General features: G+C 40.2%; 1 protein-coding gene and 1 pseudogene across 8 annotated transcripts; both read right to left on the bottom strand.

Moving 5' to 3' along the window:
- Window positions 1–38,762: 38,762 nt before the first annotated feature.
- On the bottom strand, window positions 38,763–46,586 carry LOC129042676 (myosin regulatory light polypeptide 9-like; annotated as a pseudogene).
- Window positions 46,587–67,550: 20,964 nt separating this feature from the next.
- Window positions 67,551–131,561, bottom strand: TMEM67 (transmembrane protein 67). Of its 8 annotated transcripts, none has more exons than XR_008504183.2 (29): window positions 131,069–131,561; window positions 130,339–130,427; window positions 127,647–127,740; window positions 122,286–122,385; window positions 120,750–120,819; window positions 120,579–120,653; window positions 113,595–113,657; window positions 105,503–105,657; window positions 105,268–105,376; window positions 104,505–104,591; window positions 103,782–103,847; window positions 100,845–101,001; window positions 99,877–100,000; window positions 98,288–98,393; window positions 94,941–94,997; window positions 93,439–93,537; window positions 91,236–91,334; window positions 90,769–90,855; window positions 89,527–89,626; window positions 89,290–89,429; window positions 87,015–87,155; window positions 83,096–83,176; window positions 81,931–82,047; window positions 77,857–77,973; window positions 77,652–77,756; window positions 76,925–77,027; window positions 71,354–71,496; window positions 70,267–70,410; window positions 67,551–69,073 (listed from the first exon to the last, which is right to left on the bottom strand). XR_008504183.2 is itself a non-coding variant. In XM_054498923.2 (28 exons), the coding sequence occupies exons 1-28, from the start codon at window positions 131,289–131,291 to the stop codon at window positions 70,330–70,332; spliced, it is 2,988 nt and encodes a 995-aa protein (XP_054354898.2). In that variant the 5' UTR covers window positions 131,292–131,561; the 3' UTR covers window positions 69,115–70,329. The 8 variants fall into 8 exon arrangements, 4 of the variants coding, with proteins under 4 accessions (XP_054354898.2, XP_063525049.1, XP_054354900.2 ...); XR_008504184.2 differs by having other exon boundaries at window positions 67,551–67,796; XM_054498923.2 differs by lacking the exon at window positions 67,551–69,073 and having other exon boundaries at window positions 69,115–70,410.
- Between the last annotated feature and the right edge of the window lie 12,618 nt (window positions 131,562–144,179).

The following is a 144,179-nucleotide window of genomic DNA, read 5'->3' as shown; positions in this document are numbered from 1 at the left end:
TGGCTTATTTCAATCAACATAATGTTTTCAAGGTTTTTCCATGTTGTAATATATATTCGTACTTCATTCTTTTTTATAGCTGAATAATATTTCCTTTTATGGATATACCATATTTTGTTTATCAGTTCATCAGTTAACATTTAGGTTGCTTCTGCTTTTTCACTACCATGAGTAATGCTGCTATGAATTAGTGTAAAATTTTTTTTTTTTTTTTTTTTTTTGAGACAGTCTCTTTCTGTTTCCAGGCTGGAATGCAGTGGCGCAATCCCGGCTCACTGCAACCTCTGCCTCCCGGTCTCAAGCAATTCTCCTGCCTCAGCCTCTTGAGCAGCTGGGATTATAGGAATGCACCACTGTGCCCAGCTAATTGTTGTATTTTTAATAGAGATGGAGTTTCACCATGTTGCCCAGGCTGGTTTTGAACTCCTGACCTCAGGTGATCCACCCACCTTGGCCTCCCAAAGTGCTGGGATTACAGGTGTGAGCCACCATGCTTGGCCAAGTATACAAGTTTTTGTATGTACATATGTTTTCAATTCTCTTGGGTGTAAACCTAGGAGTGGACTTGCTGGAATATATGATAACTCTATGTTTAACTTTTTGAGGAACTACCAAATCATTTTTCACAGCATTTTACATTCCCACCACCAATGTGTAAGGATTCCAATTTCTCTACATCCTCATCAACACTTGTGATTTTCTTTCTTTTTCTGTTTTTAAATTATAGCCATCCTAATGGGTATAAAGTGCTAGCTCATGTGGTTTTTGACTTGCATTTCCCTAAGGACTCATGACGTGGAGCACCTTTTCACGCAAGTATTGGCCATTGGTCTATCTTCTTTGGAGAAGTGTCTCAAATCCTTTGCCCATTTTAAAAATTGGGTTGTTTTTATTGTTTATTTGTAAGTGTTCCTAACATATTCTAGATACAAATACTTTTTCAGTTATATAATTTGTTAGTATTTTCTGTGGGTTGTCTTTTCGCTTTCTTGACAGTATTCTTTAGCATACAAATGTTTTAAATTTTGATGAAATCCAATTTATTTTTCCTTTTTTATGCTTTTTGTGTCATCTCAAATAACCTGTTGCTTCATCCATGGTCATGAAAATTTACACCCATGTTTCCTCCTAAGTGTTTTATAGTATTGGCTCTTACATTTAGGTCTTTGAACTGTTACAAGCTAATATTTTTAAATATAGTATGAGGTAAGAGTGTAATATAAAAAATATTCCCCAAATTACTTTTACCTAATCTTTTAACTATTTTTTAATGTGGTTACTACAAAATTGAAAATTATACATTTCAATATAGCTTAATTACTTTTCTATTGCACAGATCTGAAATAGGCCAGTGACAATATTGGAATCATAGCTATAAAGTCTATAAAAATGTATTAACCACTTATCATGTGCCAGCTACCATTCTGGGCACTTGGGATTTGAGACAATGAGGCACAAACTCTCCTCTCAAGGACTTGCAAATGTTTAATGGGAAACAGACAAGCAAACAAATTCATCATAGTAAAGGATCAAGTTCTCAGGTTGTTTTTCTTTTTTTTTTGAGACAGAGTCTCACTGTCACCAGGCTGGAGTGCAGTGGCATGATCTCGGCTCACTGCAGCCTCCACCTCCCGGGTTCAAGCAATTCTCCTGCCTCAGCCTGCCGAGTAGCTGGGATTACAGGCATGTGCCACCACGCCCGGATAATTTTTTTGTATTTTTAGTAGAGACAGGGTTTTGCCATGTTGGCCAGGCTGGTCTTGAACTTCTGACCTCAGGTGATCCACCCACCTTGGCTCCCCAAAGTGTTGGGATTACAGGCATAAGCCACTACGCCTGGCCCAGAAACTCAATCTTATCAGTCTCATAGGAAAGCACACCCTTGAAGACCGACTCACACTTACCATCCTCATGAGAGACTGATGTTTTATATAACCACAATGCCACCATTTATCAGTTGGCAATGAGATCTGTAATAACAACATTCATCATTTATTGAGCATCTACTACTTGCAGGCACTCTTCCAGGTGTCTACATGCATTTTGTCATTTGAGTCTTACAATGACCCTTTGAGAGGGTACTATTAACATCCTTATTTTACAGACAGGGAAATTGAGTTGCAGAGCTTTGAAATAACTTGTCCAAAGCCACACAACTGGAAAGTTTCAAACTCAAGCATGTTGGCCCATGCTCTTCACTGCCACACTCTACTGCCTTTTGCCAAATGTGCTGGACATTCATGTTGGCTGCTCAGAGGTTTCTGTTCCTCTGCAGGAGGATCTATATAAAAAGGAGAATTATAATCAATAGATGGCTTGGTGAGTATTAAGTCAGAGCAAGGAGAGACAGTGATATAAATTAAAAGGCTAATGACATCAAGACCCACACTTGGGTCAAAATGCCCTCACTTCAGGGATGAGACTGTTGAATTTGGGGGTCATGGGGCCCCTTCCCCTGGAGCTGCCTACTTCTGCATCTCTGTGCTTGTGTTTATTTCCTTTTTAATTGTTTCTGCAATGGCAGTTCCCCTTCCACAATACATTCCTTCTTTTGACAATGCAATACCTACAGTCATGTTCTTGCTCTTCCTGTTTTGGGCCTAGGAAATATTTTGTGTTCAAGTTGACTGTGATTTACTGTACTCCTCCACTGAGTGCTGGCTTGATTAGTCAACATAGCAGAGCTCTGACTGGACCCTCTTAATCTCCCCATTCCTTCTCGTATCTAACCTATGTCCTGAGAATTTTATACCACCACTACCATCTCTGTCATAGTAACTGAGACTGACCTGGATTAAAATGTTAGACTTAGTGTCTGGACACAGTGGCTTATGCCTGTAATCCCAGTGCTTTGGGAGGCTGAGGTCAGGAGTTTGAGACCAGCCTGGATAACATAGCAAGACCCCATCTCTACAAAAGATTTAAAAATTAGCTGGGCATGGTGGCATGTGCCTGTAGTCCCAGCTAATCAGTAGGCTGAGGTGGGAAGATTGCTTGAGCCCAGGATTTCAAGGCTGTAGTGAATCCCATCTCTTTAAAAAAAAATAATTATGGACCTTCTTGGTTTTCCTGCCTGAAACTTTCCTCTCTCCTGTCCAGCCTCCACACACATGCTGCCACCCAAAATAGCTTCAATCTTGACCTAACTTTTAGGTGGTTCTATTTTTACCTTCAAAATGAAGCCCAAGCTGCTTACCATGGCATTCTGGGCTTTTCATGTTCTGGCCCACCATGAATCCTACGTCCTTCAGTCCCTCTGCCTTTGTTCATGTTAGTCTCACCACCTAGAAATGCCTTTTCCTACCTTCTCTACCTATGTCTCTTCCTCCAAAATCTGACTCTAATAAGGCCACCTACTCTTATGTGGCCTTCTCCATTGCTACCCCATCCCCTACCCTGTATCAGAATTACTCTTTCTCTCCTTAAACGTGTCCCATAATCTAGCAGGAAATAATCTAGCTTGAGTTGTGATCAGTACAATAGTGGTGGAAAAAACATGGGCTCTGGAGACCTGCCCCCAGGGGGGTCCCAGGACCCTGCCTGCCTTTATCCCACTATTCTGTAATTATCTGTTTACCTGCCTGTTTCTCCTTTTGTCTGTGCCCCATCTGCAGGGCACTGTCTGATCACCTGGTCTTCTCAGTCCCTGGCAAAGTTCACAGACCCTGACGCACCCTGCAGCTGTCTCCTGAAGGAGTCAGAGTGGACCACTGAATCCCAGCTGCTCTTGTTTCAAACAATGTGAACTTGGGAAAGTTACATAACCTGTCCGTGGCTTTGTTTTCTTCCTTATAAATCGGGGTAATAACACCTACATGTAAAGGTTATTCAAATACATGTAAAGGTTATTCAGGTAATGTATGTTTAAAAGAAAAAAATGTAAAAGGAGGAAGTGAAAATGAGGCAGAGTTCGTGTCCTGTGAAAGGTAAGGAACAAGTCACATCATACTGATAATATTAATAGCTAGAATTCTCTCTGTAGCTGCCCCTGCCGAGTGTTTTATACCATTATCTCATTCGCTTCTCCCAACACTTTGAGGAAGGGACTGTTGTACCCATCATATCGTCATACAAATTGCTATACCCATCATACACATAAGAAAACTGAGACTCAGGAAGTGAAGTACTGGTCCGAGTGGCAGAGCTGGAATTCAAAGCAAACCTTAGAGGATAAGCACTGGCATTTCTGTACCCATCTTGGGGGAGAGCTGGTAGCTGGCTCCAGGGAAGCATCCAGTGGAAGACCTGGTCTTGGCTGTCCTCGTTTGACACCTACTCTTAGTAACCCGGAAGAGTACAGGCACAGTGGGTACTGCAAAGGCCGGAGGAGGAAACCAACACAGACATCTGAAAAAGCTGGTGCCGAGCAGGAGAGAGGAAATGGGATTCAATTTGGGGAAGTACAGACCAAGCTAGCCACACGGAGCTAATCCACAGCAAGGATAGAGAGGTCAGGAGAGAAAAAAAACAGGAGAGCTGGGAGCTGAAAGCAGCGAGGCGGGGTGGCGGGCTGCTCTGTAAGGTGATGAGGCCGGGGAGGCCACAGCTGCTCTGGGCAGCACTCGCAGAGCTGTTGCAGCACAGAGGGGTCTTGCTCTCCTCTTCACGTGCACAGTGGGGAGGCCGCATTCGAGGCTCAGTGCGTGTGCGTGCGTGCAACACACACACATGCTTTGATACTGAGCCCCATGAAACCCCCATGAGTCTTTTTTTTAACTTTCCTCCTTTCTAAGTTTGACCTATATATTTCCAGATGCCTCTAAGAGAAATTATGGGCTATTGCATTTATCAAATATGGATTATAGATCAGAGTGGATGTGGAGGCAGCAAGGAAGGAACTGAAAAAAGCAGCACTCAGCCATGCTGATGAGCTAGTCCCAAGTTCCAGATCTCTCTTTAGCCTGAAGCTCCGTTCCTTCCTGTCCATCTAGAAGGCAATGTTGCCTAAAGGCAAGAGCCTGGGTTTATGTACGGTCCTGCTTTTACTACCTATGTGAACTTAATTATTCTACCTTATCTGGTTCAATGTCCTCAACTTTGAAGTGAGAACAGTAGTAATACCTACCTCCTGGGGTTTCTGAGAAGATGAAAGACCAAAGTGCCGCTCCTATGCAAAGCCTATCCTTGGGAAGTGGAGATCATTATTGCCTTTAAATCTGTCCAAGGGTTTACTAGGAGTGCATTCACAGTTTGTCTGTAGACCTTTTATTCAGATGCCTTTAGATTTTGCTAAATCAGACATTGTACAGATTGACAGATTGAAATCCACAGTGGAAAAAAAGCTAGTTTGAGGGCTTTCTTCTGGAGCTGAAATAAAGCAGTCCTAACCTTTGGGAAGCTGGTTAAATGGGTTCAGAGTAGAGCATTTCTATGTACCTCTGGGGCATTTCAGGCCTGGCAGCATCAGGAGGGTTCTCACACGTGGCACGGCCAGCAAAGCTATGTGGGATTCTGTCTTTCCCAAGCCTCGCCGCCTGCCATGTCTCCTAAGGCTTGGTAGGATATTCAAATACGACACAGCTGTCTCTCCCAGCACAGAGATTATAGCTGTAGGTCTTCCCATGACAAGGTGAGGGGGAAATCAAGTGAGGGATTCAGGGAGTTTTATCTTTCCCTTGATTTGGGGGGCACAGTGCCTGTGGGGAGTAGAAGGATGGATTTGGACACTCTCAGCTGGCTGATTCCTGGGAGGGGAAAAGGATATCTCTGGCCTTCTAGCCAGAAGGGGCCTCTGGATCATCCAGTCCTGCTTCTAGAAGGCTCGAGAACTAGCATTGTGTGTTTGTGCTCCCTTGTCAGAGTAAGTGATAGGAGGGCCTACTCAACACCCCAAGACTCCTCAGTGAGTGCACTCCCACTACATCATACTGAGTGAACAGGATGCCTCCAGGAATGTGGGAGAGAGAAGCCACAGCGGATTCTTTTTTCAAACCCAAGCAAGGAAAATCAGAGAGAAGCAAGTCAAATGCCATTATCTTCTCTCTGCAGAGCTGACTAAGCAAAATTATGAATAGGCCAAGAATGATTTTTCTACTGACGATGAACTTGAATCTGTTCTTCTAGGATTTGGTTTATTCAATTAATAAAATATTTACATGCTCTGTTTTTTTCTTTACAATAAACAGATATGTTTCTCCTTAAAATGTCTTAAATAACTGTACTTTTGAATTGAATGTTGCCCTTCATAGGTGATTTTTTAATGCATATTTGGATGACTATAACTTAACAGCCCTTTTAAAAGTGTTTATTGATAAGGATTATATGGAGCCTCTTGATAGGGAATGAGGATGACATCTCCCCTCTCCTTAGCCTTTCTGCTTATTTGGCCAGCCTACTGCCCTCACAGACCCTTCTTTGAATTTTTTTCTTTGCTTAGTGTTATCTGATGGAGATGCTGAGACATTATGCCAGTTTCCAGGGAAACCAGTGGAGAAGGCAGAGTTCCTGCTCTTCAGACACGGTGTTAGGAGGTGTGTAGGTGCCCCACATAGCCAGAAAGCCCAGCATCTCTGGCTTAGCACATTCCCTTATGAGCTGTGCAACCCCAGGCAAGTCACCAACCTCTCTGAAGATCCACTTCCTTATTGAAGCAATAGGGATATTCATAGCTGCCCTCCCTACCTTGCACAGTTGTTGTGGGGATGGAATGGCATAATGTATGACAAAGGGATTTGTAGAGGCAACAAACTATACAGATGCAAGTGGTAATTATTATGCTGTTATGGTTGCCTGCTCTTAACTGGAGCCAGTCTGGGGAATTCTATCTCCCCAGGTGAAAACATCTTTGTTGTCAAATTAAAATGGTTAAATTCCATCAAGGCATATGGGACAAAGCCATCGATCTTCGCTCTCACAATGGAACAGTATCTCCTGGAAACGAGTCTGAACTTTATCTGTGTACCCACTAGTACCAAAAGACACTTTCTAGACATTATGTCCTTGGACTTAGAATTCATTCCCCAAAAAAGTCCTTCCTTCCGCAGTGCAGAGCTATTCTGCACCCACACAAAGCTGGCCAGTGTGCAGCTCAAGCTCTCCTCCCGGAACGCCGGACACAAGACTTGCTGTGGTTGAAGAATCTTATTTCAGGAAAGATGCAGGGACTTGAAGGGGTGCAGCAGAGAGGACTTCGCCATACTGACCACCAGTTATTCATAGAATCATAAATACTAAAGTTAGAAAGTTATCTGGGCCAAACTCCTTCTTTTAAGATGAGAAAAATTATGGCTCAAAATAGATTCAGTAAGCAAAACAGGTTAGGCAATGGGTTAAATAATTACTTAGAGAAAACTGAGCCTTTTGATTTCTAGGCCAATGTTTTTCCCATTGCATTATTAATAACACTAACTACATCAACATTCAAAACAGCTACTGTTTATTGAACAATGAGTATGTGTCAGACATTGTACTAAGCTATTCACATATATTCACTTATGTAATTCCCACAACAAACCAGCCAGGCAGATACTATTCAAATTTTACAAATGAGGAAAATAAAACTCAGCAATAATCATTGCTTCCCAATATCAGGGCACTGATCTTTACAGTCAGCCAGATCTTTATAATCAGTATAGAAAGCAAGAAGGGGAGTGTGTGTTGTGGTTACTGCTATTGTTTGCATATGACATTATATCTACTTTTTCTTTTTGAGACAGAGTTTCGTTCTTGTCACCCAGGCTGGAGTGCATTGGCAGTGATCTCGGTTCACTGCAATCCCACCTCCCGGGTTCAAGCGATTCTCCTGCCTCAGCCTCCTGAGTAGCTGGAACTACAGGCGTCTGCCACCATGCCCAGCTAATTTTTGTATTTTTAGTAGAGATGGGGTTTCACCACATTGGCCAGGCTGGTCTCGAACTCCTGACCTCAGGTCATCTGCATGCCTCAGCCTCCAAAAGTGCTGGGATTACAGGCATAGCCATCACATCCAGACTATGTCTACTTTTAAAAAACATTTAGAGATGAGAAATCATTCCTTATTCCAAATACCAAACAGTCCTAGAAAATATACTTTGAGTTGAATTGTCACACAATTTCATCCTAAAGTGCAGCCCAACTTTATACTGACAGGGGTTAACTGGAAATGAAGATGTAAGGCTTTCATGCCCTTCCGCATGCCAAACTTTCATAATTCAGACATGAGATGAGTCATAAAAGAAATACGCAGGCTTTTGGCCACAATAGAAACACTCATTTCCGCAATTGCTCAGCAGCAAAACATCAAGACCAACTATTTTTGTGTGCTAGGAATGTTAAAAGCTTTTTCCGGTCTTAGGGTTGCTTTTAACATAATTAAACCAACCTTTGCTGCTCCTGCTGTGGCTTCATTCTAAAGATCCTACACTCAGGCTTTTTCTCCTCTTGCTTAATGGGTTGTGATGGGAAATTCACTAGGCCTAGGATCGTCAGCTGCCAAAATAAATCTGCCTGCTCTTTAATCTTGACATCATATTCTGCCAACTTCTGTTAAAAAGCATAACATCTCTATACTCTTTCCACACTCTGGTACAAGCTATAGTGCTTGAATTTTTAACACCCTGAACATGTATTTAATTATAATTCCAAAGATCCAAGAACATTGTTCAGAAATTCTATCATCCCTAAAATGTTAATTTTACATTAAATGATGCTATGAACAAATGTCCTGGAAGCACCAGAATAATTTCCTGAAATTTCTCCAATACAAAATAAAAGACAGATGACAGCAGTCTCTGAAATCAGCCAAGGCTCTTCAAGCCCAAATAGAAATGAAACCATCCCCATGGGGTTGACAAAAATTGCATGCCTGATTCTGGATAGAAATATTGTTATGATTAAGCATTAGTAGGCTGCTGTCCACGCCACTTCCTTGTTGCTAAAAGTCAGGTAGCAATAGATATTGACCATTTGCATCCCCATTCTTCCTGTAGGTAGGATTCCTGACATCAGGGTCATAAGACTGCTTAAGAATTGGTTTGCATCCCCATTGCTCCTCTCTTTTGATACAGGACTTGCTCCAGCTTTCATTTCCCATCCTCTGCCTGCTTCAAGCTATAAGCAAGGCTTTGTTTAAGGATCTTAAGATAGTTTTCAGACCCCCAAATTCTAGCAACAGTTTGAAGAGCCCCACAGAGGAATGGAATCAGCATGAGAATCCAGCTTCTTTCTCTCCCTTTCACATGACTCCACCCTGCACTCTTCAACCAGTCAATCATCTCCACACTTTGGCCCACTTCAAAACCCTTCAAAACTCTATCCCCAGACCCCTCTGGAAGATGGGTTTGAGGCTCCCTCCCATCTCCTCATTTAGTGGCCCTCTTTCTCTGCTGCAACCTGGTGTCTCTGCATATTGACTTGCTGTGTGCATCGGGTGATGAACCTATTACTGTTACAGAAACTGAATGAAACTTCACAAGACTAAAAGAAAAAAAACTTTTGTAAACAATTCCATAGTTGATTATTGCCTATTATTGGAATGCAATGTTTACCATTGCTGGGGAAGAGAATCATAATGTTCATTTAAGAGGACATTTAAAGAGGAGCATGAGCTGTGACCAGTGGGGTCTAACCACCACTCCTGCTTTCTTTGTCTCTTCCATCCTTCTGTCCATGTTTTTGTATATCTGTTTATGCTCAGCATTTCAGCACTTAGGACTTGAGTCCCTATTATATGGTAGGCCCTTAGGATCCAAAATGGAAACAGCAAGACTCATTTTAGGCCATTCTCCTATTCTAGAAAAACCTTCCCTGAAATCACTTCCCTGCCTGGTCTAGGTTAAGAACCATGCCCATGTGTTCCAAAGCATCCCCTGCACCTGCCTATTTGACTCTTATCCCCCTGTATGTGGTGGTAACAGTGACTGCTCACCATCACTGACCATTCACAATCTGCCAGGGTCTGTGCTAAATGCATTAGAGGCCTCTCCTATAATCCTTGTAATGACCATTGGTGGTAGGTACTGTCAGGCCTCTAAGCCCAAGCCTGCACGTATACATCCAGATGGCCCGAAGCAACTGAAGAATCACAAAAGAAGTGAAAATGGTCAGTTCCTGCCTTAACTGATGACATTACCTTGTGAAATTCCTTCTCCTGGCTCAGAAGCTCCCCCACTGAGCACTTTGTGACCCCCGTCCCTGCCCCCAAGAGAACAACCCCCTTTGATTGTAATTTTCCACTACCTACCCAAATCCTATGAAACTGCCCCACCCCTAATTCCCTTTGCTGACTCTCTTTTCGGACTCAGCCCACCTGCACCCAGGTGATTAAAAAGCTTTATTGCTCACACAAAGCCTGTTTGGTGGTCTCTTCACATGGATGCGAGTGACAGGTACTATGAGGAACTCCATTGTGCTGATAAGAAAACTATAGCGGGAAGAGGTAATTTGCCCAAGGGCACAATTAGTAAGTAGCTGAGCGAAGATTCAAAGCCAAGTGTTTGGACTTTTAAGTCTGTGCTCCTAACCACTGTCATATACAACTTGAATTTCTTTCCCTAAGACCATGTGCATTATAAGAATAGGAAGTACCTTATCTTTGTATCCATAGAACCTAGCAGAATGCCCAGTATATATATATATATATACATATATATATATATATGTGTATGTATATACACATATATGTGTGTATATATATATGTATATATATGTGTATATATGTATATGTATATATATAAAGTTTGCTGAATGAATGCAAATAAATGAATGAGTGGTAGAGGCAAGGAGCGAATGGGAGGTGAGAAAGTAGGCACAGCCATCCCAGAAGAACCTCATGAATTTTGGCTAAGTAGAGAGGAAGAGAGAAAAGGAACCATGTTTTCCATGATCAGCCTTCTGCAAACTCCCCACTGGGGACAGGGGCAGTCTGAGGAGGGACAACGGGAGGGCACAGTGAGCCCATGTGCTTGTGAGCCCAAGTAGGAGAAACTGGGGCTTCAGTAACTTAAGAGATTTGGGCATATGATTTTTCAGGTCTTCTGGGCCCTAATATTGCATGGTCTAAAGACTCCCTATGTTCCCTTCTTCTCTCACAGGCACTGTTTGTTCATTGTGCTCGTTATATTCCTGCCCTGCCCTTGCCCAGGGTCATGGGAGAATGTACAAAGCCACTGTGGCTGTATTTCCTCTCTTGTGATACAGGATTTGCTCCAGGTTTCATTTCCCAACCTCTGCCTGCTTCAAACCTTCTCTTGTCCGGAACTTCCCAGCCTCCACCCTATTGACAGCACTCCCAGATTCTTCTTCCTTTTTGGCTTTCATTTAACTTCTTCTCAGTGCAGTATTTTTGAATCAACCTCTTTAGCACCAGGCTCAACAGCCAAGGGCAACTAAAGGCCTAGTCTTGGGAACAACCCAATGGCCAGACCTAGGTCAAACTTAGTGCCCATGCTTTGGGGGAGGTAGAAGGCTTTTTCAATAATATCTAAGTTTTGTTTCTGCAGCAGCCAGTGTCAATGTCTTCAGTCCTCCCCCTTGCCACCCGCCCCCACCACTGCCTATCCTTTGTACCCTAAACTTTCAGTATCTGCATCTTCTGTGCCTGAGAATTTTTGGGCCCTTTTTTGCTCAGAAGTGCCACAGCCCCCAGAGCAGCTCTTAACAAAAGCTGATGGGGAGGTGGTGTATAAATACCCCAGCTCCCCCATCCCTCAGGTGGTATGATTCTGAGGAGTGTCCTTCACACCAGGGCTTCTCCATGGGTTAAGGTCTAATCACTCCCTAGGGTGACTGGTCTCATAACTCACAAATTGTTGGTTGCCTTCCCTTCTATGTCACTTTCCCACTTTCCTGCCAGCAGCCCTTGCATCTCCCCAATAAACCATCTGTACTCAAGTCTCTACCTCAGAGTCTGCTTCTACAGGATCCCAAACTAAGACAGTTTCAAAGTTTTTTCTTTGGTGGAGACTTGGAAACAGGGCCAGGACTAGGTGCTCACTCTCTGGGTGGTGCAAATGCCAACCATGCATTCACATGGCCCTGAGACTAAGTGCCTCCTTAAATGTGAAGCCTCAGCAACTCACTCACCCTTACCCTAGTCCAGAGATATCCAATTTTTTGGCTTCCCTCAGCCAGATTGGAAGAAGAATTGTCTTAGGCCACACATAGAATATACTAACACTAACATAGCTGATGCACTTTTTTAAAAATTGCAGAAAAATCTCATAATGTTTTAAGAAAGTTTGCGAATTTGTGTTGGGCCACAGGTTGGCCAAGCTTGCCCTAGTCCTATCAGATAACTAACTCTTATTATCTACAATAGTCTCACCAGCCTGGAGTTGTTTGATCATTTTATATCCATGTGTTTGTTGTTTACACGAGTATCTTCCCTTTCTAGTGGTAATCTCTGAGAGGGCTTATGCTAATTTGGATTGTTTTTACATTATGCAGAATAGTATGGTTATGGATCAAATTGTGTCCCCTTCAATGCCCCAAATTCATATATTGAAGCCGTAACCTCCAATGTGACTGTATTTGGAGACAGGACCTTCAAAGAGGTAATTACAGTTAAGTGAAGGCATAAAGGTGGGGCCCTGATCTGATGGGACTGTTGTCTTTATAAAAGGAAGGGACCTCCCCACCCCCAACACCTGCACAAAGAAGTCATGTCAGGACACAGCAAGGTGGTGGCTGTCCACCAGGCAAGAGAAGAGGCCTCAGTTTGAAACCTGCCTTGCCAGCACCACCTTGATCTTGTACTTCCCAGCCTCTGGAACTGTAAGAAATAAGGTTTTGGTTTTTGTTTTCGTTTTTTGTTTTTTTGGGATGGAGTTTCACTCTTGTTGCCCAGGCTGGAATGCAATGGTGTGATCTTGGCTCAGTGCAACCTCTGACTCCCAGATTCAAGCAATTCTCCTGCCTCAGCCTCCCAAGTAGCTGGGATTACAGGCATGAACTACCACGCTTGGCTAGTTTTGTGTTTTTAGTAGAGACAGGGTTTCTCCATGTTAGTCAGGCTGGTCTCGAACTCCCAACCTCAGGTGATCCACCTGCCTTGGCCTCCCAAAGTGCTGGGATTATAGGCGTGAGCCACTGCACCTGGCAGAAATAAGTTTTCATTGTTTAAGTCAGGGGTCCCCAACCCCCGGGTCGCATTCCGATACCAGCCTGTGGCCTGTTATGAACCCAGGCCGCACAGCAGGAGGTAAGCAGTGGGCAAGGGAGCATTACCGCCTGAGCTCCGCCTCCTGTCAGATGGGCAGCATTAGATTCTCATGAGAATCGAATGAGAAGCCAGCTGAAACTGCCAAAACCAAGATGATGACAGTTAGATTCTCATGAGAATCTAATGCTGCTGCTCATCTCATGGGAGGCGGAGCTCAGGTGGTAATGCTATTGTGAAATGCGCATGAGAGGGATCTAGATTGCACACTCCTTATGAGAATCTAATGTGTGATGATCTGAGGTGAAGCAGTTTCATTCCAAAACCATCACCCACCACCATCCCACCTCTACCCCACTACTACCCTCCTTAGAAAAATTGTCTTCCACAAAACTGGTGCCAAAAAGGTTGGAGACCGCTGGTTTGAGCCATCCAGTCTCTGGTATGTTGTTGTGGAAGCCCTAGCAAACTAAAATAGATATGGAAACCACCTTTGCAAAAATTATAACACTGAGAAAATTATGGCAGTGAAAGAGATGGGATTTAACCAACCCTCACCTTTCCTTTAGCTGCCCTTAATTATCTCTGGGCTTGGGCCAAGCTAACTTTGTGCAGTTTAGCCCTTCCCCAAAACTCAACTGCCTTTGTAAACCTAATGAGAGACCACCAGGCTAGGAGGATAGAGGAGCCTGAATTTGGCTAAGCTGTAGACCTAAAGGATTGCCAGCCACTACTCCAGAGGTGACAAGATAGGCAACTTCCTCTGTTGGGAACAGGCCCCCAAAATCTGGCCATAAACTGGCCCCAAAACTGGCCATAAACAAAATCTCTGCAGCACTGTAACATGTTCATAATGGCCCTAACACCCATGCTGGAAGGCTGTGGGTTTACCGGAATGAGGGCAAGGAACACCTGCCCGCCCAGGGCGGAAAACCACTTAAGCCACAAACAATAGCATGAGCAATCTGTGCCTTAAGGACATGCTCCTACTGCAGTTAACTGGCCCAACCTATTCCTTTAATTCGGCCCATCCCTTTGTTTCCCATAAGGGATACTTTTAGTTAACTTAATAGCTATAGAAACAATGCTAATGACTGGTTTGCTGTTAATAAATATGTGGGTAAATCTCTGTTTGGGGGTCTCAGCTCTGAAGGCTGTGAGACCCCTGATTTCCCACTTCACACCTCTATATTTCTGTTTGTGTGTCTTTAATTCCTCTGGCACCACTGAATTAAGATCTCCCCGACCGAGCTGGTCTCGGCATTCCTCAATTACTCCTGCAGATAACATCACTCTTGTAAATCCTAAGATTGGTTTTTTGAGCTATCTTTTCAGGCTTTTTGCATGTCTGATGACTGATGGCTCCACTTGGACCTGCCACCTGCTCCTGTGGCCCCACCCTGAAGTGACTCAACGAGCAAGAGGACCATTTCCCACACCTGTATAATTGCACCCCTCAACCAATCAGCAGCAAGCACCCATTGCCTAGCTACCTCGACCCCTTCCCCTAAACTACCTTCAAAAACCTCTCACCCCCAAATTCTTGGAGAGACTGATTTGAGTAGTAATAAAACTCCAGCTTCCCATTTAGCTGGCTCTACATGTGTAAAACTCGTTCTCTACTGCAGTTCCCCTGCCTTGATAAATCAGCTCTATCTGGGCAGTGGGCAAGAAGAACCCACTGGGTAGTTATGCCAGAGGCATCTGAACTAGAGTGACTCCATCTTAAATAGGGGGTGGATAAAATGAGGCTGAGACCTGCTGGGCTGCATTCCTAGGAGGTTAGGCATTCTTAGTCACAGGGTGAGATACGAGGTCACGAGATACACCTCACAAAGACCTTACTGATAAAACAGAATGCAATAAAGAAGCCAGCTGAAACCACCAAAACCAAGATGATGACGAAAGTGACCTCTGGCTGTCCTCACTGCTCATATACGCTAATTGTAATGTATTAGCATGCTAAAAGACACTCTCACCAGTGCCATGATAGTTTACAAATGCCATGGCAATGTCCAGAAATTACCCTATATGATCTAAAAGGGGGAGGAACCCTCAGTTCTGGGAAATCCCTGCTCCTTTCCCAGAAAACCCATGAATAATCCACCCCTTGTTTAGCATATGATCAAGAAATAACCATAAAAAACATACAACTAGCAGCCCTCAGGGCTGCTCTGTCTATGGAGTAGCCATTCTTTTGTTTCTTCCCTTCTCTAATAAACTTGTTTTCACTTTATTCTGTGGACTCACTCTGCATTTTTTCTTGCACAAACTCCAAGAACGCTTTCTTAGGATCTGGATCAGGACCTCTTTCTGGTAACAGTTACAATATCCTATGTTTAAAAATCCAATACAAGGCCAGGTGCAGTGGCTCATGCCCATAATCCCAGCACTTTGGGAGGCCAAGGTGGATGGATCATGAGGTCAGGAGTTCAAGACCAGCCTGGCTAACATAGTGAAACCCCGTCTCTACTAAAAAATACAAAAAATTAGCTGGGCGTGGTGGTGGTGCCTGTAATCCCAGCTACTTGGGAGGCTGAGGCAGGAGAATCGCTTGAACCCGGGAGGCGGTGGTTGCAGTGAGTGCCACTGCACTCCAGTCTGGGCGACAAAGTGAGACTCCATCTCAAAGAAAAAAGAAATCAAATACTATTATCTTCATTCACATATTCATTCATCCATTCATTTCTTCTCTTTTCTTTTTTCTTTTCTTTTCTTTTCTTTTGTTGAGACAGAGTCTCACTCTGTTGTCCAGGCTGGAGTGCAATGGTGCGATCTCTGCTCACTGCAACCTCCGTCTCCTGGGTTCAAGTGATTCTCCTGACTCAGCCTCCCTAGTAGCTGGGATTACAGGCACCCACCACCACACTCAGCTAATTTTTTCTTTATGTTGTTAGTAGAAACAGGGTTTCACTATGTTGGCCAGGCTGGTCTCAAACTCTTGACCTCAAGTGACCTGCCCAACTCAGCCTCCCAAAGTGCTGGGATTATAGGTGTGAGCCACTGCGCCTGGCCTCATTCATTATAGGTGTGAGCCACTGTGCCTGGCCTCATTCATTTTCATAAATGTTTGAGAAACCTCTACTCTGGATGAGTAAAGGTCTAATGATGCTAAAGATGCTCTCTGAGGAGCACACAAATGAATAAGATACTTTCACAACCCTGACTCAAGGGCCATATCATGGTCAGCATTGTTATTTTAAAATGCACATTTGCACATGCTACTCCACTGATGTAGGAAAGATGATAAGACCTGGCTCCTGGCACCTTTCCAGATTTATCTCCTGTCATTCCTCTTCAAGTACCTTGTATTCTAACCACACAGGATTATTTGTTGAACTCTTTCTTTATTTTGGGACTTTACTTAGTCCCTGTGGAAATCCTACTTATCCTTCCAGATTTAAGAGAAGTAGTGTGACTTCCATTGAAACCTTCTGGATTCTCCCATGCAAAATTAATTACTCTCTTACTAGTTCTGATAGCACTTATATACCTCTATTGTATTACTATTTACTATAGTTCACAGTTTAATTTTTAACACATCTCTTTCTTTTTTTTTTTTTTTTTTCGAGACAGAGTCTTACTCTGTCGCCCAGGCTGGAGTGCAGTGGCACGATCTCCACTTACTGCAAGCTCCGCCTCCTGGGTTCACGCCATTCTCCTGCCTCAGCCTCCCCAGTAGCCGGGACTATAGGCGCCTGCCACTGCGTCCGGCTAATTTTTATGTATTTTTAGTAGAGACGGGGTTTCACCGTGTTAGCCAGGATGGTCTCAATTTCCTGACCTCGTGGATCCACCCGCCTTGGCCTCCCAAAGTGCTGGGATTACAGGCGTGAGCCACTGCGCCCGGCCTAACACATCTCTTTCTAAAACTAGAGTGCAGGTGCCTCCAAAGCGGGGCTTTCTTTCTTTTTTTTTCTTTTGAGATGGAGTCTCCCTCTGTTGCCCAGGCTGGAGTGCAATGGCTCGATCTTGGCTCACTGCAACCTCCACCTCCTGAGTTCAAGTGATTCTCCCACCACAGACTCCTGAGTAGCTGGGATTGCAGGTACCCGCCATCATGCCTGGCTAATTTTTGTATTTTTGTAGAGACGGGGCTTCACATTGTTGGCCAAGCTGGTCTTGAACTCCTGACCTCAGATGATCTGCCCGCTTCGGCCTCCCAAAGTGCTGAGACTACAGGCATGAGCCATCGCACCTGGCTGCTTTCTCTTCTTTAACTTCTTTCTTGCGTCTAGTACAGAGGCCCTCTCAGAGCAGGAACTTAGTAAGTATGAAGAAATGAATATGATGCCTTTGGGAACTTCAGGCCTACTAGAATGAGCCAGTCACAAAATTAGTTCATAAGTCAATCAACCGTCACTCATTTTTTAAATAAATATTTTAAGGGGAAATAGTGCACAAAGAATTTCATTCCTTGGCAGGAGCACAATTTATATAGATTTCTAAGACATATCAGGAATAGTCTTGGATACATAAGAAAACGAAACAAAAATTTCCAAATAACAGAGATTTCAGGAAGGTAGAAGTTTGATTTTTACTCGTATAGAGGAGTTCAGATAAGGGTGTCCACAGCTGATACAGCCAAACCATGATCACCAAGGGCCCCGGCTCTTTTTATCTTGCTTTCTCACCGTCCAACATAGCCATTGCATCTACATTCCAGCTAGCTGGCAGAAGGAAGAGCCAGTGTGGGGCATGTGTGTTCACCCCACCCCAACACTTTCTGGAAGTTGCCCATCACACCTCCATTTCTATTCCATTGGCCGAAACTTAGTCACAGGAGAACACCTTGCTGCAAGGTATAAACTGTAAAATTCTGGGCTGGGTGCGGTGGCTCACGCCTGTAATCCCAGCACTTTGGGAGGCTGAGGCGGGCAGATTGCCTGAGCTCAGGAGTTCACAATGAGCCTGGGCAATAGGGTGAAACCCTGTCTCTACTGAAATACAAAAAAAATTAGCCGGGTGTGGTGGTGGGCACCTGTAGTCCCAGCTACTCGGGAGGCTGAGGTAGGAGAATCGCTTGAACCTGGGAGGCAGAGGTTGCAGTGAGCCAAGGTTGCGCTGCTGCACTCCAGCCTGGGCGACAGAGTAGGACTCTGTTTCAAAACAACAACAACAACAACAAACAAGCAAACAAACAAACAAACAAAACTGTAAAATTCTGGAGTGGGAATATCTAGAATATCAAGTACCAGAACAATGAAAGTTCCATTTCTAAGGAAGAAGGGAGGAAATGAATTTGAGACTGACAGTTAAGTTTCCGCTCTTCTCAACTTACGTATTGCCTGGACCTTGTTTCCTTAGGCAGATAGAAGCTACTGTACAATGTAGGGTACCCAGAGCCCTGTGTGTAGCTAGTTCACCAAAGCGGTAGACTTCATATGAGAACATGTGCTCTGTGTTTCGTCCTCTGGAATGAACTTGACATTTACTAAATAATAATAATTAAGAAGAAACCTTTGAAATTGACTTTGGACACTGCCTTTTCCTCATTCATCTGAAATATCTCCTCCATAAAGGTCAGCTTTGTTATTCAGAAGGTACAACTTGACACACATCTTCCACTAAATGAAATGCCTGGTGCCACGTTGCCAGTGACGTGTGGGGTTTTTGTTTTTGTCACGGGTATTAGACCCACATTTTAGTTCAAAACAATAACTGAATAAACCAGCAAACTCAGATTAGGTAGGAGTATAAATTCCCTGCCCCAGCATTGGTTTCTTATTTGTAAATGGAAGAACGATACCTTCCTCCTAGAGATTTCATGAGAATTAAGTGTGTGTGTGTGTGTGTGTGTGTGTGTGTGTGTGTGTGTGTGGAAAACCTTTCAATTCTCAAAGTATATTACTGTTACAGGGCTTTGAGGGCAGTAAGCAAATACCAACCTATTTGATGTAAAAGATAAAACAGAACACAATATCAACCATACTGGAACTAACAGAGCAGGGGAGCTTCAAAAATAGAAGGGCCTGTTGCATACTGTTTGACTCTCAGGGCTGGACAAGCTTCACAGAGCAGGCACATTTCCAGCATGCCCGGCCACTGGGCAGAACTCCTGGGAGTTCCACACCACTGCAAGTCCTCTCAGAGATGAGCTGCATCTGTTTCTCACCCTGAAGGGAAGAAGGGAGAAGGGGAGGCCGGCAGGGCTGGGCTGGCCAGACACTGGCTGAGTGTCCCAGAGCTGGGCTTGGATTGCGGAAGTTGAGGCTGAGAACATTCCCACCCCAGCCAAGGTGTCAAGCCACAGTACCCAGGAGAAAGCCTCAAGCCCCAAATCAGGAAGTGTGTGAGCCTACAGTAAGTGGAGAGGGGCCGGCAGTGGAGGCATGTGAAGGGGTCGCACAGAAGAGCTGGGAGTTGAAGAGGAATGAGATCAAAGCAAAAGGAGAGGGAGAACAGGACCAGGAAAGAGAAGCAGGGGGGTGGGGGGACAGGCCTGGGAATCTCCTCAAATACCTATAGGGCCTACAGAGTACAAAGGAATGACCTAACTTCAAAAGCCACGTGGCCGGCGTGGAACACATCAAAGCTGACCTGCCTTGAGACCCTCCCCTTCCCACGATTCTATTACTGTCAGCAGGATTTGCTGCTACAGTGGAACAACATGGAGTTTGATTACAGATACCACTGGTTACCAATCTGCGTTCCCTGGACAGGCGGTATAGTTTATGTGCTGCACAAAGGCATCCCAGAGGTAGGGGCATACAGGGGAGGGGAAACCCAGTCCATATCTCGGTCACCTTGCCCAGGTGTGGGGCTGCACCTGCCCAGAGGGAAGAGGAGGTTCACTCTTTGCTCAAAGGCACCTGTAAGGTTGCTCCCCTCACGAAGTCCCAACATGGGACTGTGGGAGTCCTGGTCTGCCCTTGCATGCTGCAAATCCCCAAAAACTGCAATTTAATTTCATTTATAAAATATTTTAAACTAAATTTGAAAGTATACTCCCCAAAATGCACTTAAGGGAAGACCATCAGACCGAATTATCTTGTTTGGGGACATAGACACCTTAGAAAAAAGCTTCTTGCAATCTCTAAGCATATATCTGAACTCACTGTCAATGTGTTATTTACTTTGATCGTCATGGCTCTGCCCTGAACTTAATAACATTCAGGCCTTCACGTAATTGAGTAGTGACCTGGTAGTGGTCTGCACAAAGCTAGAAAAAGGAACCTACGCCTCACGCGGGGGCTTACGCCTGTAATCCCAGCACTTTGGGAGGCCAAGGCAGGACAATTGCTCGAGCCCAGGAGTTCAAGACCAGCCTGAGCAAATGGCGAAACCCCGTCTCTACAAAAAAATACAAAAAATTAGCAGGGCGTGGTGACACATGCCTATGGTCCCAGCCACTCTGGAGGCTGAGGCAGGAGGTAAGACTCAGTGAGCCATGTTCACGCCACTGCACTCCAGCCCAGGCAACAGAGAAAGACCTATCCAAAAAAGAAAAAAAAAAGAAAAGAGAAAGAAACTCATAGGCCAAGATGGGACACTGTGTCTCCGGCCCTGTGGAGATGGGAATGGAGGTGATGGAGTGGTTGCTGATGCACAACTGTCTTGTTCTCAGGAGAAAGGCATTTCTCTCATGGAGGGGAGGGCCTTGGACAGCCAACACCATTTTGGATTTAACTCATACAGTCGTATCTCCTTGCTCTGATTCCACGCTCACTGTATAAGCTTGCTAGGATTGCCATAACAAAATACCACCCACACACGAAAAGTCTACTGAGTGGCTTAAATAACAGAAATTTTTTCTCTGGCAGTTCTGGAGGCCAGAAGTCCAAAATCAAGGTGTCAATAGGTTTGGTTCCTTCTGAGGGCAGTGAAGGAAGGATCTGTTCCAGGACTGTCTAGATAGCTGTGGACAGCTGCCTTCTCTCTGGGTCTCTTAATATCATCTTCCCTCTATGCATGCCTGACCCTGCAACCAAAATCCAAATAAAGACATCAGTTGAGGCCCACACTAATGACCTCACTTAACTTGATTACCTCTGTAAAGAACCTATCTCCACGTAAGTTCATATTCTGAGGTACTGGGGGGGTTAGCACTCTAACATATATTTTTAGAGGAACACAATTCATCCCATAACACCAAGGAATCTTCTAGAGACAATTTGGCTTCCCTGAAGATTCTCCTACATGGAGAGAATCCAGGGACCAAGCAATGAGCACTTCTCATTGTCAATGAATGATTTGTGTTAGTGAAATATTACTAAAAACAAAACTTCCTGCCAACCTAGAAAACCTTTCCACAAAAGTAGAGGAGAAAGGAAACTGTCTTATTATTCAGCAAACATTAAACCAGAATGTAATGCACATCGCACATCACAGGCAAACTGCTAAAAAGACAGCAGAGACAGAAAGAAGCCTTAACCTTTATACAGGTGAGCAGATACAACCTGGTCCATGCGTGTTCTCAAGATGAACAGCAACTAGTCCTCAAGTAAGAGGGCTTGACAGCACCATTTGCCACACAGAGTTCATTGTAAACTCACCTGGGAATTAGGGTGACCACTTTTTTTCTTTCTATCCCACTCTGAGATGTATGTAAACTGCTTTAAAAGCTAAAGAAGCTTGTTGTCAGCTTTTGGCCTTGGAATGACTTTCCCAAGGAACTGGGAGCCATCATTTTAAAATGTAATCACTGTTTTGGCTGGGCACGGTGGCTCACGCCTGTAATCCCAGCACTTTGAGAGGCCAAGGTGGGTGGATCACCTGAGGTCAGGAGTTCAAGGCCAGCCTGGCCAACATGGTGAAACCCCATCTCTACTAAAAATAGAAAAATTAGCTGGGCGTGGTGGTGGGCGCCTGTAATCCCAGTTACTCGGGAGGCTGAGGCAGGAGAATTGCTTGTACCAGGAGGCGGAGGTCGGCAGTGAGTCGAGATCATGCCACTGCACTTTAGCCTGGGCCTCAGAGCAAGACTCTGTCTCAAGAAACAAAAAAAAATGTAATCATTGAGAAAAATAGTGCCCCTATCTCCAAGTTTTTGTGGGAAAGTAGAAGCCTACATTTCTATTGGTTTGTTTTTTTTTCTCTCTCTCTCTAATAATAGAGACAGCATCTTGCTTTGACACCCAGGCTGGAGTGCAGTGGCATGATCATAGCTCACTGCGGCCTTGAACTGCTAGGCTCAAGCGATCATCCTACCTCAGTCTCCCCAGCAGCTGGGGCTACAAGTGTGTGTCATCATGCCCCACTAGTTTTTTCTTTCGTTTTTGATAAAGATGGAGTCTCGCTATGTTGCACAGGTAGATCTCAAACTCCTGGCCTCAAGCAGTCCTCCTGCCTTAGCCTCCCAAAGTGCTGGCATTTCAGGAGTGAACCACCATGCCCTGCTGGCTTATTCACTTTAAATCAATTTTTAGAAGTTTTAAAACGTATTATGAACACTATTCCTTTATATTTTACAAACATTATTTTCTTTGTCTTTTCTACTTCTATTTATATTGCGTTTTTTCCTATACAAACCTTTTTGTTTTTAACTAAACAAGCTTGTTAATCTTTACTAGTTTTTGTATTTTTTGTTTGTTTGTTTGTTTGTTTGTTTGTTTGTTTTCCTTTGCTGAGACAAGTCAGTCTCTGGGTTGGGATTTTGTACTGTACGGCCACAGACAGCAGGAATGCCCAAAGTATTGGCTCCAACAACTGTGACCCAGGATGTTCACTGCCATGGCCTGTGACTGTTTGGTGTCCTTTTTTTTTGATACTAAATCTTGCTCTGTCACTCAGGCTGGAGTGCAGTGGTGCAATCTCAGCTCATTGCAACCTCCGCCTCCCAGGTTCAAAGGATTCTCCTGCTTCAGCCTCCCAAGTAGCTGGGACTACAAGCATGCACCATGATGCCCAGCTAATTTTTGTATTTTTAGTAGAGACGGGGTTTTGCCATGTTGGCCAGGCTGGTCTCAAATTCCGATCTCGATTGATCCACCTGCCTTGGCCTCCCAAAGTGCTGGTATTACAGGCATAAGCCACCGTGCCCACCTGACTGGCCGGTATTCTTGTAGGAAACATGCTGAGTCCCTATGGGTCACAGAAGTAAATTCAGAGATTGAATAAAATGGCCTCCAACTTCCTTTGAGGTTCTCAGATTTAAAGTTCTTTCTCCCAGCTGAGCCCCAGCCTGGGTTTATACTATTAGTCTGGGTTTATACTAAATAAATGATATCATTATCCAAGCCTCTGCTTCTTTGACTCAATTAAGGTATGCTTTTTTCCACCTTGAACTATCTGCATTTCAAAGAAATTCATTGTCAGATTACTGAAGCTGTAATAACATTTAAAGAAAGTTTCTGGACCATGCCTGATGTGATTCAGAAAAAATTCAGGCAATATCCAAAACTACAAAGGAATGAACAATAATAAAACTTGGCAGACCACTCAATGAAATGTAATTTATTATCTTGCAATTTACCTGAAACCCAATGGCACCCTAACCCTTCCTAATACTTCATTCCTCCGCTTCCCACAGTAGATCCTCAAGGTTTTCCAACCTGGCTTATAAAAATTCATCTTTTATTCACCTTCACTGCCCATTTCTAATTCTACTTTCTCTTCTTAGCTTTCCTGGATCCTCACTGTCTTCTCTAGGCCTCAGTTGTACCAATGCCTTTTGTTTTCAGTATGGACTTCCTAACAATTAGGACGTGGCGGTCAGGGGAGACTGGAACACGTTACCTTGGGAAGCATTGAGCTTCCTCCCAGATTGAAAGTGTAAAATAGAGGCTGGATCGACCGGGCGCGGTGGCTCACGCCTGTAATCCCAGCACTTTGGGAGGCTGAAGCAGGCAGATTATCTGAGGTCAGGAGTTCGAGACCAGCCTGGCCTACATGGTGAAACCCCGTCTCCACTAAAAAATACAAAAATTAGCCGGGCATGGTGGCAGGCGCCTTAATCCCAGCTACTTGGGAGCAGAGGCAGGAGAATCATTTGAACCCGGGAGGCGGAGGTTGCAGTGAGCTGAGATAAAGCCATTGCACTCAAACCTGGGGGACAAGAGCGAGATTTCTCTCAAAAAAAAAAAAAAAAAAGAGGCTGAATCCCACTTAGGAGATGGTGGGGCAGGAATTCTAATTATTACTGGAGTTTGGATTATATGATCTGGAATATTCTTTTCGAAATGAAGACATTGTCTCCAGTATGCCTTAGCTCAGGCACACACAGACTCAAAGACTCAAAAACTACTCTGTAGAATAAAGGAATGTCTAGGTTAAAGACATTTCAGCTTAATGATATGGACCAGGCCACCTTCAGTCTCTAGTTTAATTCAGTGTCAGATAGATGTGCTTGTTACATTTGAAAAGCCTAATGATTAAAAAGAAAAGAGGCTGGAAGGAAATATGTGACTTTATATGCATAGAAGAAATCTGGAAGGGCACACATCAAAATGTTTCAATGTTTCATCTCTGAGATTGGCTGCTATGACTGTGATCTAGGATGTCAGATCCAGATGGATGATTTCAATGTTTAATTTTTGTTATTCACTGTGTTTCAGATTTTCTGCATGAAAACAAGAATTATGTTTACAAACTAGTACCCACCCACCCCATCTCTATCTCTATCTTTTTTTTTTTTCTTTTGACAGGCTGGAATACCAGTGGCATCAGGACTGACTGGTGGAGGGCAAGTCAGAGATCCTGTAAGCAGTGTATATCTAGCAGGAAAAGATGCTAAGGAACAGAGAGGGCTACAGACATGCTGACTGACACCCAGGGCTAGACCCACAAGGAGTTGTCTGGGGACATCAGGTATGGCAGAAAGACCCAAGGGGAATCCAGGCATGGTGGCTTACACCTGTGATCCCAGCAGTTTGGGAGGCTGAGACTGAAGGATCACTTGAGCCCAGGAGTTCACGACTAGCCCGGGCAATATGGTGAGACCCCATCCCTACAAAAAATTTTAAAAAATTTAGCCGGGCATGTTGGCACACACCTGTAGTCCCAACTACTTGGGAGGCTGAGATGGGAGGATTGCTTGAGTGCTGGAAAGTGAGGCTGCAGTGAGCCATGTTTGCACCACTACGCTCCAGCCTGGGGAACAGAGAGACACTCTGTCTCAAGAAAAGAAAGAAGGAAAGAAAGAAAAAAGAAAGACCCAAGGCCCATGGAGGTCATGTCAGAGATGGAGCAGACTGGCTGTCTATCATACAACTTGGTTTTAACTCAATGAAAGGAAGAGCTCTCTCACCCTCAGAGCTTGCAGAAAACCAAATGTAGATCCCCGTAAAAAGTGATGTCCTAAGGGAGCCAGGACGTGATGATCCACTGGGGTACACAGGAAGCAAATAGGTCTTTTTGTCCCTTACACACTTGAGGTGTCCCAAGGGAAGAGCAGGGGTTCCACAGTGTGGAGGGTTGACAAAGACTGCTGCACTCCTTGGCTGGCTTTCAGAGTTATTGTGGTGTGTGGCAGGCTAAGTGGACCCAGTGAGGATATTGTCTTGATTTAACTAAAGTAGTTCCAACAAAATGGCTAAATGTCTAAAAACTGATGACTGCAAAACATCTAAGCACAAGAGAGCAGCAAGGAAAAGGCAGAGCTGGCACTTCTCCAGCACTGAGAATTAGCTCTTTGTCAGCCACATTATGAGATAAATTCAAATCTGCTTAGAAGTTGGCCGAACACAGTTGAAGTGAACAGGAAGACTATTTTAACTATGAATTTACATCTGCTATCTTTAACAATAAATCAAGCTGGAAGGGAATATTATGTCTTGAGATATTAGCCTATCATACTATGAGGCCATCATGATTAAGCATTTAGAACATTATTAATAATAGTATAATTATAATGAGGGCAAAGGGGGTGGATAATGTTAACAAAATAAAATTTTATATCATTTCATAAGTATTACATATTTCATCTTTATCTCATCATTTCAAGTCTGGGTTTTGTTGTTGTTGTTGTTGTTGTTGTTGTTGTTGTTATTGTTTTGAGATAGGGTCTCACTCTGTTGCCCAGGCTGGAGTGTAGTGGCATGATCTTGGCTCACTACAGTCTCCACCTCCTGGGTTCAGGTGATTCTCCCACCTCAGCCTCCTAGGTAGTTGAGACAACAGGCACATGCCACCATGCCTGGCTAATTTTTGTATTTTGTGGTAGAGGCAGGGATTCACCGTGATGGCCAGGCTGAAATTCTGTTTTTTTTGTTTTGTTTTGTTTTTTAGTTTTTTGAGATAGAGTTTTGCTCTTATTGCCCAGGCTGGAGTGCAACGTACGATCTCAGCTCACCACAACCTCAGCCTCCCGGGTTCAAGCAGTTCTCCCACCTCAGCCTCCTGAGTAGCTAGGATTACGGGTATGCACCACGTTGCCTGGCTAATTTTGTATTTTTAGTAGAGACAGGGTTTCTCCATGTTGGTCAGGCTGGTCTTGAACTCCTGACCTCAGGTGATCCACCCAGCTCGGCCTCCCAAAGTGTTGGGATTATAGGCATGAGCCACCTCGCCCAGCAAAATTCTGTTTTTGTAAATGTTTTGATATTACTTATATAGAACTCTAGACATATATAGAAGAAGTATTCCTGCATATTAGCATGTAATAGATTACTGACAGGTGTGCCCAGTGCCACATAGGAAAGGACAGTGGATTGCCCCCAGTGATTAGACATGGGATCTCACATGCATCAATTAATGGGAGAAAAATACACAGCTTAGAAATAGGAGGCTTGGAGATAATGAGTTCCTGTCATGGGAGCTGTTCAAACACAAGCTATGATACATGGTCATTTGATGTCATGGTAGAAGGGATTGTAGGAATCGTTGGAGACTTGGACTGGAGGACTTTTAAATACTTTCCACCCTGAATTCTACATTTCTATGATTCTTCTGTGTTCTCAATGTACTTCGGTCAACTTATTTCACAGAATTTATCTCATTCTGCCTTTCATTGTGCTGGATTTATATATTTATTTGTCTCTTCCGGTAGATTAAGTTTTTTGAGAGAAAAGTTTATTTTGTGTGTCTCTTTGTAACCCCAAGTTACCTGAAACCATGCTTTGCACATTGGAGGCATTCAATAAATGCTTGTTAATGTAAATAGTAAAATGTCATTATTTTTAATAAAGCAAATAGTATTGTCTGAGTTCTTGGAGAATAAAATGATATATGAAATACCAGTGAAAACAGTGGAGGAATTGTTCACAGATTACCTTTTAAGATTGTTTTCGGTATTGAATGCAGGTCATTTTCAGTATTGAATGTACCACCGCTTATTAAAATGTTGTTTTTGTGCAAAGATGGTGGGACTGCTCCATCATAAGTAAGTAGTGGCATCACATGAAGTTTTACTCTCCCAGCAAGAATAAATCCACATGTATTTATGGAGCAGTTATCCTGTGTCAAGAGCTGTGTTGCGCACTTTGAGGATTATACAATAAACATCAATATGGCTTCGGTCTTAAAAAGCCCAGGATTCAATTCAGAAGACAACAGAGAAGAAGCACACATGAAGCCAAGAATGTTGAGATACCAGGTATTACAACATCATAAACTGGTTCCAACTGAATGTTCTAGAAATCAAGGGACTAGAGGATCCCTGCAGGTCAGAACAATTGAGGAAGAATGACTTTAGCATGGCAGGACTGTCAGGACGGCATCCCATGTGTGGGGCCACCCCTTTCTTTGTAATCCATTCCAGACATTTGTTGGGATGCTGGGTAGAATCTGAGCCACAAGTCAGAGAGCTTCTTTGTTGTCAGAATCATCAATGATAGCCTTTCGTTTGCTGCCACGATTAAGCCCCTAACCCAATGTTTGTATCTATAAATATAGCAAATTGTGGTTGGGATGATGTTGAAAATTTCTTCCGGCTATTAAAAAAATCTGCAATTATATAAGAAAAGATAATTTCCTGAGAGAGGGGGACAGAACCAGAGATCTTGGCTTGCCAGATAGGTCTGTCAAGGTATTGTCTTCCTTGCCTGAGGAAGGAAACCAAGTATGAGAGCTACGTGGAAGAGAACACAGCCAGGCTGTTTTCAGGACAACTTGAGCTGCTGTGTGACCCTCGTGAGCCCCCTCTGTCCTGTCTGTGCTGTCAGTGTCTCCAGGATGGGTGGCCCTGCTGAGGCTGTCCTTGCTAACTTGGATTTGGTAGCTGGCTCTGCAGTAGCAGCAGTGCTGCAGCCACAGCGAAAATTGATTTTGTTCCATCCTTCAGTCAAATCCATCCCTGCTGCTAAACATAAGAGCTCAGCTCTTATGGCAGAGACTCTAAAATGACAGTTTCTGAAGGGAGGCTTTGCCATTAATGGATTCAAAGAGCAAGCTATTGTAAGCACAGCAGAACTAGAACAAGTAGAGCTCAGGCAAGCAAAATCATTTTTCTATTTGTTATTATCAGGGATGAGAATGGCTACATAGAAAACCAACTATCAGAGCCACTTGTGTTTTGTTTCTTGTTCTTGCATTTAACAAGTACTAATTGGGCAGTACTTATTCGTTTATGTAACTGTTCATCGGCTCATTAATTCAACAAACTTATTGCTGCTCCAACACATCAGGCACTGTGCTATATGTTTGCAATGTAGAGACCAATAACATCTGTCTTGCCCTCTTGGAGACACCAATTTATGGGAAAGGCAGGAGAGAACAATGCACTGTGACAAGTGGATGTCAAGGGAATACAGGGAATGGGTGGTGGCAGCTCAAAGTTTGCAATCAGGGAAGAATTCCAGGCTGAAGCCTTTGTTAAACCTGGAAAGTTTGAAGGTGAAATAGAATAAGAGAATTGAGGCAAAAGGACCAGCTTAGACAGACACAGAGACAAATATGGTGAGGTCTCATATGAAATTCATTCATTCAACAAACTTGTATTGAGCATCTATTATGTGCCAGACATGGTTCAAGGTACTGGGGATACATCACTGAATCCAACAAACAAAGATTCCTGCCTTCATGGAGCTGATATTCTAGCAGGGCAGACAAATGAGAAATAATAAACATAATAAGTGAAGAATGCAGCATGCTAGGTGCGAAGTGTCTGAAGAAAGGGAATGAAGAAAAAATAGAGCAGGGTGTGGGGTGGGGAATGCCCAGGAGAGGTTCAGGCCTCTAAAGGGCAGGATGCAAAGGTCAGGGAGAGTGCTCACTGTTGCTGCTATCCTCAACCTTCCAAGTCCTCCTCCCCAGTCCTTGTTCCAACTTGTGCCTGAGCCATCTTGCTGAAATGGATTATGTCCCTCCTCTGATTCGAATCACTCCGTGGTTGTCCTCTGGTTTCAGGCTCAGCTCTAAGCCCCTGAGCGCGGCTCACATGGTCTAACCTCTGCCAACCTCAAGTTTCTCTTCTGGGGTTGGAGACATCTGTTGACTTCCTCCCCACCATCTACTTCTATTTTTTTTTTTTTTTTTTTTTTTGAGACGGAGTTTCACTCTTATTGCCCAGGTTGGAGTGCAATGGTGCGATCTTGGCTCACTGCAACCTCGGCCTCCTGGGTTCAAGTGATTCTCCTGCCTCAGCCTCCCAAGTAGCTGGGATTACAGGTGTTAGCCACCATGCCCAGCTAACTTTTAGTAGAGATGGGGTTTCATCATGTTGGTCAGGCTGGTCTTGAACTCCTGACCTCAGGTGATCTGCCTGCCTTGGCCTTCTTAAGTGCTGGGATTATAGGCATGGGCCGCCACACCCGGCTCCCACCATCTATTTCTCCCTCCATGCTTCCCCTTGGGATCCAGTGGTTCTAGGGAAGTTGGAGGCACCCCCAGCACCAAGCAGAGGCCAATCCACAGCCTCCACACCTGGCCAGGATAAGTAGTTGAAGGGGGCTTCAGAGCTAAAGTGACCTAGTTCGGCTTGTTCCAGGAATGCTGGGGACACAGGGCATTTCTCCTGTTCTAGACGATGTGGTATGCAGAGGTGAGACCTGGAGCTGGGGCAGACACTTCAGCTCTCATAGGGATAATCAGCTTGCAGGTAAATTGGAAGATGGAGGGGAGAAGCAAGAGACTGGGGAAGCAGAGCCCCAGACCCGTGACACATGCGCGTTCCAGGACACAGGGCTCTCAGAGCAGCCTCGGCGTCCCACAGCAGTGGCTGCAAAGCCAGACCCTCGTGTCTCACCCCAGCCCTCCTGAGTCACAGGCATGGGGTGGGGTCCAGCCAGCTGCGTTTTCACAAGCTTTGCCTGCTCCTTAAAGTTTGATAACCACAGATCTAGAGCAGTTGTCTCAGCCAATAAATTCACTTTATAGTTTAAGCCCGTTTGAGTCAGTTTTTCTATACTTGTGTCACTTGCCCTTTGAACCAGTGGACTCAGGTGCTGTAAAGACAAATGAGACTTCACTTGTGTCCCTCATGTCCTTGTAAACCTGCTCAGTGCGGACCGTCCTCTTGCCACTGGGTGAAAATTTGGGCAGGCTGCATCACTTTTCCACCCTTTCTTTTTCTTTCTTTCTTTCTTTTTTTAATTATTTATTGTGGTAAAGTACGTGTAACATAAAATCTATCATCTTAACCATCTTTAAGTGTATAGTTCCTTTGCACTAAATATATTCACTTCTCGTGAAATCATCACCATCATCCATAAGCAGAAATTTTTCATCACCCCTAATTGAAACCCTGTTGCCATTAAACACTATTTCCTTCTCTCCCCACCCCTGGAAACCACCATTCTACTTTCTGTCTCTGTGAATTTGACTACTTTAGGTACCTCATATAAGTACCTATAATAGGTACCTATAGGAAGCATACAACATGCCATACAACATTCCAAGTACCTCATGTAAGTACCTAGAATAGGTACTTATAGGAAACATATTTTACCTTTGTGAGTGGCTTCTTTAGCAGCATAATCTGTCCAAGGTTCATCCACGATGCAGCACGCGTAGAATTTCCTTTCTTTTTTAAGGCTGAGTAATATTCCACTGTGTGTACATTCCACATTTTGTTTATGCATGCAGACGTCAGTGATCACTTAGGTTGCTTCCATTTTTTGACTATTGTGAATAATGCTGCCATGAACGTGGATATTCAAGTATCTGTTCGAGTCCCTGCTTTCCCTTCAGGGAAATTCTTATCACAGATTCACTTCCCTAGTCCACTCTCACTCTCTTCTCTCTCCCCTTGGAGTGAGAGGTGTCCTGAAATTGGTTCTGGATACTTGGAATATTTTCTCTTGCATCTCAAAGCCTCAGTCGGAACAAGCAGCTCAGTATCCTGTTATACAACTGAAAACCCATGAACAGTTGCTAATCACCTGTGATCGCTCTGAAAGTCTGAGTCATAGCCTTACCCTCAAAGAGGAAAGAAACTCACATGTAGAGGCTGCCAAGTACTCTGGAAAGGACTTTACATGTTTTTATCTCATTATACTGTGTAACGACCTTGTCAAATAAGGATTCTTATCTTCTTTTACAGATGAGGAAACCGCTTCAAGAAGGCAAGTAGTGTGTCTGAGTTCCCATAGCCAGAAAATAGAATCAAAACACAGGTCTGGGACGGGGCACGGTGGCTCATGCCTATAATCCCAGCACTTTGGGAGGCCAAGGCAGGTGGATCTCCTGAGGTCAGGAGTTCAAGACCAGCCTGGCCAATATGGTGAAAATACATCTCTACTAAAAATACAAAAATAAGCTGGGCGTGGTGGCGGGCGCCTGTAATCTCAGCTACTCAGGAGGCTGAGGCAGGAGAATCACTTGAACCCAGGAGGTGGGGGTTGCAGTGAGCTGAGATCATGCCATTGCCTCCAGCCTGGGTGACAAGAGTGAAACTCTGTCTCAAAAAAAAAACAAACAACAACCAAAAAGACACAGGTGTGTTGGCCTGATAAGCATTTCCATGATTTCTTTATTCTACTCTATATTCTTTTGTTGTTGTTATTGTTTTTGAGACAGGGTCTCGCTCTATTGCCCAGGCTGGAGTACAGTGACACAATCATGGTTCACTGCAGCCTCAAACTCCTGCCCTCAAGAGATCCTCTCGCCTCAGCCTTTCTAGTAACTGGGATTACAGGCACAAGCCACCATGCCTGGCTAATTTTTGTATTTTTTGTAGAGACTGGGTCTCACTATATTGTCCAGGCTGGTCTCAAATTCCTGGACTCAAGCGATCCTCCCACCTCAGCCTCTCGAAGTGCTGGGATAACAGATGTGAAGCCATTGCACCCTGCCTATTATACTTTAGTTTCATGTCTAACTGGAGAGAGAAAACTGTGAACAAATAAAGTGTGGAGGACTGACCACATGTTAACTCTTAGAAGAGAGAATACCAGGGTGGACTACACTGCTTTGAGAGTAGCCTGTGGTGAAGGTTGAACTTGATCAGGACCTTGGAGAATGAGTAACATTTAGATAAACAGAAGGTAGAAGAGAGAACATTCCTGGGGTAAGGCGTAACACTAAGGCAAAGTTAGGGAGGACAGCATTCGAGGGACGCACACTGGACCTTCCTAAGTAGTAGGTGCCTGTCAGAGAGCAGTAAGCAATAAGTTTAGATCAGAAGGTTCTGCTCACATTTGAACCAAACTGGAAATCCAAGCTTTTTGAAAGCAACATGGCATAACACATACAGTATGGGGTTAGACTTGGACTTGGAACTCTGCCTTGTCCATGTGGAATCTTGGGCAAGTCATTTAAACGCTCCGATGCTCTGTTTCCTTCCCTGTGAACTAGGGATGATCATAGCTACTCCGTGCGGCTTTTGTAAAAATCTGTGATGGTGTGTGTATAAAGTGTCTGTCCCAGGCCTGGTACAGAAGTGCTCAGACGTGGTAGAGGTTGTTGCTGTCATCACTTGTCATCACTATTATTGTTATCCTCAGCAGTGCATTCGTTGGTAGGGAAGCACTGGGAGTTCCTAAAAACAGGAGAGGCTGACTAGGAAAACTTGTCTAGCGACAGAACGTAGTCCGGATGGCTTAAGGGTAATGTGGGAGGCAAAGGAGACTAGGAAGAGGTTCTTAGGTTATTGAGACACAAAACCACAAAGGGCTGAGGCAGGGTGGGAGGAACTGGAATGAAGAGGAAGAGATGGCAGAGCTCGCTGGGGCTTGGAAGTAAAGTGTTAAGCAGAGGAAAAAGTCCAAAACAACGCCAAGCTTTCTAGTAAGAATGATGAGGAAGAGGATGGTGTCTACTGGTGTCAGACACTAAAAATAAGGAGAGAGAGCTGATTGTCTGGGAAGTACAGAGGCCCCAGGGAAGCTGTTGGGCTCAATTCTGGGCATGTTGAATTTGGTAGGATGATAAGACATTAAAATAAAATAAAACCCACTTTGCTTTATACATGGGGTGAGTTGGAATTGACACCAGAGTATATGGGGAAAAATCAGAGTGCCTGAGAGAACATAGCAAGAGTGGATTGGGGAGTGAACTGACAACAACACTCTTCATGTAAAAAGTTCTCATTGCCTGAAGTTAGTGGCAGAAAGACTGTGCACTTGTTTGATTGAGAAGGAAGCCACAGAGCCCCTGGCACCACGAGACCTGAGTGGCTGTCCTTTCTTACCTAGTCCATGGATAGTACTGCACCAGGCAGAGTGGCACATGGTCCATGCTATGGCTGAAGGAGGGAAGCCCGTGTTTATGGAAAGTTGCGTGTCTTCACTGCTGGGGAACTCCGATCTTTTGTCTATATATACCTCATGTGTCAGTTATATAATGCAAAGTTAATACAACAGCACTGATCCTCATGTGGCGATGCTGGCATTCATTATATATTCTATTGGAAATTTCCTGAACATTTCTAGGTTGCTAGGATACTATTCAAGACCACTGCAGTATATATTACTTGAAAGAGTTAATGTCGGTCCCCCAATACTTTAACTGTGACCCATTGCTTTAGAAAATTAAAATGGAATTAATTTGGTTTAACAATCGCATGATTTTATCCTTCTTAGATTTTTAGAAAAAAAAAAAAGCTTATTTCAGCAAAAATTACCTAATGCAAGAGCTGTTCTGTGAGTGAAGATTTTCTTTTGATTTCAAATCGTGTCTATTTCTATGTAAATCACAGTGTTGATAATTTCTCCAAAGAGCCAGAACATCAGAATGTGGTCCATTTATTATTTAAATGAAATGGCATGCATCATTAGTTGAATCCTTGAGATAGGTTCCGTCTTATTGCTATTCTGAGTTCAAGCAGATAGTAAATGAAAGTCTAAATTTTATACAAGCAATGCAATGTCTCTAAAAGGGCCTTCTGGGTAGGAAGGGGGTGAAAGGAGGGAATTTCATTCTTGCTTTTGTTTTGGGTCTACACAGATGTCCAGTGTCAACTTGAGCATTTATTTGTGTGTACAAACAGACAGCAAACACAAACCCGAAATTTTCAAATCTCTAGCTTTTCTTTTTGGCACATGTTGCATTATCATAAGCTGCTAGACCAGGTAAATAGAATACCAACCATACAGAAGGATGTTTTGATTTTTATTTAGAGAATTTGAATAATACAATTTAAGATTTACTGAGGATGCCCCTTCTATGTACTCCCATTTATCCTAACAATCTCCAGCATAGAAACACTGGGGTGTGTTTATTTAACTCTTCTTCCATGAGATTGTTGGTTCTATGAGAGGAGACCACATCTGTCCTGCTCACCATCAGATCCCCAGTATAGTTCTTGTGTCAAATTGTAATATGCATGCAATACATATGTGAATATTTAAATCCATGAATGATGGCAATTAAGCTGTTTCATTTAACTAGTTGCATGGAATGCTAAGATATCTTTCTTGATTATGTCAATACAATATTTTACATGGCCTATTAGAATCATAGAAGTGGCTGGGCATGGTGGCTCATGTCTGTAATCCCAGCACTTTGGGAGGCCGAGGTGGGCAGATCACTTGAGGTCAGGAATTCTAGACAATCCTGGCCAACATGGTGAAACCCTGTCTCTACTAAAAATACAAAAATTAGCCGGGCATGGTGGCATGCAGCTGTAGTCCCAGCTACTCGGGAGGCTGAGGCACAAGAATCACTTGAACCCGAGAGGCAGAAGTTGCAGTGGGCCGAGATTGCACCACTACACTCCAGCCTGGGCAACAGAATGAGACTCCATCTCAAAAAAAAAAAAAAAAAAAGAATGATAGAAGCTTACAGCTATATAGGCCTTATAAGTGATTTAGCGCAGTGGTTTTCAACTTCAGATGCATATTTTTTTTTGTTTTTGAGATGGCTGCAGTGTGGTAGCATGATCTCAGCTCACTGCAACCTCTGCCTCCCTGGTTCAAGCAATTCTTCTGCCTCAGCCTCCCAAGTGGCTGGGACTACAGGCGTGTGCCACCACGCCTGGCTAATTTTGTATTTTTAGTAGAGATGGGGTTTCACCATATTGGCCAGGCTGGTCTCGAATTCCTGACCTCAAGTGATCCACTTGCCTTGGCCTCCCAAAGTGCTGGGATTACAGGCGTGAGCCACTGTGCCTGGCCCACTTACTTATTTTTATTCATTTTTAGAGTATATATTTGTTGCGTACAATATGTTGTTTTGAAATATGTATACATTGTAGAATGGCTAAGTCGAGCTAATTAACATATGCATTACTTCACATACTTTTTTGTGGTGAGAACACTTAAAATCTACTCTCTTAGCAATTTTCAAGAATGCGTTCTTCTTACCTATAATGACCATGTTGTATAGTAGATCTTTTGAATTTATTTCTCCTATCTAACTGAAATTTTGTACTGTTTGACCACTATCTCAGCCCTACTCTCAACCCCTAGGACCCACCATTCTTTTCCTGCTTTTATGAGCTCAACATTTTTAGGTTCCACATATAAGTGAGATTATGTGGTGTTTGTTTTTCTGTGCCTAGTTTATTTCACTTAACACAATATCCCCCAATTCCATCCATCTTGTTGACATAATTTCCTTCTTTTTTCAGGCTGGATATTATTCCATTGTGTATATATGCAGTTGACCCTTCATATCTGTGAGTTCTGCATCTATGGATTCAACCAACTATGAATTGAAATATTTGAGAAAAAATGAATAGTTGCATCTGTATAGAACACGTACAGACTTTTAGTCACTGTTTCCTAAATAAGACAATATAATAACCATTTACAGAACATTTACATGTATTAGGAGTTATAAGTAATCTAGAGATGATGTAAAGTGTGCAGGAGGATGTGCATAGGTTATATGCAAATACCACACCATTTTATGTAAGGGACTTGAGCATGTACGGATTTTAGTATCTGAGGAAGGTCCTATGGATACTAGGAGATGACTGTACCATATTTTCTCTATCCTTTCATTTATTCATGGACATTTAGGTTGATTCCACATCTTGGATATTGTGATTAATGCTGCAATGAACATGGGAGTGCAGATATCTCTTCAATATACTGATTTCATTTCCTTTGTATATACACCCAGTGGCGGGATTGCTGGATCCTATGATAGTTCTATTTTTAATTATTTGAAGGACCTCCATACTGCTTCCTGTAAGAGCTATACAAAGTCACATTCCCACTAACAGTGTGCAAAGGTTCCCTTTTCTCCAGTCTCCAATACTTGTTATCATTTGTCTTTTTGATAAGAGTCATTCTAACAGGTGTGAGGTGATATCTCTTTGTGGTTTTAATTAGCATTTCTTTGATGACTAGTAATTTTGAGCATTTTTTCATAAACCTATTGGCCATTCATTGTATGTCTTCTTTTGAGAAATGTCTATTCAGATCCTTTGCCCATTTAAAAAACCAGGTTATTTGTTTTTTCCTGTTGAGTTGTTTGAGTTTCCTATAGTTTGGCTCTGCCAAGTCGTATGTTGAAATATGATCTCCATTGTTGGAGGTGGGGCCTGGTGGGAGGTATTTGGGTCATGAGGGGTCTCTCTTGAATGGCTGGATGCCATTCTCAAGTGACTGAGTTCTCACTCTTAGTTCCCAAGAGAACTGGTTGTTGAAAACAGCCTGGCACCTCCTCCTCCCTCTCTCTTGTTTTCTCTCTCTCTCACTATGTGATCTCTGCACACACAGGCTCCCCTTCCCCTCTGCCATGATTGTAAGCTTCCTGAGCCCTCAGATGCAGATGCCAATGCCATGCTTCCGGTACAGCCTGCAGAACCATGAGCCAAATAAACTTCTTTCCTTTGTAAATTACCCAGCCTCAGGTATTCCTTTATAGCAACACAGAGAGATTAAGACAGCATTCCTTATATTTTGGTTTTTGTTTGTTTGTTTGTTTGTTTTGAGACAAAGGCTCGCTCTGTTGCCCAGGCTGGAGTGTAGTGGCATGATCTTGGCTCACTGCAACCTCCGCCTCCTGGGTTCAAGTGATTCTCCTGCCTCAGCCTCCTGAGTAGCTGGGAATACAGGCATGCACCACCACATCTGGCTAATTTTTGTATTTTTAGTAGAGACGGGGTTTCACTATGTTGGCCAGGTTGTTCTCATACACAATAAATTGTCCCAACACAATTTATTGAAGAGATTTTCCCTTCCCCATTGTGTGTTCTTGGCACCTTTGTGGAAGATCGATTGACCATAAACAGGTGGATTTATTAATATTTCTGGACTCTCTATTCTGTTTCATTGGACTCTGTGTCTATTTTTGTGCTAGTACCATGCTGTATTGATTACTATAGATTTGTACTGTATTTTATTTTATTTATTTTAAAATATATTTTACTGCTCCTTGTGAAGCAAGACTACCCCATAGGCAGCATGCCCAGAACAGCAGCCTGTAGTGTATTTTAAAGTCAGGTAGTATGATGCCTCTAGCTTTGTTCTTTTTGCTCAAGATTGCTTTGGCTATTTGGGGACTTTTGTGGCTTTATATAAATTCTAGGATTTTTTTTCTATTTTTGTGAACAAATGTCACTGGTATTTTGATAGAAATTGCATTGAATCTGTAGATCACTTTGGATAGTATAGACATTTTAACAATATTAATTCTTCCTTTCCATAAACTTGGGATATTTTTCCATTTATTTGTGTCTTCCTCGATTTCTTTCATCAATGTTTTATAATTTTCAGTGTATAAGTCTTTTGCCTCCTTGGTTAAATTTATCCCTGTTTAAATTTTTTGGTAGCTATTGTAAATAGGATTAAATTTTTTTTTAATTTTATCATAAAGTTTAATTATGGTTCAGAAAAAAATGAACAAATAACTTTCTCTGAAAAAATATATTGACTCTGTATAGATCACAGTTATTGGGGGAGAGGGGCTGGTAGGTTTAATTACCCTATTTTCTTTTTCTTTTTTCTTTCTTTTTTTTTTTTTTTGAGACGGAGTCTTGCTCTATCGCCCAGGCTAGAGTGCAGTGGCGCGATCTCAGCTCACTGCAACCCCCGCCTCCAAAGTTCAAGCAGTTCTCCTGCCTCAGCCTCCTGAGTAGCTGGGATTACAGGCCCATGCCACCACACCCGGCTAATTTTTGTATTTTTAGAAGAGATGGGGTTTCACCATGTTGGTCAGGTTGGTCTTGAATTCCTGACCTTGGGATCCACCTGCCTCGGCCTCCCAAAGTGCTGGGATTACAGGCGTGAGCCACTACGCCTGGCTTCTTTTTTTTTTTTTTTGAGATGGAGTCTCGCTCTGTCGCCCAGGCTGGAGTGCAGTGGCACAATTTCAGCTCACTGCAACCTCTACCTCCTGGGTTCAAGCGGTTCTTCTGCCTCAGCCTCCCAGGTAGCTGGGATTACAGGTGTGCACCACCATGCTGGCTAATTTTTGTATTTTTAGTAGAGACCAGGTTTCACCATGTTGGTCAGGCTGGTCTTGAACTCCTGACCTCGTGATGCACCTGCCTTGGCTTCCCAAAGTGCTGGGATTATAGCCATGAGCCACCTCGCCCGGCCAATTACCCTATTTTCTATTCTGAAAATGATATTAATAGAAAGTCCTGCTTCCAGTCTGAGTATAAAGATACATGTGCCCCAAATGGCTGAGAATAAATACAACAGGAAATGCAAAAGCTGTAAAGCTAAGGGCATGCAAGAGAAAATCTCAGAAATACCCAAAGTGGCAACAAGGAATGTTTGGCCGGAACTTGAAGTTATTTCAGTCATCTTTGTCTTTTGCTCCATGTTTTAGGGTGCATGTGAACTCAATGTAATTGAAATTTCCCTTTTTGTCAATAGGATCTTCTCTATACAGCTCATCCACTTCCTCATCCATGAACCCATCCCCCATGGTTGTCAGCAGCTCTCACAGGTAATCTTCCTGAATGGTGCCAGTTGCTCCTTCATCAAAGCAAGCAAAAGCATTTCTGATGACATCTTCAGGATCTGTGCCATTTAACTTCTCACCAAACATGGTGAGGAACACGGTGAAACTGATGGGGCCTGGAGCCTCATTCATCATGGCATCCAGATACCCATCAGCTGGACTCTTCCCAGATGAAGCAAGCATATCCTGCAAATCTTCCTTGTCGATGAAACCATCTCTGTTCTGATCAATCATGCTGAAGGCCTCTTTGAACTCCTGAATCTGTGACTGGTCAAACACAGCAAACACATTGGATGTTGTGTGCTGAGGGCACTTCTTGGTGGTCTTGGTGTTTGCTCTTTTGCTTGACATGATGGTTAAATCCCAGCACATCTACGAGAATCCAAGCACCTCAGCGAGCCCCTCGCTGCTGCTATCTGTAAATAGGATTTTAAAAAATTTCTTTTTCAGATACTTCATTGCACTACATAGAAACTCTACTGATTTTTGTATTTTGAATTTCTATCCTATAATTTTACTGAATTTGTTTATTAATTCTAACAGTTTTCTGGTGAAGGACTTAGGGTTTTCTATACATAAGATCATGTTGTCTGCAGAGACAACTTAAGTTCTTCTGTTCTAATTTGGATGCCTTTTATTTTTTCTCTCACCTAACTGTTCTGGCTAGGACTTCCAGTACTATGTTGGACAGAAATGGTGAGAAATCAGGTATCCTTTTCTTGTTCCTCCACTGAGTGTGATGTTAGCTGTGAGTTTGTCACATATAGCCTTTATTCTATTGGGGTACATTCTTTCTATATCTAATTTGTTGAGAGTTTATATTATGAAAGAATGTTGAATTTTGTCCAATGTTTTTTCTTCATCTATTGTGATAATCATATGATTTTTGTCCTTAATTATTTAAATATGATGTATCACATTTGTTGATTTGTGTATGTTGAACCATTCCTGCATCCCTGGGATAAATCCCATTTGATTATAGTGAATGATTCTTATGATTTACTGTTGAGCTTGGTTTGCTAGTATTTTATTGAGGATTTTTGCATCTATGTTTATCAGGAACATTGGCCTATAATTTTCTTTCCTGATAGTGTCCTTGTCTGGCTTTGGTATCAGGGTAATGCTGGCCTTGCAAAATGAGTTTGAAGTATTTCTTCAATTTTTTGAAAGAAGTTGAGAAACATTAAGTATTAGTTCTTTAAATTTCTTCTTTATATGAAATTGAGTTTGTTTTTTGAAGAGATTAATAAAATTGACAAACTTTTAACTAGACTAAGAAAAAAAGAGAAAGACTCTCTCTTTAAAGAAGAATTTCTCTAAATAAATAAAAGAGGGGATGTTACAACTGATACCAAGAAATACCAAGGATCATAAGAGATTACTCTGAACAAATTATATGCCAACAATTGGATAAGCTAGAAGAAATGGATAAATTCCTCAACACATATAACCTACCAAGACTGAATCATGAAGAAACAAAACATATGGCCGGGTGCAGTGGCTCATGCCTGTAATCCCAGCATTTTGGGAGGCCGAGGTGAGTGGATCACTTGAGGTCAGGAGTTCAAGACCAGCCTGACCAACATGGTAAAAGCCCATCTCATCTAAAAATACAAAATTAGCCGGTGTGGTGGAGCATGCCCGTAATCCCAGCTACTCAGGAGGCTGAGGCAGGAGAATTGCTTGAACCTGGGAGGCGGAGGTTGCAGTGAGCTGAGATCCTGCCACTGCACTCCAGCCTGGGCAACAAGAGTGAAACTCCGTCTCAAAAAAAAAAAAAAAAAAAAGAGAGAGAGAGTATATGAACAGATCAATAACCAGTAAAGAGATTGAAATGATAATAAAAAAAGTCTCTCATCAAATGAAAGTCCAGGATCTGATAGCTTCATTATTGAGTTCTATAAATCACTTACTCTTACCATTTGATATTTTCCTTTAAATTGACTCCCTTTTAAGCATTATAACTATTTTATAAGAAAACTGTGTATCATTTGATAACTGGGCAATCTGTTTCACCTGCTATACATAGATGAAAAATAAAAATAAAAGTAAGGAGAATAAAATGTAATTAAGTTCGAGGTAGATAAAATTGTCTGCTGATGATGCTCAGCCTGAAACTTGTCTCATTAAAAAGAAGTGCTCAGAAAAATGTCATTAAGTTGAAACTTTCTCCTTGACAAAAGGATTGAAAGAGAATTGAAACAGGGTGACTTTTCTATTATATGTGAGTCATATAATAAATTCTGGAATAATTAATTCTGTTATTAATGAATACATTCTGCATTCACATAGCACCTATAATTACCTCAGGAACCATGGTGTTCTACATAACATACTCTGTAAAATACCATGCTGCAGGCACAATTGGAGAACTGCTGGTTTTATGGATATTTTTGCAATGGCTGTCTAATCAGAATGATTAAAGATCAAAATACATTAAGGATAGAATTCTGGCATTAAAAAATCTGTATAAAATGGGGAAGAAAAGAAAAAGACAACTTTCTTTTGATATGCCCCCCAAAATCTACCAAGACCTTCTTTTACTGAGTTTAAAGCTCTTTACAAATTACTAAGTAATCAAGTCTGATGCTGATTACAAACCAATACACATTGTTTCAGTGCTCTCTTCAAGCAGAAGAAGCAAAAACACTGAGTGCAATTAAAAAGGTGACAAGAAAGAGATGGAAGACCCTATTGTTACTCGCAGCTAAGTCAAATACAATTAACCTATGTTTTCTAAGGCAAAAATTTTTTTTCAGGCAAAGTTTTTCTTGTCAGAAATCCCTCAATGGTTGAACCAGTGGTACAGGACAAATCATGAAGGGGCACGAAACTGATGTGTGCTTCCTCAAGCATTGCTCTATAATGAGAAAACATTTGCTGGAACAAGACTTATACTCTCCATAAAATGCAGACTTGGCATTCATTCCATTTCTTTTTTGGAGGCTAAAAATGTCTTTGTCTACTGGTGCTGGTTAAAAGTTGTCTAATCAACATCATCATCATGCTCTGTCCCTCCTGAGAAAGCCAGCTGGGATCTCTGGTTCTATCAAGGAGCAAGTTTTAATACAGCCACTTTCAACATATTGGCTGGGAAATCTCCCCTGCTGGGAAGTAAAAAGCTTTAATTTTGTGAATCATCAAAGCTTTTTCTTATACATGGCGTAGAATAACCTTTCCTTTTCAGAAAGTCTAATCCAATAGCCTCCCAGACCTCAGGATGTCACCAAATGGCATGTGCGTGCAAGAAGAACAAAGGAGGAAGCCATTCAAAGCCCAGCTGCATATTGCATAACACCTTGAATTAGAAAATCCACGACCCACAAAACACTTACCTACTTTGTGGGGTTTAAATAAAGCAGAGTGCTGCTCCTCTTTAAAGAACTGCTTTACAGTTATCTTCCTGTCAGAATTCCAATTATTCTATGACTCAGTGGGTAAGTGTTTAGCTTTTCGAAAACTTTTTTTGGGGTAAGAATGTGAACAAGTTTTTATAAGTTTGTAAAGGAAAAGTTATGTAATAATGCTCAGATGCATCAAATACATTTTATTTCATTATTTGAAATACAATATTTTCTTAATGTTTTAAGAATTGGATTTTATCTATAAAATTGATGAACATTTTCTTTGGTACATCTGAAAAACATAGTTATTCCCTCCTATCTAGGAATTAACTGATATTTGTGACAGGGTTGGGAGTATTCAATATGCACCTCTCTCAGACCTTGAGACTAAGGTTTCCATATAAGAAGAGTAAGGCTGAAAATTTTTATGTACCAGGGATTCATTTTTCCTAATTTTTACAAAACCAGTGCATGGGCACTTTTTGTTTCCTCTGTACAAAAGACTAGCTGCTGCTCACTTTCTCCACTTCCATTTAGCTCTAGGGACACGGCTAGATGATACTTCTCAACTCTCCTTGCAGATAAGCATGGCTCTGTGGCTCATTCTGGCTGAGGGAACATGCACAGAAGTGATGCGCCCACCTTCAGCCTGGCCCATAGAAACCTCTCCCTTGCAGTCTTCTTGTCCACAGTCCACTCGCTGAGTGGCAAAGGATCCAGACAAAGAAGTAGAGGCTCTAAAAGGGTACTCAAGTCACAAAATGAACCATCACATGCCAATCATAAATATCCACAATGTTGAACTTTGAGTGAGAGATAAATTTTTTACTGTGTGTGCAGCACACCAACATGGCACATGTATACATATGTAACAAACCTGCACATTGTGCACATGTACCCTAAAACTTAAAGTGTAATAACAATAAAATTTAAAAAAATTTTTATTGTGTTAGATCACTGATATGTTAGAGTGCTATTGTTTTTGTTTTAAACTAGCTCTTAATATAATCACCCGATGTCCTTGCTTCTTTCTTTTGGCCTCCCTCTGCTCTCCTTTTTCTTGCTCCTATTATTTTTCCTTATCATATAATTAGGTGTTTCTGATTTAATAACCAAATCAAAATATCCTTAGTGGATTTAGGATTAAACCCTCGACGATGTTGAAATAATAAGCAGACTCAATTGATTTAATTAGGAGAAAAGGTTTCACCAATTCGACTTCTTAAAAAGTTTACAAGCTAAATATTTGAGATAACTTTTATTAAACAATGCTTGAGTGGATGAGCATTTATCTAGTTTACAGATCACATAAGAATCATGGTAATTGGGACAAACATGGTGATCTCAGCACGAATGACCCAGCAGATGTGTACAAGACAAGCCTCTGCTGATAAGGAGGAAAACTAATGTGCATGAACTTGGAAAGAGAGACTTGGAAATTCAGCCAACTATCTTTATTTGAATGGCTCTGCGGCTTCTGGTGGGCACACAAAGACATTGAAACACAGGGTCAAACATCTGTAAGAGCAGGCCAGAATGAGTGTTAGTACTGCAAATAACTGGGTGAAGCTTCCAAAATCATTAAAGTTTCAAAAAAGCTTTTCACAAAAAATCTAAAACTAAAATTCCAGTCTGATTTTGCATAAGCTGCTTTCTTTCAGACTCCATTTAGTGGTTAACTCACCCTCTTCTCTCCTCCACGTAGGTGGTTCTCAAACTGGGCTCAGTTAAACCTGTTCAGAGGCTGTCTCAAGAAGTGGGCTCCAGGCAATTCACTGTGGATTTAACCAGAAAAGCTTCATTTTGAGCTGTTTTGCAAACTGGGTTTTAGCATAAGCGTTTATTTTGTGTGTGAGTGGAAAGTTTCCTTGGCTTTAAAGGGCTACAAACCATTGCTTTATGTATTACCTGGACATCACATCTACTGTCAGAGGTTTAGTCTCACAAATACCCAGTAATGTCCAAATCTGAATCTATGGCACATCTCTTTTCTGAGCACCCCCCTCATAGTCCCACTCACATTTCACATCTCCGCTTACTGGATGTCTCATAGACACCTCGTCACAATATTCCTGAAATAGAACGTATTATCCTGCCTACTCTTCTTCCTTAATTAATGACATCACCATTCACCCGATTACTCAACATAAAACTCTGAATCATTCTGACCCCCTTTCCTCTCTCTCTCTATATCCAATCTGTCATTAGGTTCTGTTTTGTAAAGTGTCCTAAATATTCTTTAAATATGTCCTTTCTCTCCACCCTCACTGCCACTGCCTTGGCATAGGCCCTTGTCATCATCCTTCATCTGGATCATTAAAATAGTCTCCAGATGGTTCTCATATCACTCTGCTTTGTGGCTGCCTTGAGGGTTTATATAAAATACAGTAGAACGCATAACAGTTAACATTTATGTTTAGCTTTGTAGTCAACCGATGCTTTCATGTACATTGTCGTATTTAAGTCTCACAACATTTCAACAAAAAGACATTGTTATTATTCTTAATTCAGAACAGGAAAATGATGCCTAAGAAAATTACCTTGAACAAGGAGTCTCATCAAGTCATAGGACTGTGATTTGAACCCAGATCCAAAGACTCTAAAGTTTACTCTGATGACATTAAGCTATACCTCCAAACAGGCATCACCATGCCTAAAAGAGAAAGTGCAGAACTTTTAGTCTGAGAAAGCCTCTTTATAGTCATGCCCCACAGAGCATATTTAGTAGTTAATAATAGAGTTCTAGAGTTAGAACTCACATTATAGTGTGAAAACTTAGAGAAATTATATAAACTCTCTAATCTGCAGTTTCTTAGTTTCTTAATCTGTGAAGTGTGGCTAATAATAGAGTTTATCCTACAAGGTTGTTGTGGGGCTTAAATAAGGTCGTGAGTGTGAAGCCCTTCACACTTGGCCTGTCCCGGAGAAAGTGCCCAATGAATGTTGGTTGTTGGTACCGATTTACCAGCCTCATCCTGCACCATTTCCATTCCGTCTTCCACCCTTCAAACAGACCAGACCATATTCTCTGCTACTTCTTCTTTGAAGCCTCAAAAATTCAGGTTGATGACTCCCCGACCACTTTATACCACCCTACAGTTAGATACTTGGTCGGAGAGTATAGCCTTTAAGTCAGCAGTGGATTGTTTCCTGGGGTTGGTCAATAGGGCCTTGAGAAAGTCCCCCACACAACAGAATGTTCTTCCCACAAGCTCTCGCTGGCCTCCTGCTTTAGGCTTCCCATCTCCTTGCTCTGCCTCTCCCCCATCCCCTGCCATTTCTGACTTCAGATGTGTCCCCTAGGCTTGCTCTGGCTCCACTTTCCAGCCAGCTGCCTGGCCCCAGCGTCGTGGCAGCTATCTGACCTCAGCTCCACACCAGTGCTGTGCTTCTGGCCAAGGCTTTGGCATCTTGGTCCTACTGTCTCTGGCATCTGACCTCAGTCTGTCCTGTTTCTAGCTTTCCTGGAGCTGACAACTCCCAGGGACTGATCAACAATGGTTCAGATGGGATGATCATAGCTCTTATCATACTGTTTCGTGTTATTTCTTTGTCTTTCTCGTCCATTAGGCTAAACTCTTCCAGGACAGAAAGACCTTGTCTTTGATCTTAGTAGATCCTTCATAGCATCAGGTTTAGCATAAGTGAGTGCTTGTTGATTGAATAGACTATTCTTTCTCCACATAGAGGCATCTGATAGCACAATCTTCTGAAACTGCTGTTGTACAACCACATTCAGACTAATGGGAGGTACACACAACTGTGGTCATATGTGAAGTTTTTTTCCCCATCAGAATAATATTAAAAAAAATCACCCCTAAAATAGTCTTAAAAAATTATTTTCCTGCTGGGCGCAGTGGCTCACACCTGTAATCCTAGCACTTTGGGAGGCCAAGGCGGGCGGATCACCTGAGGTCGGGAGTTCACGATCAGCCTGGCTAACATGGTGAAACCCCGTCTCTACTAAACTTACAAAATTAGCTGGGCGTGGTGGCGCATGCCTGTAATCCCAGCTACTGGGGAGGCTGAGGCAGGAGAATCACTTGAACCTGGGAGGCGGAGGTTGCAGTGAGCCGCAATCATGCCACTACACTCCATCCTGGGAAATGGAGTGAGACTCTGTCTCCAAAAAAAAAAAAAAAAAAAAAATTATTTTCCATTATGTGCTGACAAGTTTCTATAAATTCGACTATGTTATCAATTGTCCTCATTAATTTAGTTTCATTCTATACATTTTCTTTGTTAACCCGTTGCTTTTCATCAAGCACTTTGTTGATATTGATCCCTTCCTTCTGTACACAGAGGCCTTGAAAGGAGTTTTATCTTTGTGTTTTCTTGCTGCACCTTGTTGAGTAACTTTTTCCAAGTACAGTACATGCTACATAATATTGTTTAAATTGAAATACACAGACATTTTTGCAGCTACAAAATAACCCCATTTTGTGTTTGATTAAACTATCACAGCTTTCATTAAGATACATTTTTCTTTAACCACTGGGCCTTTTATTTATTTATTTATTTATTTATTTATTTATTTATTTATTTTTTGAGATGGAGTCTCATCCTGTCGCCAGGCTGGAGTGCAGTGGCATAATCTCGGCTCACTGTGACTTCTGCCTGCTGGGTTCAAGTGATTTTCTTGCCTCAGCCTCCTGAGTAGTTGAGATTACAGGCGTGCACCACCACGCCCAGCAAATTTTTGTATTTTTAGTAGAGACGGGGTTTCACCATGTTGGCCAGGATGGTCTTGATCTCTTGACCTCATAATCTGCCTGCCTTGGCCTCCGAAAGTTCTGGGATTACAGGCATGTGCCACCACACCCGACATATTTTTATTTTTTTATTTTTATTTTATTATTATTTTTCTGAGACAGAGTTTCGCTCTTTTTGCCCACGCTGGAGTGCAATGGCCTGATCTTGGCTCACCGCAATCTCCGCCTCTCAGGTTCAAGCAATTCTCCTGCCTCAGCCTCCTGAGTAGCTAGGATTACAAGCATGCGCCACCACGCCTGGCTAATTTTGCATTTTTTAGTAGAGACAGGGTTTCTCCATGTTGGCTAGGCTGGTCTCAAACTCCCGACCTCAGGTGATCCGCCCGCCTTGGCCTCCCAAAGTGCTGGGATTACAGGAATGAGCTACTGCGCCCGGTCTTATCTTTTTAAATCTGTAAAACAGTAAGGTTGCTTAGATGAGCACTTTCTTTTCAACTCCACTGCCTGTAGTGTGTGGTTGTGAGATGTGACTAAAAACTCTGGTGTCTTCTTGTCTCAGGTGATCTCAGAATTAATAGAGGAAATTTTAAAATTCTATTGGTTTACTAAAAAGAAAAATGTACTTTGAAATTATTACTTTTTAAAAGAAATAAGCTTTACAAAAATGCAAATTAATGCAACAATGAGATACCACTTTTTAATCTATTACCTAAAAACATATGGGTTAGGGAAATGCACATTAATGAAATGAGATACCACAAATTGCCTACCAAAAATATGATTATCCCTGGTGTTGGGAGGCATTATTGTACACCACTGGTGAGAATGTAATTTGGTGCAATTTTCATGGAAGACAATTTGACAGTCTGTATTCACCAGACTTAAAAACGCATATAACAGCTGGGCGCGGTGGGTCATGCCTATAATCCCAGCACTTTGGGAGGCTGAGGTGGGCAGATCACTTGAGGTCAGGAGTCCGAGACAAGCCTGGCCAATATGGTGAAACCCTGTCTCTACTAAAAATACAAAAATTAGCCGGAAATCGCTGGAACCCAGGAGACAGAGGTTGTAGTGAATCAAGATCGTGCCATTGCACTCCAGCCTGGGTAACAGAGTGAAAGTCTGTCTCAAAAAAAAGAAAAAAAAGAAAAAAAGTATATAACCACCCATCTGACAATGGGTTAATAACCAGAATATACAAGGATCTTAAACAACTCTATAGGAAAAAAATAGAATAATCTGATCAAAATATGGACAAAATATTTGAATAGACATTTCTCAAAAGAAGACATACAAATGGCAAACAGGCATATGAAAAGCTGCTCAAGGTTGGGCACATGCCTGTAATCCCAGCACTTTGGGAGGCCGAGGTGGGTGGATCACCTGAGGTTGGGAGTTGGAGACCAGCCTGACCAACATGGAGAAACCCTGTCTCTACTAAAAATACAAAAAAATTTAGCTGGACATGGTAGCACATGCCTGTAATCCCCGCTACTCGGGAGGCTGAGGCAGGAGAATCATTTGAACACAGGAGGCAGAGGTTGCAGTGAGCTGGGATCGTGCCAGTGTACTCCAGCCTGAGCAACAAGAACAAAATTCCATCTCACAAATAAAATAAATAAACAAATAGAAAAGCTGCTCAATATCATTGACCATTAGAGAAATGCAAATCAAAACTACAATGAGATGTCATCATTGATAGCAATGAGATATCACCTAAAATGGCTTTTATCCAAAAGATAGGCAGTAACAAATGCTGGTGAGGATGTGGAGAAAAGGGGTCCCTGTACACTCTTAGTGGAAGTGTAAATTTGTACAACTACTATGAAGAACAATTTGGAAGTTCCTCAAAAAACTAAAAGTTGAGCTACCATTATGATCCAGCAATCCTACTGCTGGGTATATACTCAAAAGAAAGAATATCAGTATATTGGTGAGATAGCTGCACTTCTATGTTTGTTGCAGCACTGTTAACAATAGCTAAGATTTGGAAGCAAACTAAGTGTCCACTGACAGATGAATGGATAAAGAAAATGTAGTACATATACACAATGGAGTACTAATCAGCCATAAAAAAGAATGAGACCCAGTCATTTGCAACAACATGGATGGAACTGAAGATCATTATGTTAAATGAAATAAGCCAGGCACAGAAAGACAAACATCACATGTTCTCACTTATTTGTGGGATCTAAAAATCAGAACAATTAAACTCATGGACTAGAGAGTAGCAGGATTGTTACCAGAGGCTGGGAAGGGGAGTGGGGTCTGGAAGGGAGTTGGGGATGGTTAATAGGTGCAAATAAATAGAAAGAATGAATAAGACCTACTATTAGATAGCGCAGTAGGGTGACTGTAGTCAATAACAGCTTAATTGTACATTTTAAAATAACTTAGAGTATAATTGGGTTGTTTGTAACTCAAGGGATAAATGCTTGGGGGATGGATACCCCATTCTCCACGATGTGCTTATTTCACATTGCATGCCTGTGTCAAAACATCTCATGTACTCCATAAACATATACACCTAGTGTGTACACACAAAATTTAAAAAATAAAAAGTAAAATCGTTCTCATTAAAACAAAATAAATAAATAAAAATGCATATAACCTTTAAGCCAGAACTTACTCTTTTAGAATGTTCTAAAACTATCATTGAAAATAGATGCAAAACTTTAGCTAAATGGTGGTTCGCAGCATTTTGATTAGAAAAGAAAACCTCTTTGAATGCTTGCAAACGGAATGAAATACCATTTCCCAAACAAGCAAGGACAGATATTTGAGCCTACTGCTCTGTAAAAATTGTGTGGCTGGACACACAATAGAGAAGAAACATATAATCACTCCTCTCTGAGGCTGAACCATTGGCGGGAGGGAGGTAAAGGCCACTTTTATTTATCCCTTCCCCAGCTCCATTTCAGGACAAACCAGAGGAAATTGAGCATCTTGCAAGCTGAGCAGTAAAAAGCTAGAAGGTAGAAAAGGAAGAAAGGAGGCCAGGTCAGACCTACTCCCAGACCCCATCTGAGGGGGCGGGTTCCAGAACACCAAGAAGACTGGGGGCAAGGAAAGCTCTCTTGTGCCACCTTGTAACCCCCACGTGTGTATGCATCAAACAGAAAGGCTCCCTTCTGCTCATAGGCTGTACTGATGGTTAGGATTTATTTTAAAGTTTATGACAGAAAATAATTTAAAGGTCCAACAATGGAAGATGGATAGAAAAAAATGTTTATAGAAGATTTTACTAACATGAAATTATATTTATAATATATAGATGAGTAAAAAAAGCAGGTTACAAAAAATTTATGCAAAGTTATCTCATTTCTGTAAAAAACAATACATACACACATATATATGTACAGCCACAAACAGAAAAAAATATGGAATGGTGATATGGTTTCAATCTGTGTCACTACCCAAATCTTATGTAGAACTGTAGTCCCCAGTGTGGGAAGTGAGGCCTGGTGTGGGAGGTGATTGGATCATGGGGGTGATTTCTCATGAATCATTTAGCACCATCCTCTTGGTGCTGTGCTTGTGACAGTGGGTGAGTTTTCATGAGATCTGGTTGTTTTTAAAAGAGTGTACCACTTTCTTCTTCCCTCTTGCTCCTACTCTGGCCACCTGCTTCCTCTTTCCCTTCCACTGTGATTGTAAGTTTCCTAAGGCCTCCTTGGAAGCCAAGCAGATGCCAACATCATGCTTTCTGTACAGCCTGCAGAACCATGAGCCAATTAAACCTCTTTTCTTTATAAATTACCCAGTCTCAGGTATTTATTTATAGCAGTGTGAGAACAGACTAATACTAATAGTATACTTTGAGGTGTTAACAGAATTCTAGGTACCAGGGCTAGATTCAGTAGCTAATAAGACAGACAAGACCCCTACTCATGGTGCTTTTATTCTCATAGGGAAATACATAACATAAACAATAAGCTAATAAATAAACATATAATATGTGATACATATTGTTGTCAGTTCTGGGGATACAACTTTGTGAGCACACTAGGCAGTTATGGTCCCTGTCCTAACAAGTTTTCTTGTCTGCCTTCTGTGTCTGCTATGAATAGGGAAGTGAGGAGGCTGTAGGGACCTAGGAAAGGGACATGGTCATGACCTGTCCCTGACCTGGTCATGAGGGATCCGGGAAGTCTTCCCCAGGAGGGAAGTCCAGGCTAACAGCTAAAAGATTAGTAAGGAGTAAGGCAGTTGCAATAAGAGAGAGCTTTCCAGAGAGAGACCAGGGCAGGTTTTCAGACCTCAAGGAGAGAGGGAAGGAAGGAGGGCAGACAGATACATGGACTGGCTGAATGACCAACTGCTTTATTACAGGAATTCATTCTGGTATCTGTGGCACTTAGGGTTTGAGCATGGATGGAGCAATGAGGAGTAAAGAAGCCCGGGAAGTAGGTCATGAAGCCATGTTAAAGAGGGCTTGGGCTTGACCTTGAGTGATCTCTCAAAGGTCATCACGAGTAGTTCAAGGGCTCAGTAAATGAACTTAGCCCTAGTGTGTACTTCTTTAGGGAGGAACCGTTTTTTAAATAATAGTATCTTTAAAACCCATTTGTGAAGAATATTTAATTACAGGGAGATATGCTTATGCTGTGGTGCTTAAAAGAGCAGGCTATAAAACAATGTGTATAGTACACATGGTAACTCCCTTTATGGAAAAAAGTATAAATATGTTATATGTTATTTATAATGCAAAGAAAAATGTCTTAGGGAAATATGCTAAAACCAAATGTAATCTGTGGTTACCTCTAATGATGGAATTATAGGTAGTTTTTGTTTTCTTTTATGTTTTCTGTGGTTTTCAAAATTTCTACAATGAAATGAATATGTACTCTTTTTATAATCAGAAAAAAATATTTAAGTGTGCTTTAGGGACAGAGAGCAATGCCCTAAGGGTTATACATCACCAAGTGTCCTTGCCTATAGGCAATTATTCAGGGGAAAAAAATAGGCTCAACATTGAAGTCTGTCCAGGCATGGTAGCACATGCCTGTAGTCCCAGCTACTTGGGAGGCTGAGGTGGGAGGATCGCTTGATCCTGGGAGGTCAAGGCTGCAGTGAGCTGTGATTGTACCACTGCACTCGATCCTGGGCATGGGCAACAGAGTGAGACCCTATTTCAAACAAATCAAAACAAATAACAAAAAACACTGAAGTCTGGATGGGGTTCCAGGACTCAACATTTTTTACTTACATGAGATTTTACTCGCATTTTTCTGGAACAGTTTGAATTGTAGTGTGAACTGCACTAAAGGAAGTGCTATTTTTTGACAGCATGACATAAATTTCTCTATTGGCAGATAGGTTTCACCAGTACAATCAATATGTATGCACATATTTTTGCATGCCTAAGCATGTCATTTGTATATGCTTTAAACTTTTAAGTCCTGTTTCTAAGAATTCTGTGCCACATTCGTCATACTTGACAAGCCAGGTGAGCCACCTAAATTAGATCATTTCTCCATTAAACTATTCTCAGCCTAGCTGTGGCTGTCCTGAGGAGACTTTAGTGCTAGCTCTCCACTGAGGGGCTTGCCAGTGACCTTGGACCTACCACAAAACTGCTTTGGGCTCCAATTTTCTGAACCACAAATGAGCGAGGTAAGCTATGATTGTTAAGGTCGCCTAAATTCTATGATTTTGGGACTTCTTTCCCATCGTAAAACTTGACAACATCCTAAAAACAGAGTGAAGACCCAACCCTCTTTGAATACTAATAATTTTCATTTCATTTGCTGACTAAAGAAAAAGCATCAGGCTTTTTTTTTTTTTTTTTTTTTTTTTTTAAGATGGAGTCTCGCTCTGTTGCTAGGCTGGAGTGCAGTGGCGTGATCTCGGTTCACTGTAACCTCCGACTCCAGGGTTCAAGCAATTCTCCTGCCTCAGCCTCCTGAGTAGCTGGGACTACAGGCGGGCGCCGCCACGCCCGGCTAATTTTTGTATTTTTAGTAGAGATGGGGTTTCACCGTGTTGCCCAGGCCGGTCTCGAACTCCTGAGCTCAGGCAATCCACCCGCCTCGGCCTACCAAAGTGCTGGGATCACAGGCATGAGCCACCACGCTCAGCCAACCATCAGGCTTTTAAAGAATTAAAGCTAGCTTTATTTAGAAGTCTTCCTGAGGACTATGGACCAAGGTCTAGAGCCTGGGAGCAGTCTCGGCTCTGGCACAGTTTTTCATCTCACTGCTTATATACAGGTGATGGGGGTTCAGTACATGCAAAATTACATCAAACTTCCTCAGAAGTTACATTAAAGCAGAATCACATCAAGGTTTGGGTGTAAGAGTACATCTGGTTAAAAATTACGGAGGCATAATCAGTAACTCCATCTGACATTATCTTATGTGTAGGACAAGGCAAGGACCAGGTCATTTATCTTTTAAGGAGTATAGTGACTCAGGCAAGAGACGTGGGGGGCCTATGTGCTCTCTCCTGTTTTGTCTTCAAAGCATCTTTCCAGAGAGCTGCGCGTCCCACAGAGTCAGTGACTTTTTGAAATTGTGTTGCCAGGAAGAAATGAACAAATACGGCTTCTTATGTTTGCTACTTTGTCTCACATATTTTACAAGTTTTACAGAAATTGATCAAGTGCTATTTTAATATATGTAATTTTTAAAATTTTTTATTTATTTATTTTTTGAGACAGTTTTGCTCTGTCGCCCAGGCTGGAGTGCAGTGGCACCATCTTGGCTCACTGCAACCTCTGCCTCCCAGGTGCAAGCGATTCGCCTGCCTCAGCCTCCCAAGTAGCTGGGATTACAGGTGCATGCCACCACACCCAGCTTAATTTTTGTACTTTTAGTTGAGACAAGGTTTCACCACATTGGCCAGGCTGGTCTCAAACTCTCGATCTCAAGTGATCCGCCTGCCTTGGCCTCCCAAAATGCTGGGATTACAGGCGTAAGCCACCCTGCCTGGCCCAATTGCTATTCTATAAAGAAATGTCTGAAGTTGCTTTCACATTCTGGAAGGTGGAAGAAACAAGTCTGCTCTTTTGCTTGAAAAATACCTAGAGGGGTCTTTTGATTATAGAAGGTGATCTCTCCAAGGCATATTCTGGAAAGAGGAGCTTCTGGCAGATAACGAATTGTTCTGTAGGTAAAGTAGAGAGATGGTGGAGTTGCAATGCTAAAATGAGGGGTGGTTGTATCAATGGAAGTGGCTTAAGCTCTTTCCTGTAGCCTCCATGGGAACCCCTACCCAATCCAAGTAGCATACAATCTAAGTGATAACAGCGTGCTTCAAAGCAAAGCAGACTTTGAGATAAGACCTCTAGCCCCAGTTTCCAATCAGGCTGTTCTCGCTGAGCTCCTCCTTCTGTATAGAGAGGTTTTGAGTCACTGCTGGTGAAGGAGAAAGGTACAGGAACCCTGGGGACTCCAAGAAGATGATACAGAGGAATGAGGGTAGAGAGGAAAGTTGGCCCTAGGAGCACAGCAGCAGGCCAGGGCCTAAAAGGAAAGACAGTAATGTAAATTTCCTGTGCTGGAGAGTTGGCTGAAGGACTTGGAGGATGGCAAGACCTGAGGTCCAGCTTGAAGTTGTTTTCCAAGCAGTGCCCCTCTCCATTACCCCCGACTTTCAGCAAAGGTTAAAACATGCAGTTGTCTAATGTTAATGGTGCTTTGGAAAATGAAGGAAAAGTGCTTTGGAAAATGAAGGGAAGGTGAAGTGGTAGAAGAACAATAGCTGCAGGGCAAGATGAGAAACAGGAATTCAGCAGAACCATTCAGAGGGGGAGGTGACTTGACGAACAGAAGCCACCATGCCTTTCGCACACTCAGTTCCTCTGCTGTGATGTCCACCACACACACAGGCACACAAGCACAAACACACACACACACACACATGCACACACACACAAGCAAATGCATGCACTCATGCACACCTTCCCAGGAATCCTCAGAAACCTGGAAGGAGGCAGGGCTTCTCATAATATTTGGGTTGGGGACTAGATACTCACCATTTCATTTGGATATTACACAACAGGGTATTCTCAAAAGGTTGGAAGATTGGCGAATGGCTTTCATTTGAATGCAAATGACAGAAAAAAATAGTCCTGTTATATTAGTAATATTAAACCATCGTCAGCTGTTATTTTTCTTTAAAAGAGAGTCAAAATGTCCATTGTAATAGAAATCCTTTGCCCGATTGTTGGCAAAATTTTCAACAAGTTCCATGTCTGTTTTAATCTCTTGCTTCATCAGCTGAGCTAAATGCACACCTTCTACTCACATGTGCTTGTTAACCTGGCCATTCTTTCATTCTCCAGGCCCCCTGTCTTCCCTGGGCCTTTTCTAAGATAACTTTCACTTAAGGGGACTCAAAGAAAGGCCTGGTCCACTCACATGGGTTGTCTCCTCTTACTTGTCATAGTGATTTTAAAACTGGAAATGATTTTAGTGCTGGGTGCTTTCTATGCTCCCCATGTGGTGTGTGTGAAAGTGGGAGCACCGAACACGTGAGTGTAACAGGAGTGAATATACCAGATGTGCTGTGGGTCTCAAGGACCTGGCTTCATCTGGATTTACTCTGTTAGTGTCCGTGATCATCACAAGCTGAGGAAGGTCCAGACCCTCACTGTACTGTCACTTCTAAAATCAAAGTACGAGATCATGAAATGATTCTGCGAAGGCAGAACTTTCTTTGATTATTCATGGAAATACGTGGGCAAATGCCTTTTGCGTATGATGATTATAACAAGAATTCCTGCCAGCGAGAGCTTTGCCTGTGTTAGGAAAATACCATCCTGCCTGAGGTAAAAGCTGAGTCTACAGAAGCTGGGCTTGGCTTGTTATATTACAAGAAGCTCCTGGGTGAACCCAGAGGGAGGGTCTAAGTGTGGATAAAATAACACTCAGTGTGCTTTTTCCTATTATCTTACAACAATCAACACACAAGATTTCTGTGATCAAATGTGTAGGAGTTTCTCCCCACCACCAAACAAGCAATCAGTTCTGCAGCGGACACCAGCCTGGTGCCCCAATTCAATTTTGACACTATCTATCTGGAGATAGTGTCAGATCCCACAGGTTGAGGGCTCAGTCCCCAAGATCACCCCCGCTCCCAGATGCCAGTCACATGTCAGGGCCTCCAGAAGTTTTGACAGATCGGCTTCAATTTGGGGTTGCTACAACCACTCTTTGGGTTGGGTTAATTTGCTAGAGTAGCTCACAGAACTCAGGGAAACACATTGACCAGTTTGTTATAAAGGATATTACAAAGGATACAGATGGAGAGATGGGTAGGGTGAGGCATGGGGGGAAGGGTGCAGGGCTTCCACAGGCACTCCACCCTCCAGGAATCTCATGTGCTCAGCCATTCGGAAGCTCCACAAATGCTGTCCTCTTGGGCCTTTTATGGAGATGTCCTTGGATAGGCATGATTGACAACCATGTAGAAATGTGTTTGGACAAAAGGATATGATCTAATGCTAACAGACTGAGTGGGAAGACCCAGCAAGGCCTGTCTGTCCAGGTTCTCCTTGGCTTCTCGGTGCAGTGCTCCTTCCTCCAGGTTATGGGGCAGGACCCCTTCTGAAATGGGGGTCTTATGGCTACAATCAGACAAGGTAGCTCAGGGAATTTATGGTCAGCTCCAAGACGGAAAAGTAGGGGAAGATTCCTGTCTTGGGGAAAGAAAGAAGAGTGGGGGAAGGTCAGAGAAAGATTCTATTTTCTGAGGCCTGATTCTGAGGCCTAAAGTGCCCCCCAAGATTATAACAAAAGACTGTAACAAGGGCTATGGGAGTTATGAGCCAGGAACTGGCTCACCCACTATATATTAAAAATACCACGGAGAGAAGGGGAGAGAAAAAGAGAGAGAGGAAGAAAGGGAAAGAGGAGATGTTGTGCTGTTCCATAATGGGGCCTCCCAAATCCTCAGAAAGTTAAAAAAAAATCACAGAACACTTGGTGAAACTGCATTTCTTGTGGGAACCATAGAGGAACTGAGGAGCCATCCAGCTCTAAGCCTATGCTATCGCAGGGAGAAGAGGCCCCTGGCTGCATTTGAGGGATATGGCCATGCTTAGAGGGAGTTAGAGGAGTAGATCCAGTGAGCAGGAGTGGAGGTGCTATAGCAAGTGCTAGTGCTTGGAAAGTGAACACGGCTGATTAGTGAAAAGATACACACACACACACACACGCACACACAGAGCACCGATAAAGGAAATCTCCTGATTTTGAGGAAAGACTTGAGTGAGAGAGCTCAAGAAAGTAGTTTATTCTGTCCATCCAGGACATACGGTGACAAATCCTTACAGGAAGAAAACTTTGCCTATTTCCGCCCTTGACTGGAGCGCAGGCATTCCTGGAAACTGCGACAGGTGTACTACTACAAAGAAGAGCCTATTTTCCTCCTAGGCCAATGATTATAACAGAGTGGCATCCTGACCAATAACTCAGCATCACATAAGCCATAAATAGAACCAACCGCATGTCATAAAAGCAAAGATTAAGTATTAACTTATATAGTCACTTCAAATTGTAAAATTATTTCTTAATGTTTATAAAATAGGCATAAATGTAATATACACATAATGTTACAAGAGACTCCAATATGCTATAAAATGAATAGCCATTAAAACAACTAGTGTTAACATGAATATAACATGAAATATGTTATAATAAAAATGAACTAAACACTTGACTAACGATACTTTTGTTTGCCTTCTTAGCAGTTAAATATAGTTTTATGGCATAACATATAGGTATAACTCTTAAAAGGGCTATTCAAGAAAGTGAGTTAATACTTTTTTTTTTTTTTTGAGACAGAGTCTTGCTCTGTCACCCAGGCTGGAATGCTGTGGCGTGATCTCAGCTCACTGCAACCTCTGCCTCCCAGGTTCAAGCGATTCTCCTGCCTCAGCGCCACCCCCCTAGTAGCTGGGATTACAGGCACGTGCCACCATGCCCAGCTATTTTTTGTATTTTTATTATCGATGGGGTTTTGCCATGTTGGTCAGCCTGGACTTGAACTTTTGACCTCAAGCAATCCACCCACCTTGGCCTCTCAAAGTGTTGGGATTATAGGCGTGAGCCACTGCCCCTGGCTTCTTTTCTCTTGGTAAGTGTTCCTGAATTAAGTAGTGCTGCCTGAAGTCAGTCAATTAATCAAGAGTTCCTTAAGACACATTTTAAATACTTACTACTTGTTTGTTGTTCCTGTTGTTGTTGGGGGTGATGATGATGGTGGTGATGGTGGTGGTGTCTTCTCTGAAAACACTGAATGCATATGGCTACATGTTCTTTTAAGAGGTAGGACCTTCCGGAGGGTATCAAGTGAAATAAGTTCATACTATGGTGTACCTGACATGGAACAACTGGGGAGCAGTGGTTTGGAGGTACTTTATGAGTCAGGATTGCATTAAGCTGCACGGAATAGAGACTTGTCTGTAAATAGGGCTTTGTCCTTCCCAATAACAAGAAGTGGATGCAGCCTAGGGCTGGCACAGCTGCTCAAGATAGTGGTCAAAGACCCAGCTTCTCTACCCGCCTGCTGTGCATCCTCACGCTCCTGCATCTCCAGGCATCGTGAACGCATTCCAGGCAGGAAGACAGAATAAGGGCAAAAAGTGTGTACCAGCATGTTTATTCCTTTTTATGAGGAAATCAATAGCCTTCTCAGATGCCCCAACAGCAGACTTCTTCTTGCCTCTCATTCGCCACCATGAAACAGGGTTTCTTAGCCACAATGGAAACTTGAGCAGATTCCATCCCAAATGAAACCAGTGTTCCATAGTAAAAAAAAAAAAAAAAAAAAAAAAAAAGAAGGGAAGCCAGGCACGGTGGCTCATGCCTGTAATCCCAACACTTTGGGAGCTGAGGCAGGAAGACTGCTTGAGCACAGGGGTTCAAGACCAGCCTGGGCCACACAGTGGGATCCTCATCTCTACAAAAAATACAAAAATTAGGCAGCCAAAAAATTAGGCAAAAAATAGAAAAAAAAAAAAAAAAAGAAAAAATACAAAAATTAGGCAGGTGAGGTGGCATATGCCTGTAGTCCCAGCTACTTAGGAGGCCGAGGCAGGAGGATCACTTGCCACCCTCCCAGGCTGAGCCTGGTAGGCTGCAGCTGCAGTGAGCTATGATTACACCACTGCACTCCAGCCTGGATGACAGAGTGAGATTCTATCTCTTTTTTAAAAAATAAAATAAAATAAAATAAAATGAAGAAGGGGAGAATGGATATTCCATAGGCAACTATCAATATCCTCCTACAGGTTGATTTATTTTGAGGTAATAATTCAGAGCTTTGCTGCAGCATAATTCATACTAAGGGTCATGCTTAAATGGCAAGGTCATAACAATTTTTTCATATATGTTGTCTGAGTTTAAACTGATGTACTTTTTATAAATTGTGCCATGCTCACCTTCTCAAGATTATTATCTGCCATTTAAAAATATATAAAACTGGCCAGGCGGGGTGGCTCACGTCTGTAATCCCAGCACTCTAGAAGGCTGAGGTGGGCGGATCACCTGAGGTCAGGAGTTTGAGACCAGCCTGGCCAACATGGTGAAACCTTGTCTCTACTAAAAATACAAAAAATTAGCTGGGCGTGGTGGCATGCACCTGTAATCTCAGCTACTTGGGAGGCTGAGGAAGGAGAATCGCTTGAGCCTGGGAGGCAGAGGTTGCTGTGAGCTGAGATTGCACCATTGCACTCCAGCCTGGGCGACAAAAGCAAGACCCTATCTCAAAAAATAATAATAAATAAATAAACATAAAAATATATAAAACTAAATTTTAGGGTAAATGACATGTCCAAGAACAAGTGGGCTCTAATGAACATTAATCATCTTCATCCAGCATTTACATGTAGAAGGTTATCAATTGTGGATCATGACATTAGGGAAAGAAGAGGACTTAGAGATCATTGGGCTTATAAATGAAACAGAAGCCTAGAAAGTGTAACTGATTTAGCCAAGGTCTAGTTATCAACAGAGATAGGACTAAAACCTAAACTTTTGAACTTCCAGTTCGGTGTACTTTCCACTACCCAATTAAACATGTATCTAACCTTGGAGCCCATTTCTTTTGGGAGGAAGAATTGAGTCACACAGCTTTCACTTTATCCCCATCATTTCAGATTCTTTCCTAACCCACTTATTTACAGAGTCCCTCAAGGCCTGATTAACTAATCCCAGCACTTTGGGAGGTCGAGGCTGGCGGATCATGAGGTCAGGAGATCAAAACCATTCTGGCTAACACGGTGAAACCCTGTCTCTACTAAAAATACAAAAAATTAGCCAGGCACAGTGGCGGGCACCTGCAGTCCCAGCTACTTGGGAGGCTGAGACAGGAGAATGGCGTGAACCTGGGAGGCAGAGCTTGCAGTGAGCTGAGATAGCACCACTGCAGTCCGGCCTGGGCAAAAGAGCGAGACTGCGACTCAAAAAAAAAAGACATGATTAACGACGCTTGTTACTTAATGACTTACTGAACACATCATTATGGAATAAGTTGTACTTCCCAAGATAGTACAACTATAGAAATGAGTCTATTATGATCCGGTTATTCTGCCTGTAAGGCAGTTAGCTTTAAGGTTTCTTATTTCAGTTCTCAGAGCTCACCATCATAGGAGGCCAAATAGGCAGCTTCCTTTGAAGTTGTAACTTTGTATGAGAAGGCTTTATGTGTACACCCAAATGGTCAATTGGGAAAGGATGGTGCAATCCATGTGGTCTGTCCCTCCCCCAAGAGAGATAACCTCTCTCAGCATCCCTGTCTTATTTCCATAACGCATATGCAGAAGGACCTAAATGCCACAAAGTCACTAATATTTGAGCAGCTCTAAATTATCTGAAAATTCTTCCCTCTTGAGCTGAAATTCACCACTTCATCGCTTTCTTTCATTGAGCCTAGTTCTGCACTTGGGAGCTATATGGATATCAACTCCTTCTTCAATGGGACAAATGTTTGAAGAACACCATCGTGGTTCTGGTTCATTTTTTCTCCAGTTCCTCCTATTATACTTCATGGGCATCTCAGCATCCTTCACCATCCTGATCACCACCCTCCCAATAAAATCCAGTTATCAAAGTACTTAGACCCAGACACGTTCAGAAAAAGAAACAATACCATGAATAAGGTGTGAATAGCACCCAATGGGGCCATTTCCTCCTTTATTTTGGACACTCAGTTAATGTGGTCTTAAATTACATTAACAATCTCATCCCAGTGTTGTTCCATATTGAGCCTGTGGTCAGTTGAAACTATTACTGTTTTTTCTGGAGCACTGTCCTTGCGCCAGCTCTCCTTCTCTGGAATGTCGCGCCTATACTCACCTCAGGCATACCACAGAAGCAGTCAAATAAGTAAATGTGTCACATGAATTTGTTTTGTGGCTGTCAAATTAATAATTCAGTCACAATGACGTACTGTATTCGTTGTACACTGACCTATTCCTGGCACCGTGCTAACAACTGTACTTCTATTATCTCCTTCAATCCTTATGACAACCCTCTTGAGGCAGATATTACCCAGGTTGACAGATAAGGAAGAGGCTCATAGGCTGGGTGTGGTGGCTCATGCCTGTGATCCCAGCACTGTGGGAGGCCAAAGTGGGTGGATCATTTGCAGTCAGGAGTTCGAGACCAGCCTGGCCAACATGGTAAAACCCCGTCTCTACTAAAAACACAAAAAATTAGCTGGGTATGGTGGCGCATGCCTGTAATCCCAGCTACTCAAGAGGCTGAGGTGGGAGAATTGCTTGAACCCGCAGGCAGAGGTTGCAGTGAGTCGAGATCGCGCCACTGCACTCCAGCCTGGGCAACAGAGTGAGACCCTATCTCAAAACAAACAAACAAAAACAACAAAAAAAGAGGCTCATAGAGGTGGGAGAGTTTGCTTAGGATCATATGCAAAGGAAATAGAGAAGTTAGGGATTCAAAGCCAGGCCCGTCAGAATTCAAAGTCTTTGCTCTTAGCTATAATTTTACTGCGCCTCTTTATCCTAAGCATACAGAAAAAAAAAGTGATTAAATGATGGCTCTTCCTACAGCTTTATAACCAAGGAGAGCAGACAGAATAAGAGGAATGGGTTTGGAGTTCCATTTTCTTTAGAGAACAGGACAGATACTCTTGTGCATAAAATCTTATAGCCTTTTACCCTCCGGGAGTTAAAGCTAAAATGTTCTAGTAATTTACAGAAATATTTAAAATGTCAATTTAATGAGTCTCCCTGACAGCTGGCATAGTTGTGCTCGTGTGATACAAGGTAGCTAAAAAGAATATATGGAAAGCCATCCAAATTCTTATTAAAATATCAAAAATCAAAGCGCCATGCAAACACTGGCCATGATTATCTCCAATCAGCTGGCTTGAGTTTCAAAGCTCAATAAGTGACATAAGAGGTAAAAGAGCTCTATGATTCATTTTAAAACCTTTTTTTTAAAGTCCTGGTCTGCTACCAGCTGTCCCTTAACTCCTCACAATGAGAGCGGCTACAAAAGAAAACTGCCAACATGAAAACAAGATCAGAATAATAGCTGACCCCAGCAAGGAACAGACCTTTCCCAAACAGGATTAGATCACTGACTTTGGCTTTGTGTTCTGAGCTTGGTCTGTCACCCTTCTAGGTAACAATCCTTTGAAAATTGTGTGTAATGATGGCTTTGAGAGAGGCTCTAAAAAATGAGAACTGTTCAGTGGATTGAACGACATTCAGCTAGCTAAAAAAAAAAAAAAAGACAAAATCTTGTTCTGTTTGCTGTAATGGGGAAGACTGAAAACCCAAAAAAAATGGAATAAGGCACTTAATTTTCTTCTTACTTTGAAACTATATTCTTGACTCTAAGTAAATCCCTTTTCAAATCTGGTCAATTCTGTCAAATGGTCAATCTAGACCCACTGTAGACAAGGATGCCCCCACATCAGGGCCTTTGCACATGCTGTTCCTTCTATCTGGAAAATTTCAGCCTCATTACCATCCTATATTCCTGGCCAGCTTCTGCTCTTGCTTTGTCTCAGTTAAAGTATCCCTTTCACAGGCCTTTCCAGACTACCCAAACTATCGTAAGTATGCTAGTTTTATGTTCTTGTACTCTACAGATAGATAGTGTTCTATATTAGGCAAAATAACGCCCCCACACACCCCTACCCACCCACAAAAAAAAAAAAAAAATCCAGGTCCTAATCCCCAGAGCCTATAAATATGTTACTTTACACAGCAAAGGGGACTTCGCCAATGTGATTAAGCTAAGGATCTTGAAATGGGGAAAATTATCCTGAATTATCCAGTGGGCCCAATGTAATCACAGAAGTCCTTCCAAGTCAAAGAGGGGGTCTTCCTTAGAGCCTCCAGAAGAAACCCAGCCAGGCTGACAAGTTGATTTCAGTGCAGTGAAACCCATTTCAGAATTCTGCCACCCAGAATTGTAAGATGATACTTTTACGTTGCTTTAAGCCACTCAATTGTGGTAATTTGTTACAGAAGCAATAGGATAAGAACACAGTACTTACTATGCTTTTATTGATTTGTTGTTCTATCTTTTAACTATAAGCTCTGTAAAAGTAGAGGCAATGTCTTATCTACCTCCATATCCTTAGCACCTAGTGTCCCATTTGGGGAAACTGTATATAGAAAAAGGGCATTATATACTTTAGATAAGAGTTTGATTTTTAAAGAGATTTTAATGTAATATGTATTTCACTAAAATGAAGGAAGATTCCCAAATCATTAGATAATTCGTTCTTAAATTTTTTCTGAAGCATGACCTGTTTTGTGACCCTATTCCCTAGGAGATGGATGAAAGTATATCATCTTTATTTTAGCATTCAATTCCCTAACCTGGGTTTTAAAAACTTAGCACTAGATTTAGAATGCACTGTAGTCATCTGAGCTTAGAATGCACTGTAGTCATCTGAGCTGCCCAGCACTCTGGTGCAGTAAAGGGAGAGACGACAGAAGTTAGGAGGGGGACAAAGAGTGAAGTGGAGGATGGGGAGAATGGCGTTCCTCTTGCCTCCACCGTCCTGTGAGCACACCTACCTTTGAGCTACAGTCAGAAGGGCCCCAGCCCGGTCCTGAAAAGGTTACTGTGCACTCCTCTGCCATCTGCTGTCAGCCATGGGTTTGGTCAAATACAAACTCGAGTCTTCCTGTCTTTAAGATTCAGGATAGTCCAACTAAAAGTTACAGATTAACGTGAATCCCCTCACTTTACATAGTAAACAGTATGAAAGTTCTTTTGCTTCACACATTCTTGCCCACACATGGTATTTTAAGTTTTTAACTTTCAGCCATTTTGTTGGTTTTGTAGTGGTATCACACGGTTTTATTTTGCATTCTTATGACTAACAAGGTTGAGCACTTTTCACAGGTGTTTATTGGTCATTTGGAAACCTTCTTTTGAGGGATGGCTACTTGAGTCTTGCTCATTTTTCTATTGTGTTACCTGTCTTCCTTATTGATGTGATGAGTTCTTTATTCAGGACAGGAGTGCTTTGTCTAATCTGTTTGCAATTTTTTTTCTCGGATCGAGGTTTGCCTTTTCATTCTTATAATGGGGTCTTCTGATGTACAGTGTTCCTGATTTTAATGTAAATTCCAAATTTACATATATAAATTTACAAAAGTATAAATTTACCACAAATTGTAAAGTCCAATTTACCAATCTTTTATTTTATGGTTCATCTTTTTTGGGTCTTATTTTGAGACAGACAGGGTTTCATTGTGTCACCCAGGCTGGAGTTCAATGGTGTGATCTCGGTTCACTACAATCTCCATCTCCCTGGGCTCAAGTGATCCTCCCTCCTGAGTAGCTGGGACTACAGGCACATGCCACCATACCTGGCTAATTTTTTGTATTTTTGGTAGAGACAGGGTTTCACCATGTTGCCCAGGCTGGTCTTGAACTCCTGAGATGCTGGGATTACAGGCATGAGCCAACGTGCCCAGGCTTCTTGGGGTCTTAAGAAATCTTGGCAGGCTAGGTGCAGTGGCTCACACACAGGTGTGTAATCCTAGTGCTTTGGAAGACTGAGGCTGGAGGATCGCTTGAGGCCAGGAGTCTGAGTCCAGCCTAGGCAACATAATGAGCCTCTGTCTCTACAAAAAAATTTAAAATTATCCAAGCATGGAGGCATGTGCCTGTAATCCCAACTACTCTGGAGGCTGAGGTGGGAGGATCGTTTGAGCCTGGGAGGTCGAGTCTACAGTGAGCCATGATTGTGCCACTGCACTCAGACCTGGGCGACAGAGAGTGATCCTGTCTCAAAACAAAACAAAAAACTAAAAGACCTACATGAAAGTCATGAATATATTCCCCTTTTATCTTCTAGAAACTTTACCATTTACCCTTTCACATTTAGAGTTAGCATCTACCTGAAATTGATTTTTGTGTAAGTGTGACATAGAGGTATGCATTTTTTCCACTGGGATATTCAACGGCACATCTAAAAAACACCTTTCCCTTACTGCACTGCATGCTACCCTTGTCATGTGTGTATATACATATCCACACACCCGTGGACTTGTCCCTGGACCTCATTCTACTGATCATCTGTGATTATTTATCCTTGGGCCACAGCCATGTATTCCTTGTAACAATAATAATTACAATGGAAGCAATAATTATTATAAAAATAACAGAAGCAGTTATTTTTTAAAACCCATAGACAACTAACTGTGTAGCAGGCAGTTTGTCTATTGCTACTTCTAGCACACCCAGTAATGAGACAGTGTCTTAATGTAGTCTCTAGTGGGTCTAATCTGGGTCTCTCTTTCTGCACTAAATATTAATGGGAACTACTACTACTATTACTACTACTACACAGCTTATATTCACATAGCATTTACTATGTGCCAGGTACTTTGCTAAGCACTGTACACAATAACTCATTTAATCTTCCCAATAAGTCTTTGAGGTGGGTACTACTTATCTATTTTACAGATGAGAAAATTTAATCATGACTTGCCCAAATTGCACAGCCAGTAAGTGATGCAGCCGGGACTTGAACACAGGCCAGTCTGGCTCCAGGGTCTGTGCTCTCAACTACCACCCTTGGTGCCTCTCTTATGGGCAGTGGGGCAATGTATTTTCTTGCAAACCACAACATGCAGCCAGGAAACAGAGAGCAGGAACACTTATCTCCAACTTGGTTAAACACTCCATGCACGTGATGGAGAGGTGGCCCAACATAAAAACCTCTAATGATGTGACTCCTGTTTTCCTTTCCAACCTCATCGCCCTCCAAAGCCCCCAAACATACTGTTCTGTGTTCTTTTATGTAGTGATGAGTGAGGAATGACAAGGGGAGACAGGAAAGTTTCTTACACTCGCAGGTCCTAGAAACAGATGGCACGGCACACCATGCACAGCCACGAGGGAAAGCACCAGTCAGGAGGCAGGAGCACCAGGAGCCAGGGCAGAGCCCGGGTGCTTACTGGAGTTTCTGAGGAAATGGCAAGGCAGGGCGGGGTCAACAGTTTGGGATTGGCTCATTGGAATAATTTCAGTGTGCTCTAAACTACAGAAACTATCCCTAGTTGCCCGTTACCTGGTCCTGGGATGATTTAAGGAAGAGGAACATTGCCTCCTAGGGTTTCAGGGCCAGACAGAGGAGATGTGGCTCAGGTCTATAGTTTGCATATCAAAGGTATGCTCCCACCTGAGTCCTTTGCTGTCTAGAAGAACTGGGGAACCCCAGGAGGGACAATCACTCCCCAGAAGGGAAGGTTTCTTAAAATGACAAAATATCTTATACAGACAACTTTTAAAATATAAACAGTACATATACTCTGTATTCAAACTGCCTGTAGTGCCCCAAACTGCCATGTGCTGCTTTGTCTCTGAGCACATACTGTTCCATGCTTTGGTTGCACTTGTTTTTTTTTTTTTGTTTATCTTAAAATCTTAGATCAAATCCACTTCTCTGAGGTCAAAGCCCTGATGACCCAGAAGTACAGTTAAGAGCTTTCCTTATATCACACCCCGGTACTGCAGCACGTTTCATATTGCTGTAATTACTTGTTAATTTACCTGTTTCTCTTACAAATTATAAGACCCTTCTGAGGGGCTGGGGAGTGGGAAGAGGTAGAAACATTGTTGGAATTAATGAGCAAATGAAAAAAACCCTCCCTCCCAGAGACAATACTCCACTCTTCCTGTTCTCTCCACCCTCTGTCACAAACTGTGTCTCCCACAGGGGTGTTGTCTTCTTTTATATTTATGTGTATCGGTGACCTCTCTCTGGGCCTCTTCCTGGCAGAGCTGGGGGTGGCTGAGGAAGAAGGCAGGCTCAGAATTTTCACTGGTCAGTTATTGAGATCAGTAATCTGAGTTTTAATATCATATTATTAATTTATTAGCAAGATAAAAAATATATTTTGGGGCAGATATTTTAAACTAAAAATAAAAATTCCAGCATTCATAGTTTACTCAATGTTAAAAGCACATTTTAAGAAACTAATCCTGGCCAGGTGTAGTGGCTCACACCTGTAATCCCAGAACTTTTGGAGGCCGAGGTGGGTGAATCTCTTGATCAGGAGTTCAAGACCAGCCTGGGCAACATGGTGAAGCCTTGTCTCTACAAAAAAAATACAAAAAATTAGCTGGGCGTGGTGGCGCACACCTGTTGTTCCAGCTACTTGGGAGGCTGAGGTGGAGGACTGCTTGAGCCTAGGAGGCGGAGGTTAGAGTGGGCCAAAATCGTGCCACTGCATTCCAACCTGGGTGACAAGAGTGAGACCCCATCTCTCTCTCTCTGTCTCACACACACATACACGAAACTAATCCTTACAAGTGGTAAGCAAAGGATATTATTTTCATTGCAGAGATGTAGAATGAAGCTCAATGATGGCAAATGACTTAGTTCAAGATACCAAAGCTTGTAAGTGATGGGCAAAATTCTAATTTGAATCCAGGGCTTCTTTTGCTAAATTTGGAGCACTTTCCATTAAGCCACACTGCTCACTGCTCCTTGACTTACATTTATTTCCCCTCAGCTTATATTTGTCAATATTTACCAAAAAAATACATGCTTCATGCTTGCAAGCGCTGAATTAATGATCATTTTGATCGTTCCTCAATGTAGGTAATCAGCAAAACCTTCTGAAAAGGCAGTTAGGACAGCAATGCCAGAGAAGGAAGCATTTACAAATCTCCCATAACAGAGGCACTGGTCTACAGAAGTATTTTAGGGGCCTGTACGTTTCTAAGCAGCATACAAAGTACACAACAGCTTATAAAGAACCTCTCTAGGTTTTGTTTCATTATGAAATGAAGAGACATCAAATGTTTCTAGAAAATCAGTAAAATCAGGGATATAAGAGTCAAAGTATAGTGATTAGGTACTACAGAAATAGACAAAGGGTAATGAATCTAGTGAATAATTATGCACATGATCAGGAAATGTAAATTGTGACAATGTGAACAAAGGAGTCGACAGTGTATGAAAATCTGAACACATTTTTATGCACCTAACCAAAATAAAAATATCATACAAAATTAATTTAGAATGATTTCAAATGTTTTCTCTGTTTTAATTTATCAGCAAGTAAGCCAACTGATCCTTTATTGTGAAATTTAATACTTAAAAACATTTGCACTAAAATTAACTTCTTCTATGTTGAATGATGGTTGAATTTCTTTCATATGCTTCTGAGTGAGTGGTTTTAAATATCCATGCCAGTACATGTATTTATCTCTGCAGCTTTTATAAAGGCATTCCTGTACTGTGATCCTTCAGAAACTGCAATTTCAAAGACTTCCTTTTCAGTCATCCTCAAGATTCACGGAAATGTAAAAGATTCAACTTTGGCAATGGCTGGGACCTCTGCCCCAATAATGTTATATTCCTAAATGCTACTCCATCAGATATACATTAATGAAACAGAAAACAGAAATACCAAATGTTTTAGTATATATTTTCATCTGAGAAAATATAAATAATATTTATACAGTATTCCATTTTAAGTATTTACACAGCATTAACATAGAAAGCAGTGAGAAACATGATACATTTACAGTGTTTTGTTTTTGTTTTTTCTGAGACAGGGTCTTGCTCTGTCATCCTGGCTGGAGTGCAGTGGTGCTATCTGGCTCACTACAGCCTCCACCTCCTGGTTTCAAGCAATTCTCGTGCCTCAGCCTCCCAAATAGCTGGGATTACAGGCCACCACATCCAACTAATTTTTGTATTTTTTGTAGAGATGGGGTTTTCCATGTTGGCCAGGCTGGTCTTGAACTCCTGACCTGAAGTGATCCACGTGCCTTGGCCTTCCAAAGTGCTGGGATTACAGGCGTGAGCCACAGCGCTCAGCCTTACTGTTTGTTATTTACAGTCTTTAAACATAATTGAAAAGCAAAACTCTGGAAGAGAACTCTTAAAACATTAAGTAATTAAAATGTATAAAAAATGATATTGGGAAAAATGTCATACATTATAACTTAATAAATGTAAACTATATTAGAAATGCAAATATATTTCATGGAAAGAGTATACTGACCTAATACAGGTATACAAAGGAATGAAAAGATATCATTTCATGAGATGCATATTAATCCAACAGTGAATTAATCCACTGCCAAATAGGATGAGCAATGAGAATGATGCAAATTGAATCAACAATAATACAATTTAAAATTTCTAAGTAAACTTGAAAATATCTTTCAACATTTATTTAACTATAAGCACATAAAACATGAAAATATCAAACTGAAAACTAGTCTTAAACTTGGAATCAAATTACTTTGTCAATGTGAGAAGATTCAGGCAGCCCTCAGTTTATAAAATAATCTACAGAGACAAATGATGGGGACTGTTTTAATTATCATTAAAAAGTATTATGCTGAAAGCAACATTTAGATTTTTTTTGGCCTCACTGTCAGTATTAATTTATTATTTACTGCATTAAATACCACACACAATGGGAAAACAGTATTTTCTATTATATCACATTATATATTCCCAAGTTATACAAATAAATCTCTCTGCAAATAAAAAACAAAAACAGAATAGTTTGCATTATAAGTTTTAAAAAATATGGCAAACTAACCTGATATCATGACTTTTTTTTGGCCATGATTATATTGAGTCTTTAAGTTATTTATTCAGGAAGTTAAATCAAAAATCTTTGATCCACCAATGTTTTGGATGCCAAATTCTTTTGTCCTACTGTATTACGGATATATCTAAAAATCTGGAAAATTAAATCAATTCAGAATGAAAAGAAATATAAACAAAACTAAATATGCACATCAGTTAAAATATCTAGATTAAACTAGCTAATTCTCTCAACTATTTTCATGTATCAGGTATCTGAATCCCATGGTGATACATAAAATTATTTCAAGATGATAATTTCTTTCATAGTTTCAAAGCAATGTATGTTCCCATTTAGAGTAAATTCTTATGAATTAATAATACAAATTCTCTGTTTACAGAAATACACTTTAAAATATTTAGAAAGGCAACTTTCTTCTAAGTCTAAAACTACCGAAACATCAAAAGAATCTACTCACTAGGGATAGAATTTCTTCACAATTCTAGATCACTGTGAAGGACTAATAAATTGCATCTTACTTATATATACTTCTTTGACATAGTGGAGAATATTTAGTTGATAATAACACCATTTCAAGAACAGATTTGCCATTTCTTGAAATCTCTATTTCAGGGTCCACACTCATACACGAAGTTGCTTTTTATCCACACAGGTGGGGGAAGTGTCAAAGCTGCAAGCTAAAGGGGGCTTCCCTTTGGTGCTGAGAGTCCTGAGCTAGCTCTCCAGTGCTTGTTTTTTTGTTACTTAACATCTGGAGAGGGTGGATGGGACTCTAATTACTGTTCGCTTGTAGTATCTAGGAGACCAGCAGTTAAGTGCCTTCCTATAGGATTCCTCTTCCATGTATAAGCAAGCACCTTATGCCCTCCACTAGACCCCAGTATTTCATTGACCCTAAAGGACAGAGTACAGTTGGTTGAAATGTTATTCCTTCTTTTGGTGGGGTTAGTCATATTCTAAACCTTTACAAAATTGTAGTAAAAGTAGACATTGTTGCTCTCTGCTATGAAAATATCTGCTTCCAACATATTTCTCTCAAGAAAATGAAGGAAAATGTAGAAAAATTTTAAAAATTTACCTCTTGTTGTAGATATGTAAGGAAGGATGCTAAAATAAAATTTTGGCAAGCCAAATCCACAACACAGAAGAACAGCAGATCAAAAATAAGAAGGGTAGCTTCATTTCCATAATACAGGACACTGCTGAAAGAATAACCTTCATCTATTAAAAAAATTTAGAAAATATAAATTAGAAATTTAAAAAAGGAACAAGTCTGTGATAAATTTCTGGTGACAAAATCTGGATACTTAAAAACAGCACATTAGAAACATACTATATACAATACTTCATGGCTTACACAAAAATAAACAAACATTTTAAGATTTGTTCATCTGAAAGAGGTTAGTTAAAAAACTTATAAAAACTCCTAAAAAGCAGTTTTAACATTAGGACCAATGGTTGGTAATTGCTAGTAGTGTAAGTTTCAAAGACCAGTCAATAAATAGCCTTTCTCTATTTCTTTGTACAACTAAAAGCTAAATTAATCTTACAAACATTCCCTAAGATAGAGTAAATCAGAGAAAAAAACCAGCAAGGCACAGAGTAAGTACACAGTGTTCAAGAGTTCAAGAATTTATCTCAAATAGTCCCGCTAAGGTTTTGCTCTAAGACCTCTTCTCACTCCACCAGCGGGTTTCATCCTTATTGGGATGTGAATACCCTTTTAAAAAGATTATGAAGAGGCCGGGGACAGTGGCTCATGCCTGTAATTCCAGCACTTTGAGAGGCTGAGGCAGGAGGACTGCTTGAGGCCAGGAGTTCAAGACCAGCCTAGGCAACATAGTGAGACTTCATCTCTACCAAAAAAAAGAAAGAAAAGCTAGGTCTGGTGGGTCTGCTGGTGCACACCTGTAGTCTTAGCTATTTAGGAAGCTGAGATGGGAGGACTGCATGAACCCAGGAGTTTGAGGTTATAGCGAGCTATTAATATGATTGCACCACTGTACTCTAGACTGGGCAACAGAGCAAGAACCTGTCTCTAAAAAAAACAAACAAAAAAAAGCCCGATGAAAGCTATAGATCCTTCCATTAGGAAAAAAAAAAAGAAAGTATACATATACTTGGGAGGCCGAGGCGGGCAGATCACGAGGTCAGGAGATTGAGACCATCCTGGCTAACACGGTGAAACCCCGTCTCTACTAAAAATACAAAAAATTAGCCGCGCATGGTGGCGAGCGCCTGTAGTCCCAGCCACTCAGGAGGCTGAGGCAGGAGAATGGCATGAACCCGGGAGGCGGAGCTTGCAGTGAGCCGAGATCGTGCCACTGCACTCCAGCCTGGGCTATAGAGTAAGACTCCGTCTCAGAAAAAAAAAAAAAAAAAAAAAAAAAAAAAAAAAAAAAAAGTATACATATACAACTCTTGCAAACAATTTCAGGGAAATCCAGAGAACCACTGAAGCAGCCCATGGACACCCAGTTAGGAACATTTGCTTTACACAAGAGGGCATGTGGAGTGCTGGTAATGTTCTCTCTTGAAAGGGTACTAGTTATAGGGGTATATTCAGTTTGTGAAAATTCACTGATCTATAAGTTATATCCTTATAAAATATGCACATTACACTTGCATATATAATCTTAAAAAACCTGTTTTACATGCTCTCTCGGTGATTTTCTACTAACATTGCTCCAGCAATGACTTCATATGATAGCAACTCCTCAATTTATTGTGTGCTTTTACTTTCTCCTACAACCTGGTCTCTCATATTTAATGCCTACTGGATACCTCTTCCTAGATGTCCTGAAGTACCTCAAGATGCAACATACTGAAAACTAAATTCATCCTCTTTCCCTCAAAACCTGATCCTCCCTCTGTATTGCCTCTGTTATTGAAAAGCATCACCACCCACTTAGTCACACAGCCAGAAGTCTGGATAATTTTTGACTACTCTTTTCTCTTAACATTTCTGGCAATCCTTTCTTCTTCTCTAGCCCCACTGCTACTGCCTTAGCTCATAGTCTCATCATCTCTTGATGAAGATGAAGGTAGTGAGGTCGGGCGCAGTGGCTCACACCTGTAATCCCAGCACTTTGGGAGGCCAAGGTGGGCAGATCACTTGAGGTCAGGAGTTCGAGGCCAGCCTGGCCAATACAGTGAAACTCCAACCCTACTAAAAATACAAAAATTAGCCAGGTGTGGTGGCAGGCGCCTGTAATCCCAGCTACTTGGGTAGCTGAGGCAGGAGAATTGCTTGAACCTGGCAGGCGGAGGTTGCAGTGAGCCGAGATTGCGCCACTGCACTCCAGCCTAGACAACAGAGCGAGACTCCATCTCCAAAAAAAAGAAGATAGAGAAATGGAAGAACATACTTAGAAAGAAGAGGAAGATAGGAGGAAGAGGAAGGAAGACTGCAGAAGGAACAAATGAGAAAGGAAGAAAAAAGCAGGAAGAAGGAAGAAAGAAGGGGATGATTGTATTATTAAAAATAATAGGGCCAGGCACAGTGGCTCACGCCTGTAATCCCAGCACTTTGGGAGGCTGAGGCAGGCAGATCACATGAGGTCAGGAGTTCAAGACCAGCCTGACCAACATGGTGAAACCCCGCCTCTACTAAAAATACAAAAATTAGCCAGGTGTGGTGGCACACGCCTGTAATCCCAGCTACTTGGGAGGCTGAGGCAGGAGAATCACTTGAACCTGGGAGGCGGAGGTTGCAGTGAGCCCAGATTGCACCATCGTGCTCCAGCCTGGGCGACAAGAGTGAAATTCCATCTCAAACAAACAAAAAAATAATAATAATAACATTTCCTTTCTGAGTGCCTACCCATAACAGATACTTTACTGGGTTCTTTATATTAACACATAATAACCCCACAAAACTTTTAGAGGATTGTAACCTATTTTACAAAGAAGTCATTAAAGTTCAGAAATGCTAGGCAAGTTTCTCAAAGTTCACAAAGTCAGTAAATGGTAAAGTCAGGTTTTGAATCCAAGACCAGAAGACTCTGAAAGCTACAATATTTTTGTTTGTTTGTTTTTGTTTTACAGAGACAGGGTCTTGCTCTGCCACCCAGGCTGTAGTGCTATGGCAGAGATCATAACTCACTGCAGCCTCGAACTGCTGGGGTCAAGTGACCGCCTGCCTTGGCCTCCCAAAGGGCTGGTATTACAGGTGTGAGCCACTATGCCCTGGAGGAAAGCTATAATCCTAATGTCTAAATTATGCTGTTACAATTTTCCATCTATTCAATTCAACTTGTAACCTACTGACAGAGTAATTCTTCCAATTTACAAATCAGATCTGCTTAGCACCCTTCAATGATATCCATGTTCATTAGCAGTGGTTTCTTTTTCTTTTCTCTACTTTTTTTTTTTTTTTTTTGAGACAGAGTTTTGCTCTTGTTGCCCAGGTTGGAGTGCAATGGTGCGATCTCAGCTCACTGCAACCTCCGCTTCCTGGGTTCAAGCGATTCTCCTGCCTCAGCCTCCTAACTAGCTGGGATTACAGGCATGCACCACCACGCCTGGCTAATTTTGTATTTTTAATAGAGACAGGGTTTCACCATATTGGCCAGGCTGGTCTCAAACTCCTGACCTCAGATGATCTACCTGCCTCGGCCTCCCAAAGTGCTAGGATTACAGGCATGAGCCACCGCACCCAGCCCCATTAGCAGTGGTTTCTTCTTTTTTTTTGAGACGGAGTCTTGCTCTGTCCTCCAGGCTGGAGTGCAGTGGTGTGATCTCGGCGCTCACTAGCAGTAGTTTCTAAATCATTTTGATCATGCATCTCTATCAGAATAAGATGTTGAGCATGCAACCCATAATAGATATAATAGAAATATTTTATTAATTACTACTCTATAGAATATAAATTTAAAAATAGATTAAGGGTGATTAAATTGCAAATATACAAATAGACATTTTAATATTTTCTTCTCACACCTCCATGATCAACTTATATACATCTTGTGGGGCAAAAAATTAAAAAAATTTTTTGGAAACAACAGATTTACAGGATAGAGTGAAGCTCCTTAGTGTATCAGGCAAGGACTTTGGAATTTGGTCTCTGCCTTCTTTATCTTTCAAGTACTCTCTTCCACTGTGTCCCACTTCATATCAGACTTTATAAAGTTTGTAAGTGCATAATGCACTTTGCGCACTGTTTTTGAATTCCCTTTTCCCTGTCTGCATGAATTTCTTTGCCTCTCTCTCTTACCTCGATCCTCTTGATTGACAAACAGCTACTGATTTTTTAAAACTCAGTTCAAACTTCTCCAGCTTGCCTCTTCTGGCTTTACCTCATATCTGGTTAGATTTTCTATGCTCCCATCTGTCCCCAGCATAACCTGTGCCTGCACAGACTTCTATGCCAGTACCACCCTACTTATTCACATGTCTGTCTTCTATAGTCTGTTAAACAAGATATCCAAGGTAGGGATCATTCGTCTGTGTATCTCAGACTGACACAATATCTGGCATGCAATAACATATGGGTAAATGATATCTAGGCCAGGGTACTGGTTATACCACTTCCATTCTTACTCATACAATAGGTTATCAGTCATACTACAAATGACATGTATACTATCTTTTTAATATGAAACCAGTTTTAATCACTATTCCTGTCACAAATAATAGCGATTTTTACAAACTTGGATAAGATAAAAAATTAAATGTTAAAGATTAATCACAAATGTTATTCTTCTTTTAAGTGTTTCATACGTTTGGCATTAAACGAACAGTCCAATAAAATCTGAATTTTATTTGTTTTACTATCTCTTCCATGTGGACTGTTGATTCTGAAATTCACCTTTTCTACTTTTTTATAGAATCTTTTATGTATTTGTTTCCTGCTACACGACACAATAAAATAGAACACAGAAAAGAATTATAATTCATGAGGTTAACTGAGTTCATTATGTTTCCTTTGTTTTTATGTAAGATTATTATTATTATTTGAAACGGAGTTTCACTCTTGTCGCCCAGGCTGGAGTGCAATGGAGTGATCCCAGCTCACTGCAACCTCTGCCTCCCAGGTTCAAGCCATTCTCCTGACTCAGCCTCCCAAGTAGCTGGGACTATACGTGCCTGCCACCATGCCTGGCTAAGTTTTGTATTTTTAGTAAAGACGGGTTTCACCATGTTGGCCAGGCTGGTCTGGAACTCCTGACCTCAGGTGATCCACTTGCCTCGGCCTCCCAAAGTGCTGGGATTACAGGCATGAGTAACCGCACCTAGCCAAAAAATTATTAAATCAAAAGAAAAATATCAGCCGGGCATGGTGGCTCATGCCTGTAATCCCAGCACTTTGGGAGGCCGAGGTGGGCGGATCACAAGGTCAAGAGATCGAGACCATCCTGGCTAACATGGTGAAACCCGTCTCTACTAAAAATACAAAAAAAATTAGCCAGGCGTGGTGGCGGGCACCTGTAGTCCCAGCTACTTGGGAAGCTGAGGCAGGAGAATGGCATGAACCCGGGAGGTGGAGCTTGTGGTGAGCTGAGATCGTGCCACTGCACTCCAGCCTGGCCAACAGAGCGAGACGCCATCTAAAAAAAAAAAAAAAGAAAAAAAGAAAAATATCTACAAGCACTTTTTTCTCAAACTTTGAAAACAGTTATCAAGTTCTACAAAGGGATTTAGAAGATACCATTGTAAAAGATGCTTTTTTCCATTGGTTCCATGAATTCCATTCCAAGAATTCTTTCAAGAAGCAACTTATCTTTTATAAAGTAATCCATTTCCTTATGAACCTAATGAAAAAAAAGACAGCATCATTTCAAAAACAGTAGTGAAATAAATGCTTTGCAATTAATGTAAAATCAGCAGGAGAGAAAATGAAAAATGAATAGTATACAAAGAAAATCTGTTCTTCAAAAAGACTGAATTTACTACATTGAAACCTATAACAAAATTCTCTACAGGAATGTTTTAAATTTTAAATGCCCTTAGTAGTATTTAGGGCTAGATATACTGAAAATCAATTTATAAAATGCTTTTCAGAAATACAATCATAGCATAACACAAGGATTTCAATAATGAATAACACAGTAATATTTTGGTAACTGGCTAACAAAATTCCAGTGCAGACATAGTTTAAGGGAATCATCATTATGTTAACAGACACATAAAATTTCATTTTACTTTTGTGTAACCTAACTCTATCCCTAAGCTGTAGTTTGTTAATGGCTAGAAATGTCTTTTAAAAATATATTATTCCTAAGTATTGAATGTGACAGACAAAAAAAGGGAAGGTCCTAAGGTGGGGGTTCTAAGTTTACTGACTTAGTTGACTTGAAGAAATAATTGACATTCCCACTTAACTTTTTAAAAACTGCATTTGATCCCAGCTTAAATATAAATGTTGACATACATACATGGTCAATGAAGGAGCCAAGAAATTTATTCATCATATGATATGCTTTTATACTCTGCTCAAAAGTACTTGCTGATGAACTCAATAGTCTAGCAGGACCATTTTTCTAATGTAAAAAAGAGAAATGAATACAAAGTGTTATGTTCTTGGTATCTAAAAAACATGAAATATTGACAGAATATATCTGAACCGTACTTTATACAAACCCTTATTAGTGTCTCATGAATTCTGTCATAATGTTGTCTCATCTGGTTAGAAATCGCAATCTCAAAAGTCTGACCATCTGTGTTGGGTACCAAACCTCTCTGGCTACACAAATTTTCCTGAAAAGTTAAAGAATTTAAGTTAAGATCAAAATTATAAAAAATTTGCTGCCTCAAAAACAAAATACAGACCTTTTTTTTTTGCTGTTATCACATATTACAAGATTCAGGTGCTAAGTGAAATTCACTGAAACTATATTTGAGAAACAGATTCTACCATTATCCAAGGTTCCCAGATTTTGCTAATTTCTACTTTATTCTAATTCATACTCCCTTGCAGGTCTTTATATCATCTCCTTTGCTCTACTTAAATATATATATAGATATAGATAATATATATGTAATATAAATATATATATAGATAATATATATAATATAAATATATATAGATAAATATCTATAATAGATAAATATATATTTATATATAATAAATATATAATAAATATATATATTTATATATAATACATATATATAAATATATATCTATAATAGAGAAATATATATTTATATAATGTATAAATATTATATAGTAGATAAATATATATCTATAATATATATATTTATTATCTATAATTTATTGTCTATTATATATAATATATATAATCCATAATAGGTATATATATATTTATATATTTATCACATATATTTATATATTTAAGTAGAGCATATATATATTTTTAGGTAGAGCATATATACATATATTTAAGTAGAACAGAGTAAAGGAGATGATATGAAGACATATATATGTTTATTGTATATTGATATTCTTAGCTTCCTTTATAATTGACCTTATTGCTCTTTTAATGTATGCTGAAAGGTCTTGCTTTGGAGTTAACTAGTTTTATAATTGCAAATGATCTTTTTTGTTTTCTAACATTTTTAAGATGCTTCCAATAAAACATAGTGATACATAACCAAACAGTTAATGTTATGAACCAGATATCCATATCCATTTTGGGTTTCCCTGACACAACTTGGATCCTGACAACCACAAATATGTAAAAAAAATTTTGATTTGATTGATGCTTCAAGGTTCGACTCAAGTTCTCTGGCCTTCATAAAGCCTGTCTACCTACTCCAGAGGTTAATATTTTCCTTCTTTGTCTAAATCTAACCCAAAAACATAATATGGCACTTGGCTTTCTATACACTTAAAGGAAGAATACATGTAGTGAACTTCTCTATTTAAAAAATTTTTTTCTTGATTAAAAACATTCATGCCATTGCAGAAAATTTACAAAATAAAGAGAAATACAAAAAAGAAAAGAAAAATATTAACTAAAATCTCAACACCCAGAAATATAGATATCTTAAGGAATTTCATTTCCAGTCTTTTTTCTAAGGCATGTACATATAAATAGCACAAAATTGGGATCACAATGACTTCTTTTTCACCTAACGTTATAGCCTGAGCAATTCCCCATGTCATCAAATATTCTACAAAATATGATTTTACCATCTACTTAAGATTTCACCGCAAAGGTAAACCAATTTATTTAATATTCTCCAATTTTTACATACTTTTCCCCTTACAAATAACCTCTGTGATAAAGATCCTGAATTTAAGTAGCTGTTCATATTGTTAATTTTTCCTTGAGTTAACATTCATAAAATCAGTGAATCAAAGATTATGAACCTTAAAAAGCTCTTGGTATATACATTGCCCAAACACTTTCCAGAAGGTCTGCATAAATTCAACCTGCCACCAGTAGCTTTGTGGTTGCCCATTTCACTGTGTCCTCGATGCTATTAAGTACTAGCTTTTCAAAAAAATTTTTGCTAATTTGAAGAGGGGAAAATCATTATTTTTATATTCAGTTCTTTGATAATGAGTTAAAATATTTTTAGAGCTTTATTAGTGTCTATTGGTCATTTTTCCATTGAGATTTTAATTTAGTGTTTTCTTAATGATTTGCATAACTTTCAATATTGTTATCAATTTCTTTGTCATATTTGTTATAAGTATTTTACTCTAATTCACTTTTATAATTGCTTGATAAGCAAATGTACTATATTAATAAAGTAACATCAATTAATATTCCCTTTTTGATGATTTCTATTCTTTATCCTTAGAATATCATCCCCCAGTCTGAAATATTCTTTTCTAGGTTCTTATGGCTTCATGTTTTACATTTAACTTTTTAATCACAAGGTAATTTCTAATGCTTAATCAAGTGATCCAGTTCAATGTATTAAATACATTCTTCTCTGAAATGCCATTATCATGTGTCAAGTTCTTACAAATCACAGGTATGGCCCCTTAATCACTAAATCCTCTTGGTTTTTCCACTTAAGCACATCTTATTATTAAAAAAATTTTATTATGGAAGTTTTCCAAATGTACATAGTAGAGAGAATAGTAAACCACTCATTACCTAGCTTCAGCAATTACTAATATTTTATCAATTTTGTTTCATCTATCCTCCCAAATTTTCTTTTTTCTTAGAGTATTTTAAAGTTAAACCCAGACCATGTCATTTCATCTGTAAATGCTTTGTATTTCTAATAAGGACTTTAAAATAAATAACTACCATGCCATTTTCATACCTAACAAAATTAGTTATTCCTTAACATTTAGTCCATTAAAAATCTCCCAGATTTTTTTAATAGTTGGTTTGTCTGAATGAGGATCCAAATAAAGTCCACACATTGTATCAGATTGGTTTGTTTTTCAAACCTTTCTTATAATCTAATAGTTCGTACACTGCCACCATCATCCTTCCTTTTCTTTTCATGTCATTGATTTGTCTGGAGACAGAGTCATTTATCCTGTGAGGCAGCCTATATTCCAGACCTGGCTAATTACTTCCTATGGTGCTATTTAATTTGTCCCTTTATCACTTGTATTTCCTATAAACTGGTGATTAGAGCTAGAGGGTTGATTATACTCAGATTCAGTTTTTTAGGCAAAAATACTTCATTGGTGAAATTATATACTTCCTACTGCATCAAGGCAGGAAGCGTTTATGTCAGTTTTCCTTATTTTTATTTACAGTGTGTCTAAATTACGTCAGCCTAATCCCTCATTATAAAGTTCCCTGTCAACAATCACTTAATCATTTCGCATCCACTGATAATGGCAGCTTACATTCATCAATCCACTAGTCATTGCAAAATGGTAATTTTTCTAACTTAGAATTCCTTCTACTTTCTTCTATAAGGAGGAACTTTCCCTCATGAATTATTTGGTTACTGTGATACAGTTCATATAGAAACTACAAGATAAAATTAGATTCTTTCCCTTTATGAATGTTCAGGGTGAGTTGGTCTCTAGCAACTTCCTTTTTTTTTTTTTTTTTTTTTTTTTGAGAAGGAGTCTCACTCTGTCGTCCAAGCTGGAGTGCGGTGGTGCGATCTCGGCTCACTGCAAGCTCCACCTCCCGGGTTCACGCCATTCTGCCTCAGCCTCCCAAGTAGCTGGGACTACAGGCGCCCGCCACCACGCCCGGCTGATTTTTTTGTATTTTTAGTAGAGACACAGTTTCACTGTGTTAGCCAAGATGGTCTCGATCTCCTGACCTCATGATCTGCCCGCCTCGGCCTCCCAAAGTGCTGGGATTACAGGCGTGAGCCACCATGCCTGGCAGTCCTTAGCAACTTTCAAAGTGATCAATAGGCCAGGTGCGCAGTGACTCAAGCCTGTAATCCTAGCACTTTGGGAGGCCAAGGTGGGTGGATCACCTGAGGTCAGGATTCAAGACCAGCCTGGCCAACATGGTGAAACCTCATCTCTACTAAAAATACAAAATTAGCTGGGTGTAGTGGCAGATGCCTGCAGTCCCAGCTGCTCAGGAAGCTGAGATGGGAGGATCACTTGAACCCAGGAGGCAGAGGCTGCAGTGAGCCGAGATTACACCACTGCACTCCAGCCCGGGTGACAGAGGAAGACTCCATCTCAAAAAAAAAAAAAAAAAAAATTTATCAATGAAGACTGTTTTTTTTTTTTAAAACAAATCCAGCATTTATAAGAATCCACTTCTCAACTTAAAAACAAAAAGATGTAAAACATTTTCTTACCGCTTCTCTTTTAAGGTTCATATTCATTTCTTCCATATTAGTATCTGCATGCCCATGTACTGATCTACCATGAATGTAATATCCAAAACATTTGTGGGATAGCAGAAACACTGATATCTATAAAAAGAGAATAAAAAGAAGCAATTAGCAACTCATCTGCAAAACAATAAAAAATTAAGTTTTCCTTAAAATTGCTTTCTTTTTCCCAAAATAATGAAGATTGTATTCTTGGGAAATATATAAAAAGGATAATAAAGTAATGAAGGATAATAAGGTTTTTTTTTTTTTTCTTTAAGTGTTTGAAAAAGAGATTGAAGTTATTTTCCAAGAAAGGGAGAAACAAGTCTGGGCAACATAGGGAAACTCTATCTCTACAAAAAAAAAAAAAAAATAGCTGAGTGTTGGTGGTGCACACCTGTGGTCCCAGCTACTTGGGAAGCTGAGGTGGGAGGATTGCTTGAACTCAGGAGGTCAAGGTTGCAGTAAGCTACGATTGCATGACTGTAGTCCAGCCTGGGTTACAGTGCGAGACCTTTTCTCAAAAAAAAAAAAAAAAAAAGAAAAGAAAACAGAAAAGAAAAGAAAAGAAACAGGGTTGACATACAAACAATTTTCAGGGGTACTGGAATGAATGAACTACTTGGTAGCATAAGAAATTCATAATTAAGAAACTGCAAATAAACATAAAAAGCAGGCTGGGCACAGTGGCTCACACCTGTAATCCCAGCACTTGGGGAGGCTGGATCACCTGAGGTCAGGAGTTCAAGACCAGCCTGGCCAACATGGGGAAACCCCATCCATACCAAAAATACAAAAAAAAAAATTAGCCCAGCATAGTGGTGCACACCTGTAATCCCAGCTACTCAGGAGGTTGAGGTATGAGAATTGCTTAAACCTGGGAGCCAGAGGTTGCAGTGAGCCAAGATGGTGCCACTGCACTCCAGCCTGGGTGACGGAGCAAGACCGTTTCAAAAAAAAAAATGAAAAAACGAAGGCAGTAAGTATTAACTTGTAGCTCATTATAATTATCTCTGGAATTAACAACCAGTGGAAATTGGCCCAAAAATTCAATCATACCAAATCACTTTTAAAGCCTCTCTTAACAAACTCATGACCTTTAAAAAGGGAAAGTAACAGTTGCAAGATGAAGTCAGAAAGTACTTACATTACTCATAGAGCACAAATCAACAAACTGTCGAATTTTATCTTCTATAAATCTCTCATAAAAGACAGCAAAGAACATGACCTGAAACATTAAGTCAAGTTTATGCGTATTAGCTTTTAGGATTTTAATTTTCTTTTACAGCCACAGTGCAGCATCTTAAGAAAAAAAAAGTTCCAACCAAAAGCACAGTGGCCTTTAACAGTTCCTACGTGATAAAGTCCTACTTGTAATTTCTGACTCTTCTGTCAAAGGAGGATTTTAGAATTGTGTTGAGTCATCAAGGGAGCCTATTTTGATTTTTGAAAACTTTTCTGTGTCATTAAAACAAGCTATGACAAACACGTGAGAAGAAAGAAAAAGTATTTTAAAAATATAGGACATATCAATGCATCGATGGTCGGATTTATGTTTGGTTTTGCAATTTTGCTCATCTAAATTCCAAGACATGAGAAAATGCTCTACTTTTCAAATTAATTTTCTCTGCCAGAACAGCACATAAAAAGCATATATCTAGTATTCTGACTACAAAGTATTAAAAATTCATATGGAATGGTTTCCTGTTTTTTCTTAGATTTAATACTAGAAACAGAAATTTTATAAATAAAAATTTTACATGGTACATCTTTTTAGACATGTTTCAGAAAAAGATAAAATTTCCTAACTCCCCTATTTAAAGCTGTCCCCACTGTCCCCCATTCCTATCTTCCACTCCCCTTCCTTCTATTTACTCTCTATCTCATGTCCCTGCTGATTCTCTTCACAGCACTTGGCACAATCTGTCATTTGTTCCTGTAACAGCATATCCATAAGCTCAGCACAGCATCCAGTACACAAAATGCACTCAAATATGTGGATGAATAGATAAATGAATCTACACCAGCCGACTGCTGAAAATGTTTTCCTACATACTCTATATACATATTTTAAACCTCTTTAAAGGATGTGAAAAACAGCAATATTCAAGGTTTAAAAATTAAGACACTACTTAAAAGCGGAAGAGGCTGGGTTTAAGGAAATAAAAGGAGTGAACAATTATTAGAATCAAGGAGAGTTTAGACAAATTTATAAAACTGTAACAGGTTGTTAAAGGAACCCTTAAGGATTCTTGACAAATAGATAAACACTAATCATTTTAGAATATTACCATGGAGAGAAATGCTTTATTATACAGCTGACAGCGAAGTGAGAAGCAAAGAATGAAGTTAGATGGTGGTGTCTGAGATTGCTAGGTGCTGTCCCAACAATCCTTTCTCCTTAGTACCAGATCCCTTCCTTGAGCAGGATATACTGCTGCCCAGCTGAAAGATTCTAGTGCAGCTAGGTGTGGCCATGCAATTAAGTTCTAGCCAAGAAGACGTTGAAAGGCACTTCTGAAAAGGCTCTTAAAGAAAAGATGAGCTTACCTACTTCAATTCCCTCCTGTAACTTCATTGGCTATTATGGACCATGAAGGGACTGTGGAGATGGAAGTCCCTTGTGGCTGGGCAGAAGGACAGGCTTCTGGGTCCTGACAGTAGCACTAAGCCACCATTCCACTCCAGCCCTGTACTTTGGACCTCTGCTTATCTTTTTCATGGGAAAGACAAGCTTCTCTTTGATTTCAGCCACTCTTATTTTGATTTTGGTTGTGTTATATTCAACCAAATATGAAAAGCTTCAGATGATATTGCTTTAGACTCTCTACATCCAGATGAAACTGATATACTCACAAAATATATCAGTATATTGTACAAAATATTTCCTTACTATTACATTGATGATAAACATCAAACCCCATACTCTTTTGATTCTATCTTGTTTCCAATTCTAATATGTTTGTCTTCTTTTTCTGGTTGTCAGCTGTCCTTTTCTAACTCTATCCCTGCAGTTTCAAGTCTAAGTAAGTCTCATCAATTTAAAATAAGTATATATTTAAAAAGTTAATCCACAAATTACTGAATACCACCACCTGGACCTAATTCTCTAAGAATAAGCTCTCTTAAAAATATTTCAATCTGGCTCACACGTGTAACCCTGGCACTTTGGGAGGTTGAGATGGCACGATAGCTTGAGCTCAGGAGTTTATGACCAGCCTGGCCAACATAGTAAAACCCCGTCTCTACTAAAAACACAAAAATTAGCTGGGCATGGTGGCAGGTGCCTGTAATCCCAGCTTCTTGGGAGGCTGAGGCAGGAGAATCGCTTGTACCTGGGAGGCGAAGGTTACAGTGAGCTGAGATCACGCCACTGCACTCCAGCCCGGGCAACAAGAGTGAAACTCTGTCTCAAAAAAAAAATTGCTGGGTGTGGTGGCATGTGCCTGTAGTCCCAGCTAATCAGGAGGCTGAGGCAGGAGGATTGCTTGAGCCTGGGAGGTTGAGGCTGCAGTGAACTATGATTGCATCACTGCACTCCAGACTGGGAGACAGGGGAAGACTGTCTCTAAAAACAAAAACCAAACAAACAAAAATCTCAAAAGATCCTTAAAAATAGGCTGTTTTAGGTAGATAGCTATTAGCTAGCTATAGAAGTTAAAACTGGTCTCTCTAGAGGTCCTATCTTCATGTGCTGATTATAAAAGTTAAGCAAATTTTAAAGTAAACAGAAGGACTCTTTCTGTTTATGAGTATCTGAAAGTTAGATGCTTGCTGCTGCTTCTTTCTTTTTCTTTTCTTCCTTTCATCTTTTTTTTTTTCTTCATAGCCTCTACTAGATCCATGGGACCTGGGGCTAAAAAGACTTATTTTTACTTTTAGTCATTTTAATAAATATTTCAAGAAAAACTCCACAAGGGGTATGAGCAATTTGAGTGACGTTTCATGATATATAAATAAATGTAAACAAAAGTTATGTTTCAAAAGAAAAGAACATATTTAGGGTAGCTTATCTGTCCCTGTATTTACATATAAACTAAACAAAGAGTCTGTCCTATTACTATAAAGCTGACGACTCTCAAAGGCCCTTCAGAGCCCCACTATCGACAAGAACGTGAACTCTGAAATCAGGCTGCCTGAGTTCAAATTCCAGTTCTGTCAGTTACTAGTCACATGACTTCAGGTAATTTTTTTTTAGCCTTCCTGGGTCTCAGTTTCCTCATCTATAAAATGAGGATAATAACAGAGCTTATCTCTGAGGGCTATTATAAAGATTAAGACATTATTAGGTATAAAGCAATTACAATTGTCCTTCAGTATGTTGGGATTGAGTCCAGAACCCCCAAGTATACCAAAATCCACCCATATTCAAGTCCCACATTCAGTCCTGCTGGAACCCATCTATACAGGAAGTTGGCCCTCTACAGATGCAGAATTTGCATTCTGTGAGCACTGTATTTTCTACTCTCAATGAGTTCAGTCAAACAGTTCAACATGGGGTTGAACTATTTGAGGATCAACAGTAATTACACTTGATCTTAGCCTAAAGGCCAAGAAGTGATGGATCAACAGTAATTAATTAGTACAGTGACTAATACAATATAAGAATTGACTACTGGATGGGTGCGATGGCTCACGCCTGTAATCTCAGAACTTTGGGAGGGTGAGGAGGGTGGATCACCTGAGGTCAGGAGTTCAAGACCAGCCTGACCAACATGGTGAAAGCCCATCTCTACTAAAAATACAAAAAGAATTATCTGGATGTAGTGGTGGGAGCCTACAGTCCCAGCTACTCAGGAGGTTGAGGTGGGAGAATTGCTTGAACCCGGAAGGCAGAGGCTGCAGTGAACCAAGATCATGCCACTGCACTCCAGCCTGGGTGACAGAGCAAGACTCTGTTTCAAAAAAAAAAAAAAAAAAGAACTGACCATTAGCTATTGTTCTTGTCACCTTCTTTCTGCTACAGAAAGAAGGATGTGGTCAATATTTGATGATAATCAGTAATTAGGCAGAGGTATAAAGAAGCAATGTTACTTAGAAGTAATATTACCTGTATAATTCCTTACCTGTATAATTCCAATGGCTAGCCAAAGAGCAGCAGACACTGCATATCTCAAAATGCGGCTATAAGGAGCTATGTAGCTAGGTGGGCTTCTAGAAAGACTGGAAGATGAGTCCATTAATGCTAAGTTCTTGAATCCCACAACCTGGAGTAAAAAGGAAAAGTAATAATTTAAATGGACATGGATAAAGAAAACTACTCTAGACTGAAAATAGAAAACCTCTCCCTACTCACCTTGAAAAACTAAAATATCCAAGTTTGTATAAACAGTAGAAAATCTAGATAAAAAATAATTATTATACAGTATTTTAACTACAAAGTATTTATTACACAATATTTAGTTAGCTCATTTGGCATTCTTCTCAATATGACTAAGGGCCAAATATAACCTTATTGTCATACACACTGACAAGACTAAAAATTTAAAGGATAAAACTTTCATCAGTAAACTACCAATGAGTGAAATCAACAAGTAGTATTTCATGAGTATTTGACATGTGCCAGGCACTGTACTAAACATTCTTATACTTTAAAACAGTATATTACAAAATGTCTTCTAAAGGACATAAGTTCTTGAAAAAGGAATCTATGTTTAAATACTTTTGGTCCATCCATTACACTCATCTCCATGCCTCCCACCCTTGTAGAATAAAGGCTCTGAGAAGTTTTACAGTAAAAGGTGCTACATGATTATACTGAATCCAATATTTTCCAAACTTACTTGACCATAAAACTTTTTCATGTAACACCTTTTAAAGCCGAGGAAACTCTTAAACACATACACACACACACACACACACTACTTTAGTACAAAAAGAAAAGAAGTATGTGAGGTAACAGATAAACTAGCTTGATTTAGCCATTCCACAATGAATACATATATCAAAACACTGTATTGTAAACTATAAACATATGTAATTTTATCTGTCCATTTAAGAAAAACCAAAATACTACTTCAAGTGAACTTTGGCAGTCTTGTTCATATTATTTTAAAGCCCTAGGGATACAAACATTCTTTCACTAGTTTTACAAAAGGAAAGGAAGGGAAAGGGGAAAGAGAATGGAAAGAAAGAAGAAAAAAGAGGGAAGGCAGACAGACCTAAGAGTTAATGATTTATATTCAATCTTAATTAAGCAGATAATTCCTGAGAAAACCTATTCCCATATAAATGGTTTCCATGTTCAGTCTTATACTCAGTACAGAATACTTCCTTTAATAATTCCAACCAAATCCATGAAATAACTGCAAATGTATCACAAATATGTTGTGTTTTGTTCAGTTTAGCCCCAGCTCTTAGCACAGAACATGTTATACAGTAAGTGTTCAATAAAAATTCGTTGAAAAATATCAAACTTATAATAGTGATTCTAATGCAGGGGAGAATATGGATCAGGGGGTAGGGAGCTTTTTCAAAATATAGATACCTGGAGTTACCTCAAAGCTACTAAATCAACATAGTCTCTAAGGGTGAGCCTGAGCATAGGTATTTTACAAAAGATCCCCAAGGGATTCTGATACAAACCAGTGGTTTTAAAGCTACTCCTTGCACCTAGAGCAGCCAAACACACAGACACAGAAAGTATTATAGAATGGTGGTTGCCTGGGGTTAGGTGTAGCAGGGAATGGGTACAGAGTTGTTTAAGGGGTATAGAGTTTCAGTTTTGCAAGATGAAGAGTTCTAGAGATGAATGGTGATGATGATTTTGCATGACAATGTGAATGTACTTAACACTACTTTTTTTTTGTTTTTTTGTTTTTTTCTGAGATGGAGTTTTGCTCTTTTTGCCCAGGCTGGAGTGCAATGGTGTGATCTCGGCTCACTGTATGTAACCTCTGCCTCCCGGGTTCAAGCGATTCTCCTGCCTCAGCCTCCCGAGCAGCTGGGATTATAGGCATGTGCCGCCATGCCCGGCTAATTTTGTATTTTTTGGTAGAGACAGGGTTTCTCCATGTTGGCCAGGCTGGTCTTGAACTCTCAACCTCAGGTGATCTGCCTGCCTCGGCCTCCCAAAGTGTTGGGATTACAGGCATGAGCCACTGCGCCTGGCCAACTTCACACTATTAAACTCTACACTTAAAAATGCTTAAGATGGTAAACTTAAAAAAAGAATTGTGGTAAAATACATAACATAAAGGCACTCCTTTTTAATGGCTTCACAACAATATTTCAACCTTTGGAGAAATCTTCCACTGTCATGAAAACTTAGTTGGAATTATATTAGTTTAATATTTATGGGGTACATGTAAGTTGCATATAATCACATCAAACAGTTTATACCTCCAAAAAGAAGAGGACAGTAAGTACTTGAAAGAGTGAATTAATTTTTCTCACAGTCTGAATTTCATTCCATTCATTTGCTATAAAATATGTTCTCCATATGCTTACAGGAACAGTGGCACTTCGTACACCACCCTCACCTGGTCAGGAAAATAAAATGAGTAAAAGAGTTTTACCTCCTTTGCTCTGCAAGGGTAGCAAAAGAATTTTGGTACAAATATTTTTTATTTCAGTTACCTTCAACAGCTTTAAGAACCTTTCCTTTAGGTCGCTCCCAATCAATAAAGAATATATCTATTGTAATCTGGGATATGAGCTTATGCAAAAATTGTAGCGCCTGAGAATGACATATAATAAAACACCTGAAAAAGTACCAGCATTAAGCCTGCTTATAAAACCAATATTGACTCTTTAAGAAACATACTGTTATCACAAGAACATATAATTTTATTAGTGAATTCACATGAAGTTATAATACCACTAAGGAATCATTAAAAGCTCATCGGATAACCTGGAATCATCAAATTCACAGAATTTTCATATACATCTTAATTTACCTTCCCTTTTTATTTCTTTCTTTAAAATAGGAATATGAAAAGAGGAGACATTCTTCCTCCTCCTCACATATGGACTTATATAATTGACTCTTTCCCAAAGATTCTAGAAGCACACTTTGTTTTGCAGATCAGCTGACTTCTTTATAAGTAAAGATGTTTTCAACTATAGTTTGTTTTTCCTAATTAAAGTTTTCGAATGCTCTGTCTTTTTTTTCTATTTCTGCTATTCAGATTTCTGATTTTTAAAGAATGTGCTGTTGAAACACATCTTTCTTATTTATAGAAGCAATATGTTTAAACTGAGGCATTCTTTCTAGTTGCTGCATTATTCATCAAATAAAGGATAAAAATCTAAGTATGGGATACTTCACCTCAAGAAGCTCCCAGTCAGTGGAAAAAGCAGACACTTAATACTCAGAGTAAAATAGGATAAGGACTACCAAGAGGCATATAAAGAGATTCACCTACATTGATGGAGAACACTGAGTTGGGGATTGGGGGGCCATAGGAAGAAAGGAGCAAAGGAATCTGGAGACAGACAAAACAACTTTTAAGATCTCAATACTTTATCCAGAGTGGTACCTTTTACCCTTGATTAATGGAGACAAAATTCATGCCTGAAGACATTTTGTCCCATTGTGAATGTATCATCAGACTTTAAAGAAAGTTATATACTGAAATATCATTTTATCAAATAAGCCATACAAATTCATGGCTTCTTTGAAAAAAATATTTAAGGCAGATTTTCAGACAGAGCATCTACTATAAATAAAAGTAAATTTACCACATAAAATAATTAATGCTTTCTTTCAAAACCAAAGTGAATTTCACGCCAAAGATTTTTGAAAGCATTTTAATTTTAAAGACTTGTTAGTTCATTAGCAGGCCTTTTAAATTTGGTAACCTGTCCTTTAAAACTCACCTTCAGAGCAAAGGCACATCCAACGTAAGTGACAAAACGTTCTTCCTGAACTGGCATTGGCAGTAAAACAGAGACAGACTTCTGTGCCTATAATAAAAATTAGTTTACTAAATATTATCACACAAAGTTTTTTTTTGTTTGTTTTGTTTTTGTTTTTGTTTTTGGGAAAGGAGGGTCTCAGTATGCTGCCCGGGCAGGACTCGATTCTGGACTCACAGGATCTTCCCACCTAAGTCTTCCAATTGAACAAGGTTTTTACTAAGCACAATTTATAAACCAAAGAAAGCATAAAAGAGAAAGATAGTGATGTAATCGATAAGCTCAGCACACTCAAGGAATGGGGAGTTGGGAACTTTTCTTAATATTGTTGATCAAAAATTCTCTCAAATAAAAATAGTTCCTTTATAAAGAAAGCTTTTCAACTATTCAGATATCGGCAGTTGGGGTAAATTCAGAAACTCACTCACTTTGAAGAAAATAAGCCAGTAAAGACCTGTTCCCACTGTGATGATAAAGAAAACATTGGCCAGATCACCAGCATAGTACACCAAGAATTTCATAACTGTCTGCAATTAAAAAAAAAGAATTACAGCTGTTTAAGACTCCATGTATATACCACTTTTAGTAACATTACCACTTTTATACATCATCCACTCCATTTCTTAAGCCTGAAGCCGTGTTTCACGTATCCCCATATGATCCGGCTATAAAGACCACCTGCTTCCTCCTCCTTGCTACCTTTTGGTTCCTTACCTTTCTGGCCATTCCTGGTAGCCTCTTTTTTCAACTCTTCTCATCTTTCACTATCTAAGAAAATTGAACTGCTTCCTAATTTTCTCTTAGTTGGGAATCCTCCCCTCTAATCTCTCCTCCACACTACCACCAGAGTTAGTTTTCTAAGATGTAAATTGGATTGTGTCACTCCCCTTGTTAAAAATGAACAACTCCTCACTGCAATATAAATTCCTGATCCACAAGGTCTTTCACAATATGGGCTAAAATTAACTTTTTAGCCTCATCTGCCAGTTCCAGCCATGTAGTCAATGACTAACCACTCCATATGTTCATCTCAAATACTTTGTGGAATAAAATGGGCATTGTTTTACCAAATATTCTTCTCTTCCTCTCTCTGGTAAGCTCTCATGATTTCTGAGAGCACAGACTATGTCTGTCTTTGCTCACTATCACATTCTCCAGCTCCTGGTAGAGTGCCAGACACTTAGACAATAGAGCCTCAGTGACTATTGTAGAATAAACAGATAATCCCACTTAAAGTTCATGTCTCTGGGAAGCCTTTCTGGACTATCCCAAGTAGTAAATCAAGTCCCCCTGCTGATTCCTTAGCTCACTGGCTTTGGAATCAGAAAGATACTTTGGTTAAAGCTACCATGTAACCTTTCTCATGTTCTTCATCAGCAAAATGGAAATACCTATTACTGAGTTGCAAAAATCAAGTGAGTAGAAAATTTAACCTTTGCCTCAATTTCATCACGTGTAAAATGCAAATAATAATAATAACCTAACTTCAAAGAGCTACTGTGAGGATTAAGAAAATTACATACATAAAGCTTTAAAAAGTGCCTAGTACATGGTAAATATTTTTTAAATGTTTAATAAAAATAAAAGGTTAACCATGAAGTGAAAGTATAAAGTTAATAGAATAAAATGTGGACTATCTTTGTGATCTTGATATAGGGAACGTTTTCCTAAACAAGATCCCAAAAGCAAGTATCATAACATGAAAAAATATTCAGATATGATGACATCAAAACCAAAAGTTTCTGGCCAGGCGTGGTGGCTCATGCCTGTAATCCCAGCACTTTGGGAGGCTGAGGTGGGCGGATCATGAGGCCAGGAGTTCAAGACCAGCCTGACCAACATGGTGAAACCTCGTCTCTACTAAAAATACAAAAATTAGCCAGGCAAGGTGGTGTGCACCTGTAATCCCAGCTACTCAGGAGGCTGAGGCAGGAGAATTGCTTGAACCCGGGAGGTAGAGGTTGCAGTGAACCAAGATCGTGCCTCTGCACTCCAGCCTCGGTGACAGAGTGAGACTCCGTCTCAAAAAAACAACAACAAAAAAAACAAAAATGAAAACATAAACAAACCTGAAAGTTTCTGTTAAAGGACTACATGGATAAAAATAACAGATGGGTCACATATTTATTTGGTCATATATTTCAACATCAGAAACCAAAAAGGGGTTACTATTTAGAAAATACAAAAAAAAAATTCTTCAAATAAACAATAAAAACTGGAAACATAATAGAGAAATGGGCAAGGGATATAAACAGGCAGTTCACAGAAGGAGAAACCCAAACGATTAAAATGTACATGAAGAGTACAGAGAAATGAAAATGAAATCAACAATGACACACTACTATATGCCATGAGACTGGCAAAAAATGAAAAGGTTGGAAAAATATCAAGTGTTGCCAAGTATGTGCAGAAATAAGAAGAGCATTGCTGGTGGGAATATAGACTGGCATACAGTATGGTGAGAAGAAAATGAGGTACGCATATACCATATGACCCAGCAATACTTATCCTAATTACATACCCCAGAAAAATTCAATGCAACTTTTTTACTTATCCTCTAGCTGTGTCTTATGAGAAGGATCCAGAATGGTCAAAAGATAAAAATATTCTTAAAAAACTCCGAGATTATACCTGTAAATCAATCATGGGACTCCCAATGCGCCTCTTCCATCCTGCTGTCTTCAAAAGAGATGCTAAAACAGCTAGCCCACCCAATACACCCAAAGCAATCTAAAAAACAAAAGAACAATTGAGAATTTATGTAATTTCTCTCATCGGTGTTCAAAAACACTGTGAACAGAAAGTAAGGAAGTGCTCAAAAAAATGGTGGGGTGGGAAATGTTGAAAGGACACAGGAGTCAGCCGGGCACAGTGGCTCATGCCTGTAATCCCAGCACTTTGGGAGGCCGAGGCGGGCGGATCATGATGTCAGGAGATCGAGACCATCCTGGCTAACACAGTGAAACCCGTCTCTACTAAAAATACAAAAAATTAGCTGGGCATGGTGGCGGGTGCCTGTAGTCCCAGCTCCTTGGGAGGCTGAGGCAGGAGAATGGCATGAACCTGTGAGCAGAGCTTGCAGTGAGCCACCGAGATCGCGCCACTGCACTCCAGCCTGGGCAACAGAGCGAGATGTGTGTGCCTGTAATCCCAGCTACTAGGGAGGCTGAGGCAGGGGAATTGCTTAAACCAGCTAGGTGAAGGTTGCAGTGGGCTGAGATAGCGCCACTGCACTCCAGACTGGGCGACAGAGTGAGACTCCATCTAAAATAAAATAAAATAAAATTAGAGCCGGGCATGGTGGCTCACCCCTGTATTCCCAGCACTTTGGGAGGCCGAGGCAGGTGGATCACCTGAGGTTGGGAGTTCAAGACCAGCCTGACCAACTATGGAGAAACCCCATCTCTACCAAAAATACAAAAATTAGCTGGGTGTGGTGACGCATGCCGGTAATCTCAGATACTCAGGAGGCTGAGACAGGAGAATCGCTTGAACCCGGGAGGCAGAGGTTGCAGTGAGCCGAGATCGTGCCATTGCACTCCAACCTGGGCAACAAGAGCAAAACTCTGTCTCAAAAAAAAAAAAAAAAAAAAATGAGAGGGAGAGAATAAGAAGAATAAGAAGCAGCAGGATGTTTGCATAATTTCAAAGAATCTCCCCCATGAGATACTTATTTTTATTTATTATTATAGCATCACTTTGGTGGCATATTTGCCAAAACTATATGAACTCAATTTGATCATGAGAAAATACCAGACAAACCCAAATTGAGGGCCAAAATAATGGACCAGTACTCTTCAAAAGTGTTAGGGTCATGAAAGACAAAGAAAGACTAAGAATCTGTCACACATTGTAAAACACTAATGAGATATGACAGCTAAAAGCAATATGTGACCCTAGATTGGGTCCTGAAACAGGAAAAAATTCAATAGTGAAATTCAAATAGTATGTAGATTAGTTAATAGGACTACATCAATATTAATTTCCAGATTATGATCATTGTACCAAGGTTTTGTATGCTAACATTAGAGGAGTCTGGGGAAAGAATAGCTGGCAAATTTTTTCTTGCACATCTGAAATTATTTAATTATAAAACACACTGTATATATTTTAATAGGTTAAAATAAACTTACATCTGTCTGGACATGTGCTTCTCCATGATCCATTTCATATGTGACTGAGAAAGAAACCTGATATTTAAAACAAAACATTATTAGCTATACTGAAATTATATAATACAAACTTACTTTTGTTATAAAAATACATTTGTAGCTGGGTTTTACCATAAACCCTATAGTTTTTAACTATCAATATTACTAGAGCTGACCTTTACTTACAGGTAAATAGACATGCTTTTGAGAATTACCTGTGCTGCTTTAAATATCCTTTCACACACATTAAAAAGGGGGCTCATTAGGAGATAAGTTAAATTCATGCACAAACTAATCATATTTCATTTTCTGATAGATTTCTGTAACTGAGGAATTTGACTAAACTTGTGCATCAGGAATTTAGCAATTGGGTAAACCACCAGTTGCTAAACCACAGATGAATCAAAGGTCTGAACAAAATCTTAAAGATACCACTATATTAAGAGACAAGAGAAAGAAGAACCTAGTAAAGGGTCAGAGAAGAGGACTGTGAGGGGTAGGAAAGGAAGATACCTAAGTCTTACCATGGTCACAGAATAGGGAGTTTCAAGAAGGAGGAGGAGGTTGAGTACAGTGTCAAATGTTGTACAAATGTCAAGGTAAAGAAAGCCACTATATGTGGAAATCATTGCCGACTTTCATGAAAGAGGTTTTCAAAGAAGTAAATGGCAAGAGCCAGACTGCAAATGATGAAAGAATAAATGGTTGGGAAATGAAGAAGAGATACAATAGCAAGCTGGGCAGCTGGCAGAACTGAGTAAAATGTTTGTTTGGTTGTTGGTTGTTTTAGTTTGTTTTTAAGATAAGGCAATCTGAGAGTTTTTATAAGCAAAGGAAAGGGACTTGCAGAGAGACTTGGCTGAATAAGACATTAGGGATGGAACAGGATATTGGAAAAGGTACTGTAAACGAGTTTAGATAGAAGATTAGTTTAGGAAGAGAGGAAGGGACCTTCTTTCTTAGAAACAGGAACAAGAAATGGGAAGGACAATGAAACAGAGATTCTGAAATATTAAAGAGGAAATCTTAAGGAATTCATATTAGATGGTCCTGATCTGCTCAAGACCAGATAAAGAGCAGAGACATAGCTGGATGTTTACAACTGATGTAAAATTTTGCAACAGCTGCCATGAGAAATTAAGAAATGATGAAAGAATTGTATATTTTATAATTAGAATAATTTGAGGTGGACTTCATCAATGCAGTTTCATGACTTAACTTTTTTTTTTCTTTTGAGACAGAGTCTCACTCTGGAGTGCAGTGGTGCAATCTTGGTTTACTGCCATCTCTACATCCCAGGTTCAAGTGATTCTCCTGCCTCAGCCTCCCAAGTAGCTGGGATTACAGGTACCTGCCACCATACCCAGATAATTTTTTTTGTTGTTGTATTTTTAGCAGACAGGGTTTCACCATGTTGGGCAGGCTGGTCTCTAACTCCTGACCTCAACTGATCTGCCTGCCTCAGCCTCCCATAGTGCTGGGATTACAGGCATGAGCCACCACGACCAGTGGACTTTTTTCTATTTGTTATTTTTCAATTTATCACGGCTTAGTTTAGAATTATTTTGGACAAGAATAATATTTAAAGAAAAAAACTCAGAAGTGTTTTACATTAAAATATATATATATATTTTTTTTTTTTTGAGACAGTTTCACTCTTGTTGCCCAGGCTGAAGTGCAATGGCGTGCTCTCGGCTCACTGCAACCTCCGCCTCTTGGGTTCAAGTGATTCTCCTGCCTCAGCTTCCCAAGCAGATGGGATTACAGGCATGCGCCACCATGCCTGGCTAATTTTGTATTTTTAGTAGAGACAGGGTTTCACTATGTTGGTCAAGCTGAAAATAAATATATTCTGGATTACCCATAATATCACTCCAGGAAGTTTTAAACCAGGCAGTCTTTTGTTGTTACCAAGCATGTTTTGGATTTTCTTCTCCTCTCATTACAGTGTATACAAGCTCAGTCAATGGAAACTAATTTTAGCATTCGATTAGGTAATACAAATGAGGATGGAAAGTCTTTAAAAGTTATACTACATGTGTATTTTTGCTTAATTAAAGTTTGAATCCAATAGCAGTCAAGTACAAGTACAAGCACAACAGAGAGGCCAAAAGCACTGGCTTAAGGAACTAGAATATTAAAACACAGAAGTAAAATAGTAGAAATTCAAAGCTCTTACAGAGTTTGGAGGTAAGAAACGCTTATGCTCTACTTCTCATGTTTTTAGAGAAAGAAGAGAATAGCCACTTAATCTGTAGGAGGAAAAAGTATAGAAGAATTACCTGTTTTTTTACCTCTATCCCTCTCTCATTTACCCCTCCTCAAAGCAGGGATGCTTTATCTGACTGGAGAAGTTGAGAAAAGGAACTGAGCATGTGTGGCTCAACCTTCTTTAGGCTCATTCTCTGCAGTGCAGCCTAAGAGGTCTCGCTTCCATATGTAGGCCCTCCCAGGCAGGAGAGGCCTTCTGTCCTGTAGTTAAGTTTAATTTAGTTGGTGAAGTAGTGGGAAACCTATTTGGTTGCAGGTCCAAACTACATCCTCTAGTTCATGTTAGCAATACTAGTTATAAAGCTGATAATCATCATCTCTTTCTGCCTGTTGAAGTATGTCTCTATTAAGTGGGTCATAGATTGGTAAGCACACATATGCCCACTGTAAAGTCTGAGCTCCTGGCTTAATTGGGCAAAGACACAAAATATTTATTTATTATTATTTTTTTGAGATGGAGTCTCGCTCTTTCGCCCAGGCTGGAGTGCAGTGGCGCGATCTCAGCTCACTACACCTTCGCCTCCCCGGTTCAAGTGATCCTCCTGCCTCAGCCTCCTGAGTAGCTGGGATTACAGATGCACGCCACCACGCCCGGCTAATTTTTGTATTTTTAGTAAAGACGGGGTTTCACCATGGTGGTCAGGCTGGTCTCAAATTCCTGGCTTCATGATCTGCCCGCCTTAGCCTCCCAAAGTACTGGGATTACAGGTGTGAGCCACTGCGCATGACCCACAAAATCTTAACAAAAGCAAGGTGGCCAAAAAGAACAGGAGCAGACATTGAACATCTCAGCATATCCCAGGATCCCTAACAAGGATACTCAACTGCTGGTGAGGCTTCTACTGAAAAACATAATCCATTCTTACTTTTTTATACTCAGGATCCATAAGAACTCACCTCTTACCATTATTAGTAAAAAATAATTAAGACTTGACTATATGTAGAGAAAGGTTTATTTAGAACTTAAAAAAAAAGACTGTCTTTTGACCAAAATGTAAACTGAATCAGTATTATACTCTATTTATACATATAAGGGCACTGGTAAGTCAGGAACTCACCTTCACAGACTGGCTGTTGGCATCTTTGATATCAATGTCACTGTAGGCAATGGTGATTAAGGGAGGGTAGATGTTTCCATTTATTGTGTTGGGTACAAGGTGGACGCTATTTAAAAGAAAATACATTTATAGTAATCAGTATATCCGGGCCTTTAAACATACATTTAACTTACCATTTCTTTTGAATTTAATATGAATTGTCTGATGATCTCAGAACCAAGTAGTTAACAAGGACTAAGGAAGGTTACACATAAACTAATGATGACAACAGCTATCTTCAGTGATCAAGACTTGAACATTAAAATATACCATCTGATGGTATAAGATTAAAGAAAAAACAAACCAAAAATGTACCATCTGAGATAAATTAGAAGCTCAATCCAAGTCCTATGAAGTTTACAAATGAAATCACTGAAGCACTATAAACTATCTTTGAGGAATAATCAAAAGTACAGTGCTACATGAAGCCTAAAGAAAGGCAGATAAGATCTTGATTTTCAAAAGAGAAAGATGAATTCTTAACAAAATAATGTGTCAAGCCAGGTGCAGTGGCTCATGCCTGTAATCCCAGCACTTTGGGAGGCCAAGGTGGGAAGATTGCTTGAGCCCAGCAGTTCAAGACCAGTCTGGGCAACATAGCAAGACCCCGTCTCAAGATAAACAAATAAATAAATTTTTAAATTAAAAAAAAAGTGTCAGCTGTAATATGGTTATGGCACAAAGTGAGGTTCATTTTGCCAAATTCAATGCATTAGTACTGCATAGTTTGTGAATTCAAAAAGGAAAGTGCCAATCACTAGGGGCCTGCATGGTTTCATCAAGAACACATCAAGTCTGACTAGATGCATTTTCATTTTTACTAGGAACACCATATTAGCAGACTGAAGAAATGCTGAAAACACAGTACATTTGGATTTCAGCATGATAAATAACAACGTTTCTGCACTGTTTATAAGATTATGAGAATCAAAATGAAATAACTGAAAAATAAGTATATTGAAGTACTTCAAAGTACCGAACTACTGTGAGATGATGGTGTTGATTTTCATCAGTGTATTCAAGGTACACATCATAAAATATTATAGTGGGAAAGTCACTAAGATTTTAGAGATCTCACACTGGAAAAGAGAAATTTAAGTGGTGCGGCACTATTCTAACGTAGGATCATAATTAGGTTATCCTAGGAAGAGGGTGGTGTTGAAAATTAATCTGGGTAAACCTAGAACGAAAGCCACTGAAAGAAATGAGGACAGGGGAGTCCTAAATATTAACAATCATCTGGCAAGCTCTTTCTGAAACACCAATTTCAGCTTACTGGTATTTACTTAGCTATTCGCAACCCATTCTAATTCAGCAGGTCTAGAGTGGGACCCAGAATGTGCATTTTGACCTAACTCCTCACACTCTTCTGTTATAGTTTCCCCCTTGGCTATTCACTTTTACTGGTCTATGCCAATCTCACATATACCTAAAATAACCCGACCAACTGTTCCAATTCACTTGTCCTTATTGTTTTCATCTACTAATGACTGGCAAACACTTCCATTATGATATTTTCCCATAAATAATATCATTAGACATTTGTTTACCTCAGTGATATTTGAGTAGCAACTCGAATTACTCTTGGCTGACTTCCTAAGTCATTTTCTCGTCCACTTACTGCATCCACTAAGAAAATGCGCCGAGTTAGAAGCCACTTTCCAGAGTTGCTGTCTTTTATTATAAAAAGAAAAAAGTTTACTGCACAAATTTAAAACATAAAATTGTTTTAGATAAGATGGCTGCAAAAAGCTACTAGTATAAGAAACACCTGACAATGGCCTTCTCTAACTCATGTGAATATCTTCTTTTGTTTTTTTAGACAGGGTCTCACTCTGTTGACCAGGCTATAGTGCAATAGCATGATCATGGTTCACTGCATGCATTCTCAACCTCCTGGGCTCAAGTGATCCTCCCACCTCAGCCTCCAGAGTAGCTGGGACTACAAGCGTGCACCATCACACCAAGCTAAATTTTTTTTTGTAGCAACCAGTTCTCATTATGTTGCCTAGGTTGGTCTTGAATTTCTAGGCTCAAGCAATTCTCTCGTCTTGGCCTCCCAAAGTGCTGCGATTATAGGCGTGAGCCACCATGCCTTGGACTTGAATGTCTTCTGATTGTTTGAACTTTTCATAAATTTGGAAGGCTTTCCCCTGCAAATTACCTGAAAAAGCAGAATTTTATAACATGAATAACAACAAAAGAAACTAATTTGTCCAAAAAAGCATATTCGGGACAGCTTGAAGAAAAAGCCCCAACTTACAGTTCTACTAATGTTTCTCAGGATATACCCTTAGCAACAGTATAATTTCTTAACAATATGTCTGGCAATAAAATTAGTAACAGTTTCTAAGTCCACCAGCAATTTATTGTTTCATTTTTTGGCACACTGTATAGAACCATATAAGAGAGAATTCATGACCTTTCTTACAATCAGTGGTTTATTAAATTATCATGTAGGTTAACTTATTTATTGATTTCTGCTCAGGGAAAAGAGTGGTATGTATGGATGTCTTACCTTGGTTCACAAATATCTTATTGTGTTGAAGATTTAGGTTTAACACAGGCACAGCCAAAATATGTTGATGTTGATTTTCATCAGTATATTCAAGGTACACATCATAAAATATAGGAGTGGGAAAGTCAATTAAGATCTTAGAGATAGGAATCTCACACTGAAAAGTAAAATTAAAAATAAAAGCACATAAAACAGCAATTTAAAGTACTAAAAAGTAAAAAATAAAATAAAATAAAAGATCACAATTGAAAATTAGCAAGCATATTTATTATCTTCAGAGTGTTTTCCTAGTTTTGCAAAATATCTTTATACTACCTTGTTTATATGCATTTTCATTTGTCTTCCAAAACGTGAATACTATGATTATTTTATAAGGACCAAAAACACTAACAGTAAAGAACTGCTTTGAGAATTTTGAGAACTTCTTGAGCTTCAACTCAGATGAAGGAGGTATACCTTCATTCTCAATATTAAGGGTACATCAGTGAAAAGGTTTAAAACTACTGTCCTATGGGATAAATTCCCAATTTTTTCTCCTGCTGTACAATGATGTCTATGATCTGGCTTCCATTAACCAAGCCAGGCTTATCTCTCATTACTCCCTATCAGTCTATGGTGGTCCATTCATACTAATCTACTTGTAGTTTCTAAATATGCCATACTACTGTATGTCTCTCTGTCATTGCAAACGTGGTTTCTGTCTGACATTTCCTTCCCCACTGTGTTCTTCTGGAAAACTCATATTCATTATACAAATCCAAGTATCACTTACTTTGTGAAGCCTTTCTATACTTCCCCAGGAATCAGCACCTTGTACATACCTATAGAATGACACTTATCACATTCTTTGCAATTCTTTGTCTATATAACTGTTTTGCCCACTAAGCTATGAAGGACTTGAGAGTTAGCCAGGTTCAATGAAATAAAAATGCTTTTTAAACCTGATGATGGAACATTGGCTCCACAGTTTATGTAACACAAGTCTTTGAGTAAATTACCTAATTACATGGCATAATTTCCTCTTCTGTGAAGCACAGATACTATGTATCTCATATAGTTATTTTATGAACCAAATGGGATAATAATGATAAAATGCTGAGCACACAGAGATAGGCATTACATAAGTGTTGATCTTTCTGGCCTATGTTAGAAGCACAATAACATTTATTTTAACAACAACAGCAACAACAACATGTAAATCATTTCTGAAAAAAGAAGTAAATTCACGTTCATGGTAGAAAATTTGGAAATCATAAAGAAGAAAAAAATAATTTCGAACCCCACTATCCAGAGGTAACCACTATTAGTAGATTCTTCCAATCTACTTTCCATATTGGTATTTTTTGCTATGGTTTTGTTCTATGGTTGTGCATGGAACTTTATCAAGATGTACTTTTACAGACTAATGAATTGATACAGTTTGGCTGTGTCCCCACCCAAATCTCATCTTGAACTGAAGTTCCCATAATCCCCATGTGTCGTGGTAAGGACCCGGAGGGAGGTAATTGAATCATAGGGGCAGTTACCCTCATGCTGTTCTCATGATAGTGAGTTCTCATGAGATCTGATGGTTTTATGAGGGGCTTTTCCCCCTTTTGCTCAGTACTTTTCTTCCTGTCACCACGTGAAAAAGGACACGTTTGCTTCCCTTCCACCATGATTGTAAGTTTCCTGAGGCCTCCTCAGCCATGCTGAACTGTGAGTCAATTAAACCTATTTCCTTTGTAAATTACCCAGTCTCGGATGTGTTTTTATTAGCAGTGTGAGAGCGGACTAATACATGCATGTCTTTCAAGTATTTAATGGCTCATAATATTCCTTAGTAAGATAATGTAATTTCAAAATAGGTATCAAAGTAAGGAAAGTCAGAGAAGGAAGGAGAAAGAAAAGAATGGAAGAAGATGAAGGAATTATTTTTATTTGTTATGAGGGGGTAGAAGAAGGGAGTAACTTTTTATTAGTCATTTAAAAAAAGTAGTATTTTTACTTTATTTCAAAATGCTCAGAAGTAAGCATTACTTTTTAAGACCTATAAGCCTAGAAGCAGATAAACAATTTATTATGAAGATGTAATATTATATGATGTTTAAGACTCTAGGCCGGATGAGGTGGCTCACACCTGTAATCCCAGCACTTTGGGAGGCCAAGGCTGGTGGATCACTTGAGGTCAGGAGTTTGAGACCAGCCTGGTCAACATGGCAAAACCCCATCTCTATGCAAAACACAATCTCTATGCAAAACACAAGAATTAGCTGGGTGTGGTGGTACATGCCTGTTGTCCCAGCTACTCAGGTGGTTGAGGCACGAGAATTGCTTGAACCCAGGAGGCAGAGATTGCAGTGAGCCGAGATTGCACCACTGCACTCCAGCCTGGGCAACAGAGCGAGACTCTGTCTCAAAAAACAAACAAAAAAACTCTATAGATAATAAGGTGCTCTGTTTATACCACTTAAATTAAGCTTTTCTGTACCCAGGTAATAAAAAATTATATTAAATAGTGAAATTATTCATCACCATTAAAAACATTTCCGGCCGGGCACGGTGGCTCATGCCTGTAATCTCAGCACTTCGGGAGGCTGAGGAGGGCAGATCATCTGAGGTGGGGAGTTCAAGACCAGCCCGATCAACATGGAGAAACCCTGTCTTTACCAAAAATACAAAAAATTAGCTGGGCGTGGTGGCACATGTCTGTAATTCCAGCTACTTGGGAGGCTGAGACAGGAGAATCACTTGAACCTGGGAGGCGGAGGTTGTGGTGAGCTGAGACTGCACCATTGCACTCCAACCTGGGCAACAAGAGCAAAACTCCATCTCAAAAAAAAAAAAAAAAAGAAAAAAAAATTTCCAATCTCAAAATTTAAGTATTATTCCAATTACTGCTGATATGATATTTTGAAAAATAAAGCTAAAATATAGACTAATATTGTTCAAACTTACATTTTGTTGGTAGGTTGTTCCAAATGAATAAGCAGCATTTAGCCTTGTCTCTGTGTCTGGACAAAGCTACAGTAAAATAATACAACAGATAAATATCTCTCACAAATGTTTTCTATTCTTATACTCAAGAGTTCTCAAACCCGAACATGGATATATGCTCTACATAATACTTATTTAATGTATCAAGGATATGAAAAGTTAAGGGAACATTGTTATAAATGAAAGTCATAACTTTAAAGAAATAAAACTTAGCCAGGCATGGTGGCTCACGGCTGTAATCCCAGCACTTTGGGAGGCCAAGAAGGGTGGATCACGAGGTCAGGAGATCGAGACCATCCTGGCTAACATGGTGAAACCCCGTATCTACTAAAAGTACATAAAAATTAGCCGGACATGGTGGCAGGCGCCTGTAGTTCCAGCTTCCAGCTGAGGCAGAAGAATGGCGTGAACCCAGGAGGCGGAGCTTGCAGTGAGCCGATATCGCGCCACTGCACTCTAGCCTGGGCGAGAAAGTGAGACTCCATCTCAAAAAACAAGAAAAAAAAAAAAACAAAAACAAAACAAAAAAAAACTTAAGAAATTCTAATTTAAAGCATCAGAAAAAAATCAACTGTAGTATGTAACTGATGCTTTATTTATACAATAATCTAATCTTTTCCTCTTGTCTTTGCCTCAGGCAAAAATAACGCACATTATTAATTCTTTAACTAGAATCATGCTTACCTGTAAAACACCTCCTTCTAAAGTTTGCCACTTGAGAAAATTTCCTCTTATATCATAGGAAGCAGCAACAAACTTCAGTTTTGTATTCTGATTAAAGAAAACAAGAGCAAAATCAGGTCAAATACTCTGAAAGTAATACAATATCCTATAAAGAAATTTTCATTGTTGACTGATCTTTTTTGTTGAAAAATTACATTCAATTATCTTTATTTTGAGGCTCAATTAATCTATTTCTATGACTAAATACACCTGGAAGAATTGGACTGGTTTTTTGCATGAAAATTATTATTCTAGAATTGTGAGGCAGCACTAGTGACAGATAGCCTCCTTTTGAACCTGTTAAATAGAAGGCAGTGTGGGAGAATAGTATCTCCTCATTCTGGAAGGTCAAAAAGTTACAGGTAGGAATTTGGCCCTGTGAAGTGCTGAGCAATGTCACAGAGCCCCAGTCAATCTTCGGAAGCACTTCTTTAAGGTGTGGAAAAACAGGACAGAGATTTTTTGCATTTGGTGATGAAAACTGTTCTTCCCAACCCTACAAGTACAACTTCTTGCCACAACCACATAATCCAGAAGTATCCACATATTCAGTAAGACAGCTAAACTCTATACTGTTTATTTCTTATAAGTTGTTGACATTTATATTTAGTTTAGTAACTGAGTTTGTACCAACAACCTAAAAAGGCAAGAATTGTAACTTTATTACCTTTTAAAATTATAAATCAAAATGTAGTTATCCTCTAATGATATTAGATACTTTTACCTGGTTTTCTCCTTTAAAACTGAAATTTGTAGGAAGAGAGGTAGAACTGAGCACTTGAGGTGCTAATCCTAACTGGTCTCCATAAAACAGCCAAGGAAGATTCTGTCTCCTATAAACAGTTACAACTGTTTTAATAATGGAGAATAAATATTTCTTATTATTAATATTTGTGAATACATTAATAACTGCACTGAATTCAGTCAAAATAACATTTCATCAATCAAAATATCCTTACCAAAATAAAATAGAATGAACAGTGCTCAGCCCAGCAGTATTTTCAAAGATAAACTGAAATAGTCGACATGCATCAAATGTGGCAAAGTCGTAAGAATTCATGTTCATCACACACATATTTCCAAGAGCTTGACAAGATGTTAGATTGGCATATACCTACAACAGAACAATGGCAAAGAAAAGTAACATGAACCTGAACAGTCTATGCAAAAGTTGATATAAAAATTTTACTTTGTGCAGGTCTGTTCCAAGATGGCTGAGTACGAACAGCTCCGGTCTGCAGCTCCCAGCATAATCAATGCAGAAGACGGGTGATTTCTGCATTTCCAACTGAGATACTTGGTTCATCTCACTGGGACTGGCTGGACAGTGGGTGCAGCCCACGGAGGGCGAGCTGAAGCAGGGTGGGGCATCACCTCACCCAGGAAGCCCAAGGGGTCAGGGGATTTCCCTTTCCTAGCCAAGGGAAGCCGTGACAGACTGTACCTGGAAAAACGGGACACCTCCGCCTAAATACTGCACTTTTCCAACGGTCTTAGCAAACAGCACAGCAGGAGACTACATCCCACGCCTGGCTCAGCGGGTCCCACGCCTACGGAGCCTTGCTCACTGCTAGCGCAGCTGTCTGAGATTAACCTGCGAGGCAGCAGCCTGGCAGGGGGAGGGGTGTCTGCCACTGCTGAGGCTTGAGTAGGAAAACAAAGCAGCCAGGGAAGCTCGAACTGGGTGGAGCCCACCGCAGTTCAGCAAGGCCTGCTGCCTCTGTTGACTCCACCTCTGGCAGCAGGGCATAGCTGAACAAAAGGCAGCAGAAACTTCTGCAGAGTTAAACATCTCTGTCTGACAGCTCTGAAGAGAGCAGTGGTTCTCCCAGCACAGCGTTTGAGCTCAGAGAACAGACAGACTGCCTCCTCAAGTGGATCCCTGACCCTGTGTAGCCTAACTGGGAGACACCTCCCAGTAGGGGCCGACAGACACCTCATACAGGTGGGCGCCCCTCTGGGACAAAGCTTCCAGAGGAAGCATCAGGCAGCAATATTTGCTGTTCTACAACCTCCGCTGGTGATATCCAGGAAAACAAGGTCTGGAGTGGACCTCCAGCAAACTCCAACAGACCTGCAGCTGAAGGACTTGTTAGAAGGAAAACTAACAAATAGAAAGGAATAGCATCAACATCAACAAAAAGGACATCCACACCAAAACCCCATCTGTAGGTCACCAACATCAAAGACCAAAGGTAGATAAAACCACAAAGATGGGGAGAAACCAGAGCAGAAAAGCTGAAAATTCTAAAAACCAGAGTGTCTCCTCTCCTCCAAAGGATCGCAACTCCTCACCAGCAAGAGAACAAAGCTGGATGGAGAATGACTTTGACAAATTGACAGAAGTAGGCTTCAGAAGGTCGGTAATAACAAACTTCTCCGAGCTAACAGAGGATGTTCGAACCCATCGGAAGGAAGCTAAAAACCTTGAAAAAAGATTAGACGAATGGCTAACTAGAATAAACAGTGTAGAGAAGACCTTAAATGACCTGATGGAGCTGAAAACCATGGCACAAGAACTGCGTGATGCATGCACAAGCTTCAGTAGCCGATTTGGTCAAGTGGAAGAAAGGGTATCAGTAATTAAAGATCAAATTAATGAAATAAAGTGAGAAGACAAGGTTAGAGAAAAAAAGAGTGAAAAGAAACGAACAAATCCTCCAAGAAATATGGGACTATGTGAAAAGACCAAATCTATGTTTGATTGGTGTACCTGAAAGTGATGGAGAGAATGGAACCAAGTTGGAAGACACTCTTCAGGATATTATCCAGGAGAACTTCCTCAACCTAGCAAGGCAGGCCAACATTCAAATTCAGGAAATACAGAGAACAAAACAAAGATACTCCTTGAGAAGAGCAACCCCAAGACACATAATTGTCAGATTCACCAAGGTTGAAATGAAGGAAAAAATGTTAAGGGCAGCCAGAGAGAAACGTCAAGTCACCTACAAATAGAAGCCCATCAGACTAACAGTGGATCTCTCTACAGAAACCCTACAAGCCAGAAGACAGTGGGGGCCAATATTCAACATTCTTAAAGAAAAGAATTTTCAACCCAGAATTTCATATCCAGCCAAACTAAGCTTCCTAAGTGAAGGAGAAATAAAATCCTTTACAGACAAGCAAAGGCTGAGAGATTTTGTCACCACCAGGCCTGCCTTACAAGAGCTCCTCAAGGAAGCACTAAACGTGGGAAGGAACAACTGGTACCAGCCACTGCAAAAACATGCCAAATTGTGAAGATCATTGACGCTAGGAAGAAACTGCATCAACTAATGGGCAAAATAACCAGCTAACATCATAATGACAAGATCAGATTCACATATACCAATATTAACCTTAAATGTAAATGGGCTAAATGCTCCAATTAAAAGACACAGACTGGCAAATTGGATAAAGAGTAAAGACCCATCAATGTGCTGTATTCAGGAAACCCATCTCACGTGCAAAGACACACATAGGCTCAAAATAAAGGGATGGAGGAAGATATACCAAGCAAATGGAAAGCAAAAGAAAGCAGGGATTGCAATCCTAGTCTCTGATAAAACAGACTTTAAACCAACAAAGATCAAAAGAGACAAAGAAGGCCATTACATAATGGTAAAGGGATCAATTCAACAAGAAGAGCTAACTATCCTAAATATATATGCACCCAATACAGGAGCACCCAGATTCATAAAGCAAGTCCTTAGAGACCTACAAAGAGACTTAGACTCCCACACAATAATAATGGGAGACATTAACACCCCACTGTCAATATTAGACAGACCAACAAGACAGAAGGTTAACAAGAATATCCAGGACTTAAACTCAGCTCTGCACCAAGTGGACCTAATAGACACCTACAGAACTCTCCTCCTCAAATCAACAGAATATACATTCTTCTCAGCACCACCTCGCACTTATTCCCAAATTGACCACATAGTTGAAAGTAAAGCACTCCTCAGCAAATGTAAAAGAACAGAAATCACAACAAACTATTTCTCAGACCACAGTGCAATCAAATTAGAACTCAGGATTAAGAAACTCACTCAAAACGGCACAACGACATGGAAACTGAACAACTTGCTCCTGAATGACTACTGGGTAAATAATGAAATGAAGGCAGAAATAAAGATGTTCTTTGAAATCAATGAGAACAAAGATACAATGTACCAGAATCTCTGGGACACATTCAAAGCAGTGTGTAGAGGGAAATTTATAGCACTAAATGCCCACAAGAGAAAGCAGGAAAGATCTAAAATCGACACCGTAACACCACAACTAAAAGAAGCAAAGAAGCAAGAGCAAACAAATTCAAAAGAGAGCAGAAGGCAGGAAATAACTAAGACCAGAGCAGAACTGAAAGAGATAGAGACACAAAAAACCCTTCAAAAAATCAATGAATCCAGGAGCTGGTTTTTTTAAAAGATCAACAAAATTGACAGACCACTAGCAAGACTAATAAAGAGGAAAAGAGAGAAGAATCAAATAGATGCAATAAAAAATGATAAAGGCAGTATCACCACCGATCCCACAGAAATACAAACTACCATCAGGGAATACTATAAACACCTCTACACAAATAAACTAGAAAATCTAGAAGAAATGGATAAATTCCTCGACACATGCTCCCTCCCAAGACTAAACTAGGAAGAAGTTGAATCTCTGAATAGACCAACAACAGCCTCTGAAATTGAGGCAATAATCAATAGCCTACCAACCAAAAAAAGTCCAGGACCAGATGGATTCACAGTCAAATTCTACCAGAGGTATAAGAGGAGCTGGTATCATTCCTTCTGAAACTATTTCAATCAATAGAAAAAGAGGGAATCCTCCCTAACTCATTTTATGAGGCCAGCATCATCCTGATACCAAAGCCTGGCAGAGATACAACAAAAAAAGAGAATTTTAGACCAATATCCCTGATGAACATCGATGCAAAAATCCTCAATAAAATACTAGCAAACCACATCCAGCAACACATCAAAAAGCTTATTCAACACGATCAAGCTGACTTCATCCCTGGGATGCTAGGCTGGTTCAACACATGCAAATCAATAAACGTAATCCACCACATAAACAGAACCAATGACAAAAACCACATGATTACCTCAATAGATGCAAAACAGACCTTCGATAAAATTCAACAGCCCTTCATGCTAAAAACTCTCAATAAACTAGGTATTGATGGAACATATCTCAAAATAATAAGAGCTATTTATGACAAACCTACAGCCAATATCATACTGAATGGGCAAAAACTGGAAGCATTCCCTTTGAAAACTGGCACAAGACAGGGATGCCCTCTCTCACCACTCCTATTCAACATAGTGTTGGAAGTTCTGACCAGGGCAATCAGGCAAGAGAAAGAAATAAAGGGTATTCAATTAGGAAAAGAAGAAGTGAAAGTGTCCCTGTTTGCAGATGACATGATTGCATATTTAGAAAACCCCATCATCTCAGCCCAAAATCTCCTTAAGCTGATAAGCAACTTCAGCGAAGCCTCAGGATACAAAATCAATGTGCAAAAATCACAAGCATTCCTATACACCAATAACAGACAAAAAGAGAGCCAAATCATGAGTGAACTCCCATTCACAATTCCTGCAAAGAGAATAAAATACCTAGGAATCCAACTTACAAGGGATGTGAAGGACCTCTTCAAGGAGAATTACAAACCACTGCTCAACGAAATAAAGGAGGACACAAACAAATGGAAGTACATTCCATGCTCATGGACAGGAAGAATCAATATCGTGAAAATGGCCCTACTGCCCCAGGTAACTTATAGATTCAATGCCATCCCCAACAAGCTACCAATGACTTTCTTCACAGAATTGGAAAAAACTACTGTAAAGTTCCTATGGAACCAAAAAAGAGCCTGCATTGCCAAGACAATCCTACACAAAAAGAACAAAGCTGGAGGCATCATGCTACCTGACTTCAAACTGTATTACAAGGTTACAGTAACCAAAACAGCATGGTACTGGTACCAAAACAGATACGTAGACCAATGGAACAGAACAGAGGCCTCAGAAATAATACCACACATCTACAACCATCTAATCCTTGACGAACCTGACAAAAACAAGAAATGGGGAAAGGATTCCCTATTTAATAAATGGTGCTGGGAAAACTGGCCAGCCATATGTAGAAAGCTGAAACTGGACACCTTCCTTACACCTTATACAAAAAATTAATTCAAGATGGTTTAAAGACTTAAATGTTAGACCTAAAACCATAAAAACCCTAGAAGAAAACCTAGGCAATACCATTCAGGACATAGGCATGGGCAAGGACTTCATGACTAAAACACCAAAAGCAATGGCAACAAAAGCCAAAATAGACAAATTGGATCTAATTAAACTAAAGAGCTTCTGCACAGCAAAAGAAACTACCATCAGAGTGAACACACAACCTACAGAATGGGAGAAATTTTTTGCAATCACCCATGTGACAAAGGGCTAATATCCAGAATCTACAAAGAACTTAAATAAATTTATAAGAAAAAAACAATCCCATCAAAACATGGGCAAAGGATATGAACAGACACTTCTCAAAAGAAGACATTTATGCAGCCAACAGACACATGAAAAAATGCTCATCATCACTGGTCATCAGAGAAATGTAAATCAAAACCACAAAGAGATACCATCTCACACCAGTTAAAATGGTGATCATTAAAAAGTCAGGAAACAACAGATGCTGGAGAGGACATGGAGAAATAGGAATGCTTTTAAACTGATGGGAGTGTAAACTAGTTCAACCATTGTGGAAGACAGTGTGGCAATTCCTCAAGGATCTAGAACTAGAAATACCATTTGACCCAGCAATCCCATTACTGGGTATATACCCAAAGGATTATAAATCATGCTACTAGAAAGACTCATGCACACGTATGTTTATTGTGGCACTATTCACAATAGCAAAGACTTGGAACCAACCCAAATGTCCATCAATGATAGACTGGATTAAGAAAATGTGGCATGTTATACACCATGGAATACTAAGCAGCCATAAAAAAGGATGAGTTCATGTCCTTTGCAGGGACATGGATGAAGCTGGAAACCATCATTCTTAGTAAACTATCACAAGGACAGAAAACTAAACACTCTATGTTCTCTCTCATAGGTGGGAATTGAACAATGAAAACACTTGGACACAGGGCAGGGAACATCACACACTGGGGCCTGTCTTTGGGTGGGGGACTGGGCGAGGGATAGCATTAGGAGAAATACCTAATGTAAATGACGAGTTAATGGGTGCAGCACACTTAACATGGCACATGTATACCTATGTAACAAACCTGCATGTTGTGCACATGTACCCTAGAACTTAAAGTATAATAAAAAAAGAAATAAACAAAAAGAAAAAAAAGTTTATTTTGTTTTCATTTTGCCTATTCTAGGCCAGGCGTGGTGGCTCACGCCTGTAATCCCAGCACTTTGGGAGGTCAAGGCAGGCAGATCACTTGAGGTCAGGAATTTGAGAGCAGCCTGCCCTATGTAGTGAAACCCTGTCTCTACTAAAAATAGAAAAATTAGCTGAGTGTGGTAGCATGCCCCTGTAGTCCTAGCTACCCAGGAGGCTGAGGCAGGAGGATCTCTTGAGCCCAGGAGGCGGAGGTTGCAGTGAGTCGAGATTGTACACTCCAGCCTGTGCAACAGGGTGAGGCTCCGTCTCAAAAAAAAAATTTTTTTTTTTACCTATTTTACTAATAATTTTTTTTTGTATTCTTTTGCTTGTTAAAACCTTCCCTCTAGCTTAAGGAGAAAACAAACTTTCCACTTGGGAAGAGAAATAACACAAACATTTTAATTGTAAATTTTAGGTTAAAATATAAAGACAAGAAACTGAAAGAAGAACTAAGGAAAAACTCATAGCATGACATTAAAAAAACTACTAGACTATATCTGAAAGAACAATAATTTGTATATTAGATCTTACACATAAAATCTAATCCATTTTGTTTAAGTAATCTGCTTTATAAACAACAAAATGAGATCATTTGTTGAGTTTGCCTGTCAACCATCTTTCTCAGTTTTCCCTATTAGGAAAAGGCAATTCCATTTTTACAGTTATTCATGTGAAAAACTTTGAACTTTTTTTCTCCCTTGCCCCTTATCCAGCTCATGAGTAAATTCTGTCAGCTAAATCTTCGAAGCATAGCTGAAGGTAAACGCTTCTCTCATTTCTGCAGTACCACCCTTGTGCAATGGTCCACTATCTCTCACTCAGATTACTGTAATACTCTCCTAAATGGTCCCCTACCCCAATAAATTCTATTCTCCATGCTACAATGATCCTTTCAAGAACTGAAGTTCTATCATGTCTTCCTTTGCATGAAATTCTTCTATCTCCCTTAAAATAAGCTCCAGGGCCTTGCCGTAGCCACTCCCTATATCACTGACCTCATCTCTACTCCACTTTCCCTGCTCACTCTGCTCCAGCCACTCCAGCCTCCTCCTTCTCTCTTAAGCATGAATAAGCCAGTAAACTGCTTTGAGATCTTTGCTCCTGCTATGGTTTCTGCTTAGAATACTCTTCTCCTTGATGTTTACATGGCTCACTCTCACTTTTTTCAGTTCTTTGTTTAACTATAACCCTCTCAGAGATGCCTGTCCTGATCACTACATAAAATAGCACCTCCCACCCCATCTATGTACTTTACTCTTAACTATTTGCCTTCATAGCACTTAACACAACCTGACATTTACTTAGGCTGTAACTCCATGAAGGACTGTTTTTTTCTTTTTCTGAAATATCTAACCTGATTTAAGAATTGGGCCTGGCACACAGTAGGTCATCAATAAACATTTACTAAGTGACAGTCAGTTTCCCCTAACACTCCGTTTCAGCTAAAAAAGCATGGAGACATTCAATTTGTGTATACTAAATAACATCTTCTTCATGTATTCTCTTTCAGCCCACAAGAAAGAGTTTATTCTTCTTATAAGATTACGACCAAGAAGCTATAGCTACTTAGAAATAAAACTTTCATTATCTGGGTAAATAAATGGCATAATTCTTCAAAATAAAATGAAGTTTATTTTAAAAATTCAAACTTACCCAACATGCAGCTGCTGATGATTGCAAATACTTTGCAAACCATTCTGAAGTTAAAGACATGCCCTGTAAACAAAAAGATACATTTTATTTTTAAGTTCAAATGACCCCAATATGCATATTGTTGAATGGGAAATGTCTCACATTACTTTCACAATGTTAGTAGAAAAACAGATACTAATAGGAATACAAGAATTGATTTTAACCAATGTCAGTTATTATAAATAGGACCGCATTACAAAATAATCACACTTAGGCAAAAGATATAACGAGACAAAATGTGTCTGTAATCAAAAAATACTACATGCCTATTTCACTAACATAAAAAATAAAGTGGCAAACAAAAGAAAAAATAACAGATCCTGACTTAGTATTGAGTGGTTAATATTTACTGGTTTATAATTATTATAAATACTGTACCAAATTGGCAAGCAATAAAAAAAATGGGGGGAAATAATTTCAAATCTCCAAAGTGGTGGTTCTCCAACAGTGGTGGGCATCACAATCACCTGCAGAACTTTCTAAAAACAAAAAATGCCTGGCTTCATCCCAAACAAAAACAAATCAGTATCTCCAGATGAGACCAAGGCAATTACATGGGTTTTGAAGGCTACAGATAACAAACCTCTGGTTAAAAAACATTACTTTAAAGCTTATCTGTACCTCTTGCTAAAATATGAGAAACTAAGAAGCACCATTCAGAGAAAATTGTCTGGGCACACACATAAGTGATACAACTAAATTATATGAACATGGCACCACAGTGATCAGAGAAATCTATAATAAAACTATGAGGTACTATTTGTGTATATTTAATAAGCAAAAATTATTTTGTAAGAAAAAATATGCATAGAAGGCTGAGGAACACATGCACACAAACTGGTAAAAAATGAAATGCAACACTACAGTACTGACAAATGCATGTAAAATGGAGCCACATACAATGCCACTGATAGTGTGAAAGTTGCATGATACTTTTATAAAGCAATATCCATATACTCTAATCCAGAAATTTAGGAACACTTAGGAAATTTATCTTAAAGCAATAATCCCTCTAAATGGGAAAACATATTTATGTGCATAAAATGGTTGACAGCAATATAGTTAATAACTGAAAACCTAAATATTCTCTGGAGATACCATTATAAAAATTTTAGTGCATAAGCCAGAATATTATGGAACTATTAAAAAATATAATTATACAAGGTGAGTCTGGAACATGGTATAGAGAAACCAAGGAAATCCCTAAAGTCTAAAGTCACGTCAAAACAACATACAGGAGCTATGCTGAAAGGAAGTTCAAATTTGGTACAACTTGAACTTCGAAAAGAAGAATAACGGTTAACAGATTATAACACAACGAGTAAACAAAGATTCTATGAGTTCATAATAAAGCTTTTTTTTAAAAAAAAAAAGCACAGAGAAAAAGTAAAATGCTTCTACAGACAATTGCTAGCTAATACATGTAGAGGGAATAATAGAATTGTTATTAGAAATGACCAGTTTAATAACTGATACAGGCAAGATTCATTAATTGCTAAAATGGATATTTACATAGTCTCAGACTAACGTATTAATCACAGTACCTTTACAATGGAAAGAAGTGGCAGACACAACTATGACCAAGAAATCAATTTTTTTTTTTTTTTGAGACAGAATTTCGCTCTTGTTGCCCAGGCTGGAGTGCAATGGCGCGATCTTGGCTCACTGCAACCTCTGCCTCCTGGGTTCAAGCGATTCTCCTGCCTCAGCCTCCTGAGTAGCTGGGATTACAGGAGCCTGCCGCCATGCCCGGCTAATTTTTGTATTTTCAGTAGAGATGGGGTTTCACCATGTTGGCCAGGCTGGTCTTGAACTCCTGACCTCAGGTGATCTACATGCCTCGGCCTCCCAAAGTGCTGGGATTACAGGAGTGAGCCACCGCATCCCGCCTAGCAATCAAATTTACTATCACCAATAACTGGACAACCTGACAGACATTACATACCCCTTGTTGTGATGCAAGGAGCTGTAGACAACATCTATATAATATCTTGCGAAAATATGTTTCACTGAGTCTAATCATGAGAAAACAATCAGAAAAATACAGAGGAGAAAAACCACAAAAGCAAAGTGAAGCAGGGATGTGTTCTAGATTAAAGGACACTAGAAAGACTAACTGCAGTGTGGGATCCTTGATTGGATCCTAGGTATCCCCTCCCCCAAAAAAGGAAGGGAGAATAAAGAACATTTTTGAACAACTGGGAAAATTTGGGTATGAATGGGTATCAGTTAATTCTATTATGTTAATTTTAAATTCCTTGGGTGTGATTCTAGGAAAATGCCTTATTCTTTGGAGATCCACCCTAAAGTATTTGGAGTGCAATGTCATTATGTCTACAACTTATTTTCAAATGGCTCGGGGAAAAAAACATTGTGTTTGTGTATATATTTACATATATACAGAGAGATAAAGCAAATGTGGCAAAACATTAATAATTCTTTAACCTAGGTGAAAGACATAGGCATAGTCATTGTCTAATTCAGCTTTTCTGCAATTTTGAAATTTTTCAAAATAAAAGTTGGGAAAACCAAAAACCATGCAGCTATTTCAGTATTAATGTATTTGAGGGAAAGGGAATGGGGAGACACTAACTCATGTATGTGAAAATTTTTTTCTGATTGGCAAGTATATTCCAAGAGTAGGATGAGTAGAAGTGGATGCCTTGTTATAAAATAATACAAACAGAATTATGTTCCAATTTTGTTCTCTAAGAAAACTTCCAACCTTAACGTTCAAAGTAGACTTTTCCAATTAGGAAGAATGTATGTTATGGAGTCAATACAAATATTTCAGTCTAATCGGCAATTACAGTCTCAACATAAACAATAAACATGTATTCCGGTTTATCAATTAATCTAATCTCGTCTGAGTTTAATTACTTTAAACAAGCCTTTAGAATCTGACTGACTTACAAGTACATGGATAAAACTGAGTTCTTATTCTTGCAAACTGAGACTAGGCAAGGGTAGTCAAACCATCTTAACTAGATTTTGCTTACATTTTATACACTGGCTACACGGAACCAGTCTGAAAAGCAATTGCAACATGACTTAAAATCAGGAATTCTAAATCTGTCCTTAGGAAAGAATCAGTGTTCAGAACTGGTATGTTTAGCACACAATTGCTGTGGTGATGTCATGCTCTCCCTGGCCAGGCCTGAGCTGCGACAGATGAGGGACATTCATGGCAAATGGAACCACTCTTCTCATTCCTATGGGACCCTCGCCTCTCCTCCCTGCCCTTGGGCAGTATGTGGGATGCAGGGATGTGGAATCCGGCTGACCTCGCTTCCTCCACCCTCTGCCTCATGGCATCGGTAGGACTGGGGGGTCCTCTGAGGCAGCAGGCATCCCTTGCTCGCCTCCTATGGCCGTTGCCTTGCAGGCAGCCCTTCTTCAAGGTGGTGGGAGCTGCCCCACAAGCCTGTCAGGCTGCCCTTCCCTGCCCGCGCCAGTGTTGGTTCTGCTAGACCTTTGCAGTGCTCCTGGAGTGCTCCAGGTTGTCCCTCAGGTGCCCCAGGCTGGGCAGTGGTGTCGTTCCTGTTCCCAGTGCCCCATCCTCTGGTCGTGGTTGCAGTGTCTGCGTGTGGGACCAGGAAAGTTTTGGGAAGGGTCGAGGTGGTTTTTTTTTTTTAATTTAGTTTTATTATTTTTAATTTTTAAAAAATCTGGTATGTCTAAATGAAATACATTAACTGAATCAGAACAACATTAAGGATGGAACAGTTCCTCCCTACCTACCTATCAAAGAAGTCTATAATGGGTCAACTGCATGGTGCTAGCAGAGGGAGAATGTGGAGGTGGAATAGAAAGTGAGGGGGTTGGAAGATTGGTCACATTGAGCATATAAATAAATTGAGGATAATGAACCCCAGATTTCTCACTCCTGGAGAAGATACTTAAAACTTATCAAAGGGAAAGGTTAGAAAGAAGCCTGAAGTACTGCTTCAGAATTAAAGGGATCAGTATGAGCTATTTTATTTTATTTTTTTGAGACAGTCTTGTTCTGTTGCCCAGGCTGGAGTGCAGTGGCGCGATCTTGGCTCACTGCAATCTCCACCTACCAGGTTCGAGTGATTCTCCCGTCTTAGCCTCTTGAGAAGCTGGGATTACAGAGGGCACCACCACACCCAGACAATTTTTGTATTTTTAGTAGAGACGAGGTTTTACCATGTTGGCCAGACTGGTCTCAAACTCCTGACCTCAAGTGATCCACCTGACTTGGCCTCCCCAAGTGCTGTGATTATAGGTGTGAGCCACCATGCCCAGCCCTTTTAATATATATACACAGACACAGAAATAGTCATAGATGTGTGTATGTATGTATGTGTGTATTTCCTAGCTATGTTTGCTGAGAGGACATACTAAGTGTGTTAATCTTGGTTTCTAAATATTTATCCTACAAAACTGATTAAAGAAATGGCTGATTCCGGCCGGGTGTGGTGGCTCATGCCTGTAATCCCAGCACTTTCGGAGGCCGAGGCGGGTAGATCATTTGAGGTGGGGAGTTCGAGAACAGCCTGACCAATATGGAGAAACTCTGTCTCTACTAAAAATACAAAAATTAACCAGGTGTGGTGGCACATGCCTGTAATCCCATCTACTTGGGAGGCGGAGGCAGGGAAATGACTTGAACTCAGGAGGTAGAGGTTGCGGTGAGCCAAGATTGCACCATTGCACTCCAGCCTGGGCAATAAGAGTGAAACTCCGTCTCAAAAAAAAAAAAAAAAAAAAAAGAAATGGCTGATTCCAGGTCTGAGGCAGGAAAATTACAAGATTAGCCTAGATTCGCCTAGAAATCTTGTACCATAAAGTAAGCAAATGTTCAAAGAATGACGGGGACATGTCAAAAAAAAAAAAAACCACACAGGAGCCAACTTGAAGGGACTTTTATTGGCCAGATATAGGACAATTTGAGCATCAAAACAAATAACGAGTATGCTGGATTATAACTAACTGAATAAATTAGGAACCCACATATCCACATGGACATTAATTTTAAAAAATAAGTGTATAGATGGGGAAGAAGAGATAGTTCTTCCTTACAAGAGAATGTCAATTAATAAATGTGGAAGTAATCAAATGTGGATGGAAATCCAAAATTAACCTTTGGCAACCATCACAGTAATGGTTCAACAATGGAGACTAATGCTAGTGAGTTAAGGGTTAATGAGGAAGCGTAATCTCAGAAATACTCCTCACAAAATACTAATCAATTACAAATGGAAAATGGTAACTTTATAGTAGTCATGGTGGCTTTAGGGCAGGTGATCAAGGTTAACAGCATCAGTGGTGGCACAGGTAGACACTGTGTGCCCCTGGATGTGATGCAGTCCACTGAAAAGAACATGACATCTTTTTTGTGGCTTTCATCTAAGCAGGTACAAAGTGTGAGGAAAGTATCTGTAGGATGGTAAGGCCTGTAATCTTCAAAACTGTTGCATTCATGAAAGACAGGGAAACACCGAGGACCTAGTTCCAGATCAGAGGAAGCTAAAGGGACATGACCACTAAATGATTGGGGATCTCAGACCAGAAAGAACAAAGAGTCATTGCTGGGACTTTCAGCAAAATTATTTCAACTTAAATTATTTGAAAAAGGAAAAAAGGAAAATTAAAGGCCTGCAAATTTAATAATCATATACAGATATTCACCCCAATCTGGAAAAGAATGCCCCAGAAGACATGTATCTGTTACAGATGAGCCAATTTTGGGATAATCCCAGAGCTACCTATGTATTTTAGCTTTTATTTTGTTGTTTGGTAACTACTTGGTACTTGCCTGTCTTCCTCACAAGACTATACTGGAGGAGAGGAATTTTTGCCTGATTCATCAAGATCCTAGATCCCACCCTCATCATTGCTATCCTCACAGTCCTCTTTATCACTCTTATATTCAATAATAATATTAACAATAATGATATTAACAACCAGATCACATCCTGTCCACCCCAAACTCTGGCATACTAAGCATCTTCAGTGTTCATTCATTAATTCCTATTGTAACTCCTAGTCATCTAAATCTTGTTCTCTTGGATTTGTTACCTCTTTAGTTCCAATTCATCTACTTACTTTCCATTTTATACCCTAGAAGTGGTTATCACCAGCATCTACTGCCAAAGCTCTAACTCTAGGCCTCAATGCTCTCATCCACAAAATAAGAAACAATTAATTGGCTGGGTGCAGTGGCTCATGCATGTAATCCCAGCACTTTGGGAGGCTGAGGTGGGTGGATCACAAGGTCAGGAGTTCAAGACCAGCCTGGCCAACATGGTGAAATCCCATCTCTACTGAAAATACAAAAAATTAGCCTGGTGTAGTGGCAGGTGCCTGTAATCCCAGCTACTCACTGAAGCAGGAGAATCGCTTGAACCTGGGAGGCGGAGGTTGCAGTGAGCCGAGACTGAGCCACAGCACTCCAGCCTGGGCAACAGAGCAAGACTCCATCTCAAACAAAAATAAAATAAAAAAATAAGGAAAAATCCGGCCAAATAAGAATAATCCTGATTTCTCTAATGATTACCATGTATAGGCACTGTGGTAAAGGTATTTTTATTATGTCCAACTTACAGACAATAAACTGAAGTTTTGAAATCTTCTCAAGGTCCAAGGATACAAAACTAATGACTTGCAAATCCAGGGTTCAAATCTAGAGTTTCTGGTGCCCTTAAATGTATTATACTGCATCCTATACAGAACATATACCAGATATTTCTGGTGTAAACATTCTGTAGCACACTGAAAAACAAGCAGGCTACGGTACAGACTGAGTACCGTACTTAGAAATTATACTGCTGAATTATTAGACTAATGTTTCTTACATTGATTTTTTTCTGTTTTAAAATGATTTACACAAAAGGGTTTCTCATTCTAGCCTGAAATTACTAATGGATGAAACGTAGAAAGTTTTTTAACAACAGAACAAAAAAATTGAAACATACTCACAACTTCTCCATAACGTGCAGTTGAAATTCTACGTAGAGGAAAATTCCCTGTGCTGCTGAAACATAATCCCCCTGTCTTCATAAATAAATGAGGGAAAAAATAGAAGCTTATGAAAAGGCATAAGCAATTGAATTAAAAATATATATACTTTATCAATTTGGTTAGCCTTACTAAAATGTTAGGTTCTGAACATGCACAGGACCTGCTGGTATGAACAAATGTTGGCTCACATCGGACGCACCTGTTCAATATAACAAAAATAATTTTTAAAATGTTAATAAATTATACTAAACCTAATAGAAAAGCTGTCTTTCTAAACAATGGATTAGAGTAGATTCATTCAGTAAGCAATTATGTAAATATGTTAAACAAATTTAAAATAACACTGATTTGAATAGTTTTAGGCCATTCTGTGTTACAAAGTATAAAGTAAGTAAAACTAATCAATAATAGAAGAGTACTTTTTAACTACATGGAATTTACATAATGAATAATTCTGAATATCAAAGATAATTAAGTCACTCAACTAACAAGAGACCAACAAACTCATATAAATGAAACCAAATCAATTTTTACAATTAGTTATATCAAATATACTTTCCTTACTTTATGTGCCACAAAGTAAAAAGGTAGCATAAGCTGAAGAGAAATGTATTTCTAGCTCCTATCAAACCTACAGCCAACACTTTTAAATAAATTCTATTTACCATCTTTGTTTATTTTAGAAAAATACTTCATATTTTTCATTAATGAATGAGATGGAGGGAGGGTACTGGACCAATGAGGACAGTGATGAGTGAATATATGGGTATTCATCACTTGCAAAATAGAGCAGGTAGGAGTCGGGCTGGGGCATGACATAAAACACACTAGGCTTGGGGAAATATTGGGGAAAAAAAATCGGTATTTGGATGCCATAACTCAGGTCAGCCTTAGAGAAAAGATGATCCAACACTAAGTAGCCCTCAGAAAAGCTGCTCAACTATTTTCCATATTAAACTTGGAAACTAAAGAAAAAACTGTGCCTGGAGGGAAGTCATGATGTAGGCCTCTAATAAATTAAAGATGCTGAAATTGGTATAATGCGCTTAAATTAGAGGGAAGTATATAGGCAGGCAGGGGTGTGTGTGTGTGTGTGTGTGTGTGTTTCACAAACACATGCACAAAGGGGGAACAGGAAGCAACAGAAAATGGGACTATCAATCAGGGTACCTGGGCTATTATTAGTATACATTTATGTTTTTCTATGTAACATTATAATACGTAAGGGCTTTAGTACAGTACTTAGCACATAATTATATTACAGATTATATACAAATTACATAACAACAAACAAAAATAGCTACCCTGTACAGAGTGGTTACTATGTAGCACTATACTAAGAACTGTATCTATTTACTTTATTACTTATTATTTCTGAGCCATTACAGCCTATGAAGTGGGTGGTAACATTACCATTCTAAAGACAAGGGATTGTGAGGTAGTGAGCTATCCAAGGTCAGACAACTAACAGACTGGACCAAAATTTGAACCCTAGTGTGTCTCACGCTTTGGGCCTCAGCTTCTGTATCTGTTAATGTCTACTTCTATCCTTCCTTGGGTTATTGTGAAAACCAAGTGATATGACAGGAAAACACTCTTAAAAGTACAAATTATACACTAATATAAGATGATATTAATGAAGTTAGCCCCCATCACACTGCTTACCTGTCTCCTAAAGCATTTGCTACCATAAAAGAGTTTTCATTTCCATCACAGAGCTCACAAGTTGCTTGAGACAACAATGTTCCATTAACGTCTCTTTCCACTAAACAGTTTAGAAACAAAATAAAGATGTAACTCATAGTAAACATATAAGCTTCTACATATTCAGAAAATATTTAACAAAACCCAATTGTAACTATTATTCTATTAATTCTCAAAACACTTTATTTGCATTAAAGGCATAACAAGTATCTCCATAATAAAGTATAGAGAAGTGATCCCTTCGTACCCGTCCATGCCTCCAAAAAAAAGAGAAGTAATGCCTTCTCTATTCTCACATAGTAAAATATAGAAAATCATTTTCCAAGTCATCGTAACAATTAAGTCAGTATTTTTTTCCTCAAAAATTTTCTTACCTCTTATCTATACATTTCTGTCACACTAGGACGGGGAAGCAAGTATTTTTATAGATTACTGATAATTTTCTGCAACTTAGAAGGCTTTTAGTAGTATCTATTAAAGTTTCAAATTCACATCCTTATAACACTACAATTTTGTTTTTAGATACCTAACCTACAGAAACACTTGAACATGTATATAAGGATATTCACTGAAGCATTATTTGTTAGAAACAACATGAATATTTAAAATAGCAGAATGATGGTATATCCATGCTACAAAATACTATGGAATATATTAAAAAGAATCAGGTAAGGCCAGGTGAGGAGGCTCATGCCTGTAATCCCAGCCCTTTGGGAGGCTAAGGTGGGTGGATCGCATGAGGCCAGGAGTTCAAGACCAGCCTGGCCAATATGGCAAAACCTTGTCTCTACTAAAAAAAAATACAAAATTAGCTGGGCGTGGTGGCACGTGCCTGTAATCCCAGCTACTCAAGTGGCTGAGGCATGAGAATCACTTGAACCTGGTAGGTGGAGGTTGCAGTGAGCTGAGATCACACCACCACACTCCAGCCTGGGCAAGAGTGAGACCCTGTTTCCAAAAAAAAAAAGAGGTAAATCTAACAGAGCATCACAGCATACCGTTAACTGAAAAAAGTATGCTACAACAATATTTGTGTATGAAACATTTATGCAAACATACCACTTATGTTTCCTATGGCTATATAATGTAGATCCTTATAATAAAACAGGGAAAAAAATTCTGAATGTGCACACACACAGACACACACACCAAAATCAGTACATCATGAAGTGTAATAAATTTCATATTGCCATCCAACTCATAAAACTTTCATTAGTCCCATCCCTAAGAATACACCCCCCAAATACCGTGAGAATCAAGTTAATATTTTCAATGGAGGCAACAGTGCCAATGAAACTACTAAGAAGCCAGGTGCAGTAGATTGCTTAAGCCCAGGAGTTTGAATCCAGCCTGGGTAACATAACAAGACCTCATCTCTGAAAAAATAAGACCAGGCATGGTGGCTCACACCTGTAATCCCAACACATTGAGAGGTCAAGGCAGGAGGACTGCTTGAGGTCAGGAGTTCGAGACCAGCTTGAGATATATAGTAAGACCCCCATCACCACAAAAAAAAAAAAATTGTTAAAAAGTAAAAAAAAAAAGTAAAGATAATTAAAAAATTAATCTTTGGGTAATATATAAAATATAAAAATAAAAGGCACAAAAGGATTTATTTTATTTTTTGAGACAGAGTTTCCGCTCTTGTCATCTAGGCTGGAGTGCAGTGGCGTGATCTCACTCACTGTAAATAAATAAAAAAAACTCACCTCCCAGATTCCAGTGATTCTCCTGCCTCAGCGTCCCAAGTAGCTGGGACTACAGGCACCTGCCACCATGCCCAGCTAATTTTTCTATTTTTAGTAGAGATGGGGTTTCACCATGTTGGCCAGGGTGGTCTTCAACTTCTAACCTCAGGTGATCCACCCGCCTCGGCTTCCCAAAGTGCTGCGATTATAGGCGTGAAACACCGCATCAAGCAAAAAAAGATTTAACATGAAAATCAAGTCTCTTTCCCACTATTCCCAGGCACTCAGTTCTTCACTCAGGAGGCAGCATTGTTAACAGTTTCTTATGAGTCTTTTCAGAAATAGCCTGTGCATATACAAGCACATATGCATATATAATGGTCTTTAAAAAGCTAAATAGTGGAATACCAAATACATAAAACAGTGCTGATAAATAGCAGGTACTCAATAAATATTTGTAGATGAATGAATAAATTATTCCATATCTTGCTTTTTTACTCAATGTATCTTAGATTTCTTTCCATAGCACTATGTGTAGAACTGCCTCTTTATTTTTCCACAATTGCATTCTATACCATTGTATGACTATATCATAATTTATTTGATTGATCTCATCTTGATAGACTCTTATTTTGTTTATAATCTTTTGTCTTAGGAATAATGTTGCAAGAAAAAAAAATTCAACACTTCTTCAGGCATACAGTTAAGTGTATCCAAATGAGAAATTTCTAGATGAGAGCTTTCTAGGCAAAGATAATGTGTATTTTTAATTTTGATAAACACCATAAATTTGCTTTCCACAGAGTTGCACCAACTTAAAATTTTTCCCATTAATACACGAATAACTATTTCCCTGTATCCTTATAAATACATTGTCAAAGTTGAAAAAGTTTCTTTTTTTTTTTTGAGATGGAGTTTCACTCTTGTTGCCCAGCCTAGAGTGCAATGGTGTGATCTTGGCTCACTGCAACCTCCACCTCCCAAGTTCAAGCAATTCTCCTGCCTCAGCCTCCAAGAAACTGGGATTACAGGCATGTGTCACCACGCCGGGCTAATTTTGAATTTTTAGTAGCGACTACATTGGTCAGGCTGGTCTTGAACTCCTGAACTCAGGTGATACACTTGCCTCGGCCTCCCAAAGTACTGGATTACAAGTGTAGAGCCACTGTGCCCGGTCTAAAAAGTTTTATAATAAAATCTGGTAGGTTAAAAATAAAATCTCATTTTAGCTTTAATGTGCATTTTCTTACTCTGAGTAAAGTTGAACATTTTTTTCTCATGTTAAAATATTTTTTTCTATGTGAACTTTATTTATGACTCTTGGCTATTTTAAAAATTGGGCTATTCATCTTACTTTTATTTATCTGTAGGAGCTTTACATTTATTGAAGAACTTCGACCTCTGTCTATTGTATGCATTAATATTTTTCTTTAGTTTGTAGTTTGGTTTTTGGTATTATAATTTTTATGGCATTTTATAAATTTACCAATTTTTTCTTCTGTGGTTTTTCTTTCTTTCTTTTTTTTTTCGTAGACACAGAGTCTCTCTATATTGCCCAGGCTGGTCAGGAACTCCATGGCTCAAGTAATCCTCCCACCTAGGCCTCCCCAAAGTGACTAAGTATTTTTGGTCATACTTAGGCCTATTACACCAAAACTATACAAATTTTTCCTGCATTTTCTTTAAGAACTTTCATATATTCATATTTAGTATTTGACTCATTTGGAGTTTAATTTTCTCAGAAATAAGGTAGAAAACCACCTTGGTGTTTTCTCAGTTTTCCCAGCACCATTAATCAGTTTTATCCCCACTTATATGAAATGCCACTTTTTTCACATACCAAATTCCCATATGAATTGAATCTATTCTGATCGCCTGTTTGAAGTTCCATCAATCAGTCTGTGTACCCATAAGCCTGTCATATATGTGATTATAGTAGCTATATAACATGCATATTATCTGATGGGGTAGTTCCTTCTTTCCCTTCCCAGAATTTTCTTAGCTTTTCATGTAACTTTCCTGTTAAACTTCAGACTCTATTTGTATATTACCTCAAAACAAACAAATAATATCCTGATAGAATTTATTAGGGTCCTTTAAAATATACAGACTAGCAGAAGAGCTGGCATCTTTCTAATATTTAATCTTCCCATCCAAAAATAAAGAATGCATTTTCACTTATAAAAGCCTGCCTTCATATCCCTCAGTAATACTCACAAATTTCTTCAATTAATTATGTTGTACACTCCTTCTAAAGTATATGCCAAGGTCAGGTGTGGTGGCTCAAGTCTGTAATCCCAGCACTTTGGGAGGCTGAGGCGGGTGGGTCACCTGAGGTCGGGAGTTCAAGACCAGCCTGATCAACATGGACAAACCCTGTTATCCATTAAAAATATAAAATTAGCCAGGTGTGGTGGCACATGCCTATAATCCCAACTACTCGGGAGGCTGAGGCAGGAGAATCGCTTGAACCCAAGAGGGAGGTTGCAGTGAGCCGAGATCACACTATTGCACCCTAGCCTGGGCAACAACAGTGAAAACTCTGTCTCAAAAAAAAAACAAAAATAAAAATAAAAAATTTAAAAAAGGATATGCCTACTTATTTTTTCTTTTTTGTTGCTACTATATATGAGGTATTTTCTTCCATCACTGTTTATAATAATTTTTAGTCATTCTCTTGGGTGTTTTAAACATACAATCAAATCATCTGTAAACAATGATATTTTACTTTTTGTTTTTTTGTTTTCACGAGACAGGGTCTTACCCTATCGCTCAGGCTAGAGTGCAGTGGCGCCATCTCAGCTCACTGTAGCCTTGACCTTCCAGGCTCAAGCGATCTTCCCACCTTTGCCTCTCGAGTAGCTGGGACTACAGGTGCATGCCACCGTAACCAAATAATTTTTTTTTTATTTGTAGAGATGCGGTTTCACCATGTTGCCCAGACTGGTCTCAAACTCTTGAGCTCAAGCAATATACCTGCCTTAGCCCTCCAAAGTGCTGGGATTAACAACAGCCTACCTTTTCTTTTCCAATGATAAATATTTTTTTCTCTTACTTAAGTGCATAGTTTGCATCCTTTTCCAGGTCCTGACATTAATAGGAATGCTTATACTTTTTCCATATTAAGCATCAAGATGGCTTTTGAGTTGAGACATATTTTGTCATGTTATGTTAAGGAAATAACCATCTAATCCTACAATATTAAGAGTTTTAAAAATCTCAGACAAAACTTTGTATTTTCTTCTCAATGCCTGCTGATGTCTTAAGTATCACTAAATTTGTACAAAAATAATTTTTATAAACACTATTAAGGGCTGGACACAGTGACTAATGCCTATAATCCCAGCACTTTAGGAGGCTGAGGCAGGAAGATCTCTCAAGGCCAGGAGTTCAAGACCAGGCTGGGCAACATAACGAGACCCAGTCTCGACAAAAAATTTAAAAATTAGCCAGCTGCAGTGGTGTTATGTGTGCAGTCCTAGCTACTCAGGAAGCTGAGGCAGGAGAATTGCTTGAGCCACTGCAAAAATATTAAGTAATCACTTAACTATTTAAATTAATGCCCTTTTCAAACAAAAACAAAAACAAGAATGAAGATTTATCACTACTTCTTTGTAAGGAATCTAATTCTTACCTAAAATATGGCCAGTGGGACAGTGACATTTTCCTTCAGCAGTTAAGCCACTAGGGCAAGAAATGCAGTTCCAGCCATCTTCTGTAACACCTTTCTAAATTAAAAGAAAAAAATGCTTTTCTCTTTTTTAATTAACTTTCTTCTTCTTAATCATGTAAGTTCAAAATGCCACAACAGTATGTAACTACAGTGAATATTCAAATAAATCATACATATATGAGCCACATAAAAATTCCCTGGAGAGATAATTCATGCTTATATTCCAAAATGAAGCTCTATATTATCACTATGTCCTGAAAACTATTAAAGGATTAACTCTGGATAATAGTTCTCTCTTCTTCAGGATCTTTAATTCAAATGGATGCCTCTTTCATAATTATTTGTCATTTCATTTTTCCATTTACAAATATAAAACACAACACAACACAAGAAGATTGAATCAACAGTCAGTTAATAGGTTAATCTTACCTGTTCTAAAACACTATTCTAATTTTTAAAAATTCAAATACATAAAAATTTAGTCCAGGCACAGAGGCTCACATCTGTAATTCCAGCACTTTGGGAGGCCAAGGTGGGTAGATCACTTGAGGACAAAGTTTGAGGCCAGTCTGGCCAATGTGGTAAAACCTCGTCTCTACTAAAAATACAAAAATTAGCTGGGCGTGGTGGTGTACGCCTATAATCCTACTTGGGAGGCTGAGGCACCAGAATGGCTTGAACCAGAAAGGCGGAGGTTGCAGTGAGCTGAGATCGTGCCACTGCACTCCAGCCTGGGCAACAGTAATACTCTGTTTCAAAACAAACAAACAAAAAAATTCATTTATGATTCAAACTGGGTAAATTTTATGAAATATAAATTATACACATAGTTGTTAAAATTGATTAATGAGAATATTTTCTTCTAGCCATTTATGGCTTGTACTAGTAAAAGTTTTTTTTTTCTTTTTTTTTGAGACAGAGTCTTCATTCTGTTGCCAGGCTGGAGTGCAGTGGCACAATCTCGGCTCACTGCAAGCTCTGCCTTCCAGGTTCAAACAATTCTCCTGCCTCAGCCTCCCAAGTAGCTGGGACTACAGGCACGTGCCACCACGTCCAGCTAATTTTTGTATTTTTAGTAGAGATGGGGTTTCACCACATTTGCCAGGATGGTCTTGATCTCTTGAGCTCGTGATCCACCCGCCTCAGCCTCCCAAAGTGCCGGGATTACAGGGGTGAGCCACCGCGCCAGGCCTAGTAAAGGTTTTTGATAAAGTATGACAGCATTCAAAATTGGGCTTATTATATTATATGGTTTAGGAAAAGCCTGGGGCAAAAAACACAATAATTACAAACACAGATGTAACCAAAGTTTATAAAGAACAAAAATAATGCCACAAATTATTTTAAATTTTGGTTGAAAAGACTGAATTTATCAAGACATACTCCTATATTTGGCAATACATTTATACAGGACAATTTATTTATTTATTTATTTATATTTTATTTTTTTTTTGAGACAGAGTCTCACTTTGTCACCCAGGCTGGAGTGCAATGGTGCAATCTTGGCTCACTGCAACCTCTGCCTCCCGAGTTCAAGTGATTCTCTTGCCTCAGCCTCCCAAGCAGCAGGGACTACAGGCACACACCACCACAGCCAGTTCATTTTTGTATTTTTAGTAGAGATGGGGTTTCACCATATTGGCCAGGCTGGTCTTGAACTCCTGAGCTCATGATCCACCAGCCTCAGCCTCCCAAACTGCTGGGATTACAGGCGTGAGCCACTGTGCCTGGCCTATATAGGACAATTTAAAAATTACAATAACTTAAACAATGTCACTGAAAAAGAAATCTGCTGTGAGATCACTTTTTATTAGCATCTTTTTATCATGGGTAATTCAGCTAGGATCAATATTTGCAAAGATATAAAATAAATGGTAATCTATTATAATCTATTATAAAGATATAAAATAAATGGTAATATAAAAAATGGTAATCAGACCTACAAGTAATACAGATAGCTGTAAATTGGGACAATTGATAACTTCATGCTAAATTCCCAGAATTAATGTTTTTTTATATGACAATGGGAAGAAACATTACTGTAAATGTCACAACTGTTACACAGACTTTTAATTATCCAACATGACTGAAAAATATATTTATGTTGAGAATTATATATAGTAACTATTAATTTTTCAAAAATTACGATACAATGAAATTACTAACAAAACAGACATTATTTAATCTATCAATGCAATTGGTATTTCATGAAATAATTACACCTTAGATATCATTATGAACATCAATAATCATATAAACTGTTGACATGGTAGGTCTAAGACAACTCCACTTGCATCAGTCAAAAGAATATACACATCCCAAATTGCACACATCCCAAACTGCTCTTTATATGCCTTATTCATCTAATTTTCTTCATAACCGAGTTCTACGAGTAAAAACAAAAACTTAAATTTTTACAGCTTTATGGTTTTTTGGATTTCAGATTTTAAAAGAAATAAATACATTTCTGTTTTCTCCAAGTTTGCATAAAATTTCGCTGATCTCCCAAAACTTACTCTAGTAAAAATAAAATTAGCATAGTAATTTTAAAGTCTGTGGGGAAACGTTAAACATTAAATTATATTTTGAAAAATAAAGATATTTAACTTACTACTTTTTACAGGTAAGTTATTTTAAAATAAATTATGCGCACCATGTTTTCTGGGCACTTTTTACAAATAATAGCAGGTCCTCCATTATTAGAGATCATCTGAAATCCTGGTAGACATACACATGAAGTTCCTAAAAAAAAAAAAAAAAAAAAAAAAAGCCAATTTTATCCTTGATAAATAAAAATAAAGTTCTAAGATAGTGAAACTTTTAATAACTCTGCAGATCTTGAGAAGCAGTATGGTGATTAACAGCAGGATTCTGGAGCCAGTACTGCCTGGGTTCAAATCCAGAAATACACTTCTTGAGTTCCAATCGTAGTACTCCTACTCGGTTGCATGACTTTGAACAAGTTACTAAACTCTCTGCCTTGGCTTCCTCTACAATAAAATGGAGAAAAGAAATTGGTACCTACCTCATAGGGTTAGTATGAGTACAAAATTAGTTATTATACGTAAAGGTCTTACACTGGCACACAGCTGATATTGTGCTGCTACCATTTTAAGTGCAAGTATAACTAAACTATTAAACTATTTAACTGCTGCTGGAAATTTTACATTTCTACGTCACTAAACAATATACATGTATTCGGGCCAGGCGCGGTGGCTCACGCCTGTAATCCCAGCACTTTGGGAGGCGGAGGCGGGTGGCTCACCTGAGGTCAGAAGTTCGAGACTAGCCTGATCAACATGGTGAAACTCCATTTACAGGGACTAGGGGCCGACCAAGGCGGGAGTGTTACTTTTGCCAGGGCCCACCTCAAACCGTCTTACCTCGGGCATCTTGACTCTGGTTAGCTCCACACGGAACACACGAGAGAGCGGAGATATCAAAGTACTGGTTGTTGTCGCACTTCTCCGGCTGCTGGAAAGGGAAAGAGAAGGTCTGGGCCTGTAAGAAGCGAAGGAGGAACAACAGAAGGAACGTGGTCACGGCCCGGGCGTATAAGAGGGACCAAGCCGCCATTGCCACCCCAGCCCCACCGCGCGTCGCCATGGTACCGACGCTGGAAGCCTCATTCGCTCCAGCCCCCCATCAGCCTCTGCGGCGGCTCCGCTGAGCTGATTGGACAACCCAAGTCCGGGTACCGGAAGTCACTGCTCGTGTTGCTTGGTTGCTAGGTTACCAACCCTGCGCGAAGTTGGCAGGTCCAGTAAAGAATGGGTTAGAGACCGGCTAACCCTGGAGCCCAGCGATATTTTCAAACGTGTATAGAGTTCCTCTACTTACGATAGGGCTGCCCCCTCCCCGCAATAAACCCATCGTAAGTTGAAAATATCATAATTTGTCGAGTTATAGTTACATCAGAATTTATTCAGACTAGGTAATTTTCACGTTAAAGGAAACATGACTTGTAGTTTAACAGTTTGATGTCAAAAAACCCCACTGACTTAAAACCCAGTGAAGGATTACTATAGCTCAAGGACTGAAAAAATAAAAAAACTTTCCTGCCAGGTTTGAGCATAGGAAATCATGTATGCGAGACAAAGTAGGAAATGAAAGAAACCATGTTTGCTCATTCTGTTGCCAGCGAAATTTCACAAAGCCCCTGACTCAGTGACTGAACGCAGTCCTCCAGAAGAATGCCCTGAAGACAATAAGTAGGATAGAGCACAGGTTTCCACATCTGTTGCTTGAATCACTTCATTTTTTAAAAAAATACAGTCAGTGATCCTAGCTCTTGCCTCTTCCTGTACTTAAGATAACGTGTGACAGGATTAATGATTATGCCTCTGTAATCTATAACCAGATGTAGTCTCCAAACAAAACTTTGATGAGATTTTGCTCCAATGTAACTTCTGAGCACGTTTAATGTAACTTTTGAGCACATGCAGAACTCCATCCGTTGATATAGAAACTGGGGGCAGAACAGCTGCTTTGGACCAGTATAACATAAACTCTTTGAAAGACTCTCCAGGGTTGCATTCCTCAGTAAGACTCCGAATAAAACTAACTTTGAGTCTTTAAAAGCCTGATTTTTTTCTTTAGTTGGCATGTATATAAAATGAGATCACCTTTACACCTTTTGTGATTAAAGGAATCTAAGCCTGGTACTGTGGCTCATGCCTCTAATCCTAACATTTTGGGAGGCCACCGCGGAAGGATTGTCTGAGCCCAGAAACTCAAGACCAGCCTGGGCAACATAGTGAGACTCCACCTCTACAAATAAAATTTATTTTAATTAGCTGGGTGGGTGGCACATGCCTATGATCCCAGCTGCTTGGAAGGCTGAGGCGGGAGAACCATTTAAGCCCAGGAGGTCAATGAGCCCAAAGGCTGCAATGAGCTGTGATCGTGCCACTGCACTCCAGCCTGGATGTCAGAGACCCTATCTCAAAAAAAAAAAAAAAAAATCCTGGACAAATATATGGAAACTTTTAGAGTTAGAGACCACTTGCGAGGCTGAGGTAGAAATCTAGAGTCTAAATTGGAGCCATGGAGGAAGGGAGAGGCAGGAGAGGATGAATAAAGGAGCTATTCAGGAAGAAGAATTATAAGAATGTTATGATTTGGACATAGGAAGTAAACAAACAGAATCAAGGATAACTTCCAGGTTTCTGATTTGGGTGGCTGGATAGATGGTTGTGATATTAAAGGAAGATACCTGTGGCAGATAGCTTCTAAGCGAAAACTTATTGGATAAAGAGAATTTTAAGGCAGAAATGAAAGTTATAGGAATATTTAACATGGTGGGAGCTAGGGGTATGGATAATAATAGAAATAATAGGTATTAATAGCTTGTTTTTGTTATCAAGCAAATGAGCTCTCTATCCAATGCATGCACAGAAGCCAATACTATGTGGCACAAGCTTTTGAGGAAAAAAAGTCTTTATTTGCACAACTGGTCAGCAAGGAGTTAGGAGTGCATTCAAATCTGTTTCCCTGATTTAGGGTCTGGGGTAAACTTATGGGCTTGGAAAGCCAAGGGAAGAATTTAGGAATGTGTCTTGGCAGGCTGATTGGAGGACTTTAAATTTGACCATTTAGAAAAAGGTAAGTAGAGGACGATTTTAGGCCTGATCTTCCAGGCAAATGGACCCATCACTTTTGAAAGAGTTCCAAGTTCAGGTTCCAGTCATGTCCCAGTCTTGGATCCAAGGAAAGGATTCATTGGTTTTGGGTGTTGTTAGAGGTCCAAGCTTTTTCTATTGCACATGACTGGGCTACATGACTTGCAGTTTTTGGCTCTGTTATATCTAAAAGGTAACACGACATTTTGTTATCAACAGAGTAGGCTCAGTTTGGGCTAGTCCCATGGAGACACTGTTAATGTGTCCGGCATTGCAATATCTCATTTGATCCTAAATTGGGACTGTTATCATCACCTTTAATTTACAGATGAAATAACCAAGGCTTAGAAAGTATAAGTGACTTTCTAAGGTCACACTTAATTCATGGTTCTAACCCTGGTAATTTGACACCAGAGCCCATACTTTTCTTTGAGTTTTTGTTGTTGTTGTTTTAAACCTTAATTTAGGTTCAGAGGTACATGTGCAGGTTTGTTATATAGGTAAATTGAGTGTCTCGGGGGTTTGGGGATCAGATTATTTCCTTACCCACGTGATAAGCATAGTACCCAATAGGTAGTTTTTTTAACCGTACTCTCCTTTCACCCTCCACCCTCAAGTAGTACCCAGTATCTATTGTTCCCTTCTTTGTGTTCATCTGTACACAATGTTAGCTCCAACTAATAAGTGAGAACACACAGTATTTTATTTCTTTCCTGTGGAAAGAAATAGGAGGAAAGAAATAGGAGGTTGGCAGGACTGATTTCACAGGATAAGATCATAAAGACCTGGCTGATAAAACAGGATAGGTAAAGAAGAGGACTGAAACCTGCTAAAACCAAGATGGTGACCAAAGCGACCTCTGGTCATCCTCACTGCTCATTATATGCTAATTATAATGGATTAACATGCTAAAAGACACTCCCACCAGCACCTTGACAGTTTGCCCGTGCCATGCCCACTTAGAGAAGTTACCCTACATGGTCTAACAAGGGAGGACACTCCGTTCCAGGAATTCCCCACCTTTTTCCTGGAAAACTCATGAATAATCCACCCGTTGTTTAGTATATGATCAAGGAATAACTATAAATATACTCAGTCTTGCAGTCCATGCCATTGCTCTGCCTATGAAGTAGCCACTCTTTATTCCTTTACTTTCTTGACAAACTTGCTTTCACTTTATTCTGTCAGATTATTCTTGAATTCCTTCCTGCATGAAGCTGAGAACCCACATGGCCACTCAGGCTGAACCCTAATTTTGAAGTTTTCTCTGTGACAAGTTCGCTTTGGATAATGCAGAGCCCACACTCTTAAGCCCTGCTTTTTATTGTTGCCTTTGAATCTCTGGATGTGCTTTTCTGGGCAGGAATAAAGAAAAGCTAAAGGCAAGTAAGTTCAAGATGAGATTAATGAATTAAAATATTACAAAGAAGGTGAAAAACAGAAGTGGAGGTTGTGGTGAGAAAGGCGAATTAGTGAGGTTCAGATCTTACAGCTGGGGCACTTTGTGTGGTGAACCCTGTGTTCATTCCCAATCTCCAGACACTTAGTGCCCTTTTGATTTGTTAATCTTTTGTGTGTAACTTGTTTTTTACTCTCTTGAAGTCTTCAGGATGTTCCTCTCTGTGCCCCACCTTCTCATTTTTCTTAATTGTACAGTGATGTGTCTGGGCATGTTTCATTGTCATATTTTGTGTGGAACACCTGTTGTAACTTTGCAATCCAGCAAAGAAACTCATGTCCTTTAACATACTAGACATCCTAGACTGTTCCTCTAATTTTCTCAGATTATTTTTTCATTTTTGTTTTCTTTTTTTGTTTGTTTTTTTGAGACGGAGTCTCGCTCTGTCGCCCAGGCTGGAGTACAGTGGCAGGAGGCGGGATCTCCGCTCACTGCAAGCTCCGCCTCCCGGGTTCACTCCATTCTCCTGCCTCAGCCTCCGGAGTAGCTGGGACTACAGGAGCCCGCCACCTCGCCCAGCTAATTTTTTGTATTTTTAGTAGAGACGGGGTTTCACCGTATTAGCCAGGATGGTCTCAATCTTCAGACTTCGTGATCTGCCCGCCTCGGCCTCCCAAAGTGCTAGGATTACAGGCGTGAGCCACCGCGCCTGGCGTGTGTGTGTGTGTGTGTGTGTGTGTGTGTGTGTGTGTGTGTGTCGGAGTTTTTTTGCTCTTGTTGCCCAGGCTGGAGTGCAATGGCACGATCTCTGCTCACTGCAACCTCCGCCTCCTGGGTTCAAGTGATTCTCCTGCGTCAGCCTCCTGAGTAGCTGGGATTACAGGCATGTGCCACCACGCAGGGCTAATTTTGTTATTTTTAGTAGAGACGGAGTTTCTCCATGTTGGTCAGGCTGGTCTCAAACTCCCGACCTCTGGTGATCTGCCCATCTCGGCCTACCAAAGTGCAAGGTTTACAGGCGTGAGCCACCGCGCCCAGGCTTCATTTTTCATTTTATTTTGTTTGGTTCTACTTTCTGGAAGATTTTCCTGGGCGTATCTGTCAAACATTGAATTGAACTTTTCATTTCTTCTATTATAAATTTAATTTCTAAGAGCTCTCTTTTGTTTTCTGGCTATATCTTAATTATGGCATTCTTGAATTCTTCCATGCTGCAATATTTTATTTCCTGGAATACATTACTAGTAGTGTTTTAAAGTTTCCCTCTGTTGCATAATCTGTTTCTTCAAAGTTATGTTTTGTATAAAAGGCTTTCCTCCTAAATCTTGGGACCTTTTGCCATTTACACACACACAAAAGTGGGCGGCCAGGCGCCGTGGCTCACGCCTGTAATCCAGCACTTTGGGAGGCCAAAGCAGGTGGATCACCTGAGGTCAGGAGTCCGAGACCAGCCTGACCAAAACGGTGAAACCCCGTGTCTACTAAAAATACAGAAATTAGCTGGACGTGGTGGCCATGCCTGTAATCCCAGCTACTCAGGAGGCTGAGGCAGGAGAATTGCTTGAACCCAGGAGGTGGAGGTTGCAGTGAGCCGAGACTGCGCCATTGCATTCTAGAATGGGCAACAAGAGCGAAAGTTTGTCTCAAAAAAAAAAAAAAAGTAAAAAGTAGGCACACTGACAAGCTAATTAGAAGCTCTACAAAGATAGGAAGGGCTTGTTGACTGGGCTACAATGTGTGGAGTGATTTGCCTGGGTTGTTTCTTAGGGCAATCCCTCATTCTTCCTGTCGCCTTTCCCTATCCTACTGTGCTGATCAAATTTCTCAGAAAGATTCTTCTCCTTAGAGATTTTAAGCCTGGGTGTAATATTTAGAGGGTGTGAGTTTCATCGTTCACATAATGCCCTTCTTTTACATATATTAAATAGAATCCTTGTTTGCAAATGCACTGAGAATAAACCTTCAATCTTCTGTTGGAGTTGGGGAGAGACAGGTTTCCAGGTACTGGAAGGAAAGTGCTTTGAAAATTGATGTTCAACCACTTCTCCTGTTTTCACTCCCCTCCACAAACAGAAGATACTAACGTCTCCTAAGCCTTTGAGGACTTCTTTGGTGCATGTAAGATTGCTTCTTAGCTCTTCCCACTGTTAATGTAGGATTCAGCTCTCTTGGCTCCATAGAAGAAATGATCACCTATCCACTTACTTCCTGCTTGCAAAGTTTTATTGCTGTTCCTCTTACCCTATTCTCTTTATTCTTGTTAATTTTTGTCTTTCTAAAAGTTTCTTCTCTGTTATTTTATTAGAATTTCTGGAAGAAGTGGAGATAAATACCTGTGTTTAAACTGTCACATTAAACTAGAAGCCAAAATAACCTGTTAACCTGTCTTCATGAACATACTCTTACCACTCTCTAATCCATTCTCCATACCTCAGCTGGAGTACTCTTTTGAAATGCAAGTCCTAATATGTCATCTGCCTGCTGGTTTTCCGATGGAAAGATCAAAGTCCTTAATGTGAACCCTAACCCTCAGCATGGTCTGACTTCTTCCTGCAGCCCTGCATTGGCCTGTGTGCTCCTGTGCTCTGTACCTGCACTGGCCTTCTTTTCCTTCCCTGGATGCTGCCAAGCCTTTTCATTTCTCTGCCTGGACCACTCCCTCCCCTTCCCAGCAATTTCCTTTTATCTTTTTAACTCCTCCTTTCCAAGCAGCTCATTCATTACTTCTTCAGGGAACATCTCCCACCCTTCCTGACCAGGCCAGGGTCTCCTGTGAAATACTTTGACAGTACCATGGACTTCTCGTCCATAGCACTTATCCCTGTAGTAAATTCACAGTTAGTTGGGTAATTCTTTCATTGGTTTTAGTTTTCTGAACTGCAGGCTTTGTGAAAGCAAGGACCGTGTGTGTGTGTGTGTGTGTGTGTGTGTGTGTGTGTGTGTGTGTGTGTGTGTGTGTGTGTTTTGGTCACCACTGCCTCCTCAGCATAGCACTGTGCTTGGCACGTTGTAAGCATTTATTTCTATCATTATTTTATTTTTATTTATTTTTGTATTTACTTTGAGAAAGGGTCTCACTCTGTCACCCAGACTGGAGTGCAGTGGCACGGACACAGTTCACTGTAGCCTCGGCCCCCTGGGCTCAAGCAATCCTCCCACTTCAGTCTCCTGGGTAGCTGGGACCACAGACAGGCACTAGCATGCCCACCTAATTTTTGTATTGTTTGTAGAGATGAGGTTTTGGCACATTGCCCAGGCTGGTCTCAAACTCCTGAGCTCAAGTGATCCTCCTGCCTCAGGCTCCCAAAGTGCTGGTATTACAAATGTGAGCCACCTCCCTGGCCAATTTTATTTTGTTTTCTTATTTTTTCTTAGAGATTGGGTCTCAGCCTGTCACCTTGGATGGAGTACAGTGGTGCCGTCATAGCTTACTGAAGCCTTGAACATCTGGGCTCAAGCAATCTTCCTGCCCCAGCCTCCCAAGTAGCTGAGACTACAGGTGTGCATCACCACACATGGCTATTTTATTTTTTAAATTTTTTGAGAAGCAGGGTTGGGAGTGTCTCGCTGTGTTGCCCAGGGCTCACCTCAAACTCTTGGACTCAAATAAACCTCCTGCCTTAGCCTCCTAAGTAGTTGCGATTATTGGTGCGCACCATCACAACAGTTTTACATTGTAAGCATTTAATACACATTTGTTGCAGTGGAAAATAAAACGTGTCTCATTCCTTTCCTTCTTTAGTTTATTGTTGACTTCCAAACCCTGAGGGGAACTTGATGTCTTCTCCTCTCATTTCATCACAAGGAAGAGGACAGAGGGCCAATGTGGGTTTGGGTCCAGGACAACAGAGCCTCTGAAACTGCCTTTGCAAAGATTATGACAGTGAGAGAAATCTAACATGGCTTCACCCCATCTTGCTTCTAGCCTCACAGGCTGGGGGTGCTCATTCCTGGGTGAAGGCCAAGCTAACTATGGGAGGAATTTAGTTTCTAGTTTAACTTGAAAGCAAGGATGATAATAGCCCTTTCCTAAAACTAACCCCCCCTTGCTCAGGGCCCAAAAATTGCCCTTGTGAAACTAATGAAAGGCCACAAGATTAAGATTATGAGAGGGGACTGAATTTTGCTAAACTGTAAATGTAGTTTCTATAATCCCTAATTGCCCAGGAGTCATGTGGCCAGAGGTCACAAGATTTGTGACTTCCCCAATTGCTCCCATAGAAAACATCACTATTGTAAAACCTAAGATTGGTCTTTCAAGATATTTTTCAGACTGACTCCATCTGGATTCATGATTCATGACTCAGTTGGTCCTATGCCCACCCCCCTAAACCTCTCCCCCACCTAGAGGTGGACTCAGTGCAAGGGGACTGTTTTCCATACCTCTATGATTTCAACCCTAACCATTCAGCTGCACCCATTCCCTAATCACCTGTCCACCAAACTATCCTTGAAAAACTCTAACCTCCAAGCCTTTGGGGTGACTGATTTGAATAATAACTCCATCTCCCATATGGCCAGTCTTGCATAATAAACTCTTTCTTTACTGCAATACCATGGTCTCAGTGAACTGGTTTTGTCTGTGCAGTGGGCAGTAAAAACTTCTCAGGCAACCACATCTCTGGCCACTGTCCTAAAGGACAGAAGTTTTTTTGTGTCCATATGACATGGTCTTTGTCAGACAGAGTAGGAACAGGACACGGTTTCAGCTCACCCTCACTTAGAGTATTCTTTCATGCATTCCCACTGATCACAAAATCCATACCACTATCACAATGCTAATAGTCCTTTTACTTAAAGAATTCCAGGAACTGGCCTTAGGAGATAAGCAAGGTTGTGGAGTGCCCTCCCTTGGGAAGGAATACTAAACAAATTATTTATAGCCTTGTTGCCTCAGGCCAATCCACCAGGTGGCCCATTACTCAAGATAAGCATTGCAACCAATAATGCTGACCTGCATACCCTATCCCTGATGACAATTCCCACGCTTTGCCTAATAAAAAAGCCCAACTGACTCTGTTCTTTGGAGAGTCAGTCAGGGAATTCTCTCCCTCTTATGCCTTGGTGTAAGCTCTAATGAAGCCTTGCCTGGGAAAACTTTTTTGGCCTCATGTCAATTTCTATTCCATTGCATTGGGAGCCCAAGAACCTATCGCTGTTAACATTTGAGTTTACACTTTTTGGTTTTTTCCTTAAATTCTCTCTCTTTAGAGTTTGTCTTTAGATCCTTAGGTCTTCCTCTTGCTACTTGCTTCTGTTTTATATAGCTGGGATTGCATGGTACCCAGGGGGAAAGGAACGCTAAGCAGAAGGACATCCTGTTTTACATGGGGTCTTGCCCCATTCACTAAATGGATTCTCTTGAGATTTGTGATCCAAAGCTCCACCAGTAAACCAAGAGATTTTATCCAGTATCCTTTCTACATACCTCCTTTCTGAACCTATAACATTGATAGATTGTCAGTCAAGACCCCAGAGACAAGACTCCCATTTAACTCAGGCAAAAAATTATCCAAGTTGGAATTTGGAGGTCCTGTTCAGTTCTATTTACCATAAATCATTTAATTCTGTTGAGTCTCTTGAATCTAACTTCTGTCACACACAACTGACCAGACCAAGCTCCTTTATTTGATCAGCAGTGTCCAAACTGTGCTCCAATAATCCCTAGGAGTTTTGTAGTTGCATCTCTGAAGACCACTGCAGGGAACAAGTTGGCAAAGAGCATGAGGGACATCAGGGAAACATGCTATCTGGCTTTCTTCGTGTTTTACTACGTCTTGCTTAATATTTATATGTATATGTATATGTGTGCTAACTTTTTCTACACAACATCCCTACTATTGTCATCTTCATTTGATACATGATGAAATTGAGGCACAGAGAGATTCAGCAACTAAAGTGATATAGCTGGCAAGTAGCAGAGTTAGGCTTGGAACTATGATATTCTGATTTCTGAGCCAACCTTCTTGATTTCTAAGTTATACTGGAGTTTACTATGTGCTGGGGATTGTGCTGAGTGTTAATGATTTCATTCATTTTTCATGACTGCCCTGTACAGCGGGTACTATTATCTTTACTCTTTTGCTTTTTTTTTAAATTTTTTATTTTTGAGACAGAGTCTCGCTCTGTTACCCAGGCTGGAGTGCAGTGGCATGATCTCGGCTCACTGCAACCTCCACTTCCTGGGTTCAAGTGATTCTCCTGTCTCAGCCTCCCGAGTAGCTGGGACTACAGGCACGTGCCACCATGCCTGGCTAATTTTTTGTATTTTTAGTAGAGACTGGGTTTCACCATATTAGCCAGGATGGTCTTCATCTCCTGACCTGGTGATCTGCCCGCCTTGGCCTCCCAAAGTGCTGGGATTACAAGCATGAACCACCGCGCCCGGCTTTATCTTTACTTTTTCAATGAAGAAATATAAGGAATTTATTCACAGTAATGAAGTGGCAGAGCTGTATTCACACTTGGGTCTGCCTGCCCTGAGAGCCCACTGTCCTAATCTCATTATACACACATCTTCCTGTGTGTAATGACTAGTAGATTGTGTGTGCTTTCTCCTCTGCTAGAATGTAAGCTCTTTGAGGAAAGAGGACAATACCTTTTTTATCTTTGTCTTTCAGGAGCCTTAGCAAGGTTCTTCTTTTTTTTTTTTTTTTTTTGAATGGAACTGTGATACAGAGGACTTAGCAAGGTTCTTGACTCATAGTCAATGACGCTTAATAAATGCTAGATTTGTTACCTACACAACAGGTGGATTTGTTAGCTTGGAAGGTGACAGTCCAATGATAACAACCAAAGTAGATTTAACAAGGGGATTTCATTACTTGCAGCAAGTAAGGAGGACACTGGGGAAAGTTCCTAAAGCAGTGCTTCTCTGAGCAACAGTGAAAACAGTGCTTTTATTGGGCTGGTTAGCTCAGTCATTGTATGTACAGGTGGAGTAAAGGCAGCGAAGACACAATTGCTGATCATGCTTCTACATACGTTGCATGTATAGAAAATGGTGAACTAGTTTACAGTCCCACCAACAGTGTAAAAGTGTTCCTATTTCTCCACATCCTCTCCAGCACTTGTTTCTTGACTTTTTAATGATTGCCATTCTAACTGGTGTGAGATGGTATCTCATTGTGGTTTTGATTTGCATTTCTCTGATGGCCAGTGATGGTGAGCATTTTTTCATGTTTTTTGGCTGCATAAATGTCTTCGTTTGAGAAGTGTCTGTTCATGGCCTTTGCCCACTTTTTGACAGGGTTGTTTGTTTTTTTCTTGTAAATTTGTTTGAGTTCATTGTAGATTCTGGATATTAGCCCTTTGTCAGATGAGTAGGTTGCGAAAATTTTCTCCCATTTTGTAGGTTACCTGTTCACTCTGATGGTAGTTTCTTTTGCTGTGCAGAAGCTCTGTAAACTAGTTCAACCATTGTGGAAGTCAGTGTGGTGATTCCTCAGGGATCTAGAACTAGAAATACCATTTGACCCAGCCATCCCATTACTGGGTATACACCCAAAGTACTATAAATCATGCTGCTATAAAGACACATGCACACGTATGTTTATTGCGGCTCTATTCACAATAGCAAAGACTTGGAACCAACCCAAATGTCCAACAATGATAGACTGGATTAAGAAAATGTGGCACATATACACCATGGAATACTATGCAGCCATAAAAAATGATGAGTTCATGTCCTTTGTAGGGACATGGATGCAATTGGAAATCATCATTCTCAGTAAACTATCGCAAGAACAAAAAACCAAACACTGCATATTCTCACTCATAGGTGGGAACTGAACAATGAGAACACATGGACACAGGAAGGGAAACATCACACTCTGGGGACTGTTGTGGGGTGGGGGGAGGAGGGGAAGGATAGCATTAGGAGATATACCTAATGTTAAATGACGAGTTAATGGGTGCAGCACACCAGCATGGCACATGTATACATATGTAACTAACCTGCACATTGTGCACATGTACCCTAAAATTTAAAGTATAATAATAATAATAATTAAAAAAAAGAAAATGGTGAATAAGCTCTTCCCTGGGCAGGGATTTTAGCAGGATTGTAAGGGGAGTTCACCAAAGTTCATCTTCACTCAGGCTTTCTGGATCCAAACATTTTGGTTTTCGTTTTTCTGGGCTGGGCTTCTTCCTAGAACTTTTCTGAAACAACAAGAATGCAAGGTGCAACAGTTACAAGTGGGTACTTTTTCACAGTGCATACCCAAAACCCAAGACCTTGGGTTACAAATTGACTGGAAGTCAAGGTATGGAGGCTCTCAGAGTAGAAATCAAGGCATCAGTTGAGAAGATAAAGGTCCCAGGAGCTGAGAAGATTAAGGAACTCCAAGACCAAGTGATAAAAGGCTCTTCGTGTGGATGCTGAAGACCTAGGAAGGGCAACTGAAAACTCTCTGACACCAAAATTGTCCAAGAAGGGTAGGTGGCAGTGCAGTGTGGCAAAACACCTGGAAGGCTAATTATCCAAGCAGAGTCACAGAATGGCCACAGCTCAGTGTGGCCACCATGTTTAGGGGCTAGTCTTCTCTTTTTCCATTCAAGAAACTTCATTGTCTCTCGATTCCCCAAAATGATTAGGTTTTCATGCTGACACACCAAAGGCACAAGAAACTGTTCAATAACCAGAATATCACGTGATTATGCTCAAATTACCTTGATCAGAATTTTCTTGTTCTGATTATAATGGTATGATCATCTAAGAAAGGCAAGCGGCAGACTAGAAAAGACATTCAGGCCGGGCGTGGTGGCTCATGCCTATAATCCCAGCATTTTGGGAGACAGAGGTGGGTGGATCATTGAGGCCAGAAGTTCAAGACCAGCCTGGGTAACATGGCAAAACCTGGTCTCTACTGAAAATACAGAAAAAAATTAGCCAGGCATGGTGGCATATGCCTGTAATCCCAGCTACTCAGGAGGCTGAGGCACGAGAATCCTTTGAACCCAGGAGGCAGAGGTTGCAGTGAGCCAGGATTGTACCACTGTACTCCAGCCTGGGTGACAGAGTGAGACTCTGTCTCAAAAAAACCCAAAATGGAGAGACATTCAATATAGTGTCCTCGCTGGAGAAAGTGTGTGTGAATAGAAGGAGGATGGTCAGCCCAGAACAACGAAGGAGGCCATGGGAGGCTGGAAATGCCTGGCAGAGCTTGCTCAGGGGACAGAGTCTGACCTGAGCACACTTGGCCAGGTGAGTCCTAGAGTAAGTGGTCATTAAATGATGACTGTTATTTTTGTTAAGATGAGTGAGGATGTCTCCAGGGAGCCTTAACTGAGAACCACCTTTTGAGATTAGGTAACTCATGTTTTTAGAGTATTGCTTCTGTATTCTTGTTTAAAGGAGTCTGCTTCCGAGGACAGAGTCCTCTTTCTGTGCAATACAGAGTAATGGCTTCTGCAGGCAAACAAGCAGCGTTCAATTTTGCCTGGCTTTTGTAATCCTCTATGCCTCAGTTT

Source organism: Pongo pygmaeus, chromosome 7, assembly GCF_028885625.2.
Source record: "Pongo pygmaeus isolate AG05252 chromosome 7, NHGRI_mPonPyg2-v2.0_pri, whole genome shotgun sequence".
Taxonomy (NCBI): domain Eukaryota; kingdom Metazoa; phylum Chordata; class Mammalia; order Primates; family Hominidae; genus Pongo; species Pongo pygmaeus.
This window is presented reverse-complemented; position numbering and strand designations above follow the sequence as displayed.

Bases quoted from the DNA above. Each gene is read 5' to 3' on its own strand.
- TMEM67 (XM_054498923.2), bottom strand. From the start codon at position 131,291: ATGGCGACGCGCGGTGGGGCTGGGGTGGCAATGGCGGCTTGGTCCCTC. The intron at 104,592-105,267 runs GTAAAAGTATCT...TTCTTTAATCAG, and splicing joins GTTTTAAAGGAGAAAACCAG to AATACAAAACTGAAGTTTGT. The intron at 98,394-99,876 runs GTAAACAAATGT...TCTTTTAAATAG, and splicing joins GCTACTCAAATATCACTGAG to CGTCCACCTTGTACCCAACA.